This window comes from Trachemys scripta, chromosome 4, assembly GCF_013100865.1.
Source record: "Trachemys scripta elegans isolate TJP31775 chromosome 4, CAS_Tse_1.0, whole genome shotgun sequence".
Classification (NCBI taxonomy): Eukaryota; Metazoa; Chordata; order Testudines; family Emydidae; genus Trachemys; species Trachemys scripta.
This window is the reverse complement of record NC_048301.1, coordinates 128,443,584-128,569,540: the sequence shown is the minus strand read 5'-3', so window position 1 is coordinate 128,569,540 and position 125,957 is coordinate 128,443,584. Positions and strand designations below refer to the sequence as shown.

General features: G+C 43.5%; 3 protein-coding genes across 6 annotated transcripts; 2 read left to right on the top strand and 1 right to left on the bottom strand.

The window, feature by feature from the left end:
- Nucleotides 1-4,460: 4,460 nt before the first annotated feature.
- SLC26A8 (solute carrier family 26 member 8) lies at nt 4,461-33,731 on the bottom strand. Of its 3 annotated transcripts, XM_034767459.1 has the most exons (20): nt 32,329-33,731; nt 31,579-31,748; nt 28,256-28,395; nt 26,968-27,084; nt 25,479-25,654; nt 24,235-24,399; nt 23,603-23,752; nt 22,280-22,362; nt 21,088-21,235; nt 19,910-20,023; nt 18,449-18,526; nt 16,530-16,625; nt 13,633-13,739; nt 12,142-12,211; nt 11,304-11,396; nt 11,079-11,213; nt 9,301-9,684; nt 7,750-7,804; nt 7,422-7,609; nt 4,461-4,981 (listed from the first exon to the last, which is right to left on the bottom strand). In XM_034767459.1, exons 1-20 carry the CDS (start codon nt 32,551-32,553, stop codon nt 4,760-4,762), a joined length of 2,916 nt encoding a protein of 971 aa, XP_034623350.1. In that variant the 5' UTR covers nt 32,554-33,731; the 3' UTR covers nt 4,461-4,759. The 3 variants fall into 3 exon arrangements, with proteins under 3 accessions (XP_034623350.1, XP_034623351.1, XP_034623352.1); XM_034767460.1 differs by lacking the exon at nt 32,329-33,731 and having other exon boundaries at nt 31,579-32,239; XM_034767461.1 differs by lacking the exons at nt 31,579-31,748; nt 32,329-33,731 and adding an exon at nt 28,073-28,172 and having other exon boundaries at nt 28,256-30,871.
- Nucleotides 33,732-33,793: 62 nt separating this feature from the next.
- MAPK14 (mitogen-activated protein kinase 14) lies at nt 33,794-84,984 on the top strand. Of its 2 annotated transcripts, none has more exons than XM_034767464.1 (12): nt 33,794-34,435; nt 44,988-45,117; nt 58,774-58,832; nt 64,540-64,651; nt 65,180-65,209; nt 65,721-65,768; nt 66,265-66,379; nt 67,175-67,246; nt 80,316-80,395; nt 80,978-81,056; nt 81,893-82,066; nt 82,582-84,984. In XM_034767464.1, the coding sequence occupies exons 1-12, from the start codon at nt 34,320-34,322 to the stop codon at nt 82,647-82,649; spliced, it is 1,083 nt and encodes a 360-aa protein (XP_034623355.1). In that variant the 5' UTR covers nt 33,794-34,319; the 3' UTR covers nt 82,650-84,984. The 2 variants fall into 2 exon arrangements, with proteins under 2 accessions (XP_034623355.1, XP_034623354.1); XM_034767463.1 differs by lacking the exon at nt 80,316-80,395 and adding an exon at nt 75,021-75,100 and having other exon boundaries at nt 33,799-34,435.
- A 13,793-nt stretch (nt 84,985-98,777) lies between these two features.
- Nucleotides 98,778-116,672, top strand: MAPK13 (mitogen-activated protein kinase 13). Its single transcript, XM_034767458.1, has 12 exons — nt 98,778-101,414; nt 105,348-105,477; nt 107,217-107,275; nt 108,557-108,665; nt 110,543-110,572; nt 111,026-111,073; nt 112,001-112,115; nt 112,529-112,600; nt 113,148-113,227; nt 113,811-113,889; nt 115,766-115,942; nt 116,336-116,672. The coding sequence occupies exons 1-12, from the start codon at nt 101,296-101,298 to the stop codon at nt 116,413-116,415; spliced, it is 1,098 nt and encodes a 365-aa protein (XP_034623349.1). The 5' UTR covers nt 98,778-101,295; the 3' UTR covers nt 116,416-116,672.
- The last annotated feature ends 9,285 nt before the right edge of the window (nt 116,673-125,957 follow it).

Here is a 125,957-nt window from a genome sequence, read left to right as displayed (position 1 = left end):
TCTCGAGGTCGAACGGTACCGACGATCATAACGGTGCCGGGACGTGGAGCGGTGCCGCGACGATGATCTTGGCCGCGAGTACGACCGGTGCCGAGGTGATAGTCGGCGCCGGGACTGCGAGCGGTGTCGTGACCTGGATCGGTGCCGTGGATCCAGTCCTTGAGATGGGGGGCGCATCATGGCAGGTTTTCCCTTGGATTGCACCGGACGAGGAGCCAACGGTGCCGGTGGTTGGGGCGGTGCCGGCTCCGTGAGAGCAATCAAGTCTCTCGCCGTCGCGAAGGTCTCTGGGGTCGACGGGAGACACGGCTCTACCACTGAGCGAGGTGGTGATCCCGTCCGCACCGGACTCAACGGCCTCGGAGCCGGAGTCGACGGTGTAGGAGGCACCTGCTTTTGGTGTTCCACAGGTGGACGCGGCTCTACCCCTGGCACCGGGGGGGCCGGCGTCTTCAGGACAGCAGTCTCCTGCGTCTTATGGGATTTCTTATGTCCCGGGGACAAGGATCGGCGCCGAGGCACTTGCGGCGGGTGCGGAGCCGAAGGGGTCCAGTGCCGCGGAGGCTTGTCCGACTCCACCCGCGGTGCAGGGGCAGTCGGTTTCGCAGGGGCACTGCGCACCGAGGTGCTTGGCGCCGGGGCCTGACGCGCCGATGGAGTGTCCGGGCTAAGTGCCGCCTCCATGAGGAATTGCCGAAGCCGAAAGTCCCGCTCCTTTTTAGTTCTCGGTCTGAAGGCCTTACAGATCTTACACTTATCTGTTTGATGGGACTCTCCCAGGCACTTCAGACACGAGTCGTGCGGATCACTTGTGGGCATAGGCTTAGCGCAGGACGCGCACTGCTTAAAGCCGGGAGCCTTGGGCATGAGCCCGGCTATGCGCCGGGGGAAAAAGGGGGAAGAACAACCCCCTTAATCCCCTTTAACTATCTACAACTACTAAAAGGTAAACTGAACAACTATCTAATACTATATAACAACTACAACTACAACTATCTACAGAAGAAATCGGATAAGCTAGGGAGAGTGGAGAACAGCTATGCCGCGCTCCACAGTTCCAACGACCGTCAGGGGCGGTAAGAAGGAACTGAGGGGGCGCCGGGTTGGCTGGGGTATATATCCAGCGCCATGAAGGCGCCACTCTAGGGGGCTCCACAGCCGACCCGCTGGGTGTTGCTAGGGTAGAAAATTCTCCGACGATCGTGCACGCAGCGCGCGCACACCTAATTGGAATTGATATGAGCAAGCACTCGAAGAAGAAGGTATGTTGTAAAGGTGTGCTGGATATTGTACCACTGGAGTTCTGTCTACAAGTTTTGTATCTGTTGTTCTGGCGGGGTCTGGCACCACTTTCAGTTGGTGTGTCTTGGGCTGTGAGGAGCTATGTTTTATTTTAATCCTATAAAAATCTTATAACCCTGTTTTAAAACTCTGATGTATTCTCAGCCTTAACTCTGGCATAATACAGATTGTAGTCTGGGATTTTCATCCTGTTTATACAATGATGCCATCATCACAGCTCCAGCAACAATGCTTGTTAGTTATCTTCAGCCATATAGGGCCAGCAGAGGGAGTTCAAAACATTGGTTGGTAAAATCTATATATGAGCAACATGTATTTTGTTTTTATTTCTAGGCAACAGAGTACTAAAAACAACCCAAACCTAGAAGCCATTGTAGGAGCAGGGCATTAGATTAGATTATAAACATTTCCAAGGTAAGGCAAGTTTAGAGCCTAAGGTATGTCCATATGTAACTTTAAGACAACAGTTAAAAGTATTTTTCACTGTTTAAAGTTGTTTTGTTGTTGCTTATTATAAGCTCCTGGGATCCCAAATCTATTTCCTTACAAAAATTTAGATTCTTATCTATTAAATAAATGTATGTACTGGTCTCTTTAATCTCTATAGCATACTGTACATATGATGGCACACTGAGGCCCTACTCCTGCAATGGGGTCTGCTGTTCCTGCATTTGTAACCAGTGACTGGGACGCTTGGTCTAATCAAGATGTGTGTTCACACACAACTTGATCAATAGTCTGCAGTAACCATGTGTGGAAGCAGAGAAAGAACTGACAGGAAGGGGATACAATAGCCACCTTTCTCTCATATTTCCAGCAGCTTAGGCGAAGATGTGGTTTTCTTCCTGCCACCAGTTTGGCACTGATTTTTTTAAACAGTGTAGATGGTCCTCTAGCTATGCCTGTGTGTAACTGGTTTGACTAGTCCTCCTTCCTCCCAGCTCCCTGTGCAGTATGACATACTAGAGTGCATTGCTGCATGAATTTCTGCTGCCAGTCTGTGTGCATGTCCCCTTAACACTGTGGGGCCTCTGTATTGCCTTTTCACTTGTGTAGTCATTTATTCAGTTTATTCTGCTCTGGTGGCATTTGACACCCTCTTTGCATTGGACTAAGTTACTATATTGTACAAAGTAATGGAAATTCAGGACCTGAATCACCTATTTAGGTGCCATGCCCAGACTTCCCCAGCACACAATGATGCAAACAGTTAAACAGCATGGTAGCACATACATAGTTCATGGTGATGTGTGAAAAAAGTTGCAGTGTCAACAAAACACAACTGTGTTTGTTGTAACTGGGTCAGACGAGACTGTCTGGTTACAAGCATATGATTGTGTAGACAGACCTTTGGACCCTGACTTCCTTTGCCCTGCCTTTTAAGTGGTATTGGTGCAAGGTACATGCTTTCTCACACCACAAAACTCTACTGGATGATCTGTGCCTTGGTTAAACACAGGAACCTTGTGCACAGTTTTGGGATTAGTGTTAAGGCATTGCAATGACTAGACAAGAAAAAGACCAGGAAATAAGAAAGTGCCTGGACTCCCACTAACTGAAAAGTACATGCCTTGCATAATTAATACACATATATTTTAAAATCATGTTGATGTTTGAAGTTAGCACATCAGTGCACCAGTGGTGGAGTGGAAAGGGCATAGTCACACCTTTGCTGCTGGTATTGTTTATTCTTTGCAAGGGTGGTTAACAGGCCAAGAGTACTCCTCCCAAATTTGCAATGGGAAGGCTCTTTGCATTGCAAAGGGCTAGTAGCATCACTCATCTTGAGTCAAGGATGCCACAGTACAACCCATAGATTCTGAAAATTAAGGCCTTGCTTGTTGTAAATTTTGTACTGCTCTGTTTTGACTGGAGCTGCCACTCATGAAGGGACTTGACTTGAAGCCACTGTACAGAAACACCACAAGGGAAGCCTGTGTACTATGAGAGTTACTCAACACTGTTAGAAAGACAGGAAGAATGTAAAGCTCCATTCACAAGTATCAGAGCTGTGAGACTGAAAGCTTCTTCCACTGTAAGAACCTTTTACCGTTTCACCGTACACAGATACAGTACCATGTCCTTCCTCCAGAAACTCCCTGGAAGCCGTAAGAATTTAAATTTAAAAAGTCTGGATGATTTACTAATGCAAGTGACATTACAAATAATTAAATATCAACATTTCTATGCACCCACATACAGTTAAAACTTAACTGCCAGGAACAGCCCAGCAGTGGAGGAGTCCTATATAGTCTCCCTACTACTGCTCCACATGGAGAAACCGCACCATGCACACAGCAGAGGCTGGAGATGCTCTCAAAGAGCAAAATTCATGCTGGAGCACAGGACCAGTACAGAGACTATGCATTGTTTAAATCTAATTTATGGTCTCACAAAGGGACTTAAATGGTACATGGACCTTGTGCTGATGAATTTCATTCTCAGTCCTCACTCTAGGTACTGAGGCCAAGGAAGAATTCCCTGAATGTGCACATGGTAGGGTTTTGAGATGTGCATCCCTGATATAGCAAGACTGCTCCTGTTCCAAATAAAACCCCAGCATGCGCCATTATGGTGATGTCACAGTTTCACCAGTCTATTGAGTATGAAGCTGGTACTCTGATAATACAACTGAGAAGGTTTTTTTTTCCACTTACCACCTATATCTTATTCTAAAGAAGCCATTTTTTTCAGCTCTTAATAATGAAACGGAACTAAATGTCTCCATTTGTTGCTGTCTCAGTGAATGTCTACCAAAAAGGGAAGCAAATAACATAATTCACTGGCAAGAGGTATTAGCAGGACTGGAAAAAAGTCAAAGTATTGAGTTTTTACTGAATACACTAAGCAACTTTTGCAAAGTATCAGTGATGAAATGCTTTCTTCTAGAGCAGTGTTTCTCAATGACCAAGTCCATAGACCGACGCCGGTCCCTGAGATCTCCCTGACAGAGTTTAGGAAGGCAGCAAGTCCTGGTATCAAAAAGGTTGAGAAACACTGTTCAAGAGTGTCACCTCATTTTGCATGCATCTGAGGTTAATGAAATAGCATGTGCGCAATCTGCTGAAAACTGCAAACGAGATTTAGTCCCTAAAAAAACAACATGCAAAAGATGTGCCGTGTTTGAGGACATTTAAAAAACTACAAAGAATTTCAGAAACATGTAAAAATTCATTTAATGGCTCCAACTTTTATAGTTAATTCACTACAAAGGTTAAAATTGCTGCTAAATAATCCCTCTGTTTGAAAGTCCTGAAGGGTAACTTCATAAACTGTGCTAGTTCCCTTAAACCAGCAGAACCATTGGATGGACTGGCTAGTTGGCTACTTCAATAACTTTGAAAGAGACAAAGGCAAAAAACCCCACCAAAATGCAGGCAAGAACTACCTGAACTGTGCTATATCAGCACCTCTCCCCATTTACTGGACTAGGATTCCCTGTCAGCTCTTGTGCATCTCAGGGATCTCTGGCATATTTCCACTTCTGCTCCCACTCCTCATCTCTGTCACCTGGCTCAGGGGGTGGAGCATCATACTGTTGGAATACGTTCATCTCTGTTTCATTCTGGAGTGAATATGTGCAGAAGAGATCGGATATTGGCTCTTCATTTAAGAGTTCGCTCCTGGTAGTCTTTAAAGAGGAAATATCTTTGTTGTTACCGGAGTGCAGACTTCTCTCCTGAAACACACACAAACAATGCCTTCTAGTGAGCTGCACAATGCGCGAGATATTGGAATGAAAAGCCCCCCTGCTCCCTTGCATTTCCCTTGGTAAGACTGAAGTGATCCAGCAATAATTTAGAAAAAAATAAAACTTCTGAATTGCCCTGACAGGGTCCTTGATCTAGCAGCCAAGAGGATATGCACTGACATTATGTCACCAACAAGACCATCTTCGCCATAACTCACATACTGGTTCACCCCCTGCCAACATATACAAAAAATGATGTATTTCACCCTAATAATAATATCGTCTTACACTTCCATTGTACCTTTCATCCAAAAGGATCCCAAGGTGGCACCACAAACTATACATACATAGTGGTCACTTTACCAACCAATGAAGTGCAGCAACCTCTTGTGGGGGGAAAGCAGGAGTGAGGGCAGGTCTACACTCAAATCACTGTCCGCTGTAGCGCTTTCATGAAGATACGCTACACCGACAGGATAATCCACCTCCGCGAGAGGCAAGAGCTATGTTGGCGGAAGATCTCCCACCAACATAGTGCTGTCTACACCTGCACTCAGGTCAGTATAACTACATCGCTCCAGGGTAGGGATATTAATTATTTACACCCCTGAGTAGTTATACTGAAGTAATTCTGTAGTATAGGCCAGGGGTTAGTTGTTTAACAGCACACATCAATAGTATACAACAGTTTAGGAAGGGAAGTGGAAAAAAAATGCTGCATCTAATTGAAATTGCAGGATAAGTGAAGGGAGGCTGAATTTATCTAAGTAGGTAAGGATGATGGGATTAGTTCCTTGATTTTTCAGAAGTGTCATGGTATCTTTCCTGAATACAAATGGTCTTCATTGCAAGACAATAACGCATTGTACTGTTGTCAGTGAGATAAGCCAAAATTTCTGAAGGCTTTCAGCGGCAAAACTTCCATTGACTTCAGTGGGAGTTTTGCCCAAATCAAAGACTTCAGAATTTGGCCTACAGCGAACAGAAAATTTTCCAAAATTCATCTTTGGTTTGAATTTAAGCAAGGTGAATTTAATGTCTAAAGGATTTTTTTTTCTGGGAAAATCAGAGGGTATGGAAACTAGGGACTGACTTCTAATATCCAAAATATCTCCCGTCACCCTTAGCCACTGTGAATATTTTTTAAGGACTATGAAACCTGCACTGATGTGATCTTTAAAGAATAATACTTACCTAATTATCTACCAGGGAAAGTAGATAAGTAATTCCTGTGAGAATTAATTGATTAATACTCAGCACTTGAGTACTACTTTACAAATATTATTATTTGAAACCTGGCAAGAATCCAAGTGGAATCCCAGTTAGCCAGCTTCTTAGTGAGTTTCAACATCAGCAGTTGAGGGTGTAATGTGACAACACATGAAAATGTATAGTCCAGTTGATTTACCTTAATTCTGTAGATCAGAGTATAAAGATGAAAAGACTTTTCAGACTGAGTCCCTCTCTCTGTCACCCAACATAGCCCACAGTCAAGGCATGATTTTCCTCAACAATATATTCTCTAGTGATATGCTGCTGACAGAACTGATCACTAGGAACTTTTTCTGGTATTCATTCTAAATTTATCTTTGCTTAGTTTCATGCCATTACTCCTATATGACCCTAAACAATTTGGGTCCAATTCTCCTCACTAACACCACTTTTATACTAGTGTAAATCCATTGGCTTTCATGCTCGTGATTTACACTAGTGTGAGAGAAGAATCAGGCCTTTCCTCTCACTCCTTGGGGTTTAATAATGCTTATACATATAGCCTGTTACAGGGTGGTACTGTTTTCCTGAAACCACTACACTTTGCTAGCACGTTTTGATCCTGCTGGGAATGGATTAAGTGGTTTCTGATGACTCAATACTGCAAATGGTTCATTATCTCAACTGCATATCAGAGAGCTAGCAGAGGTTTTTTGGAGGGAGAGAATTTAGGTTGTGGGCTAAGCAGTCCCTGAGGTAGGAATCCTAAGAGCAGCCAAGCTTGGGAAAAGGTTTTAACAGAACTTTATCTTATTGTTAATTTCTTTGTTAAAGCCAATCCCCAGGAAGGGGATAAGTTTGACTTTACACAGTGTGTAGAATTTGTTTTAAATCAAACTGCAAAAGGCACCTGGTCACAGCACAATACATCTTCAAAACTGCTCTACAAACATTAATTAATACAACAGGCTATAACACAGGGCAGTATTATTAGCCTCATTTTACAGGTGAGGAAACTGAGGGACAGACTGATTAAGTAACTTTCCCAAGATCACAGAGGGAGTCAATGTAAGAAAGATGGGATTAGAACCCAGGAGTCCCTGGGCTACCATATGCCCATACTCATTCCCCTAGCTCAAACTGCCTTTCTATGCTTACACCTTCAAATCCTTGTAGGATCACTAGGCAGCATCTAGATTTAAACTGAGTATCACACCTTCTGTTCTTCTGTAAGCCCTTCATCTAACTCCTGTTCAGGCTCTCCAATGCTGAGTTCCACAGTCTCTGGCTTTTGATTCTGTTCTAAAGCGGCCAGCACAGCATCATGCAGCGTTAGAAAGAACTGTGCTTTGGTGACGCAGTCATCAAAGAAATCATTCTTCTCAAAGATTGCTATTACAGAGACTGTAAAACAAAACAAAAAACACCACCAGTGCAGACAGGGTCACACGAAGGAGCACAGTTAAAGCACTTCACCGAGGTTTAAAGCTTATCTTTTTCTTACAAAAAGTGGCTAAATATAGCATTACCAATACAATACTCACGGTGGCAGCCGGCTATCAGGACCGAAATGCCAATATTCTGAAACATGTGGAACATCTGTAGAGAGAATCCTGTATTAATATCAGTGCCACTCTCATGCTCTATGCAGGAATGGCCCTGGCACCAGAAGGCAGGATATACAAGGGGGAAAAAGCTTTTGCTTATAACTCTGCTTCTAGAACAATGGTATCTTCAGAGAAGACTTAGTCCGGGGTCTTAGGTCAGCGCAAGACCAGCAGAACTCTCACAGTTCAAAGAATTCTGACTCCAGACAGCCAGGTCCCATATTGGACATCATGTACCACAGTCTGCAGGATATAAATTCGGCCTTCACAGTATTCAAATCAGTTGCTTTGGTTGTACAGCTCCCATATTAAGCCAATTGGAAATGATTCAACACCGACACATGCGCATGCACACACAAAATATGCCCCAGAGTAAACAATGGAAATAAGGATCTACATTTTCAAACACAAGCAGTAATTTTGAGTGCCTCTGTTTTTGGGTGCCCATCTTGAGACACTTTACATTTTAAAAGGGACCTGATTTTACAGGGCAGGTGCTCAGCATACCCTGAAGATCTGGTCCCTTTATAATTAAGGTGCCTAAAGTTGGGCACCTCAAAATTGAGGCCCTTAAAATCATTAGTTGCTTTTGAAAATCCAGGTCAAGTGTAAGTAGAGAAACTCATTAAAAAATCATCTTTAAGTTTTGAGGAGAATCAGGTGAGAATTCCATTGACATGGTATCTTCAGAGAAGCACAGCTACTGGTAACTTATTTTCTCTAAAAATACTACCTGCCAGGATTTTCACTTGAAGCTAAAGGGATGTCCCAAAGAAAAAGTAGGTAAGGCTTCAGTGAATAACAACAAACCAATGCCGTCAGAAAGAACAGACATTTTTATATCTACTCTTTCTGTCTAGGACTAAGATAACTCTTAAATGTCCAGACAAACCAAAAATGCTCACGTGTGCTAGAGACAAAGACTTCATGTAAGAACATGCTAACTTACAATAAGGGATATCCCAAAATTTTAAGTAAAACATCTCATGGAATGAGAGAGTTGAGCCTCTCCTACTTTGGAAACAAGACTCAGCACTTTGAGTGTTCCAAACAGGATTTCCTCCTGGAAGCTGTAATGAAGTACAAAGCACTGAAGTTCCAAAACAACAGGCACCCAGCACTACCTAAATATGCCAAAGCTTCCAGTTTGCTGTGGGAAGGGAAAAAACAAACAGCAGAAATGGGGAAAATTATATGAGAGATTAAAAATGTGATTTGAACTGAAATAATCTCAGATATTATTAGTGACTCAGGTAAAGGCATTTTTGCATGTGTTTTTTTAGATCTACAGTGTACCTTTAAACAATAGCCAGGGAATATATGTAGATCTTCGAAATTACACATTTGTGAAAATACAAAGATCAGTCTTGCTCCCATTAAAGTCAACAGGAACAGGTGCTTATATATTAGGTAACTTTAGGGTAATGGGAAGCATCTGATTGTGGGCAAACTTCAGTTTCTGCTTTTACATGCATTGAAGTGACTTGCCTGCCTCAGTAAGTCTGAAGCTTGCAAATCCACAAATTGCACCATGCTGAAGTCTAAAATAATAGTGTGGACTGGATATGTTGAAAACTCCGTGGACTGCAACTGTACTGGTTCCTGGCACAATAGAGTTGTGGAAGTATCTACTCCAAGGTCTGAAGAATGCCATGTCCTCTTCCCTTCATCCTTCTTCTTTCCAGTCTCAGGTCTTGCTGCCCTGAGCCTGATGGCTGTGGACTGAGCATGCTGTGTTTGCGACATTCCTGTTGTGAGAGTCACAGAACTGTGCTTGCTTTCAAACTTTGACCAACGTATCAAATTCAGGGAAGACGATGAAGACTCATTATCCCTATGAAGTCGCTTCACCAGTTTCTCAGTATAGGGTATCTAGAATGGTAAAGTGCAGAGTAAAGACAGTTAGGAGAATTGTGTCTAGAAGGTAGAATTTCTCTTGTTGCAGTTATGACAGCATGGTAAATCATTTGCTATCTTTCCTCTCTCATGGTAGAAATACCTTTGAACTTACGCTAAATATAGCATTAAGCCACAACAGTACATAAATTAGTAGAAGATTGATGCAAGTCTTGGATGTGGTCAGCAGAGTACCTTCAACTACCCTGGAAGTGCTCTGTTAGCCTAGTCCTGCACGTCTTGAAGTTGTTTATTACCATTGGAATGTGGGCGACTAATTTTATATTCCATTTTTTAAAACAGAAACAGTTTTATGAGGTTTTATGCACCATATTCTTCCCCTATGAAAAGCAGTTCCTAAGATAAAGTGATGAGAAAACAGAGAAGAGGTTATCATTTTTTTCCTTAATAGTTTGAATATATACTTTTGTTATTTAATTTTTAAACCCAACCCTTTCTTGTGATGGTTCCTTGGTCTCTCCACCCCCTGCCCCTTCTAAGCCTAGCTGCCTTTTCAGCAGTAGTTTGTCACCCAGCCAATAATTTTAACTCAATTCCTTTTTTAAAAAGTTAAGTTTGAAATACTGAATAGCTCCAAGTTTGGCTTTTACACTAGAAAAAGAGTTAAAAGCAGCTGAAAGGTTCACACAGTGCAGCTTGGCACGTTGGAAGAAGATGGCAGTTCAAAGCGATCCCAGACTTCCTTCAGAAGCTCAGTCCTGCCCATCCTTCCAAAACTGCTTCCCCACAAGGGGCTTTTGTTATCTTTTACAAAGTGCCTTGGATAATTTAGAGAATTAAGAATATTGTCCTGAAGCTTCTTCCATCCATTTGCTTATGATACTGTCAAATTCCGATTATGGGGCATGCAACTGGCCGTACAGAAGGCACTCAACAGAGTTCGTAATAAGGAGAGGAGAAATCCTCTGATCACGGAGACTGTGACTAGTAGGATTTGACGTCTTTAGTGATCATGCATTTGTGGGTATCTCACATTAGGAGTGGCTAGAATTCTTCAGGCAGCCAAAGACAGTCTTTGACTTGTGTCGGAAAAGGAAGGCAAACCCCCTGCTGTTGAGGCATCTGACAAAGTTAGTTTTTTCAGCCCCAGAAAGGAAGGTAAACATGTTGGGTTTTCCCACTGTTGGTCAATTCAACCAACAATTCATCTACCATGGAAGATATAAACAAATATAAGGTTTGAGAGCAAATATAAGGGTTGTACTTGCTTATTTTTGGTTTCCAAATATATGCAAATGTCTATGCAATTAGGTATGGCCTTCAGGCAAGCTAATGACATGGCCCTCAGTGTCACAAAGTCTTGGGGCCCTGGCTAGATAATTATTAAAAAAAAAAAAAAAGTAGCTGACCCTGGGTAATGGCTCAGGTGGATCACAAACACAGGCACACTTCAAATCCTTTCTCTCCAATCCAGTGCTAGACAGACTAACTGAGATTAAAGATCTCATTTCATTTTCATCCAGGGGCACTGCTTTCACATCCATCTGAAAAAGACAGACCGTGTATCAGAGAGGGTTGTATCATTCCAGTGGAGGAGATCAGAAGCTGATGGCGATTGGAAAAGTGGTGTTTACCTTATGTAACAAGTAGCCTTTGAAATGTCTCATATTTGCAAAGGAGATGGAGGAACAACACTGGAAGATTTTCACACCTTCAATCTCTGCTGCCTGGAAGACAAAACCCGAGTCTCTGAGGTTTGTGCCTACGCTAGAAAAATGATCCACGGCTGACATTGACAATGGGTCTCCTCTGACCAGGACAAGCCATATTGTTTTCAAAACTCATTAGTGAAAATACCCTACACCTTGTCTACACCAAACTTTTTTTTAAGTTCTCCCACCTTTGCAGCTCCATGAGTTTAGCAATAAGGGGAATACTAATGTAGACATTGCTGTTCACCACAGCATTATCCAGATCCGCATACAGTAGGATCAATGACATTATGGTAAAAATACCAGTGCCCTGCCCCTGCTACGACTGCTGGGAGAATTTTTAAGAAAATCTAGTATAGATGTCACAATCCAATGGCGAATTGGTAACAAAAATCTGTCACACAGACACAGCCATTATTGACATCTGTTGTGAAAAATGGGTCATTTTCCTAGCGTAGGCAAAACCTGACTAAGGACAGCAGATCAGCAATAAATTCTGTATAGTTCCAGCAATGACAGGGAGCAAGCCTTTCATTACCGGTGGAGCCTGTATCGATAGAATGAGCTCCCAAAGTGACAAGTCAGACCCATCTCCCTATCTTTGGGCAATTTGTATCACTCTTCACTGCCAATATTCAAAGATCCTTACAGATTTTCAAGGCCTGAAGTGAACGAACTGAGTCTGATGGATCACTCACAGGTGCCCAAGTGAAGAAACTGGATTACAGAGAGGGACTGAGTATTAGGTTTTTTCTCTTACTGCTTTGTAGTCAGATAAATTTCTGTATAGATCCGTGTTTGGAATCTGGCCCAGCATAACAATCTTCATTCTGAAACAAGGTGTTTATTAGATTTTCTTAGAGTAGAGAGAAAAACCAGCACCACCCAATATTTTGGTCCCTGTCCCTATCTTCTTTATTGGGTACAGCAGCTGTGGCTTTAGGGGTGTGACATCCAAGCACCTGTGCCCTTCACATCAAACCTTGAACCCTCTAGAAAGCTCTGTTTCAAGCCAGGGAACACTCCAGGCAAGGGTATGTAAGAAGGCATGTAGTCCCTCCCTCCCCCAAATCCAATATATTCTCCAAAGAAGTGAGGAAGGAGGATCTAGAGTGTGGCTAGTGTCAGTGTGTAGTGACACTGTACTCAAAGAAATCCATTTCCTGGTAACTTTTCTCATGCTTTAGAGTATTGTCAGTACACATCCCCACTTTTGGGAAATTCACAAGCAGTAACAAACTGCCAACATGGTATGAATGGGGAGGATATTTAAATGAACAGTTATCCAGAACTACTCTCCCAAAGTGCTCATTAGATGTCAAGGCTAGGTCACGAAAATGATGCTGCACAGAAATATTTTCATAATTGTGACATTCTGAAGGAATGCCTTAGAAGCCACTTTGGATCAATTCAACTGAGGGCTGTAATACTTTGGTCTAATTCTGGTTGTTAGCCTGGTATGGGGGTGGCTAGATGGTATTTAATGGCTTGGGATATACAGAAGGTCAAACTTGAGGATCTGGTGGTCCCTTTTGGCCTTAAACTCTATGACTCAATAAATGTGTTCTGATACTTTTAAGGACTGGGATACCTGCTAGCTCATAGCATGTCTCTGTACAGAATTTAATGTCCTTTGATAATCACTTGGAAGAAATAATCTGTCCCATAAGTCTATCAATGTAAACCTTAAATAACGGGGGGGGGGGGGAGATTTTACAGAAGAGTTTTGTTCTGTTACAGGAGTAGAGAAGGGTCCATTTAGTGTCGAACTTGAGTAAGCTGATCTCCCCTGGCAGTGAATGCATTTAGTGAGAAGAAAGATACGTTGATGGACCGAGTCAGGTGAATATCAATGACCACTTTAGGGATAATCTTGGAATGAGAACACAGTGTACCACCTTATTCTTATGGAAGACTGTGTATGAAGGGTAGGTGATTAAAGCAAGCAGTTCGCTGAATCTCCTGGTTGATGTTACTGTCACAATAAATGGTCTTCAGTCAGGTGACAGAGGCACCCTTTCCAGAGGCTCAAATGGATAGTCCATCAGCTAGGCTAGGAGGTTAAATTCCCAAAAATGTACCAGTTCATGCACAGATGGGAAATCATTAGGCCTGAGAAAAACATTAACCGAAGGGTTTACCCCACAAGCACAAAACCACTTCTGTACTGGACTGTGACATACTGCTATTCCCAAAATAACAACTTTAGGTAAACTTAGTGCCCTGCTCTGAGGGTAACAAGACCTGGTACCTGTGTGACCTAACGGTGATGATGAAGAAGGTGAATCCCATTGCGATGACTAAGCCGATATCGAGACCAAGACACAGAACGGCTGCAAAAGTCACAATCCAAATAACCTTTGAATAAGAGGCAGGGAGAACAATATTAGCTGCTGAAAAGCTCAAACAAGTAGAACACACAAACAGTGCCCCCATGTAACCTGCCACCAAAGACAGCAGCATTCTCTCAGTCAAACCAATAATTCAGCTGCATCCTGTACTAATGAATGTACTTGGGATGGCTTCTCTTAGGCAGAGCTACTGTAAACCTCAGAAAGGCCCTAATGACTTTTCAGTTGAACTTTTCTGGGCAGCACCATCAAGCACTGTCTTCACACAGCTCACAGTCAACTTGTGGAACTCCTTGCCTGAGGAGGTTGTGAAGGCTAGGACTATAACAGGGTTTAAAAGAGAACAGGATAAATTCATTGAGGTTAAGTCCATTAATGGCTACAGGATGGGTAAGGAATGGTGTCCCTAGCCTCTGTTTGTCAGAGGGTGGAGATGGACGGCAGGAGAGAGATCACTTGATCATTACCTGTTAGGTTCACTCCCTCTGGGGCACCTGCCATTGGCCACTGTCAGATATAGGATACTGGGCTGGATGGACCTTTGGTCTGACCCAGTACGGTCATTCTTATGTTCTTAAGCTAGATTTATTATTATATTAGTAGTAGTAGTATTACAACAGCATCTTTGAGCCCCAGTCATAGCCCAGGAACACATGCTAGGCGCTACACAAACACAGCAGAATGAACTATGTGATGGCTGCAAACATCATGTTGGTTCTGCAACATTTTTGAGAAGGGAGATTTGGTGGGTTTACTTAGGAGGGGATCAGCTAAATGGAAAGAAAAGGGAGAGGAAAGAAGGAGAAGGGGACAGGGCAGGGGAAAAGGTGTGAAGGGAAGCTGAGGTGTGAGAAGGGAGTGGAGGGCTGGAGCAAATAGCCAATCAGCATAGGGCAGAGAAAGTCAGAAAACATTCTATAGTTGTGATTGGACTGTCCAAAGGCCAGAAGGTCCCTGCTTTGGCTGCTGCTGGTCCTATCACATGGCATCTCTGGCTGGCTTTTCTCTGCAGCTCATTTGGTTGCTGTATGAAAGTAGAGGTTAGAAATGATAGCAGGTGAAGTGTCTCAACTTCACTCCTGGAACATTTCTACCCTGGAAGTGGTGACAGACAGGGATCAAAGCACAGGGCTTCAGAACCTCAACCATAGAGTCAAGCTACCAATGCTGATAGATTTACTCCCCCTACTCCACCAAATATACAGGCACCATACATTTGAGGATGCAGAATCCAAAGCCCATAATACACCAGTGGCAGTGTTATGTGCAACTACAAGGGGATCCAAGTTTGCATACATAATTGTGCCCTACACCAAGAGGACTAAAAGGATGAGAAGGCCTGGCTGAGACAGGGTGCTGAGAATTCCCAACACAGGTCTGGAGCACCATCCCCAATGGCAGAAAAACTGTACTGAGTCCCTGGGTACCAAGACCCAGTCTCTCCCAGAAGGCGCTCATGTGCTAAATCCTGGAGTGGAGTAACAGGGGAAAGAACCCTGCTCTGGTCAACTGAAGAAAACACAACCACTCTCACTGGAAATGGAGGCACAAGTGACCCAGATGCTCCATCCTTTCCAGGGAGTATTGACAGAGGTTGACACCAAAGTCTCCACAATCTGAGGAGGATGAAAAGTTGATGCTCAGTTGGAATCTCAAGCCTTCTTAACAGGGTTTCAGTGATGTGAAGGTATCAAATGGCAATTGGGGTCATGCTCCTCTGAGCTCAGAATCCTGCATGAGGGGAGAGGGGATGTGTGTCCACACATGGTGGGAAGACAGCATGGCTCCAATGGACACTGCTTCCTATAGGTTCAGTAGTTCAGTCACCAAGAGCACACTTCCACCTACTGTGTGGATCTACTTGGCTAAGACTTTTTAAAAGCAGATCCTGCATTTAAAGTGAGAGGTTGGCTATAGGTTACAGGCTGCTTTTACACCAGTATGTGTTTGAATAAATTACAGTTCAGTTAATATATTTTTGAAATGTTTTAATAAGCTGTTTTAGTTCAGCTGGAAATGATCTAGGTTCATAGAATTTTAGAAAATCTTGTTTCCAGCTGTAAGCCTTGCCAAGGAGTAGGTTACTCAAGTTTTATAGTGTTTATATATAAACAGGCTACTACAGTTATGGGCCTCTCTTGTCCCAGCTACCAAAACCACAGCATTGGCCAAGAGTAGTGAAAACAGGATGTATGATCTGGAAGCAAAGCTCCTTAGCTAAGTTTCCTTTCCTTAACACGCAGAACACTAAAGGAGGTATCGCACCTAGTTTATCTATTTATCAGATAGGTTTGTATACCATGCTCATCACTGTGGGATCTGAGCATTCAACATTTGTCTACTTCAAACATATGTGGAGATAATTTTGATTTTTTTCATTACATATATTTTTATTTTGGGAGAAACTTTGTTCAATTTATTTGTTCTTTTTTTTAAAAAAAGGATACCAAGTCATCTCTAGGTGAAAGAGGACGTGGGCTGGCTTGGGTGCAGGTGAGAACTGCTTCCTTACTAACATCCAGCTCTACTAGCCTGAAGTCACCCACATGGTACCTGAACTGTCTGCCTCCCCTAACATTTTGAGGCCATAAGCAATTTGGCCTATATTGAAATAATTGCAAGTTAATTTGTAAAACTATTTCACTGCATCAAACAGCCCCTTTCAGTAATTCAACCTCCTCTGTGCATCAGAGGACCATCTTTCCAAGAGCACCTGAATTGTTTGCTCTGCATCCTTCCCTGAAAGCACCTTCCCACTTCCCTGCCCCAAATCCCTGTGTGAGTCTTTCCCACTTACAAAATGATACTTATCCTGTCTCCACAGGGTGGGGATGTCCATAAATTTTTCAAGAAATGGGAACATGTTGACCATTACAATCGCAGCTAGTACAGCCTATGAGAGTCAGAGAAAAATAGCATTTATTCTCCTGTTAATTCATTATGGGACTCTAAACATGCTATGAAATAGATACATAGACCACGGCTAGATGAACAGCTAAGTTAAGGTGTTAAAATATCTACATTTCAGTAATTACCGTGTATACATATGACTAACAATTTTCTTCTGATCTGTAAACCCATATTAAATTTGTGTATAATCTCTTGTCTAATTTCATAGGAATGTCTGCAAATATTATTGCATTGTCTGTTGAAATATGTGTTAACTTCCACTGCAGTACTCTTCAATAAACCACAGCAAATATGCTTTTGCCTCCTGAAACACTAAGGGAGGGCCACATTGCCACCACAAAAATACTGCTTCTATAAGGAGTGCTTTCCACTAGCATGGACAACACATAGCCGTCTGACACCATTTGTCAAAAACACCCCTTTCTCCTAATGCAGACAAGAGAATTGGGGGTGGGTAACATCCAATTTGTCAGCTAGTTCTGGGAAAGGGCTTGGTCTTCCCATCTTAGGCCATGTCTACACTTACAAGCTTACAGCAACACAGCTGTATTGATACAGCTGTGCTGCTGTCAGTGCGCTCATGTGGTTGCATCATGCAGACGGGAGAGAGCTCTCCTGTTGACACAATAAAACCAGCTCAACGAGTGGCGATAGCTATATTGGTGGGAGAGTGTCTCCTGCCAACACAGCGCTGTGTACACGAGTGCGTATGCTGGCAACATTTATGTCGCTGAGGAGTGTGGTTATTTCACACCCCTGAGCGACAAAAGTTTTGCTGACATAAATGCTAGTGCAGACATGGCCTTACAGAGAGGCCAGGGGACACTGGGAAATATGGCTTGGCCTCAGCAGTTCCCTAAGTAAAACTTTCAAAAGAATGGGAGAGCCAGAAGAAATATTAAGAGATAAATGGAAAAATAGGCCCCTGAAGAACAATATTTTATTATAGTCTCATATGGCAATGAAAGATCTGGGGGAGGCAGTTTAGGAGACCATTGATTTTGGAATAAATCTCAAAGTCCAAGCTGGTACCAGACATACTAAAACCAAATTCCAGTTGGAGGGGTTTGTGTCCTTTAGTGAAGTCTCTAAGGGCAGGTCTTTACTACGGGGGGGGGGGGGAGGGGGGTCGATTTAAGATACGCAAATTCAGCTACGCGAATAGCGTAGCTGAATTCGACGTATCGCAGCCGACTTACCCTGCTGTAGGGACGGCGGCAAAATCGACCTCTGCAGCTTCCCATCGACTGTGCTTACTCCCACCTCCGCTGGTGGAGTAAGAGCGTCGATTCGGGGATCGATTGTCGCGTCCCAACGGAACGTGATAAATCGATCCCCGAGAGGTCGATTTCTACCCGCCGATTCAGGCGGGTAGTGTAGACCTAGCCTCAGGCACCAATCCTACAAACACGTACATATTTATGTCTAAGAGTACTTCATGGAAGTGTATAACTCCGTTGAGTTCAATGGGACTACTCAGTGTAAGAGTTTGCAAGATAGGGGACTAAGATAATAAGTGAAACCTTTATTTTTAAATGATGGGTTCTGGCTATGAAGTTTCATTTATGCTTCAGCCAGTGAGATCAAGCTCTTTCTAAACAACCAGAAATGGGCCTGCGATGCAAAATTTTCTATCTGGATTTTCAGCCCTATAAAGTTTAGGGGAGTTTGAATCTGTGACTTTGGTTTGGTCCCATCCCTTGAAACCATTAACTGTAGTGTAATCCCTAATGCATTCTGGAAGACTTCTGTATTATGCTTAGTTATGGGAGCAGCCTACTTACATTCTATTTCAAATTCACTTACATTAGGCAGAGACTGGAAAAAGTGTCCTAGTTTCATCACTACCACTAGCATTATGGATGCTCCAATTAGTGCTGCAAACTGAATACAAATATTCTGTTAGAGATGCATTCCGGAACTTACCACGAGTTGCTCCTCTGCTAAGCTCCTCAGATATCAAAGCTTGTTCAGCCACAAGCAGCGCAGCTTATTGAGGTAAGAGACTAATGAAGGATTTCACGGGACAATGGGAAATAGTACTTCAAAAGTACAATTGCTTTGTCAAACCCTACACCTCCGAAGCACCAGCTTTCACTGGGCTGCTCATCCCATTGGCCTAATCCCGTTCAGAGAATTCTGAAAGAGCCTGGTGACATTGTATACCACTCAGATACACTCTTCTTTTCAGCTGAAGGACCATTTGCCCACAAACAGTATAAGCAGGGGGATTTGAGACCTCCTTCAAGTAAGGAAAGGGGCAAAGGAAATCGTGTGCCTCTGATTGCAGGACCACCACTATTACGCCCTAGTACAGGAGCAGCAGCAAAAGTAGATGACTCATCGTGTTCTGCTATAGATACTGAAAAACTAGTAGTAAGTGATCATGTAATTAAAGACTACATGTTAATGCAGAAGCATACGGGGACGGAATTAACGTTGCACAGGCATAATTGTGAAAAGTGGTGTTTACAGAAGTCTGTAAATTGCTTGGATGAAAACCAGGCCCTAGTGCAGAGGTGGGAAACTACGGCCCGCAAGCCACATCTGGCCCACGGGACTGTCCTGCCTGGCCCCTGAGCTCCCAGCCGGGGAGGCTCGCCCCCGGCCTCTCCCCTGCTGTCTCCCTTCCCCCGCAGCCTCACCTCACCGCGCCGCCAGCGCTCTGGCCCGCTGCTCCCATCGGGCAGCAGGGCTGCGAGCTCCTGCTGCTCTGAGCTGCATGGTAAGGGGGCAGGGAGCAGGGGGGGTTGGATAAGGGGCAGGAAGTCCCAGGGGGCAGTCAGAGGGTGGTTGGATGGGGTGGAGGTTCTGGGGGCGGTCGGTCAGGGGACGGGGAACGGGGGGGGGGGAGTGGTTGGATAGGTGTGGGTGTGGATAGGGTTGGGGTAGTCAGGGGACAGGGATCAGGGTGGGCTGCATAGGGGGTAGGGTGCCAGGGGGGCGGTTAGGGGCAGGGGGAGATGTCCCAGGAACGGGTGGTCAGGGGACAAGGAGCAGGGGGGGTTGGATGGGTCGGGGGTTCTGCGGGGGGCAGTCAGGGGGCAGGAAGTGGGAGGGGGTGAATAGGGGGCAGGGGGCAGACTGTTTGGGGAGGCACAGCCTTCCCTACCCAGCCCTCCATACAGTTTTGCAACCCTGATGTGGCCCTCGGGCCAAAAAGTTTGTCCACCCCTGCCCTAGTGGAATTATATTGATCCTAGATGAGGGTCTGGAAGCTTGACCTCCTGATCAGGTGTTGCAGCTCATACAAGCAACCCAACTCACCTGTGTTTTTCCGCCTGTCTTCTCCTGAATGACAGTCCCAGAAATAGCACAGCTGACAGCAAAGCTTTTGAAAAATGAGCTGAAGATATTGCATAGCCCCACAGTCACGAGCTCCTATAAAGCACAGCCAAAACAAAAACACACAACCCCAACACTTACTTATCATAGTAACTGTGGTTTTTTTCCAAGGGTGACATTACTGTCTGCTCTCACTTATGGGATGCCCGCCTGTGCTGCTAAGCTTTGGGAACCTTCTGAAAAGCAGTGCTTGCTACGGCGCTCCCTTTCATTGTACCACATGTTCATCCCTGAAGCACTGACCTCAACAACTTCAGTTCCTTCTTCTAGAAGAGTCCTTTGAGAGTGAACTCTAGCACCCTGCATGAATGACATCCAATTAACATGCACAGCACAATGTACCTATGCAAATGCTGGGTGCAAGTGACAAGCCCTTTGTATTCCCCAAAGGCTACAAGAAGTCATGCTGACTTCCTACCTGCCTTAGTTCCATCCTCATAAAATCTCAATGCCTTCGTAAGAAGCTAAATATGAAATGGCGCAAGCTTGCTAGTTACTAACTATAGTACACTAGAAATAATGGAGTTGGGAGCCAAAGACTTCCCATATCATCACTCCAGACAGAGAAGATCCTTACACTAACAGGTGGCTACAGAAAGGAAGGAAATGAGGCTATTCAGCCCTTTTATAACCTTGGCTATTAATGTCTGGGTGCTGTGGAATAGGCACCGCTCTCCGAACAGATTCCAAAATTCATTGGCAAAAGCAGCGGGTGCAACCCACAATTAGGAACATACAGAGGTCAGGTTGTAGAAGAAGCCGCTGTTTTAGCCCAGCCTCTCCAACCCCCCTACCATATCCCAATGTATCTTTCTTCAGCAGCAAACAAACATCCATATGCATGTGATTGGTTTCAGGCAGAGTGCTGGAGGTCACCCGTTGTTTTAGCCTTTCTCAACTCCTATGCTGCTTCAGCTAATTATGATGCCAGTGCTCTTCCTCCCATTGGGAAGGTAGCTGAGTTGCTGTAAAGCCACTGGGCTGCATTTCTGCTCTGCATCTGGGACTCCCACCACACTCCGAGCCAGTTAATGGCTTTGGTAAGTGACAAGTAAGTCCAGTTCGGCTGGTCTGGGAAGCACGTGAGGTTTTGCTCTCACCTGGTTGCTGGAGATGTTGTAGTTGTGAATACAAGCGTACCTCTTTCCCACAAAAATGAGAAGGAAGTAGCTTACAATAGCCAGGGAGAAGGCATGGGCTACAATCCTGCTCAAATTTGATAAGTCTGGCAGCGTAGGAGGCAGAAACCTGGAATAGCAGAGAATAAATTGTCTTAATCTTGTTCTGTGCCTTACGTACAGTCCCCTGTTCAGGACCTCAGCTGATGGCATTCAGTACTCTTCAGGAGATGCTCTGACTCTTGTTGGGGTGGTCACTGCTATCTCATGAGAATCCCTTAATGTATTTGCACAGTAAATGTAAGTCAGTAATTTGTGGAGAATGCTGTTGAAAAGAGCAGCAGATGGAGGGTGGATCAAAGAGCATCCAGGTAGCCTCTTTCCAACCAGCATATCCACAGGAGCTGGGCAGGATGTCAAGCATTACCTTAAGCACTAGGCAGAAACCTTGCTAACACACAGAGGAGCATTTCATGACCCTATGGGAGGTGTGAGAGAGCTGCTGGTTGGGGTGTGTCTAGGCTCCCCTATCTACATGTTGCCTTTGGGAGCACACAATGAAGGGGGCACAGACTGCACCTATTTTCAGCAGCAATAAGGATCATTGTTGAATGTGTTTCACCCAGCGCCCTCCTCTCAGAAATATCCCGCACTGCAATGCACTTTCCACTTGGCTTCAACTGCTCGCCTATAACCTCTTGGTGCCTGAATTTCAACTTCTGTAAAATAAGGATACTTAATATCTCAATTGCAGGGATAGTGTGAGGTTTAGTTCATTAATGTCTGTAAAATACTTTAAGTCCATTGCAAGGAAACCCAAATGTAAAGAAAAATGACCAGGGAGAGGGGGGTGGAAAGATTTGGAAAAACAAAAACAGAAACCACAAACAAGAACCTTTCTCTACAATTTAAAATAAAATTTAATCTAAAAATGTAAATAAATAAAATAAAAATTGTGGATGACACAAAGATTGGTGGATGGTAAATAATGGTGAGGACAGAGCAGACATACAGAACAATTTGGATTACTTGGTCAGATGGGCCCATTCAAACCAAATGTTTTCAGAAAGCCAAATGCAAAGTCATACATCTAGGAACAAGGAATGCAGGCCACATCTCCCTCTCTCCCTCTCTAAAAAGAGTACATTTTCATTCATAACTGGAAATTACCAACCTGTGTGGAACCATTTTGGCCACAAGCATACTGGATTCGGCATGCAGATGAACATGGTTAGCAATAATGGTGATTGTAATAATCTGGGAAAGAAAACAGGAAAATTATATTATAGATAGTAAATTCTTGGGGGCAGGGACTGTCTTTTCATACATGTTATACAATACTTCCTTAAGAAATATACAATAAGAAAAGCAGTTTCTAGTTTGTCATAATGGAAGAGTAGGAGAAAGCTAAAGACTTGCTCACAAAATTCTATCATAACTTAACTATGGAATGTTCAAAATTCCACAGGAATAATTACAGCAGCTACCTTCAGATTCTTTCTGCAAGTGGAAATATATGAGAATCTTGAAATAACCTGTAAAATGTTCTTTTCAATAAAATATATTACTACTGGCACTTCTGAGCTTTTTGCAGGTGACCATGATTGTGATGTGGCAGTATGGGAGGCATCCTATATAAGGAGATATTAAAATCAACTTTATTATTGACTTGACAATTTTTGAACACTAAAGAGTTAAAGTTTTCTTTCTCCAGTTGTTAAATTAATAATAAAGCAGGATGGAAACCAGTTTACAATCTCTGATCCTGGATTCTGACATGGCCATTGTCACAAATGGGCCCTATTCTACAAAGTGCTGAGCGGCCTCAACTTCCACTAACATCAATCAGAGTTGGACTCTAAGTACCTTATTCCTGGGGGAAAGTACCTCTGACCCGCTGAACTTTCAGACTTCTGGCCGAGCAAAATGGTCAGAGTTTTCCTTTAAGCCTGTTCTGAACTTATTTTTACATTTAATATTTTTGATCACTAAAAAAAAGAAAAAGACTCAGGAGAGGAAAAAGAAAAAGAGAAAAAGTAAACGAAAGATGACAACAAAATCTGAATCCACAGCTGGAACCTGTCTCTAAAATAGAATGAGTCTGAACATCCCCAACATCTGGGAAAGTTCAGATTCAGATCCGGATTCAGAAACCCCAATGAGTGTTTAGATGCAAGGTTCTAATTTTGTCCACAATAAATAAAGATAAGAAGTTCCCACTCTGATCCAGGGGATAGATGTGGTGTTTTGGTTTGCGCCCATCTCTTTATAGACATTAGTTACTCCTCACAGCATCCTCAGGAGGCAGAGATGCAGAGATTTAGTAATTGTTCAAAGCCGCTCTGCAAATCAGTGGCAGAACAGACAATGGGACTCGGGAGTTCCTGGTTCACAGCCCCATGCTCTAACCACCATACCAAGTTGCCTCTCACATAGTGAGACTTTGCTGGTTTCTGTTAATTTTAGTTATCATAGTGGATATATGGCGAAGACTTACCAGGAGAAGTTCCATAGGGAATGCAACAGGACTGTGCTTGTAAGTTATCTTGATACAATTGCTGACCCTCAGCATGAGTAGGCCAACCAAAAATAGCAATATACTGGTGGCATTAGCCTTTGGGAGAGCCATGCAATAATGAAACAGGTTCTGAAAGGGAAACATCATAGAGAGGATGAGAAGGGGGTATTACAGCTTTTTATATGAGCTGGCATTTCATACTCTCTAAAAGGATGCCCTTGTATTTCAAGTGGTAGGCCCTTCTGTGACAAAAGCATCTTTAATGGGACGAGGGAGACAGCTACTAAGAACACAGCGAGATTTTAAAAATATGTTTTCTATAGAGAGCAATACAGAAAACAACAGCACAAATATGGCTTTGTACTTCTCATTGTATTTTCTAAAGTGAGTAGAGAACAATATACTTTCTCCAGCCCCTCTCTCCTCCTAGCATCCAGAAAATCTGCATACACTGTATAGTACACCCACCTAGGAAAGGTGAACGCAGCTACGGTTGAGACTTGCCTAATTTCTACCCTAGCAATGTGCTTATACTGAAATTATCTTAATTTCTGAAGCTGTTCATCCTCTTCCCCTCCAACGGGCAGGCACCAAGTGTTTGGTTTACTCACGTAGAAAATGGCCAGGGGGCCCATATGGAAGTTGATCACAATCCCGAAGATGAAGGAGAACTGGGATACGATGACATGCAGCGCTGCTGCAGTGAGGTAAGCGTCGATGAGGGTCTTTGGCAGATAGGTTGTGACAAACCCCAAGCAGAAACAGCCTAAAAGCAACTGAAAGGAAGGCAAGAGAGGAATGAGAAGTGGTGACACAAAGGGGACTGAGCCTGACACTAAGTGATCAGCTACTTTGGAACCTAATCATTAACTCTCCAACCCCCTCCTTGTCCTTTATAAACCAAAGGGGCTGATTCTCCACTGCTTTATACCAAGTGAACTCATTTGTACCTGTTGCATCCACTTTGCACAAGTGTCAAACGCTACCAGAGCAGCCTGACAGCATTCTTCATCCGCTTTGTACGGGTATAAATGACTACATAAAGGTGCAAGCCGTGGAGAATCAGGCTGACAAATACAAAACATTTAACGCTAACTATACAGTAGCATACAAGGAGATTCTCTGGCTTCCACTTTTGATCTGATGGATTAGGAATAATTCCAAGACAAAAAACAATGTTAAAGAAAAATTAAGAGTCAGTATAGAAATCAGTACATGTAAGGGTAAATCCTTACAAGAACATTGCAGTTAAGAAAAAAAAACTATTAGAAAAGGTAGGAAATTCAGATTTAAGGTTAAAACTTACAAGAAACCCAAACTTTTGAAAGCATGGAAATCCACAGATAAATTACCAAAACTACCAGGCATCACTGGCAAGAGACAAGAGCAGACAAGTGGGGAGAGTCAGAGCAAAAAAAAGTCTTAAAGGTGGAGTCAAAAAGCTGAAATTGATGCAAAGAGATTCAATTGGTGTGTGTGCACAGGTGTTTTGGAGGGAATGAACAGAACAGGCAATCATTGAGTGATCCGTCCCGTCGGCCACTCTCAGCTTCCAGCAGTTCTTGCTGTGTGGACAGAAAAAAATGCTGATTCAGGAAATATTATGGAGGAAGATGTGCCAGGATTTGGAAATGAATTGAATGTGTGGGTTAAGGGGTAGAGGCACCTTGACATATCTTGGTCGTAAATCATAAGAGGAAAAAGAACTAGAGCCCTATGTACAATGCACTGCAAAAAATACATATTTCAAACATGTGCTGAGAAAGTTTAACCTCTTGGTAGTTCTAGTCCCCTGGTTTGTACAATGTCCATCAAGGCGACATCCATAGGGAGCTAAAAGGAATGCAATTTCTACCTGGATGATCCCAGTCAGAAATGTTGTTGATGCAGTAAGTGTCAAGGCTTCCATGTAACTCTTCATATAATTTGCATCTGAGAAATTGGCAAAGGTTCCATTAGCAGTCAATATTGGGCTGAAATTCAGCGTCTTCAGAACATCTGCTACCATTGCATTCAGAATGCTGAATGAACCTGTGACCAACAGAAGCAGAGAAGAAGGTTGTATGATTCCCTGCAACCACAAGTCCATCTTTCACCCCCACCCATGCACTAGAAGGTCTATTTTCTGTGTGTGTGTCTGTGTGTGTGTGCATTCACACACACTTCATAATAGCTATATAAAACCATGTCTCAGATGTATAAAATCAAGTCTCAAACACTGATTCTCACTCACCCCCCTCCCAAGTATATGAAATTCCTGATACTGTATATCATCCAAAAGCAGACTACATTTACAACCTCACAAACATGAACTATCAAGTCGTTCAGATGCATGACCAAAGATTATTTCAATACAAACTCTAAACAAGCTTTTACCCCTCTGTCAAATAGACTGAAGAATGAATGTGAAAGAAGTTAGCTGAAGAAGGAAGTGTAGCTCTGGCTCTAAGACTAGAGGGCACCCTATACCCACTTACTGTGATACAGTGGACAACCTTTTAACCTGAAAGGAAGGGAAAACAAAGAAGGAGGTCTAGGATCAGAACCATCGCCAAAAAATAATTGCCAGGGCTCTGTTCACAGATTTATGTCTCCAATCCATTTGTTTGTTGATCTCCTTGTACAAATCTCTCTGTCTCATGTGTTTGTGTGTTGTGTGAATATATAATTAGGAAGAGTGCAGAACCATTAAGGATGCGATAATGGCAAGCAGCTGTGTGACCCCGTGAGCAGACCAGAAGCCAAATTGTGACTCAGTCTGGTTCGGGAGAGAAGGAAGGAAGAGTATTCTGCGCAAGCCCTACTGTGTCTGGTGCTGATTACTCTTCCATGGAATTCTGGCTCTCTCCTCTGTGCTGGTATCTGTGATGTGGATAGTCCATGCAAGGAAGTAAGTGGACACCTTACTCCCTTGTGCGGGCATACAAGGTAGTCCACAACTGAGTCCTAAGAGATTTGCTCAGGATCACACAAGTCAGAACCAAGCAGGTGACTGGCAGTCAGGACGCTCAATCCAAGACCATGCTACCAAGTAAAATTAAATAGATGAGACAAAGATAGATACAGGCACTTCCCACACCCAGAGGCGTAGCAAGCGCCCTCCGTACCCTCCGACCGGAGGGGGCCCCGCAAGGAAGGGGGCCCCTAAAAGTGGCAAAATAAATACCGCATTCCAGTTTCTGCATTGTAAGGGGACCCGCCCGGACATATGTTCGGAGGGGGCCACCATTCGGAGGGGGCCACGTTCTTTGTTGCTACAGCCCTGCCCGCACCCTCTAATGACAACTCTGCACATGACCCCATAAATCCTGGGGACCCAATTCACAGAGCAGAGTAAAACTTACCAATGGAGATATGGCGCGAAGTCCCAAATACAACATATGTTAATGAGCAGCAGAATGCAGAATAGAAGCCATTGACAATTGGTATTGGTAACCTCGTTAACAAAACTCCTGACAGTCCTGGAGGAGAAACATACATTTTTAAAAGCAAAGTGTACCTGGCAAGATTTTATCTTCTACTGTACTTTAATTGTCACAAAGAATACTAATAAAATACTGAATCTTAGAAGGTGTATGTGTGTATGCATATTTGTTTGAGAGCACATGTGTGCATCTCTGTGTATGTCAAATATTGTGCATGAGAGTATATGCTGAGCACAAGTAAAAATATATGTATGCAGATGTGTCCAGGCCTGTACATAGCAGGCTATAAATTCAGTTAAGGAAATTTGATGTCAACTTGAAGCCCATTGTATATTCCCCAATAAAAACTATGTTAAAGACTGGGGGGTAAAGACTAAGTATTTATCAGTAATTTAGGGTAAAATACATTACAGGGATGTTACAATTATTCCAGAATCAAGCATTATAAATCCTGGAAATTCAGAGTTCACATTAAATTTTAAAAAAATACAAACATATTAAAAGGAATGGAAACGAACAGTCGGGGCATCCAAACAATCTTAATTCTGCCCTGTAGTAAAACCATGCAATAACCATATGATTTGTATTAAGGCATTTTAGTGTTTGTGATCCCAAATTAGATTAAAGTAAGTTTTAGAAACAAATTAGTTTTTTTTCCCTCTCACAGCATCCGTTGTTTAAGAAATTTTATCTCAGCTCATTACTTGTAAATTCTCAGAAAATGTATTCTGTAATCAAAGAGTAAATGCTGTAACTTTGGGGAGAATACATTGTATTCTTCATTCATAACAAAGTGGTTGAATCCCTACTTTAAGCAAATGAACAAAAAAACAAGTAAACTCAAACTTAACTATGGAACAATGAGCAGTGCTTCCATACTAGGGTAAGCATCGGCAAATGTACACAAGCATACACATGTGAGCTGAAAAACTACTTTAAAATTCATTCCCCAAAACTAATCCTGCAAGCGCACACATACACATGCATACCCGCATCAATGTGTGTATATATGCAAGATGCATACCTGAAAAAAACCATGCACTTGCATGTACACAAAAGCATGCATATACAAACTCTATCCACTTTAGGACCCTACATGACTGGAGAATAAACTTCTGATCAGCCTAGGGAGAATGGAGGAAAAATGAGGTATGAATAAAAATAGGATGGAATGGGAAGATATGCAAGAATATTTTTCTTTGCCTACCTTGCGGAATCTGGACCATCCCTACACTTAGGCCTGCATGTATGTCACTCAAGAACCACTCTCTGACTCGATATGCACACAACCAGTTCAGGATAGGAAACATCTTGAGTATAATCTTCCTGAATCTTGCCCAGGAGAATCTGAAAGGAACCAGACAAGTTCTGTGTACACTTGTTCAGTATTTCCACCTCTGTAGCGCCTTACCAAGCCTTTGTCCTTTTTATGCCCCAAATGCATAGAGCTATGATTAACCACTTTCAGGCCCTGTGGACATATAATATGAATGCAATGTAGTGATCCCTGTGTCTGGTTCCCTTGCATTCCATTCAAATCAAGAACAAGCATTTTATGTGTCACTCATTTTATGTATCACTCACTCTTTGAATTAAGATCCCCAACTCTGGACATACCGATTTCTTATTTTTGGTACCACAGATAAGCGGAAGACAGTGCTTTGATTCCTGCTATTCTGATGAAGGTGGAAAATTGAAAATGATAAAATCTTTGAAAACGAGGTGAAAAAGACTTATAAGTCCCCTAGTCCATCTACCACAGGGAACAATCAAATTAGTTTCCTGTACTATATTCTGTACTATGGGGATGTCAAACTAATGGCCTGCAGTCAGGATTAAGAACATAAGAACGGCCGTACCGGGTCAGACTAATGGTCCATCTAACCCAATATTCTGTCTTCCAATAGCGGCCGGTGTCAGATGCTTCAGAGGGAGCAAACAGAATAGGGCAATTTATTGAGTAATCCATCCTGTCATTCAATCCCAGTTTCTAGCAGGCAGAGGTTTAGGGACACCCAGAATATGGGGTTGGATCCCTGACCAACTTGGCTAATAGATATTGATGGACCTATCCTCCATGAACTTATCTAATTATTTTTTGAACCCAGTTATACTTTTGGCCTTTGCAGTATCCCCTGGTGATGAGTTCCACAGACTGACTGTGCATTGGTCACATGATGCATTTATATGGTCCACATGTCTTTATCAGAGTTTCTAATAACTAAGCTTTCATTTTAAAAAAAAAAAGCAAGTTTCTAGTTGTCATGGCTGCAATGATAATGCTCCAAAACGAACCAAGTGTAACCGATGCAGCATCTGCCCAAATCTGCAGACGGCCTGATACAATTACTTTCAGGAGTAAACTTCCATCTTCCCTATTAATCTGATTGGACTGTCAACTTTAAAGTCCAGTTATGACACTCTGATGTCAACATTAACTATTTAATCACTGATCATTTTAGTGGATGGAATAGGAGCATGAGGAGTGACTGAAGTTCAATGGTTTGGCAGCTAGGAATGAAACACAGAGAAGGAACAGAGGAGACTCACAAAGATAGGGAAGTGGGCCAGAAACAGTGAAAGGAGGATGAGGAAGCAAGAGAAACAAAAGGCAGAAACAACAGGCCTATAGGGGGGCAGATTTTCTCAATTAATGAAATAATAAAGCACCAAACAACTAATGTTGAGCTACTACATAAAGGCCATATTCTCCTCTTGCTCTCTGTGCAAATCTCCTACTGACATCAGTAGGTAATACACAGACCTCAATGTAAGCTCCAGCTCACAGACCATAACTAAACAGAATTCGACTCTCTCCTCCAAACAACTTAGATACCTTTGCTCTAGTACTTTGTCTGATCGCTATCTTTTATTTTATATCTATATAAATAATATAAATATTTTATATTTTATATGATGGAGCTTCCTACCCATGGCTACTTAATGGAGATCTCTGTGAACGATGTTTTTCTTTCTGATTATTCCTAAACGTAAAGGAAGAGCTAGAAAAGGAGACCAGGGATAAAATTGTACTCTCATTTACATCAATGCAAATCTAAAGTGCCTCCACTCACCTCATGAAATTACTCCAGATTTACAACAGTGTAACTGAAAGCTGAATTTGACCCACAGACTTAGCTTTGAACCTCAAGTCATATCAGGGTCACAAAACAGCAGGTGAAGCTTCAGCAGTCACTTCAGTTCTAGTGAGCAGTTGAAACAGAACGCCGAGACTCGGAGTTTCAGGAGACTCGGTATCTACTTCTTTATAAGAACAGTGGTATGTAGGTGCTCCTATTAAGTGACTCAAGAATAAGGAATTTACCTAGTCCACTCATAGTGCTCTTTGTAGGCCAATCCACAGAACAATAACTGATATTTCAAAAGGAAGCCCCTGTCCTGATCTCCAGGTGGGAGAAAGGAAAGGTACCAACGAAGAAAACCTACCACATGCAACCCCCTGATGAACCCAAATAAATCCCAATGACTGACAGAATAAAACCTGAGACAACATGGAGATGAACATAACCCAGGGGACAGTTTAGTCTGGGTGACAGAGTGATACAACAAAACTAAAGGGAATGTGATAAATGAGTTTCCAAACTTTGACTGGTTAATTTTGCCTTGGTAGAAGAACAGAACATCCTCTGATGCTGCTGAAAGAGGCTCCTTTGTGGTCAGCACCTGCAGCATCTCAGCATAGAAGGGTATTTTGAGTCTTTGGGTATACACCCCAATCCCAAGAGTACTCTGGCAGGGCAAGTCCCTACTGGGAACAACACGCTGGGGTTACGTTAACTAATACTGCATTTGCACACTCACTTCGCCCATCCTTAGAGCGTACAGCAATTTCTGCCATACTCTTAGGAAACCTAGTCTCTTTCTACTCTAGGCGGGAACTGAAAGTGGTACTTGGGAGAATTTAAACAAAAATAGCAAACACAAATGCCAGGAAAACCAGATGTAACCTTGTGTCTGCCAGCTAGGGTGGAAGGAAGCACTGGAGGGGACTGAAACAATCAGCAGAATCCCTCCTCACTATGTATAGCTGCCTCACATTACCACAGCTGTGAAACAAACAGAGACTTTTGTGGTCTGTAGGCAGAAACTCTCCCAGTGCTGTGGTAAGCTTGACTCACGTGCAGGGCTGGCCTTAGAGGCGAGTGATGTCATGTGCACCAACATTTGGGGGCACTAAATCTTTGCATTGAGAGGTCCCAAATCCCTGATTTTGTGTGTGTTTTTTTCTCTCAAGTTTTGCTTGAAGGCTTTTGTTTTGTTTTGCGCAGTCATCTGAAAGGCACCAAAAACATTTTCCATCTTTGGTGGCAAAACACACACAGATGGCCCTGCTTACCTGTTCCAAGCACGGGACTTTACAGTTCGGTGCTTTGATTCAGCTTGTATCAGTCACCTCTTTATTGTAGTAGAGTTGGGGGCAGCAGGAGGGTCGGTAACTGTTTTTACACTGGTACCTGAATTGGCTCCTCAGCTTCTTCATACCAGCCAAATTCCTGGTACATTACTCACCTGCACTGGATCCTTCCTTGGATTCTGAAGTCCCTGTTCCTTGGGGAGGGGGTGTTTCTTTCATAGTTTTTCTGGAACTGCTCTTCAGTGTATATGCCTCTCTTGATTCTGTACTTCCCTAGCTGCCTGGGAGCGCTGATAGTCTCAGCATCTGGCTCCATGCGGTCACACTGATAGTGAACAGTCAAAAAACGTGGGAACAGGGAAGGCGAGAGGGTGAAATCAAAGCCGTTGTCATTACCCGTGACACTGAAGGGAAGAAGGAGGTCACAGAATGGGTGTGTCTCATTGAAAGAGAATGTTTAATTGACTAAGCCAGGAGTGCTGAGAGCCATTGAACCAAACTGTAATCCATGGATATGATGGGAAAAAAAACACTTCAAGACAGGGGGTGCAGCAGCACCCCCAGTTCCAGCACCTGTGCACCCAAGCCCCTGGGGTGGAGGCTGAGGTCCTCTGTCCACGGCACAGTAGTGGCACAATGGCAGTGTTAGTACCCCCACCCCCTCAGCATCCTCAAGAGTCACTTCACTGGGGTCACCGGGGGAAGAATGGGACCCTTGTTCCCAGATCCCTGTGGCTGGTGCAGCTCTTCAGAGGGGCTGGGGGCCGAATGCCCCCGGCTCCTTCTCGGCCTCTCCCTCCCATCTCTCGACTCGCCCACGCCCCCTCCCCAGTGCCGCCAGCCACCGCCGGACCCGACCCTGCCCCTCGCTTGCCGGGAACAGGGGGAGCCCAGGGCCCGCTCACCCGCAGCAGCCTGAGCTGCCGCCCCGGCCTCGAGACTCGCGGGGGCGGCCGGGCCTCGCCAACTGCCAACCCCGGGGTGGGGCGCGAGGTGGACGGGATACTGCCACAGCTCACCCGCGGGGGCCTGAGCCCCGCCTCCAACCCCAGGGGGTGCCCGCGTCTGAGCCCCTCCCTTCCCGCCTCCAACCCCATGGGGTGACCGGGTCTGATCTTCTCCAACCCCATGGGGGGCTGTGGCTACTGCACAGATACTGAAGAAAAGTGCATGTGCAGCTCATAAAACTTCTCATCCGCTGCACGGTACATAGTGAAGCAAAAAGATCAGGCAGCTTGACAGCCCCAGTATTTTAATGGCCTCTTCTAGCGCGGTTCTTTGGTTTTTGTTGCACCCACCTACTTTTTCAAACCCAATTTTATGTAATTGCAAAATAACCAGCGCTTCATGCAATTGCATGCATATGCCACTCAGAAGCAGTTTAGTGACTCACGTCTGTCTTGAATAATAGCGCCTATAAAACGCGCCACCTCAAAAGACAGATCGCATGGGCCAGCGGTCAAAGGGAGGCCCCCCTGAATTCAAATGCTGACCGCCACTTATTTGTTCTGTGACTTTGTGTCAGTCACTTCACTTCATTGATTATTTGGTGCTGACACTAAGCTTGAGCTCCCTTTCACAGGCATTTCACTACATGCTTCATTTTGAAGCAAATGCCTAAATCTATTCCCAAAGAATTTCCTATTCTCAAACACGTGCTCGGAGTTAAGCATGTACACAGCTGCTTGCTTTGATGTTGATCCTTGGCGCTGTACACCGCCCAGCCACAAAAAGGCGGTTCCGCCAGTCGAGAAGACAGGGCCATAGTGAAGCGAGAACACGCTGGGGACTCCAGCTGGAGGTGATTTAGCAGCTTCCATCCGCCCCACTATTCCCTGGGCTCCTGCGTACAGGCGGCCCTAGGGCAGCGGGCTAGGACTGAGTTTGCAGAAGTAAGTCACACTGGGGAAGTGAAATTAATTCCCGAGACACTAGAACCACAGGAGCAGCTTCCCTCTGATGTATGAGAGCAAAACAGCCCCAATACCCAGAAACGACCAGGCCTGTGCCCTGCCTCTCCGCCCAGCCTGGCCCACGTCCCCAATGCTCCCAGCAATAGCTCGGCGCCCTGTAGCCCTGCCCCAGCTCCCCCTTCCTCCGCGCCAGGCTCGCCGCCCACGCCCGCAAGCGCCGCACTCCGCTCGGCTTCCCCGCGCCCTGCTAGCTCCTCCTCCCGCTCCAAGCCCAGCCAGGTCCCAGGCCGCCCGCGCGGCGCTCCGGCCCCTTGCCGCGGCTCGCTCTCGCGAGAGAGGAGGGCGGTCGGCGCTGGTTCCATATTGGGTCATCTCCGCTCTTTGCGCCTTAGCTCTCGCGAGGCACCGGGGGGTGGGGGGTGCGATCGATTGGTCTGGGTTCCGGGAGGAGGCGGACTCGCCTGGGCAGTGCCACTGGGCAAGGGAGGGGGAGATCACTCCGGAGTCGCCTTCGCCGCCTGCCTTGTTCTGCCTGTGAGGAGTGTGTCCTCCCCCCCCCCCGCCTGCATCAACATCTGGTTCCTTTTAGGACCCCCCTCCCCTCACACACGCGCTGTCCCGCCCCTTGGGGTGACAGTGCGGAGCGCCCAGGGGGCGCGTGAGGAGAATCCTAACAGCCAGCGCGAGACAACCCCCGCACCCCACTCTTTTTGGGGGGGCGGGCGCTGCACGAGACACCCCCGGCCCCTTCCCTCTGGGGGGTAGCAGCGCGCGACAGGGGGTGCGCGGAGGCTGTCAACGGTCATTGGCCCGGGCGGTGGCGAGGGGGGCCGGAGGCGGCGCGAGGCCCCCCTGAGGGGAGGGAGGGGTGCAGACCTGCCCCTCTCTCTGCAGGGGGGGGCGGGGGAGGAAGAGCCACTGCTGGGGCCGCTGGCAGAGTCCCCCCTCCCGCCTGGCCGGGCGGGGCGGGCTCCGGAGCCGAGATGTCTCAGGAGCGGCCCAAGTTCTACCGGCAGGAGCTGAACAAGACGGTCTGGGAGGTGCCCGAGCGCTACCAGAACCTGTCCCCGGTGGGCTCCGGGGCCTACGGCTCCGTCTGGTGAGTCGGGGGTGGGGGGCTGCTTGGCTCGGAATCTGCCTGTCCTACTTGCACCCCTTGGGGGGAACTCGGGCACCCCGGGCCGGCTCCGCTCTCGGGGGTCGAGGGGAGGTGGGGAATCTGCCCCGGCTTCTCACCCACTTGTAAGTACCGTCGGTGTTGCACGTGCAGGGCGGCGACTGAGTTGAAGGGGGGCAGCGGGGGTTCCCTGGCCTCGGGGGGGGTTCATCCCCCGGCTCCTCCTGCCCCCAATATGGTTGAATCGGCCTTGCCCACGGGTGACTTTTATCCCTAGATTAGTGGAGAAACTGCTGCAGAACCAGTGTCTCCCTGGTGGGATGCACCAGATTGCACCACATGGCAGGTGGGGGTCAAGTCAATTTCACAGGAGAAGATAGTCTTGTCCTACTCTTCCTCCAGGGTATTAATGTACACACTTTCCTCCCCATCCCCCCCTTTAGTTACTGAGTGGTAGGGCATGCCAAGTCCCTGCAGTCGGCTTTTCAGAACAGGTGCCTGGTAGCTCTTGTTCCAGTTTCATCTGGGAGCTGCAGAGCAGGTTGCATTTTGGGTGATTTTAAAAGAGAGGTTTGTTGATACTGGGACAGTGATATGGTGGGAAAGGCTATCTCTTCTGCCTTGCCCTATCTGCCAGGAGTGCTCTCACAGATACCATACCACTGGCCATGGGAGGTTAACATAGGGAAATTCGTGGTCTTTCCTGAGTGAGAAAATTAGGCGTAGATGCCTATGGTAGCAACATCTTGCTGTCAGATCTGTGAAAGTGTGGACATAACTGGCAGGAAAACAACATTCTGGTCTTTAATCTTTACTTAAACTAATACAGATAAGATGTGTATCTGCAGAGCTTGACTTGCTTGTAGTTACAGCATCATGATTTAAAAGGTTGTACTCCCTTGTTGCATCAAGTATTTTTGCTCATTTTGTGAAGCAACAGTGCTTATTAGTTTTGGTCTTCAAAATATAGAATAGGAAATGAGTTTCTCTACTTGACTATCGTCAGTGTTGCAGTCAAATCACAGTGATGCATGAAAGCTTTTTTAGGTGGCTTTGCCCTTTTTTAAAAGAGAGAATATGTAAAGCATTAATGTCTTATGAACACGTAAAGTGTTTAAAGCTTTTCTGCACCCAGTATGTCAGACCCTGATGAAGATTTTGTAATAGTATTTCCACACAGTGGTCTCCTCCAGTGTGTGAAGTGAGCATGCGTTAATGAAGTTTTATGCAATATGTAAATTTATATCCACAGTGTAGGACTCACAGTAAACAATACTAATGAAGAAAAGTAATAGCCATGTATCTATTGTAGCTTTTTAAAAAAACCCAAACTATCAGCTGTTTGTTTTTTAAACAAAGGGTGATTATATTATACTACATTGTTTGCAAAGTTCCATTTAAATAACATCTATTAAAACTTATGTACTAAAGTATATGAGCATTTGTCCTTTATCCTTTGTATAAAGGTTAAACAAGTTCTAATAGTATGAATAATTGGTATGACAACTGAATGCATTCCCACCAAATTTTTACTGTAGAAAGGCTGAGCTTAATTGAAGTAATAAGATAAGTGCTTGACCTTGCTGGTTGATAAATATCTCCTGAGATGCTGAGTGTTCTGATTGCCCATTACAATCAATGGGAGTTGAGGGTGCTCAGTGCCTTGTGGCAGGGTCAACTCTAAAAATAAAATGAGCAAGGTCTCCTCCTATCCCCCCAACTCATATTGTGCTTTCCAAAATGCTTGCATTACTTCCAAATATTTCTTTCCACTACCCATATAACATAAGGATTTGCATCATGAACTTCCTGTTTCACTGTGTCAAAACCTTTAAAGATTGTGCAATTGCATTAGTAGCAGAGGAAGTTGTATTTTCTGTTGGAAGCAGCTTCGGACATAGCTGATAGTTGCTGATTATCAAAGTTTATTATATTCACACAGGACTTGCTCTGGTCTGGCATATCTTTTCCTTCCTGATCCTAATGTAAAGTCACTATGTTGAATGAGGCATCAAATTAATTTTCATTGTACCAGATTGAGACTGCAAACACAGGATTATGATTTTAGTGTGATTAACATCCTCAAGCCAGAAAACTCCCCAGGCAGTGATGCAGATAAAATGTACTAGCATGCATCACTACTTGCACACCAAGGTGAGGGAATTAAACAGGACGAATGTCTAGGCTGTGAGAGAGAAGACTCTTACTCAAACATAAATAACAGAACTAACAAGTCATGTAGATTAGTGTTTTCCAAATTATGAGATGCAGTAGTTGGGAGAGAAGGCACAGGCAGACCTCTCAGTTTGTTCTTAAGTCTCATTTTTGATTTAAAAAGAATAGAAGGAAGATGTATACATTAAAATGTGAAGATGCAAGGTGGGCAGCTCAGTTTTCAAAAGTCTGGGAAACACTGGTGTAGTCAGTGAAGTTGCCTACACTAACTTATGAAGCCATTGCAGTAACACCTATTGTGTGAAATGCTTATGCTGGTTGCTCTTACAACAGTTTAGCATCTTCATGCAACATAGCTGTTTTTGTTTGAATTCTTATTGTGCATTCACATGAAGTGCACTCTACAATTGTGTTGGCATCAATGCATTCTGGGATTCCTGAAGCACCTATTTCAGAATGCCTCCATGTGGTTGTTAGGTACAGGAGATTTTGATTAATTTCCAAATGCAAGGTACTACATTGTAGAATGGAATTGGGACAAGTGACTGAATTGATGTTGATGCAACTCTTGTGGCTTCCTGGCCATACCAGGGAAAAATCATTGGTGACCGCATGGGGTCAGCTAGATCCAAACTAAAGACTGTCCCAGATGTTTCAGACACTTTATGCAATTGGTACTTATAAAATGTGTTGACCATCTGTTGTGTGTAGATATAAGTGTTGCACAGGCATTGCAAGTTCAAGGTGTTCCAAGCAATGTGTTTTTATAACAGCTTTTTTGCCTATTGCCTCAGTCCATAGATGCTCTATATTGCCTCTTTAAGGCCCTACTTAGTTTGGGGAGGAATGTTGTAAATTATGTAGCTCTTCAAAAAGAGGTATTCTTTATAAAGAACAGTAGATTGTAAAAATACACTGTACCGAGTTTATCAGCTGAGAGTCAAAAATCAAAGGATCAGACCCAGACTCTGAGTTTCTTGCATGTTATGCCACACAGTTAGTTCCCTTTAGCTTTAAAGAGGGGGGGAAAAACCTACTGCAAATTTAAGGAAGTTTAAATGTTAAATTTTTAAGGGAAAATTAAGTAAAAACCTCACGTCTCTTCAAATAGTTTGCAAAATCATTGCTACTTGAAAGTGTTTTTGGAATAGCATCTATCTTCACCCTCACCAATCCATCACCAAAGTATCTGAGCACCTTCCGAATTAAAAAAAATAAATAATAAAATAGAAATAATTCTTTTTGCCTTTCCAACCTGTAGGAGAAATAACTTGATTGGTTTATAGGGTGCTTTGATTTGTTTGTGAATGGTTGTAGTGTGTCTGTATATGAAGTATCCATGTTGGGTGCATGGTACATTGTGAAAGACTAGCCAAAAGAAATGAGTTTATGGGAGGGACTTGGAAGAAAGCAAGGTTGCTTAATTCACTGAGGGGGAGAAGGGTGTTCCAGGTATGGGGCATGGCATGAAAGGAGCCATGGAGTTCACTGGGAGGAGCCTGAAAACAATTTAGTAAGGCAGGTGGCATTAGCAGAACATGCAAACAGGGGTGTAGCAGGAGACAAGTCATACACATGGGGAGGTGCTGGGCAGAGCCTTGAAAGTGAGGTCAAGGAGTTTGAACATGTTATAGAACTCGAATTTTAAGAAGTGGAGGTATATTGTGAGTCATTTTCTATCCTGAACTACTTACTGTACAGGAAGGTAATACTCATGGATATCTGCTATTGTAGCTTTTTGCAAACTGGTGCTGACTTAATATGATCAAACACAGGACAGGAAGAGGTGCTGAAATAAATGCCTTTTTTATAGCTGTGTGTGTGTTAATTGGCATATACACCTCTACCTCGATATAACGCTGTCCTTGGGAGCCAAAAAACCTGCATTATATTAAACTTGCTTTGATCCACCGGAGTGCACAGCCCCCACCCCCAGCACTGCTTTACCGCGTTATATCCGAATTCATGTTATATCGGGTTGTGTTATATCGAGGTAGAGGTGTATATAGGGACTGAATTTGTAAATGACTGTAGTTTTAGTATCATGTAAACAGGACTCTCACACATTTTGAAGGCCATAGATTTCCTGCTTACACAGTGGGGTTGGTGGTCTCTAAAACAATCTTCAGGATAAAAAAGAGGATACTGCTAAAGGGACTGGATGAGTAGAGTAGCATGTTTGCTTGCATAGCAGCTAGTGATAAGCAGAACAGCATTCGTGGTAACTAGATATGTAAGAGACTGATCATCAGTTTATCCAGTTTCTAAACAAACTCTACTTGAAGAGTAGTTTTGCCAGTTCTTTAGTTTATCAGACCACTGAAAAAACATAATTTGTCTCGACACAGTAGTTCTCTGGATTTGTTCTGTAGTCATTCTTAGAGGGTTAGCTTTGTTTAAGTGACATACAATCACAACTCAAAGTGGTGTGTGTTTTGGTAAGTTAGGAGGTAATGAGGCAATTTCCTGAATTGCATCCATAATAGAGCCTAACTGGCTGTGAAACTTGGAAGCTGTTAGTTATGACAGAGGCATATAAATCCTAAACTCATTCTTTATCATTCTTAAAAATGGGATTTATAATTTCTACTTGTCATGAGCTTCTCTTCCTCGACAGTCTTTTTCAGCAGAAATATAATGGATATATTTAATGCAACTGTTTTAAGGTTGTAATAAATGCTGATTTAGGTAGTGTTTAAAAACACTTTCCAATGTGATGGCTGTTGTGTAGCTCTGTGTTCTTATTTGTAAAAGCATTAGGCAGTCATAATCTAGGCCTCAGATATGACCTAACTTAAAACTGTTATAATTTGGGGGTAGAGAGTATCTTTGGAGTACAGACATCTAATGTTAATTGTTTTTATGCTGTGTGAAAAGTTATTGTACTGGATACATTGACATCTCCCTTGGGATTCCTTGCTTCCTCTTCTGGCTCTGCAGCAGAGATGACTAAAGTTGTACATTGTAGCCAGCCTTGTGTTTAATATTAAAGTACAGCCTGTTTAGATATCATGATTAAAGTGGATACAGTCTGTTTGTTTATGTTAATTTGGTGCCGCCCTAGGAGTCATGACAAGTTGAGCGAAGTTGTAGCTCCCTTGCTTTGCAGTAGCTTTTTACAAACATTGTTCCCAGAGAGCTTTACTGCTAATGACATCAATTGATGATGATGTTGTATCACAATGATTTTTTTTTATGAGGGTCAGGGGGAGAACTGTTCTGTATGTTAAAAATGTGAAGTGCAAAAATAAAAATATATTGTCAGTTCTCTTAAAAGATACATAGAAAAATATAAATTTGACAAGTAGAAAAGGGCAAAATTGGTAGGTATGTAAAAAACCTTCTCTCTTAACTTTTTTCCATAATCAGAACACTAAAGATTATCTAATATAGGAGCATAAAAGAATAGAGTGCAAAGAAAACAAGTATTGAACTATTACAATAATTTGTATTATGGTACCACCTAAAGGTTCTAAGTGAAGGTGGGGCCCTGTTGACCCAGGCACTGAAAAACCCCTAAAACAGAGGAACAGAGGTCCCCAAACTGTGGGGTGGGCCCACCTGGGGGTGTGTGCAGAGAAACATTTGTGGGGCTTGACCTTAAAAAGTTTGGGGACCACTGCCCTAACAAATGTAAGCTCTTCAGGGAGGAAACTGTCTGTCTAGGGCTATGTCTACACTACCACTTATGTCGGTATAACTTATGTCACTCAGGGGTGTGAATAAGCCATGCCCCTTAGCAACATAATTTAACCAACCTAAGCGCCAGGGTGGATAGCGCTAAGTTAGTACAGTAGTGGAGCTTTTCCCGCAGACATTGCTGCCGGTTGGTGGAAGTGAATTAATTAAGTCGATGGGAGATCTCTCTCCTGTTGGTTTAGAGTGGCTATGCTAGAGAGCTCACAGCTGCATTGTTGCATCTGCACCACTGTAAGCTCTCTAGTACTGCCATAGCCTAAGTAGACAAAACAAAGTGTGGGTGAGGTATTGTTCTTTAAAATTTTCTGGCTTATTGCTCTTCTCCATAAAGAAGGCTAACTGTAAAGAATAATGTAAAAATGTTTTTGTTAGGATATTGAAAGGAAATATGTGAAGTATTTGGGTCAAGATCTTTACTTCTAGCACTGGTCAAGTACAAAGTAGGAAGACTCTTGTCATACTGAAGCCATAGGGGTTTTAACTGTCAAGTAGTTGTAGTGTGTTTTCATTTTAAACTTTCCTGGACACTGTTTCCTTCAGGTTATTGCAGGCATCTGATCAATTTGTGTAAGTTCAAACTAGATGTAGCCTATTTGTGCTTGTTAGGAACAGAAATGTTGCCTAGGTAGGATTAGCCTTGAAATTGTATTTCCTCCCTCCCCATCACACATCACTCTTGGACCACTGTAACTCCATTTATTTAACTGAAGTTACTCCTTATTTTCTGTTGTAAATAAGGAAAACCTAACCAAGAATTCCAATCTCTTGCTTCCTTGGTTGGCAGGGTTAGGGAAACAGTATATTGTTCTGGAAACAGTATATTGTGTTCCGGTAAGTGAGAAGTATGGTAATAGTGATTGCAGTTGTGAAGGTGGAATAAATATGCAGAGGATTCCCTTTTTTCCAAGGCAAGAGAGATTGTTAAACTGTATTGTATGCTACCTGTTGCAATTGAAAGAGATGGAGCCTGCTAAAGAGGATGACCAATTCACATCGGTCTAGTTTGCATTGTGATGACTAAGATTTTATTTTGGAGCTATGAAGTATATCTGGAAAACACCTCATTAAAATGATACTGTTATGTGTAGACCCTGAATTCAGGTTTTGTGTGTAGTATTTAAAAAAAAAAAAAAAAAAAAACTTGCATGAAACTTGAACAGAAAATGAAAATAGCATTTGAAATATTCCCCTGCAGGGTTTGCTACTTCAATATTGATGCGTTGTAATTGTGAATGAGAACTTGAGATGAAACAGCAATCAAAACAAAATAAAACCATTACTAGTTTATTTTGATTGTCCAATTTAGTGAAGTGTAGGAAGTAATACACATAAATGATGAAGAACATAGTAGATTTCAAACACATTTTGATTAATCCAAAGCAATGTTAGTAATTCAACTACAGCAGTCTGAGGCTTCTGTGATCTCTGGGAGACTTTCCCAGCTTTATTTCCATATCCACGGGGGCAGCGGGAAGCCACGGCCAGCACATCCCTTGCCCATGCCGCTTCCTGCCGCCCCCATTGGCCCAGGATGGCGAACCGTGGCGAGTGGGGGCCGCGATCGGCCGAACCTGCTGTGTCAGCAGGTAAATAAACTGGCCCGGCCTGCTAGGGTGCTTACCCTGGCGAGCCGCGTGCCAAACATTGCCGACCCCTGGGCTACTGCTATTCTGCAAAGAAGGATTGCAAGTACTCCTTTCATATCTCAATAGTACAAAATAGAGAACATATGGAAGACGATCATTGCTAGCTGAAAAAAAATTAAGTGTTCGGCTTCATAGTTGCCCAGTTTTTCATAAACTTCATTTCAGCACTCTGAGTGGAGAGTGCACATGAATTTTAATAGGGATATTTTTCTTAAGTGAAACTTAGCAAGTCACACTGGAAGTATTGTGACTTCATTTTAAAGAAGATAAATAAACTATGGTTTGGAGCGGGTTTATATTTAGTTTCTATTTCTGACTTGTATAAAGCTGTGGATTTAGTATGCATATGTTTTCCTGCTGTGACTTCTCTTCTGTGGGATGTGGTGATGGACTTTCCATTACTGGCCTTGCTTCCCACTGTGAACTTGTAAACATGAGCTTTCCCTTCCTTTTCATGATTATCAAAGGAAATGATCTGTATAGATCAGGGGTCTCAAACTCAAATGACCACGAGGGCCACATGAGGGCTAGATCATTGGCCCGAGGGCCACATCACTGACACACACACCCCTTGCTGCCCCCGGCCCTGCCCCCACTCCACCCCTTCCATGAGGCCCCGCCTCTTCCCACCCTTTCCCTGCCCCCATTCCAACCCCTTCCCCAAAGTCCCCACCCCAACTCCGCCCCCTCCCTGCTCCCAGAGGGTGCATGAGGGGTGTGGCGAGGGCTCAGGGCAGGGAGTTGAGGAGCAGCAGGGGATTGGGGTGCAGGCAGGGGGCTCAGGGTGCAGAAGGGGTGTGGGATGCAGCAGGGGGCTTAGGGCAGGGAGTTGGGGTGCAGGAGGGGTGTGGAATGTGGCAGGGGGCTCAGGGCAGGGGGTTGGGTGAGGGGTGCAGGCAGGGGGCTCAGGGGAGGGGGTTAGGGTGCAGGCAGGGGGCTCAGGGCAGGGAGTTGGGGTGCAGAAGGGGTGTGGGGTGCAGCAGGGGGCTTAGGGCAGGGGGCTCAGGGCAGGGAGTTGGGGGACAGGGTGCAGGAGGCTTCGGGCTCTGGGGTGGCAGCGGTGCACGCCAGGGCCGAGGCAGGCTGCCAGCCCCGGCCCTGCTCTGCTCTGCTCTGCTCCGGGAAGTAGCTGGAGCCATGTCCCTGTGGCCCCTGGGGGAGGGGGACGCAGGGCTCCGCATGCTGCTTGCCGCTCCTCCAGGTACCTCCCCGAAGCTCCCATTGGCCGCGGTTCCCCATTCCCGGCCAATGGGAGCTGCGGGGGGAGGGACGTGCCTGGAAGCCAGGGCAAGACATGGACGGAGCCCTCTGCTCCCCCCCCCCCCGCCGAAGGGACGTGATGCCAGCCGGCGCGGGGCTTGAGGGGGGGCAATCCCGCGGGTGTAGTTTTTTTTTTGGCCGGGGGGGGGCAGGTGCGGGCCACAGGAAATAGCCCCGCGGGCCGCGTGTTTGAGACCCCGGTATAGATCTTAGGTAGAATCGAGAGGCAGGGTGGTTTGAATAAAAGTTCTGTGAAATGGACAAATGATGTCCCAATTCTCCTGGCTTCTCTTCCATTCTCTCCACACTTTCTCCATTATCTTACTATTAAGTGTAACTTCATCAATTTCACATCCTCTGCCTCTTCCTCTCTCTCCTTTTTGACAAACCAGAAGAAGCTAGATTTAGATAACGTCCAAAGGGGGAAGAAAGCAGAAGTGGAATTCAGTTGTTCACAGCTAAATATCCATCTTTTGTTAGTGCTTGGAATCTAAAATTCTCAGCTATGACTCTGGAATATTGTGTGGGGATATATCTAGGATGTAATAGAATAATGCTTTTCATCTATGTCAAAATCTCTTGTGATAACGTTCAGGGTTGATTGATTTAAATCAAAGCGACTTAAATTATCAGGCAGGAAACCTTGATTGTAAATAATCAGTTTTAATCATGTTTTGCATTTGTACCTTTTTTTTCCCCTAAAGAGAAGTTGATTCTCATTAGTTGGTAACCTTTAAAACGTGTTGATTTACAACTAAGTATAGTCTTTACATACATTTGGTTTTACTTTTTGCTAACCAGGAGGATACATTAAATCTGTACACATTTTTAAGCAATTATATAGCTTAACAGACACTTACCCAGACTCTTGCGTTTTATTCGTTTTATTATGTTAGAAAATGGTGAATAATGCATTTTTTAATGTGTAGATTAACTTTTTATTCTTGATTCATGTAAAGCTCTATTTGGATGGAAACTGGAATTCATTTAAAATGCCCGAAACAGTTATGTTTTGATTAGTTAAATAAAACTACCTTAAATGTGCTGATACATAAGAAAAATGTATCAAAACATGTTTTCCATTTAAAATTGATTTTATTAAAGGTAGTAGCTTATGTAGTTAGTGAATTGAATTGATTTTGTCTGGTCACCATATTCTTCAAGACTTTTGAACTAGTATAGCTCATCCTTACGTTAGTATTTTATTCATAACTTGTAAGAGGGAAAACAAGCTTTCCTGCTTTTTCAATTCCCAACCTGTTTCTTAACTTTGAATGAACTAGTAATTGAACTGAACTAGTTGAATAAACTGAAATGAAGGTTCATAAGGGTTTTCTCATTGAGCTGTGAAATGTTCAGGGAAGCTTGCAGGACACTTCCTTGTAAATTACTAGTTTTTGCAAGGCCAAGCTGTTCAGCATTTGTGTTTGCCGCATCTTAATTCCCAAGTAAATTAAAATGTTCTATACAAATGTTTTGAGGGTATGCATCAGACTGCTTTCTTAAAATATGGTATACAGACCTTTTCTGCAAAACCCCTTTCCTGTTCTCCCTCCCACTGATCCTGATGCAAAGAATTCATCTTGCTCTTTGCCACTTTTCCTTGGAAACCAAACATAGGTATGGAAAGGTGGCTTTTTAAAATGTGGCACAGGGACATTTCACTGGGGAAAATGGGTTATTTCAGTCTCAATCGCTAGTTACTTTTAAAGTATTTTTTACATTTGGTAACTTGTATTTTTTTTAAATTGTAGCTCTGCCTTTGACAGAAAAACTGGGCTGCGAGTGGCTGTGAAGAAGCTGTCCAGACCATTTCAGTCCATCATCCACGCCAAAAGAACCTACAGAGAACTACGGCTACTTAAACATATGAAACATGAAAATGTAAGTTCTAGGAGATGCCCAGAGACATGCAATGAGTGGGAAATTGAATGTTCATAGCTGTGAAAAGTTCGATCAAATTCAGACAACCCAGTGATAGGTAAAACTGAACCTCCAGCATGACTACATTAAAAGTCTTATACTATAGGAATTTAGGTATCAATTAAAATGTTTTTTAGTACTTTGAGAAGGTGACAGAAGTGAGTCAGAAGAATGAGTATTTTTTTTTTTTTAGCATAAAATTGGTTAAGGTTAGGGCTGTCAAGATTAAAAAAATTAATCGTGATTAATCGCGCTGTTAATAATAGAATACCATTTATTTAAATTTTTGGATGTTTTTACATTTTCAAATATATTGATTTCAATTACAACACAGAATACAAAGTGTAAAGTGCTCACTTTATATTTATTTTTTATCACAGATATTTGCACTGTAAAAAACAAAAGAAATATTTTTCAGTTCACCTAATACAAGTACTGTAGTGAAATCTCTTTATTATGAAAGTTGGACTTACAAATGTAGAATTATGTACAAAAAATGACTGCATTCAAAAATAAAACAATGTAAAACTTTAGAACCTACAAGTCCACTTAGTCCTACTTCTTTTTCAGCCAATCGCTAAGACAAACAAGTTTGTTTACATTTGCAGAAGATAATGCTGCCCACTTCTTGTTTACAATGTCACCTAAAAGTCAGAACAGGCATTTGCATGGCACTGTTATAGCCAGCGTCGCAAGATATTTACGTGCTACACTTCTTAAAGATTCAGATGTCCCTTCATGCTTCAACCATCATTCTAGAGGATATGCATCCATGCTGATGATACTGGGGTTCTGCTCAATAACGATCCAAAGCAGTGTGAACTGACATGTTCATTTTCATCCTCTGAGTCAGATGCCACCAGCAGAAGGTTGATTTTCTTTTTTGGTGGTTCAGGTTCTGTAGTTTCCGCATTGGAGTATTGCTCTTTTAAGACTTCTGCAAGCATGCTCCACACCTCGTCCCTCTCAGATTTTGGAAGGCAATTCAGATTCTTAAACCTTGGGTCTAGTGCTGTAGCTATCTTTAGAAATCCCACATTGGTACCTTCTTTGCATTTGTCAGATCTGCAGTGAAAGTGTTCTTTAAACAAATAACTTGCTCGGTCATCATCCGACATTGCTATAACATAAAATATATGGCAGAATGCAGGTAAAACAGAGCAGGAGACATACAATTCTCCCCCAAGAAGTTCAATCACAAATTTAATTAACGCATTATTTTTTTAATAAGCGTCATCAGCATGAAAGCATGTTCTCTGGAATGGTGGCTGAAGCATGAAGGGGCATAAGAATGTTTAGCATATCTGGCACATAAATACCTCGCAATGACTGCTACAAAAGTGCCATGCGAACACCTGGTCTCACTTTCAGGTGACATTGTAAATAAGAAGCAGGCAGCATTATCTCCCGTAAATGTAAACAAACTTGTTTGTCTTGACGATTAGCTAAACAAGAAGTAGGACTGAGTGGACTTGCAGGCTCTAAAGTTTTACAATGTTTTGTTTTTGAGTGCAGTTATTTAACAAAAAAATCCAACATTTGTAAATTGCACTTTCACAATAGCGATTGCACTACAGTACTTGTATGAGCTGAATTTAAAAATAGTTTATCATTTTTATAGTGCAAATATTTGTAATCAAAATAATAATATAAAGTGAGTACTGTACACTTTGTATTCTGTTATTGAAATAAATATATTTGAAAATGTAAAAAACATCCAAAAATATGTAATAAATTTTCAGTTGGTATTTTGTTGCTTAACAGTGTGATTAAAACTGTGATTAATCACTATTAACTTTTTTAATCGCGATTATTTTTTTTTAGTTAATCATGTGAGTTTGCTGTGATTAATCAACACCCCTAGTTTAAGGTCTGCTACAAGTTCTTTTTTTTTTTTTGCTGATTTGCAGGATGTTGTGTAGGTTTTGGGAAGGAGGACTGAGGGAAAAGGCAATGGGGTGTAAATGCTTTTGAAAGTGACCGAACCTCCTTAGACTAACCTGATTGAAAACATAAGGTGGGAGAAGTACCTGATTATTAAACACATGACTGTTGCATACTTGTTTTTGTAGTTGATTTTGGGTGTTAAGTATATTTTACTGGGCTTATAGAAGATCCTTAATAGTAATAAATTGGTCTAGTTTCCTGTAACTCCATGAAAGTTTCACTGTTAAAAGGGTATTTTGAGAGAACTAACCTTCAGTGATGAAGCAAGGCTTGCAATGTAACTATTTCATAGTAAAGCTTCAATTTGATTCACAGTATGTTAAGGTAACATACACAGGTATTAAGATGAGCCTAATTGATTTAGTGCTCTGTCTGTTCCTCTTTGACATTTGTGCTTTTAACATGTTTTATGATATTCTGGGAGGTTTGGTTTCTTCCCTCCACTCTGAGGTCAGTCTTTGCATGTAAGGAAAGATAATGTCACTTGACTTTCCTCCTGCTGTGCCTATTCTAATCAGGGCTTCATTAGTGCTGCTGAACCCTCCCCCCCAGGTTCCAATCGCTCATCTTAGCATTAGTTGCCACTGCCCTTGCAATGATGGATGTGGGGAAAGTGTCTTGAGACACGATGACTTATCTTCCACGATGCTGGGACTCTCCAAGCATTAGGAGGAGGTTGTTGTCTCTTTTTTGTATTCCCACTGGGTGGGTTTTATTGTGAATTCTCTGCCTCTTCAGCAGTTTAATTCTTCACTGACATAGATTGTCCTTGGCCTGACTTTATTATTTGTATTACAGCAGGCCTCAATCAAGGATCACGGCCTCATTGTGCTAGGCGCTGTAGGAACCATACACTAACATTTTGTTCTTGTTCCAGGGAGCTCACATTCTAGGTTAGGGGAGGAAAGCCTAACCTTTGGACTGTAGCATGGGGGGAAACTTTGTCCCCCCCCTTTTCTTACCTGGTACCTGGGCCACAAGACTGAGAGGTGGAATACAAACACTATCTTTCATACCCACTGCACTTCGTTCCCTTGCCCACATCTTCGAATCCCTTCACTGGTTTTCCATTGCCTCTGTATCAAGTTCAGGCTTCTCATCCTCACGTTTAAGGCTCTGCACAACTCCGCCCCATCCAATTTCTTCTGTAATCTCTTCCTACTCTGAATTCTTCCTCACTTCCTCTGCTTTGGCCATATCTTCTGTGTTATTGCTTCCTCTATCCTTCTCCCACTTTCATCCCTATGCCTCTTGTCACGCTGTCTCTTCTGCGGAGAATTTCTGTCTGTGCCAGACATCTACCCTTCTTTCGGATCCCTTCTTAGAACACAGTATGAATCATCCTAATAGTGCTGCATGTATCGATTATAAAAAGAAAAATATTTGCACCAATATGTGATAAATTGATCTGTCCTGGTCATTGGTGTTCTGCTTTTTTTTTTTTTTTTTTTTGTTATGCTATGTATGTAGAATTGTGATTGTAAGTGCCTTTTGACAGAGACATTGTCTTAGGCCAGGTCTACATTACACACTTACTTCGGTATAACTACGTCACTCAGTGGTGTGAAAAAATCCACACCCCTGAGTGAGGTAGTTATACCAACCTTAACTCCCCTTGTAGACTGTGCTGTGTCGGCATGAGAACTTCTCCTGCCGACATAGCTACTGCCTCTTGCAGAGGTGGAGTTACTAAGCGGTAACATTTTACTATGCTCAATGCATTGAGTGATTAAGCAGTAAAATGTACATTATTTTTGGAGTTATTAAACTGATGGGAGAGCTCTCTGCTGTCACTTTAAAGAGTCTTAACCAGAAGCACTACAGAGACATAGCCATGCCAATGCATTTTTCAAAGGATATTAGGGTTGTAAGAAACCTCTGATATTACCTGATCCACCCTCCCAGAGGACCAACTTTCAGGCTTCTTGCACAACACAAGAAATTGGAGAGGGTAGAAATACTGCTATTTAGTTTCTTTAAAAAGCCTGAAAGTTGGTCCTCTTTGAGGGTGGATCAGGTAATATCAGAGGTTTCTTGCAACCCTAATATCCTTTGAAAAATGCTCTCCAGTTTCTGTAATATAACTTCTGTGCACAGGATGCAGCAAGTGTTAGCAAGCAAGATAAGATTTTTCTGGGAAGGTTCAATGTAAACAATAATCCCAATCTGTGGTGAACTTCAAACGCTGCTTGTCTTAATACTTTCACTTGTGCAGTATCATGTATACCTTTGGGGGTTATTTTCTTTTCTCATCAATTTATGCCATGAACTCCTCCAAAAAGTAAGAGAATGAATACAATTCTGACTTGTTCAGAATACATCCTTGGCATCCTGGGAATGTGTGTGTGTGTGTGTGTGTAACTTCTATATTGCCCTAGGACAAGGTCTGGTTTTGAGTGAATAATTCTCTTTCACTGCAGTGTAAAGGCACCAGCACATCAGTGCCATGTGCTATTTTGAGGCAGCAAAATCACATGGCTGAACGTTCTCCAGCTCTTTGTACAGCTGTCAAAATGTTAAGAGGGAGACTTCTAATTTATATTTTATATGAGCTTTAGGTTGACATTAAGAAAATTCCAGAAATTTTGGCAGTGAGCTGATCCTAACCTGCTTCCAGTGTCTTTATCTAGTGAAGAAATAACATCCAAAAACAACTTAATTCATGGATTTTCTTGGGCATTTTGACTGGAATTTCTCATGTTATTTTTCATTCCAGTGTGTGTAGTTGGCTACCAGCAATGTCAGTCAGCTGCCAGTATCGCCAATGGCTCTGACACTTCAGCAGTCCTTCTTGACAGTGTTAGTGTTGCTAACTTAAGTGGAACTTTTAAAACACCTGCATATTATGAAGAATATTCCCCAACAACACCCGCTTCATGCCATGGTGAAGGTAGAGCTCTAGTGTTGATGGCATTACCCTAATAGAGACACCTACCAAGTTTCTCTTGAACCTTTTTGGGCTGCTTTTTTCTTCCCAAAATTGCTGTGGGCTGCTGTGGAAACCTTCCTTCAGGATAAACATTTTACTTAACTAGTTCTGGGCAGCAGTCGCACACTGGGCTGAGTTAGTAGGAGTAAGCAGTGGAAATTAGAGTAGAGATTTTATGGCTAATAATGTTTATCATCATGTACTGTTGCTTTTGCTCTTCCCAATTCTCTTGTTTCACTGCAGTCTTCATCTACTTTCTGAGTCTTTCTCATTCTAACCCCTGTGCCTGGAATAATCTTCCCGTTCTAATCTGGCAGGCACCTTCTTTCTCCTATAAATCTCTTAAAATACATTTCTTCAAGCAAATCCTCCTTCCTTATCAGTAATCACCATATCATTCTTCCTCTGAACTATTGTCCTGTCTTGTCTCAAGATTTTAAACTCTTTTGAGTAGGAAATAAATGCCTTATGTTGGTAAAGCACGTCAAATGTCTAATGCTATATAGATTTACTTGAATTCTCAGAAAATCCATTATGTACTCAGTAGTGCTATAATTTTGAGAATATGTTGCATGCCTCATACATAAAAGTGGTTGAAGTGTAAAACTGAACTCCGCTTTAACTGCTGAACCTGAAGTGGCATATCCATAATATTAAGTGTTCTAAAATGGAATTAGAAATCAATATTTTGGTAATTTTGTGTCTCATAGATTAATCTGTGAAATATTTTACAAAGTGAAATGCATTTGGGCACCATGATAGTACTTATATGCTCTGATTGGATTTTGGTTGTCTTTGAGGTTGTTTGTGAAAGGGTACATAATTGGAAGCAGGATTGTAGGATAATAATTGTATTTCTAAACAGCCAGTATGTGAGGGCACAGTCATTGACTTATACCCCTTATAAGAAAAGCTGCTTCCACTGAGCATCTCCTGCTATGAAATACCTCTGCTGCTACAAATAACAGGGTATATAATTGGGCATTAGAGCATCTTGGACTGTGCTTTGTTCTTTGACCAGTCTCTGTACAGACAGTCCACTGTCAGGCTGGGGCTCTGAATGTAGTGGTGATTAAATTTCCTCAGAATTGCGTTAATGATACACTGCAGAAGGAGCGTATTTAAGTGTTGTAGATAATGGGTGGGTGTAACTTCTCTGATGAAAGATAAGGGTAGACTGTAACTTGTCACATTAAAATGTGCAGATTCAAAGTGATATGGTCAAAAGGAAAGTTGGAATGGAAAAGGCAAGTTCTGTCATCTTGTGCTAAACTGGGGGCTGATGCAGTGATTTGGCAGACTAATTCATACCTAAGGTGGAAATACCCATTGAAGAAACCTTACAAGTGTGTGATGACTTTTTTGAAGTTCTTGCACTGTTCAGGGGATGAATTGGCTGTTCTCTTCCTGAAAATTAAATAACACAGTTAATGTGAACAGAGGATGGGAACAAGTCTATCTAATATGTTTATTGCAGAGTAGAAGTTGAGTAATCTTTGGGATTCAGCATAGCGCAGAGCTGAGGAAATTCAGATTGTGACTTGTTCCATTTATTCTCTAAATATGTCCTTTCCAAAAGCATAATCTTGGCTCCTCAAAACTTGTGCCCTTGAAACCATCTGCTTAAAGTTGACTTGGCCAAATTCTGCCTTTGTAAGTGGAAGAACTAAATTCTACCTTTAGTCACACATGTACAATTAAACTTCATTGGAGTTGCAGGGGTGTGAATGTAGACAGAACTCAGCAAATCTCTGTGGGAGAAGAGAGAAACTGAACTAAAATTGGAGAAATACCTAGTGGAACACCTTCCCTTTATCAGATATGCTTTTAAAAAATCTGCTTGTTGAGAGGGGAAATATAAACAAACTGGCAAAAATTAGAGCAACCTTAAAAACCCATCAAATTAATTTACCTTCTAGTGCAGCGGTTCTCAAACTGTGGGTCGGGACCTCAAAGTGGGTTGCGACCCCCTTTGAAAGGGGTCCCCAGGGCTGACTTAGACTTGCTGGGGCCTGGGGCCGAAGCCAAAGCCCAAGGGCTTCAGGACTCAGGTTGCAGGCCCCCTACCTGGGGCTGAAGCCCTTGAGCTTCAGCTTTGGACTCCCTCCCCGGAGCGGTGGGGCTTGGACTTTGGTCCCCTACCGGGGCAGTGGGGCTTGGTCGGGCTCAGGGTTTGGTCTCCCTCTTGGGGTGACGAAGTAATTTTTGGTTTCAGAAGGGGGTCATGGCGCAATGAAGTTTGAGAACCCCTGCTCTTGTGTATCTGAGAGCTGTTAGTCTTATGACCCTGTAAATAGATATTTTTTCCAGGAAGTAATGCAAGTGTACTTCTTTGCTCTGCATTTAGGGGAATGAGGATTTTTGATTCAAAGGTGAGGATGGAGATTGCATAGGTAGGAAAGGTACAAGTGAGGGTATGAATCTGAGCTGTTCTTGCAAACTGGCTCCACTGTGAACATACTAGAAAGTAAGTTATTTTCAAGCCAAGTTAGACCTCGCAAAAGGAAATTAAAACAAATAGTAAAAAGTTCTTTAGCTATATAAATTAAAAGAAAACAAGGAAAGAGGAAGTGGGGCTACTTTGCAGTGAAGATGGGGTCGAGATAAGATAATTTAGGTATGTCTCAAAACCTAAATGAATACTTTGCCTCAGTTTTCAACAGGGTGGATAAAAATCAATGATTTAAAAAAATCAGATTTTTTTGTTAAAATGCTTTTTGAGGGAAAAAATCTATCTAAAGATAGTTTTAATTAAGATATCTCATCATGGAATAGGGATTATAAATCCTAATTCTATAGTATGAGACAATATATTCATGTAATGTTTAAGAAAAGTTTTGTAAATGAGTTCCAATAGTTCATGGATTAGGGACCCAATTTTATGGGGCTCAAGGGGCTTCTGTATAGATTATTTAGGTTAATCTTTCTATCTACCCAATGGGATTCAATGCTCAGTCTAGAAGATACCATCAGAAATGCTTAGTTTTGCAGTTCTCAAACGGTGGATTTGTGTCTCCAGAGATAACATGCTTGTTAACAGCAAAATGTTTTTAAATAAATAAAATATAGAGGTGAGAAATAACAGACCTCAACCCTATTGTCCCTCTGCAAATTTATGTACCTTACCTCTCTCTAAAAGTGCAAAGTTTCAAAAAGTTCAATGAATAGAAGATTGTTGGGGGCGGAATATATCTTGACAAGGAGAAGTCTGGAGATAAATGTGAGAAGGGAGGGACAGGCAGTAGAAACAAAAGTGAAACTCTTTGAGCAGCAAGTCTTGAGGTCTTTCTGAGTGTAACCTTAATTGATTTGAGATCTACCATACCATTCTCTCACTAGATGGGAAAACCTATAATGGCAGCAGGTCCTAAAAGAGACCCAGTTTGGGAATAAGAACCATTCAAAAAATATATGTTTGCTGATGATGTTTTAAAGAAAGTCACACCAGTGAACTGGTGGAAATCACTTAAGCACTCGGATTCAGAGACTGTTGAAGTGATAATCTCACTTTTAACAGCAGTAGCTTCTTCTGCAGTGTAGAAAGAATATTTTCTTCCTTTGGACTAATTCATTCCAAATTGAGAAATTGTTTGGGACCTGAAAAAGCAGGAAAGCTTGTTTTTCTTTTCCAGATTATGAACAAACTGAAAAATGAAGGTGAAGACGACTGAGTTAGCTGCAGAAGCCAATATTCTAAGTTTCTCATGTTGACCTGGCTGACATAGTCAATTTAATTTTTTTTTTAAATTTCATTTAACTATTTTAGTTAAAAACAATTTTAACAAAAACAAACCTGGTTTTAAAAAAATTGACTTTTTAACTACATTCAAAAATTCTTATGCTTGTTTTGTTAAAATATTATATGTTTGCTGTTGAAGAAAAAAAATCCAAAATACATAATGTTGTTTTAGTTAAATAAAACAATTTAAATGTCTGTCTTGTGATGTTCTCCTCCTAATACAGCATGGCAACAAAATCCTCCAAATATTAATGATTAACCTGTTGAATTGGAGATAGTTCACCTCCGAATGACTTCATAAATATCTTCTTCAATTACCTTTGGTAAATGAAATAACCAAACAATCATACATTTTCTGATATAGTGGTAAAACTAATCTGAAAAGTTTTCAAAATAAATCACTTAAAAAATGTATCGTGTGTACCTTCTAAAAATGAAACCTATCTCTGAGTTGTGAAGAATATGTATTAAAGTTATAACAACAAGCAAGAATGCACTTTTATGTAGAAATCCATGATTAAATAGTCTTCCTGACTAGTGATTTAAATCATTATTTAAATCAAATTGATTTTCAATAAGGATGATGATATAGAACATGGAGACAAAGGCAGGAAGGCAAATGGGAATGGGTGTATGATAATTAGAAATTACCACATCTAAGGTGGAAGCAAAACTCAGAGCTTAATATATTCAAGTCAGGGGAACCTGAGAATCTCCATCCCAGAATACAGAAAGAGTAGGTACAATTACAAGTATTTTTAATAAATCTATCAAATTGGGTTTGGTACTATATGACTGAGGAATAGCAAATTCACAGTATTTCTATTTAAGAAAGTGGGTGGGAGGGAGTGAACCAAGCAACTACAGATCTTTTAGTCTGACCTCAATAATATGAAAGACTTTTTTGAACAAATTTTGAAGAAAAGAATATAGTGCCAGACTAAATTGACATCTTTCTTTGATGAGAACTGATTCTCTAAACAAGGGAAATGCGGTAAATCTAATCCAGAGTTGGGCAAACTATGGCCTGGGGGCCACATCCGGCCCTTCAGACATTTTAATCTGGCCTGTGAGCTCCCGCAAGGGAGCGAGGTCCGGGGCTTGTCCCGCTCTGGCACTCCAGCCAGGGAGTGGGGTTGGGGGCTTGCCCTGCTCTGTGCGTGCCATGGCTCTGTGCAGCTCCTGGAAGCAGCTGCATGTCTTTCCTCCAGCTCCTACACGTAGTGGCAGCCAGGGGGCTCTGCATGCTGCCCCTGCCCCAAGTGCTGCGCCGCAGCTCCCATTGGCTGGGAAACAAGGCCAATGGGAGCTGCAGGGACGGGGCAGCACGCAGAGCCACCTGGCCGCGCCTCCACATAGGAGCCGGACGGGGGACATTCTACTGCTTCCAGGAGCTGCTTGAGATAAGTGCCCCAACCCCCTGCCTCAGCCCTGATCCCCCTCCCGCCCTTCGAACCCCTCGGGCCCAGCCGGGGACCCTCCTGCACCCCTAACCCCTCATACCCAGTCCCACCCCAGAGCCCGCACCCTCAGCCCCACCCCTGCACACCACCCGCCTTCCCCAGCCTGAAGCCCCCTTCTCACACCCTGAATTCCTAGTTTCTGACCCCACCCCAGAGCCCGCACCCACAGCCGGAGCGCTCACCCCCTTCCAAACTCCAATTTCTTGAGCATTCATGGCCCGCCATACAATTTCCATACTCAGATGTGGCCCTCGGGTTAAAATGTTTGCCCACCCCGATCTAATCTATCTGGACTCCAGTAAAGCGTTTGATACAGTGCCACATGGGAAATTAGCATCCATCAGCAAGGGCTGCCTGATTCCCTCATGTGATTACACAGTGCCCTTCCCAAGCAATTGAATGGCTAAGACATTTAGATTTACACACTTGACTTGAACATCTACGTAAATGCAATCACAATAAACAAAAAGCATCTAGTTAAACTGGAGAATATGGGAATTAGTACAAGGATTGTAAGGTGAGTAAGGAACTGGCTCAAAGGGAGACAACAACAGGTTGTGCTGAAAGGGGAGTTGTTGGACTGGAGGGAGGTTATTAATGGAGTTCCTCAGGGACTGGTCTTGTTTAATATTTTTATTACTGATCTTGGCTCAGAAAGTAGGAGTGTGCTAATGAAATTTGCTGATGACCTAAAGTTAGGAGGCATTGTCAACACAGAGGAGGACTGGAATACGACAAGAACTGGATGACCTTGAGGGTATGGAGTAATAAAAATGGGAAGAAAGTGAATAGTACAAAGTGCAAATTCATGCTCTTACAGACTAAGAAGAAGATTTCCATTATAAGCAGGGGGCACGTTGTTGGAAATGCCAGAGGAGGCTAAAGACCTGAGTCACAGAATGAATGAGCCACCAGTGTAGTGCAGCCCTGAAAAAGCAAATGAGATTCTGGGCTGCATTGGGAGAGGTATATCCAATAAAGGTAGGGAAGTATTAATACCATTGTAGAAAGCACTGGTAAGACCACCTCTATAATACTGGGTACAATTCTGGTCATCATAGTACCAAACCTAATTTGATAGATTTATTACAAATATTGGAATAGGTGCAGAGAATGGCTACTGGGACGATCGGAGGAATAGAGAAGAGACTAAAACAGCTTGGTTGTATAGACTTCTGGGGTGTGCGCAAGAGGATCCTTGGGGGTTCGCGGCAGGAGGAGCGTTTTTTTTGTTTTGTTTTGTTTTTGCTTCATCAGGTGGGAATCCGAGCGTTTTGTGTTTGGGTTTTTTTTGCTTCGGTGCGGCAGGGGTGCATGCTCAAAAATTTTTTTACTGATAGGGGTGCGTGATCAAAAAAGTTTGGAGACCACTGGTTCAGACTAGGAAAATGAAGGGTCCCAGGGGATCTGCTTGCACTCAATAAATACGCCAGGGAGGGAAAAGAGCTATTTAAGAAAAAGGACAATGTTGCCACAAAAACAAATGGGTATAAACTGACTATGAGTAAATCTAGGCTGGAAATTAGAAGAAGGTTTCTACCCATTGCAGAAGTGAGGTTCTGGAATAACCTCCCAAAAGGAGGAATGGGGGCAAGAAACTTGATTCGTTTCAAGATGGAGCTTGATAAATTTATGAAAGGGATTATATGATGTGGTTGCCTGTGATAGCTGGGGACTAGAATCAATGTCCTGGAAGATTTCTTCCATTTGCATCTTAGGTTTGTTTTTGATTACAGAGCCCAGAATTTTGCTAAGCACCTTAATAATGCAAATAAAAAGGCATGGAATCTCTACTGCGAAGCATACAGTCTAATCATATGTATGGCCAGGACTCTAACTTCCTATCTTGATGTGTATCTTTTTCTCATCCACCTTGTTTCATAGCCAAACTTTTTTGCTGGTCACTCAAGTAGTGTGTAGCTGTAGGGTTTCCTAAAACATATTCTGTCCTATACTGGATCTCACCACAAAACCTTTGGGATATTTTGTTTTGTAACCTATCAAACTAGGGTTTACACCTGTGTCCTTCTGTGTTGATCAGTTGCACGGGTTTGTATTGCCTCTCAGGTCAGGATCTTCACTGGGAAAAGAGGTATTTAGACCTGTTAACTAAAACTTTGTGTTCACTCATTTTGATTTCCTTCTCTATTGACATCTAGAAAATGGGGAGTCATCATGTTAAGGGTAAAGAACTTCTGTATTAAAATTCTTGTGTACTCCATAGATCAGAATGAAGACTGGAATTGAAGAATATTTGAAAAATTCTCTGTGACTTGAATTATTTTATTTAACAAAAAAACTAACTAGACCCTGTTATACACATTTTCAAAATAGATAAAAATCCAAAAAAAAAAGAGACCATTCTTTATTTGTTATTTTCTATCTGAATGTAATCAGGCATTATAATAAAACATCATAGAGTTATAAAGCCAAGCATTAACAAATAGTTAACAAAGGATAATGAAAACACAGACAGGTATAGACTCTTGCTATATTTGATGTACAGTTTTTCAACAATACCTTCTTGGTCTCTGGCATCTTAAAGGTGTTTTGGATCAATATAGTATTAGAATTATTTCCACCAATAACTTAATTTAGAAGGAAAGAATTACTACTTCTCAATCCAATTAATTCTGATTTTAAAACCTCAATTGTATGCTTTCTCTACTGTGCTGTCTTTAAAAGCAATTTGTTTTGTAATTAAACTTTCAGTTATCCACTGCTTTCTTTTCCTCCTCCCTAATAGATTATCCAGTATTTCATGTAGCATTTTTAAACTTGCATAACACTTTCAAAAGATGAGTCTGGGAGCTTAAATTCATAACTTGTCCAGACACTAAAAATCATGGACTATATAGAGACACTGGATTTATGGCTTATTACAAAAATCTGTAATCCACTAACAACCCTCCTTCCCACCAGCTGCTTTCCCTTTCTCCTTTCCTCTCTGTGACTGGGGGTGGGGTGGGGTTTAATTGCCAACTTCACCTTGAATGGACCCTTGCAGTATGCATTGGCTACTTATGCTAAACAATCTGTTCCACCTTGTATTTAGCAGTGAGTACCTTTCCTAGACCTGAAGAAGAGCTCTGTGTAAACTTGAAAACTTGTCTCTCTCGCCAACAGAAGTTGGTCCAATAAAAGATATTACCTCACCCACCTTGTCTCCTAATATCCTGGGACCAATGTGGCTACAACAACGCTGAATATAGCATTTGTGTCAAGTGATAATATCAAGTTGCTTTACTTGATTTTTCACCTTTCCCTATTTGATTTTTTTTGGATGGTTGGGGTAAAAATGGCAACCATATGGATTGAAACTGGATTTTTTTTCCCCGCAAGAACATAAGCTGTATTCAGGATCATGAAAACTAATTTCTTCCCTCCTCCCCTGGCCTCTTGATGTGTTTGGAAGAAAAAAGTAAGATGGAGTGAATCTTTTCTACTCCAGTACAGGAACTAACCACTTATGAAGTAGATCAGATTATATTACAAAATATATTTCAGTTTTCTCATTTTTTGCCTTTTTTTCTTTATAGGTGATTGGTCTGTTGGATGTGTTCACACCTGCTAAGTCACTGGAAGAATTCAATGATGTGTAGGTAACATCTTTGAAAACTGCAGCCCAAGCATATATGATTATAGAAACGTAGGGCTTGAATGAACCTTGAGAAGTCTAATCCAGCCCCTCAACTGTGACTAAACCATCACTGGCAGGTGTTTGTCCAACCTGTTTTTAAAAACCTCCAATGATGGGGATTCCACAGCAAGCTTTTCCTAATATCTAACCTAAATCTCCCTTGCTTCAAATTAAGCCCATTACTACTTGTCGTACCTTGAGTGGACATAAAGAACAATTGATCACTGTTCTCTTTATAACAGCCCTTAACATATTTGAAGACTGTTACATCTTCCCCTGCTTCTCTTCTCTCTCTCTCCTGCTTTCCCCTCCTTCCCCGCCATAAGCAAACAAACTACTATAGTAGTGCTAGCTACCCTTGGTACATGGTTGAAATTTGGAAGGATTATGAGGATTATAGTTAAATTTTGTTTTAGAATTACAGGTCTTTTCTAGCGCTAATTTCTTATTAATCGTCTCATCCTTCCTCCTGCCAGTGTAGGATTGTTCCCTATAGTGCTTTTTGCTAGTACCTTGTCTAGTCTAGTTTCAAACCTCTGAACTGATGGGACTTCTGCTACATCGCATGTGAGATTATTTCAAGGCCTAATCATTCTCCTTGTCCAGAAACTCTTACTTCTAATGATATCTCCTTGTTGTGCCATAAACAACCCCTTCCCTGTTTTATATTTATACCCTTCAAGTACTAGTAGATATCCTTTGTGTTCCTCCCATCACTGTTTACTCTTTGCTGAGCCAACCTATACATATTTAGGCTGGGATTTTCAAAGGCACCCAGTTTCCTTTAGTGCCTTTTGAAAATCCCCATTTTAGCTCCATTAGTCTTGTCGAAAGATGTAAAATAATCACTCTTTTTAAATGACAAAAAAGTAGGAAAGGGGTAGTGCATTCATGAGTTCTTTGAAGCCATAGAATATATAGTGGGGTGTCCTGGTCATCTCCCTTTGTGCTACTCAGGCAATGCATTCGGTACCTGCCTTGGTGGGTAGGAGTGCTTTGGAAGAGATTGACTGGATTGGGAAATTAACATTTACCTTATCTGGAATAAGGCCACCTGTGCCAAGCTATTCATAAATTTTTAAAAGATATAATCCAGTAGATATTTGTGTCTCATGTTGGACTAAAGATGAAACCAATTAACTTTGAGAAACAGTGAAATTGACCTGGAAAGAGAGTATGAAAGCAGTCTTTTTTGGTTACTTTAGTGACTCCAAAACTGCTATAGTTTATCACCAAATTCCAGCCCCTTATGGAACAGGTTTATGTTTCTGGAATCGTGATATGCCTGGGAATGGCTTATAGCAGGATACAGCTGTGAGCTGCTGCAAGCAGTTGACAAGGCATTGTCATGAGCTGTATAAATACAGTCTTTGATCCTGACAGATGAAGGGTGAGACAGAGGGGAAGTGGATAAATGGATATCTAGATCCGTAAGTTGTTCTTGGATCCCACACAAGTGTGATTCTGCAGCACAAAGGACAAGAGAGCACATGTTCTGTTAATGCAAACTTAGGACATTACTCTGTTAACTGTTGTATGCCTAACGTAGAGTGCTCTTACAAGTCTGCTTTCAGCTAGTCCACTGGCATATGAAGGATGGTGGTTTCTGGGGACTGTGACCTCTTCGCTGGCTTGCAGATAGTAGCATTTGACAAATGGGGTATTTGTATTTTCTTCAAAGGCATATCTTAAAGCAGATCTCTACTGTTGAGTCTGTGCTCCATTAACATGTCTTGCAGGATTCTCCTAGGTAAAATCCATTACCAGACAATACTTGGTTGGCTCATTCCTGCTCCTGCTAAACAGGCCAGGATCTCTTGTTTCCAGCCATGAGTCCCTTGCATTACTATGCACTAGCTAAATGGAGCCACAATAGCTATTTTGTCTTTCAGTTACTACTTGTTTATATCTCTCTTTTGGCTCAATAAAACTAAGCCTAGTGCCTTCAGCTTTCTTTAAATAAACTAGAATTCAATCGTTGTGCCTCTTTCTCAGTCATCTGGTCTTACCACTTTAGGTCACCTGCCTCCATTTTGTTTTTCTTTGCCCCTCCCCCCACATCAAAAAAGAAGCAGCCCTTTGGCTCGCACAGTGGTCAATACACGGATTCAATGGCCAACAATATGGTTGCCATTTTCAATGTTTAGAGAAGAACCACAGCTGTCCTATCTGAATTCAGGTTTGTCTGCAAATAGTCAAGACTTGGGGTGAGCATTTAACACTTTCCTGGGCACTTGAGGCCAAGAACCAGGCTAAATCAGCTAGAAAGTTGAGAGGTAAAAAGTATCTTATAATGCCGTAGTTGAGCGAGCCACCTGGGTGTTAATTGTGCACTTGGTTTCAACACAAGTTAGGCATGAAGTCCTAAGGTTGCACTTTGACTCCTTTGAAGTGTTCAGCTGTGTCATGCTTTAGGACATTGAGGTCACCTCATGTCATGCTCACCTCCATGCTTTGAGACTGATACTTTAGATACAGCTTGAAACACATACTGAGTTGATGCTGAACTGCTGTAGTCATTCTGCAGCTGCTCTTGGTCAAGACTGTTCAAAGCCTCTGGAGATTCAGGCCAGGTCTACAGTACAAATCTGTATTGGTATAACTATGTCGCTCGGGGTGTGAAAAATCCACACCCCGAGCGACGTAGTTATATCGACCTAGCTCCCCATGTAGACAGCACTATGTCGACAAGAAAGCTTCTCCCTCTGCCATAGCTATCTATCACCTCTTGGGGAGGTGGATTAACTACGCCAACGGCAGAGGCTCTCCCATCGGCATAGGAGCGTCTTCACTAAAGTGCTACAGCGGCGCAGCCCTCAGAGTCTAAACGTTTTGGTGCTGATGGGTCATATCCTCACACCAGGGGTCCATGGGTACCTGTTTATCTCCTTCACATCCTTTGTTCCATCATATTGCCATTGCTGCAATTCACGCGTATGGACTTTTTCCATCTGTAGAAGATGGTGGTGATTTAACAACCTTTTTATAGAGCAATGTGATAGAAATGGCTGAAAGCAATGTAAGAGCTAGGTGTAACTTGTGATTCAGGGTGCTGTGCTAATGCCAGTGTCCCAGGCCCTGATGCATCGACACAACATTCTTTGCTTGCCACATGGAATCAAGGGGATGTTTATGGTAACAAAAGAATTCCCTGTTACGTGGCTGCTGCTTAATGAGCCTGAAGACTTTTCAGATACACTGCAGATCTCCATAGGAATTGACTTAAAAGCTACACATTACCACCCCAGAGAGTCCAAGATAGCTAAGGGATACTTCTTCTGCTAGACGATCAAGGATTTCCGAGTTAAGGCCAGTGGAGTGCTTTGAACTTAGGCCACACAGAAGAAAGGTCGCAGCTGTCCATCCGCTCAAACCAGACTGAATGAGTGGCAGTATTCCTCATACAACACTAGCTTTTCTGATTTGGCAGGATACAAATGCATTGTGCAAAAGTGACTATGGCAACAAGGAAAACTGCCTGTGGTTTGATGCCCATGATTTTAGATGCAGGTTTGCCTTCGTTGGGGAAGGGTTTCCAATGTGAAGACCCTGGCTTGCATAAACAAGTACAAAACTGAGCTATAGAAGATTGAGCTCCAATTTTTAGATTCTCTCCACAGAGATTTTTTTCCTGAGCAAGCCAATTTAAAGGTCTTGGGTAAAATTTACAGAAGTGACTAGGAACTTAGGAACTGAAATGCCAAAGACGCTTCTAAAGGTGGAATTTAAGTTCTCTTAAAAATGTTACTTCTGGTGTTTTTAAGGTGCTCTGCATTTATGCATCGCTGCTAATTGAGACTTATCCCCCTTGGGTTTCAGAGCCTGGGCTTTAGCCCGAAAAGGAATGTCTGTACTGCTATTTTTGACCCCAAGTACATTGGCTCTGAGACTCTCTGCAGCAAGTTGTCGGGTGGTTTTATTTTTGCATTGTAGAGATACCCATAGACTTCTGACGGGGAGAGATCTCCCTAAGTTTCATGTACTACTATACAGTGAGAGTTTAACAGCCCCTGCCATCCTTAGCACTGCAAACAAAATCTGCACCATTCAGAATTAAACGATTTAGATGACAAAACCCTTGCTTCTGAGCTTGGTAAAGGCCCTTTGCTACCAGAGGGAATAGGGGAGAATATACAGGGACTCCTCTGCTCATATACTGCTTCATAGCAAAACATTGTTATGTTCTTTATGGGTTTGTGGCAGCAATGTCTATTAGGAGAAGCACTACAGAATAGCAGAGTCCAGAGTATCTTATTTGAAGTACTGTTTCAGCAGAGAAGATTGTTTCCAAAAAATTTCAGCACGTTAGCTCGATTGATTGATTGATTTTTAAACACTTAATTTTATGAAAAATACCTAAACTTCTGAAGTTAGGTCATTTTGGGCTTCCTAATGTAAAACTATTACATTGCAAATGGTCTTTCACAATCTGCTCTTTCTCTTGGATGTACTGAACCATGTCTTTAGGTACATTTAGAAGGCCTACTCGTTCCAACACAATTTTGCCTGTTTGCAGTAATAGAAAAAGAGGACCAACTCAGTATGAAAGTATAGTGAGAATGTGCAGGGGCACAGCTTCTAGTTTCTCTAGAATTTATCATTCTTTAATCTGGAACAATGCTAAAATAAAAATTTGAATGTAAATTTCCTACTGAGAAGAACAAAAATAGAAAGTATTGGGGTTTTTTTTGTGTGGATTTATATTTGGATGGATGGCCAGCTACCTATTGTATCTTTGGAATAAGGTGCATTTATCATTGAAAGTAACTAGCAATAATTAGAGTAAAATCCTTATACATAAAATTATCGTTGGTGTTTAAAATACAATTTCTTGGCTTTTTAATTTCTCTTCGTAGTTGTTGTTGGAAGGTGGGGAAAAAAGGCAGACTCTATAGACCCTGAACACCTTCATTGTTATGGTGTCATAACTGAGGAAATCCTTGTCCAATCATTTTACATTTGGTAGCACCATATCTGCATTAGTAAAGGTTTGCAAGAATAGCTATATCATCAGATCCTCCTAATAGAGACTCAGTGTAGCTTATTTTGCTCGCTGAACATATAGGATTGAAGTAATGTAGTCCAGAACTTTACAAACCAATATTTTTGCTTGTTTGTATGGATGGGTAGTTTGGAAAGCAGTGGACACTTCATATCCCAAAGAAAACTGGCATTCAATTTCATGCTTCAGGACATAAGCTGACATTGCCACTGGGGTCAAGGAGTTTCTTGCTCCACCCACTATTCCATCCCATAGAACATTGTTCAGCATGGGTATTTTGCTTTCCTGTGAAGCATTGGTATGACCACTCACCTGGACTTGCAAATGTCCCAGTATGTTCCCAATGCCATGCAAATGAAGAAAATTGCTCTGCTACTTCAGATATTTCTTAGTTGAGGAAAGGTTATAGAAAGAAAAGAGGAGTCTTAAATGGAGTTGCCTTTTAGTCATCTGTATTGAACAAGAAAACGCTTCATTCAGGAGTGTATGAGGAACAGAAAGGATGTCTCCATAGTGGTCAGTTATTCTAATATCCTGTTCTGTATGAAGCAAAGCTTCATTTAAGCCCTGTGAGAGTGCTAGTTTGCTTAGTAATTGTCTTTCATGGGAGAAAAGGGTATTTCCTGGTGACTCACCCTGTCCTACCTTTCCTTTTGTTTCTAGGTACCTGGTGACCCACCTCATGGGGGCTGATCTGAACAATATTGTGAAATGTCAGAAGCTCACAGATGACCATGTACAGTTTCTTATATACCAAATTCTTCGGGGTCTGAAGGTACTTGCACCAGTCCTATCAAAATACTGGGGAGATGGAAATTCCTGAAGTGTACAATCCTACTTAAAGAGATTAACACGAATGGATTGTGGAGTTTATTCACTCTCTTAGTGAATGTAGGGTAAACTTCTGTTGGCCTTTCTCCTGTCCACTTAATGATTCAGTATTGTTATAGTGCTCCACCAGTGTGAAAACATTCTCACATTGCCCATAGCAATGGGCTGAGTCTGGAATGTTATGAATAAGAGCTGTTCTGTGCATAGTGGAGCTTTTATCCCTGCAGTTTATATAATTATTCTAGTTTCATTGTTGATAACAGTGAATTCTTCAGTGTCTGGAAGGAAACAGACTAAGTATGAAACATCTTTGTGCATATGACCCACGGAAGGCCTATGCACCACTTAAGTCCGACTTCATTCCTACTGCAAATGAATTGGGGCGGGGGGCGGTTATATGCTGTAGTAGTAAGGACATGGGAGGATGTTTACTCATACTGATCTGTAAAATATCTGTAATCTTGTGTTACAGTACATCCATTCGGCTGACATAATACACAGAGTGAGTATTGGTACTAGGATAACTTTGTTTAAAATGTACTGAAATCAATATATTTAAAAGGTGTGACATTGAATCTATTCATCACAGCACCTGTAGAATTGGGATGAAAGCTGCTGGGTAATATTGCAGGAAGTGGTCTAGTAGTGGGAAAATGATGTTAAGATTCCTGGGTTCTGTTCCCATCTCTGCTTTGACTTGCTGTGTCTTTTTGGGTAGATTGCATTACTCCTCTCTTCATTACCTTAATAGAGGTAGTGAGGCTTAATTAACCTTTTATGAGAGAATCTTGAAAAGACTAACTGCTGCTTATACAGAACGCCTATGAGAACAGGAGAAAACTCAGTAAAAATTGGCTCTAGAATGAGACTCCCCTTCCCCCCACTATAAAAAGTTGCATTCTTATCTGAATTGTTGTTAATGCCAAATGCAGACAATGCATAGCCTCTGCCATAGCTGCAGCTACTACATTATTACGCAAGACTGATGCTAATATTGTTTCCTTCTTTTTTAGGACTTAAAACCTAGTAACCTAGCTGTAAATGAAGACTGTGAGCTGAAGGTAATCTGGCGATAGTGTGCACTTAGTTTGACTTGTGATTTGAGTAGTTATGGTGAACATTGAAGATGCAGAACTTACTTAAGCAAATCAGCTTCTTAATAGCTCAACTTAAAATGCCTGGAATACTTTAGTCCTCACCTGTTGTGTGTTTTCAAGGGGCTGAAAGGAGGTTTGTGCTAAACTCCAATTTAACTTTTTACGTGTTGTGTGAATTTAGTGCTCATGAGAGTAAAAGCTAACAACTCTGGCTTGGAATTGAGCACAGTACAGTTAGCGGCAAGTTATGCACACACAACTCTGTCTCAGTGCTGATACTTGAGGCCTATTCTATTTTTGTCTAGTGCCTTAATTTGTGTTCCATAATCTACTCTTTGCATCGTTCCATCCAGTTCTTTCTCCACCCAGTCTCAAAACTGCCTGATTATTTGTTCTAAAGAGTTTGGGTTTCATTTTTCCATTGCAACCATGTGCGGCTTTCTCTTTTTTTGTTCTGCAGATTCTGGATTTTGGTTTGGCCCGGCACACGGATGATGAGATGACTGGGTATGTGGCTACCAGGTGGTACAGGGCTCCTGAGATCATGCTGAACTGGATGCATTACAACCAAACAGGTACACTAGCAGAGGAGTTCTCCCACATTTTTATAGTGTAGCTCTCATCTTGATAGGGATTTATGGACACACACACTCCTTCCATTTGTAAGTGTGCAACTGGGGCAACTATAGCAACTGTACTTGAGTAAAGCTGAATGGGAGGAGGCAGCATCGTGTGGCCAGCCAGCTGTCCATGAACCACAGCATGAGTGTCATTACATTAGCATTCACAGGATTTCATTTAAATAATTCACTTACAATTCTTGAGTGTATAATGAGCAAAATATCCGTCCTCATAGATATTCCTCTCATTTTGCCAGGTCATGACTTCCTATAGGGATAGATAGTATAAATGTGCTCCTTTGATTGCATACCTCTATTTTCTTTTTCTGTTCTCCTGTCACCTTCTCCTCTTTACTTGTGTATACATCCCCCTGGATGGTTTTGTGGCCTTCCTTTTCCATCTGTTTCCATTTGGGTATGACGGGGTAAGACCAGGCCCTCTTGTAGCTGTGCAAATCCATCCCACAGACATCTGCCTGCCTTGAACAGGCTTTTCCCTCTTCCTCTGTGGACTTTGATGTCTGATGGGCATTATGCCCAGCTGGGGAAACTTTCATCTAATTTGGTATTAGGTTTGCTTCGTCAAGTGTCAGCTGAGGGTGACGGAACATTGTTGGCTGGCCTGGGACATGGTATAAGTTGTATTTAATGCCAAAGCATGGACTTATTTCTACTTATTGATAAAGGTAATTCTGTTGAGATTTTATTTTTCCTATACTACATTTATCTTTTTGTTTTTGTTTTGTTCAGTTGATATTTGGTCAGTGGGGTGCATTATGGCTGAGCTCTTGACTGGAAGAACATTGTTTCCTGGTACAGACCGTATCCTTTTAAAAACTTTATTTTCTCTTTTGGAATGTAAATTAGAGCTCTTCACTTTCACCCATTTCACAAGAAAATAAAATTTTCAGTGATGACTTCTTGTGTTCCAGACATGGCTAGGTGTATCCCACGTGAGAAATCATTACTGTGCAAAAGGAGGCAGAACTCTTTCTCTTCACTGGTGCCTGCCATTACTAAAACTATCTTGTTGTCAATTGCTGGGAGTCCCTCGCCTTGTCAGTCTGACAAAAGTATTGGGTTTGGTCAATGGCACAATATGTCCCATATCCCTATTGCATCCTGCTTGTGCTTATTGCAGATTCTTTACGAGTATAAAATATCCCTTATTTCTCAGTAAGGTGACCTTCCCTGTGTGTTTAAATGGGGTGCTATTAAAGCAGCGATTTTCCTGCTTCGTTAGGCCAGGGATCGCTTGCCAATTTGTTCCAAATATCCAGCTCCCTTGTCAGACACTTACTAATTTTAATCAGATGGGTTCAATTCCCCCTTTCAATGCTTCTGACGAAGTGGGTATTCACCGACGAAAGCTTATTCTCCAATACGTCTGTTAGCCTATAAGGTGCCACAGGACATTCTGTCGCTTTTTACAGATCCAGACTAACACGGCTACCCCTCTGATACTTGACTACAAGAGAGGGTAATTTGTTAGGGGACGAATAAATCCTTTGCAGGAGCATCTAGGACAGTGGTCACCAACTGGTCGATTGCGATCGACTGGTCAATCCTAGAAGATCTCCCAGTCGATTGCGGTCTTCAGCGGTGCAATGTGGCTACCGCTAAGGCAGTCTCCCTGCCTTCCCCGGCCCCACACCGCTCCTGGAAGCGGCCAGTGCAGCCTGGGGCGGGGGTCTCCCTTCGCGTGCCGCTCCTGCCTGCAAGCACCGCCCCCACAGCTCACATTGGCCGGGAGAGCTGCGGGGGCAGTGCTTGCAGAGGGGCAGTAGGCAGAGCCATGTGCCCGCCGCAGGGGCATGTTGGGCCCCTTCCGGGAGTGGTTTGGGGCCGGGTTAGGCCCTTAGCCTCGCTGCATCCGCCACCAACCAGGAGCCTCCAGAGGTAAGTGCTGCCCATCAGGAGGCCACACCCCAACCCTCATCCCTGAGCCCCCTCCTGGAGCCTGCATCCCGAACCCCAAGTCCCACCCTATACCCCCTCCTGCACCCCAACACTATGCCCCAGTCAGGAGCCCCCTCCTAGAGCCAGCACCCCATACCTCCTACTGCACCCAGACTCCCTCCCAGAGCCCTCACCCCCTCCTACACTCCAACCCCCTGCCCAAGGCTCAGCCCAGAGCCCCCTCCCACACTGTGAACCCCTCGTCCCAGCCCAGAGCCTGCACGCCTTCCTGAACACCAAACCCCTGCCCCAGCCCGATGAAAGTGAGTGAGGGTGAGGGAGAGCAAGCGACAGAGGGCGGGGGGAATGGCGTGAGCGGAGCAGGGCATCGGGGAAGGGGCAGTGTAGATCCTGGGTTGCCCTTAGATTCAAAAAGTGATCTTGGGCATAAAAAGGTTGGAGACCACTGATCTAGGAATATCTTCCCCAGGGAATTAGAACAAAAAAAATATTATTTGGAACAAATTGGTGTGTTTCAAAGAAAAAAATAAAACTTTAGTACAGCCATTAAATTACTAGGGATAAACATCATCCCTGGCAGAAGTGATTGAGTAACATCTAAATATAGGGATGGATTTTGACAGAGATTAACCACCTTTCACCAAAACTCCCCCCACACCACACACTCGACTGCAGTGTGTCTGCATAAGCACTAACATTTACATCTATTTACTGGAACATATTGTCATTCAGTTTTCTATTAATGTTTAATATGTTAACTTACTATTTAAGATGTAATCTTGGAAAGCACTTTCCTAGGTCTTAAAAAAAACAAAACCCAATTGCTTTTTTCCTTTCATTACACTTGTCATTTTCTGTTGCATGTTTTCTCTTCCTCCTTCAGTGTGTCTTACTGAATAGTAAGACACACATCCTTCTTCCTCTCCTTGCTTTGCATTATCTACTTCCTTTCCTTCCCTGCTAACTGTGATCTCACTCATTCCTCTAAATTTGCTAAATATGCTCTCATTCGAAATCAGTCATCATCTCCTTTTCCTCTCCCCTCTTTTCAGTTGGGCTACTTGATCCCCAGTTCTGCTTCTCTCTCTCTCTCTCCCACCCTCCTCTTTGTCTGGAGTCTAGAAGAGAGGAATAGACAAAAACTACCTAATTGCTGGCAACCAATTTATCAGGTGGTCTCGCTTGGACACTTGGCTTTTTGCTGCAGAAAAAGAAACCAGAATAGCTGTATCAGCAAAAATATTACTGCTGTTGACATTTGACCCTGGAAGCACTGGCACCCTGAATTCAGAATATAAACAGGAGAATACTGATTCAGAGTCTCTAACAAAGGTTGCTTATACTTCAGATGATTCAGATGATGTCTCTTCTGCCAGATGTAACCAAAAAAGCTGCAAAGACATGTAATTAAAATGTCTCAAATAGGATTTGTAATATAAGAGAGGCAGAGTGGCCTAACGGATAGAACACTGGACTGGAACTCAGGGGAACTGGGGTTGCCATTGGCCTTCTGGGTAACCTTGGGCAAGTAACTTCAGCTCTCTGTGTCTCGTTTTCCCCCTCTGTAAACTGGGGATGTTACTTCCTTTATAAAGTGCTTTGAAATCTACTGGTGAAAAGTGCTGTATAAGAGTTAGATGTTTTGTTAAATGCCAGGAAATACATCTCTGTGTGTACTTTACTGTACTGAGCAAAATAGATAAATCTCTCCTTCCAAGTCTGAGAGACTTTCCTCTGACTTTTTAAAATATGCATTATAAGTGTATAACTACTGTGCAAAATCAAGTTTGATTTTAGGAAATCCTGTCCTTTCCCTGTGTCATGCTAAGGTGCTTTACTAGTTTATATATTTCCTGCAGATACTTGCAATTCTTTGTCTTGAACGCTTGCATTCTTTCACACATGTTGATAATTTGTCACATCATGATGCTTTTCTCCTAATCAGTGCTTGATTTTATATAAAGGTATTGAGGCCTTTCCCCCACCTCCTCCACAGATATAGAAAGCCTTTAGTAGTTCTTTGAGCATTGCCTGCATGGATTCCCACCTTAAGTAACATGCATATCCTATGCACGTGAGGCTAGCATGTTCTGGAAAACAGTTTCTGTTGGAGGTTATGTGTGTACCTAAGCCTTTACACCTCAGGCCAAAGATATAAAAGGGGGCTAACACCCTCCCAAACTTTGACTTGGTCCTGCATAGACAGCAACAAGGAACTAAAGGTAGTGACACACCCAGATCTTCTGCATTTGTTAAGATCAGTGCCCTGAGCTCCCAACGTATTCAGCATTGGGGATTTATTATTCAAGAGATTAGCCACAGTTTCTATAATTATATGTACAGTGGGAACATTAAGTCTCTAAAGTGTTATCTTTGTCTTGGTTACCTCTGGGGTGAAACTCAGAGATCAAATGTGTGAGGTTCTAAAGTTAGTAAAATCTTTTTTGATGAGGGAAGAGTTATAGGGAAATAATCAACAGATGCAGAAAATTTTGGGGTGATGGGAATAAGTTCAAGGGCTGTAATTGACCGAAAACCTTAATTTCTCACTGACACACAATCAGATTAATCATTCACTGTCCTCTTGAAATTCAGTCATCTTCAGAAAATGAATTAAGTGATTTCAGATCTTTGTAATCTTCCCTTATGTTTAATACTAATATTTGTGCTTTTACAAGCATATTTTCCCATTGATTAAAAACATTTTTATCACCGCTTTTTCAGTGTGACTGATCCACACAAATAAGAGAGGAAGCTGATTTGCTGTTTTCTCTGTACAAAGTACTATCATGTGCAAAAGGAAACAAACATTTCTTTCACTGTTGGGAATCTTGGACGTTCGTTATAACAGTATAGACAAAATTATATTTCTCTGACTGTTAAATTGACTGTATTCCGTTAAATTCTGTGATGAATATATATATAATTTTTTTGCCGTCCAATCACGTGCTGTTCTACAGAAGTTTCATGTTGAAAATGAACCAGTTGGAAATTACATGGTCTCTTGGTACATTTTGCTCTGCTTGTCTAGCCTCTCAAGTATTCTTTGGACATGCTTTGCTTGGATAAGCTCCTGTAATCTTGCAGTGTCTGCTGATGATGATGATGGAAGATTGATTGTTTTCTGCATTTCAGGATCATTGGGACTTGAGTCCTCGGAGAGCCTGTGGCGATCCCTTTTGAGGTTTGCATGCTCTGCTTTCCCTTTCCATACACTTTTCTTCTTGTGAGTTTTTGTGTTTTGTTTTTGTTTTCCTTTTGCTTTGTGTGTTTACTAACTTTGTTAATTTGGTGTGTAAATGTTCAGCGTTCACTTCACTCTGGCACCACTTGCCCCGTTAGTTAAGGCTATGCTTGTAATTCAGTGGGATACAGATGGTAGGCCTAAACTAGATGGAATAGTTTACATGTTTGCATGCTGCAATGTCCACTCAGCACATTAGTTTTGCTTTTGGGAGCTACCAAGGTACTTGAAGTGTAATACACTTTGGAAATTTCTAGTAACTTCTAATACCTTGCTGTCTCCTGAGAATAGGGTTGACACGGCAGACAGCACACTATGTGCAATAGCGTCATCTGTACACCTGTGTTCACACACCAGATCAAAGCCAGCACTCTGGGTTTGTTGTGAATGGGTAATTCAGTTAAGGAGTTCAAACCCTAGCACTATTGCAGTTCTTTTTTGATCATCTTTTCTTTATCAGGTAAGATTTAAAAATAAGAGGATCTTAAAATTTAGACACAGTAGTAAATATTTTTCTTTATTTATAAAATTATATACTGGATCTATTTTTCATAAAATAGATCAAATCATCTTTGTGAGTGCCAAATAGTTATTGAGTTTTTAAAGTGTAACTACCAAAATAAAAAATGCTTCTGACTTTCACTTTAGTTCAGTTCTTTCACACTTATAAATCAAGCCTTTTTTGCATCTTAAAATAACACTGGGCAAATTTAACATTAATACTTCACATTTCTTTCAAATACTTGGTCTTATCTAGATTAGGGATATCTGTGCAGGTGTATCCACCCAGGTTCGAACACACTGATGTAGACTTCCCTAAATGGACATGTCCTGCATTTGTAAATTATACATGGGTATCTTCTCTTGCAACCACAAGAGCACAGCAATGCTCTAGTAGTTTAGGACAAAAAGTGAAGATCTTGCTCAGCTAAAACTTCAGGGAATATTTAGATCTTTCAGAATACTTTTGACATTTTGAATTTACTCAAGACATCCAGGACATTACTGTTTCGCTTAATGAAAAGTCATGGAGTCTTTAATGATCACAAGTGGTCACGGCCTCTGTTTTGTCTTTAGTGACTGACTATTATACAGGAGGGTCCTATGATCCTTTTAGGTCTTAAACTCAATGAATCTATATGCACAGCAACTATTCCCATATTTCTTAATGTGCATAAACATACACACTTCATTCTGGCTCTATATTTCAATTTCAGTACCATACTGTCTCCTTTTGGGTAATGCATTTTAAATAGCGGCCCAAATCCATAATTCTGATAGTCTTAAGCTTGATTTTGAAACACGCTTAAAAAGGAATTTAAATTTAAAAAATACAAATAAACCAAAGAATATCAAATCAAAATGAAGGCATGCAGGCAGTCCTTAGCTTGCACAAATGTTTTTCTTGCAAAAGAGCATGAGTGAAGGGTATAATGGCTGTCTTAAATTGACTTTCATCAGGGCCATTTAAATATAGCTGATAGTATTAACTATAGCAGTCTTCTGCTAATTATATGACAGAAATCTCTTATTCCATTATAAGTTTTGATGCCTAAGAGTTTGCAGTTCAGTGATTACAGGAACATGTATGTGATCATTAGCTGTAATGTTTGATTCAAACTTGATAAACAATCAATTTAATCAAAGTGAACTTTTTGAAAGTGAATGAAACATCAACTCATCTGTTTGTCAAAGTATGTTATAGCATAGATTTTTCTATCCATTTTAGATGCATTTATTGTAGACCAAGCTTTAGTCAAAGTATGGCTTTAACAAGTAGAATTGGACTTGCAATGAGTCCCTAATATCAGCAGATGCATTTTAGGAGTACAAGGCTCGTTTTAAAAATAGCTATTTGAAAAACAACCCCTGGGCATAGGCAAAATTTAATTTAAATGTTTCCACCACTTGAAGACTTTTGTAGTAAGAATTGTACTCTAATATATGCAAAATGCAAGTTGTAAGAATACTTTGTAGTAATGTATGCTTTGTGGCATTTGAGTAAAGAGATGCCATGTAATGAGATACAATTGCAACTGCATTTATGAGATCAGCATGGCATTGTTTCCCTTGTGGTGAACAATGCTGCCTAAAAAGATTATCTTGTATTTAAAGAAAAACCCATAACTATGTTAATGCAATTTTAAGAGTATGATATTCCAGAAACAAACTTGAATGATGTAGTCTGAAATCACTAATGGGATTTGGACAGCAGCATACTAGAGCAATTTAGAGATGGAATAAGATTGCTCCCAATTTTTAAAAAAGTTGATGTCCAGTCTGGCTCTTTATTCTTGTGACTATCAGACCTGTAACAGTATTTTAACAAGCGACAGAGAGTCCTGAGAAGTGGGTATTCACCCACGAAAGCTTATGCTCCAATACTTCTGTTAGTCTCTAAGGTGCCACAGGATTCTGTCGCTTTTTACAGATCCAGACTAACATGCCTATCCCTCTGATAGCATTTTAACAGATTTCTCCATGTACATTATTTTAGATTTCTTAAAGATTTATTTTCTGCCTTTTCAAAGAGAGCAGCTCAGTTGTCTAAATTACTTGATAGTAGCTCTGTTTTGGACTGGGCATTGTGTCCATTCTAGATCAGCAGTCCCATTGGAAGCACAAAGCTTTTCATCATACAGATATACAGCTTTGGGGACTTTCAGGCCCTGTTTTTGCAAAGCTTCTGCCTGTTAGTTTGTTTTTGTTTTATTTTGGCAGCAGTGTTGAAACAAGATGCTGTAGTCCACTTCATATTTTCTAAAAGAAGCCAGTAGGAAGTAAGCACCCTCTGCTGGCTATGTTGGCCTCTTTAACGTTCTGCAGTTTGGCATGCAGCATGGGAAGTGGGAGAAGGGTGCAGCAGATCAGTTTTTAGGTTGCTAGAACAACTCTAGACAGCAAGCAAGTTCCAGTCATTCTGTGACATCCGGAGTTTGTCACAAGTGGTCAGACTGTCTCAGCAGTCAATTGCAAATGGCTATGTATTGTTGCATACTAGCACCTACACTTGCCAGCCTTCTGCTTTACTGCATCTATTACTAATGTGCTTAATATTGCTAGCTACTAAAGCTCTGGGTGGATGTTAAAGGGTGGAGTGAGCATGTGAACTAAGCCTTGCCGGTGAGACAAAAGTTTTGTCTTCAATGTCTGCTGTGCATTGTTCATGGCAGTCAAGTGTAAGTGATCAACTCTGCTCAATGCACGTGTGCACATTTGTGGTCCAGTTGTTTAATGTAAATAATTTAGACACAAGTGCATCGTGTGGGGATGTTTAACTTTATACAGAAGGAATGTATAAAGTTTGCTTTAAATGACTATTCAGATAAGGTCTTGTTAGACCTTAACTCTCCAGCTTCATTAGGCTGATACTCTGAACTTTTTTTTTCATTTTGATTTGTCCCAGCATTTTCCTTTATGGTTCACCATTAGATATTGATCAGTTGAAGCTCATTTTGAGACTCGTTGGAACCCCAGGGCCTGAGCTTTTGAAGAAAATCTCCTCAGAGTCTGTGAGTTTATACTTTGATTGTAATATCTGCCCTTTTGGGAGTCCGTGTGTTTTCTACCTCTGTTCTGCCCTCTCGTAGTCTGTCTGTACCTTGTGATCTTTTTTCTGGATTTTTGGTCTTTTCCTTTTTTCATTTTTCTCTCTTGGGGTGTCCGTGAGTTCATATTTTGCCTGAGATCTCTTCCTCCTGCCCTACCCATGGTGTGAACTCCTCTTTCCCAGCTCACTTTACGTTTTCCTGACTTCTTTTTGTGGGTCTGTACTTCACAAAGGATCACACGGGCAGACACTACTGGAGAAGCACCTCTTATGGTTGGGATCTTGGGACTTACACCAATCACTGTTTCTCCAGATTGCCTGTCCAAGGGACTCTCTATGGGCAAATGATCCCATCCAAAAATGAGCATGACATCTAAACATGTGCAATTTCTCTATGGGAGTTTGTGTGTTCTTCCCAAAGCAGCCTTTCATCTGACAGCAGAATGAGCTGCTGCTACTGCCACCACTGAGACTTTTGTTTTCAGAGCATAAAATCCAAACGGCATTGCAGGTGCTAAATTAGGAAAGAGATGGCCACTACGGAAGAAGTGCACAACCAGCCTAGCTACTTCAGACAGTCATGCTGTGCTAATGGATGTGTTAATTTTCACTGTACTTTTGCCAGCATGTATCTATGACCACTGAATCTTTATTTAGACAGACTCCTATTTAAATGATGACCAGTGTCTTCAGTCTTTCCTACCACCTTTGCCATGTACAAATGTTTGTTCCTGGATTATGAACCTCTTTGGGGAGGCAAAGTATAAAATAAATCACACTTAATTTTACCTGTTCACAAAATTAAAATGCACAGAAGTTACACCAAGGGGATATTCCAATTTTTTTTTTTTAAAGAGAGTATATGGGGAAGGGGAGGGAGTAGCAGAAGGTAATGGGTTGCTAATGCATAGTAAATACTGATGTAATGAACTGGCTTGCAGGTTTCTAGTGGCAAGCTGCAGAAAAATGGTATTGAGGTACTTGTTAAAGAATCAGAGGATCAGTTTGGTGGGGGATGAGTAGACTATTTCATATATCATATATGTGGGAGCAGGAAAGGTTTGACCTCTATTAGACATGCGAGAAGTCAGATGAGGCCAGAACTGAACAGGTCAGGTATAGGGAGAGCTAGATCTCGGTGGCCAAGGGATGTCCTGAAGATCCGGTGGGCTGAAGCATTGTGAATCAACAGAACTTTGGGTGTGGGTAAATTTGGGGGAGGACATAAAAGGACTCACAATAAGGCATGAAATCAGTGAGCAATTCACAGAATGAGTATCACTGTAGCTGTCATTTTATTGAAGTTATAGTACTCAGACTTGCAGAGTTGCAAAGAAAATGTATCTTAGTGACTGCAGTATTACAAATCTGAGAAGTGAACTCATGTTCAGAATTGAGATGAGCTAGATAGATGTAATTAATGGTATTCCCCTTGTCAAGTAAGAGGATAGCCATCTTTTATGGTGATTGAAGGAAGTTAAGCATAATTGAGTGATGTGTTCGAGCAGGTAGGCAGAGTATAAATTGAGAGAGGACACTTTGCTCAAGTTTTCACTGACCTCAACATAAAAATGGTACTGGAATGTTTATGAAATGCTGAACACTAGTAAGGGGAGGTAGATGGAGAGGAGAAGAGGGTTGAGAACAAAGCCTTGTTGGATACTTCTATAGTGGTGTAGTATTGTCTCCTTTAAGTAAAGCAAAGCCTGGGGTGCAGATACACCAGAGGTAGTGTTCTAGGAGTATGGTATGGTCAGTAATGTCAAACATTACATTATGGTCAAAGACTGAGGAGATGGTGCAGAAACCAACTGGCATTCATGGATGCCTCACATGGTGAAGCTATTGAAGAGATGACATTTTTCTCCAATATTGTGCTGAGATAGCTAATAGCAATTTGATTTGGTGGGTTTCTTTGTGATGTGATAGCTGTGGTTTTTAGCATGACAGGGATAGTTATGCCTATGGGAGTCATGAAGAGATGTAGAGATATGGTCTCTAGAGTGGAGGTGGCAGTTTTAGAGTGAGCAGTTTTGGTGGGGGAATATTGGCAATTTTAGCAGGAGCTGGGTGGAATTTAAAAACTACATCACAATTTAAACGAATATGTGGGGAAAACGGCATGAAAATGGCAATATATCTCCTTCAGGAAAAGCCTGAATAAATATGCCTTGCAGGATCTTGAGAAGATCATTAAGTAAAAACACTGGCCTTGTCTAGCCTAGAGAAATAGGTTGTTTTAAAACACATTAGGTATTATGGGTGTATTAACATGACTTTAAACACTGGTTTAGACAAGATTTAACACTTTTAAAGATGTGTTAACTTGTCATGGTCAACCTTAATTTCTTTGTGTTTAAAAACATGTTAGATAAAGTAACACATTTTTAAATGCAAACTTTCTTCATAGTTTAGCCAGGGCCACAGCAAAGAATTGAATTCCAGACTTGAGGGCCCGCCACTGTCACCAGCTCCTGATATCTCATTTACAGACTGTTAGCTCGAAGATCTCTTCTCAGACATAGAGGTGAAGCCCATTTGAATACACTTGCATATTTGAATATATAGAAGCAGCCCAGGATCCAATAAGCATCCTAGGTCGCAAATCTGAGTTACAAAAGATGGGTGGACCGTCCCATTCAGCGGAAAGGGTACCTTCTCCATTTCCTTTGATAGTTTTCTTCAGACTACCATTATCACCTCAGACTAATTTGGAGTGGACTTCGCCCTGTTAGCCGTGATTCTCAGATAGACACTGAAAAAGCAGTGTGATTGAACTGATGAACGATGTGGAGCTGAATTTCAAGGATGTAGTGTGTGGGTTGCAACCCATTGATATCTCACTAACTTCCCCATCAGCCTCATATAAATGTTGAATAAGAGAGATAATAGATTTTAGGATCCGGCTGAACTTCATGCAAGAGAGCCCTTGAGGTTAACTAACTATCCCCATACTCCCCTGTGGTAGGTCTACTTGAAGAGAAATAAAGTTAGGAGGATAGAGATGATTGTGATGTGATGCTGAATGGATGCTGTTTACATGGAGGAAAATATCAAACTCTTTGCAGTTTGTGGCAGGAAGGGTAGAGAAGGCAGATAAATGAAGGCATGCAGTGAGAGTGTTTGAAGAGTTGAGTGAGGAGTTTCAGTGACTTTAGAAATCGCAGAATGATTAAAATGTTACAGATTAGAGAGGGGTCTTGTAGGACTAAGTAGCCTTTCTAAGCCCTTTACTAAACTATGACTTTTTTTTGTTTGGTACATCAATATTTCCCCTGTTGATGACCCCAAGTCCTTCAGGATTCAAGTTCAATGTTATATTGGGACTTACGGGTAGGTGGACTACTGTGTCCCTAGATTGTCAAGGTAGCTGACACATATGCAAGCATGTCGTAGTGTTCTGAACTGCGGAAGTTTGGGAGAAGAACCACCGAGGGATAGGATTGACCCAAAGGGCAGAAGGTATAGGGTAGTACTTGAGGTGATAGCTATAATAGTCTGGAAAAGAGGTCCAAAAAAGTTTTGGTGAATTGGAGATTAAATTTAAATTATGCATTGATGACTAAGCAGTTGATCCTGCAGGAGAAATTATTGATCTGGCCAAGAATGTGGTTGATTTTGTTTGGTGTCAGATTGGGAGAAACTAAAGGTGCTAAGGGGAGGAGAATATTTTGGCTGTCATTGAAACTACCACCTGTAGGCTGAGGAGAGACTGGATGAGGTGAAGGAAGGAAGGGTTAGGTTAAACAGGTGAATAATTCAGGGTTTGTCTACACAAACAATTAGTCTGCAGCAAGATCAAATTTTAATCTGCCATGGACTATCTGTGTGGATACTGCTGATGAGGACTAGATCAGGGGTCATTAACCAACTGTTAATGGACCTCAGCAGGGTCTGCATGGACAGTTGTCAGTGGAAGGTTAAAGCATGATAGATTCACACACACCAGGTTACTGCAAACTAAATGTTCATGTGAACAAGCCCTGCATTTTAGATTTAGAGATAGCATTAGGAAAAAGTGACAGATATTGGGAAGTCCGGGTGGGTGAAGTAATCTTTCTTTTTCTTGGACCAATTCCAGTAAAAGATATTACCTCACCCACCTTGTCTCTTTAATATCCTGGGACCAACACAGCTACAACAACACTGCAAACCATATTTTGGGAAGGAAGAAAATGAAGTGAAGAGAGAACGTTTGAGGCATGATTTGAAGATGGTGATGCCACTCTGTGCCAGTGGTGTGAGAACAATGGGTGTGATAGAGACTGGGAAAGGTCAAGGGGGCTAGATTAGTTTGTATATCAGGAGGAATTTTTCAGAATATAGGCACTGAGTTGAGCAACATTGGTTTACTTCTATGAAGGAAAAGCAGAGTTCCTTTTATCTAAGTCCACACTAAGAATCTTTTGCATAAAATACAGGAAAGTATTGACACTGCTCTGTTTTGTACTGTATGAAGATAACCTCGAGCTAAATTGATGGGGATTTATGTGTGGGGCAGGGGTGATGTTCCTATAACAAGCTCTGGATTTGCTTTGTTCTTTGCATTTGTCCCCGGCAGGGTTTTCTGCCTCATTTTAGTTGCTGTTAAACTCTCTCCACTTTTGTTCAGTGACATCGGCTAATATTTTATTTTGTGCAATGCTAATGTCTTGCTAACCCTGCATTTGTTGTCTACCATCACCTCACCCACATATCACACTGTCTGCGTAGCTGTTCAGAGGGAAGGTGCCAGTTGCTGAGCTAATATCACCAGCATCTAGGCCACAAGGGTCTTGACAGCTTCCTGTGCAGTAAGTCAGTAAAGCTATGCATTTAAAGCCAGTTCAGAGGATCAGTTTGTTCAGTGGCCACATGTGAATGCAATAGCCTGGGTAAACTGTTGAGAAGTTTCAAGGAGGCAAATCTGTGAATTAAGTTTGAGTTTGGCTGTTAAACTTGTGCCTGTTTGTGCTGACAGGCTATTAGCAATTGAGAATTAGGAATCACTTCCTTTAGCTGCTCACTAGTCCGCATCACTAAACCTCACAAGTATGTCTGACAGATTGAGTGGTTCTTGCCTGTTTGATCTGTGCCTTGTAGGGGGGCACAAGAAATAGTTTGTATGCAGCTGTGTTTCTATGTTTAAAATGATTTTTTGCACTGTTCTTAACAAAGCCCTTGACTAGGCACCTAAGATATTAACCAGCTTCAGCAGATCATGCGTCTGACGGGAACACCCCCTGCATATCTGATTAACAGGATGCCCAGCCATGAGGTGAGACCTGACAGGATGTACAGGGGTTTGCAATTCAGGTCACCATTTCTTGGGTTCACTAAATGCTTGCATGAGGCATGGGATGGGCACTAAGATAACTGCCTGCTACAGCAAGACTTTAAAACAACCCTAAAGCGAATTTCAAACTAGAACAGTGCAGACTAAACTTGTCAGCCTCTGGGATGTAGGAGAACCTGAATGAGTTGTTGTTTTTAGAGTATCACTTAACAGTTGAATGATTTGCCACTGGATACCATGAAGATGTATATGATATACTTCTTATGTCTCTTAGAGGAGGCAGTAAGCTTTTGCAATAGATCTCTGGGCTGTACTTTGTTTCCACTTTTGCACAAACCATGGAGCAAGTTCTGATTGTCATTATCTCTAACCCCTTCCCCCCACCATGGGTGGTTGGTAGGTGAGAGAGGATAAAATTGATGTGCCTAATAAGAGTCACAGAGGTGAGAGCAGGAGAATTAAAGTAGGCAGTGTATACACAACAAAATACTTCTGACAAATTGAGGCGCATTCCACATCTTGGTGGCTGGGAGATGTTCTTTAACAAAACATTTATTTCCACAGGCAAGAAACTACATCCAGTCTTTGTCCTACATGCCAAAGATGAACTTTGAAAATGTGTTTATTGGTGCCAATCCACTGGGTAAGGCTTGCAGCACTTCTCCTGGAAGGGGATTTAGTGGCAGATATTGTTCGGTCTTGCTCATTGATTTGGAGACTTGGGATTTTCCCTTTGGATTAGTGTGAGGATGGATTTGTTTAGAAGGGTTCTTGGTGGTGGAGAGGGGAAGTGAGTGAGTCAGCAGTTCCATCTACTTTTAAGAACACCATTCTAATAGACCATTAGGAACTTTTTTCCACAACAAGATGTATAAAATAAAGATTGCAGCATGACTAATAATCCCTGGTATAAGTCGCTAGTTAAATATAAAATTTAAAGTCCTTGACACTTTTATTTGGGCCTCTAAAGTAGGAGATATTTACCAGTTAATGTTTCAGCTAGCTGCTTGGCACTGACTTCCAGGGAGCTGCTTCTGCATTTTTTAATACAGATCTTAATTATAATCCAGAGTATTTGCTGAGGAGAGGGAGAAACACTTGTTCTTGGCTTTGTCCCATACAACTAGCTGGTGGTGTCTATATTAAAAGTAGAATCCACTGCTGTATATTCTTTGACTAATTGCCATTTTAAAAGCTATCACTCCTGCTGTCTGTAAAATCTTGTAATGAGGAAGTGTGAAGCTGAATGCTAGCATATCTTGGAATACTGAGATTTGTTCACTCATGTTTGTTTTTGACTATGGAGTAGTTCAATATGGAGATGCCTCATATACCTTGAAAGGATGGGGGCGGGGTTTCATGAAAAACTACAAACTTCCTTAGGTGGTACTTATATAAACTTGAGCCTTAGAATAAAGTGTTTTGATGGCTCCCTGTGTGTAAAACGTCATTCTTTTCTCTGTCTCGGGGCTCTGATAGCTGTGGACTTGCTGGAGAAGATGCTGGTGCTGGACACAGACAAGCGAATTACTGCAGCCGAGGCACTGGCCCATGGCTACTTCTCTCAGTACCATGATCCAGATGATGAACCAGTGGCAGACCCCTATGACCAGTCCTTTGAAAGCAGAGAACTCGAGATTGAGGAATGGAAAAGTGAGTCCTGTGAAAGGAGGAATTACTGAGGCAAGCTGCATATCTTACAGCAGATGCCATGAGCTAACATCGAACTATAGCTTTTGTGGTTGGTTGGAGCAAACCTTTGGAGGTGGAGAGCATGAGAGGGAGATGATAGAAACGTTGTATGCGCTGATATAGGATCTCATTAGTTTTGTTGCCTCTTCATTCATTGGGAATACCTTGTACTGTTCTGGTGACATGCTGTGTATAGAATGAATACAGTCATCTCTTAGCTGGTAATACAAATATCAGTTCATGCAGACTATGCAGTTCAACCCTTTGGAGACTGCAAAAGTATATCGTGCTGGCATTCTGGAAGTAACATTCTGATGTAGACTGATTTGGCATATCAGCCCATTGGCTTTTTTTGCTCAGAATATCTAGAGCATGTTTTCTTTTTGAAATGTGGCTCCGAGCATTGGAATCCAACAGAAGCTGTGTTATAAAATTTCAGTCTTGCTGTATTAAGTTTGTCACTCTTTCCCCTCCAGGTCTGACTTATGATGAAGTAGTCAGCTTTGTGCCACCGCCGCTTGACCAAGAGGAGATGGAGTCCTGAGAAACTGCCTCTCTTCTGTTTGTCCCACTTCACTGTGAGGGGAAGGCCTTTTCATAGGGACTCTCCAAATATCATTCAAGTGCCTCTTGACAGAAAGATATTCTCCTTGGTGGAGGGGTTTTGTGTGCGTGTTTGTGTGTGTGTATTGAATGGGGGGAGGGAGGAAGGCTGACTGTATGTAAACATGCTGCATGCTATCTTGTATTCTGTGTACAGCTTAGGACAAGCCTCTGAAGATCTATTTGTCACTCACTTTTTTTTTTTAAGCCCTTCCAGAGTAACAGACAGCAACCAATTTGCATTGCTGCTGGGGCAAGGCAGACATAATGCAGGGAAGCTCAGTTAATTCTCAGTCACATTTGTTGCCATTAAAATGGTTCTCCTCTGAGGAAGTGACTTTATAGATAATGGAAGGTAGCTGTATACTTGAACAGAGCCCCCTGCTTTCTGCAGCACCAGATTTGGGGTGATGTCTTTTTCTGTTTCATGCCAGAGGGCCGATCTACATCCAAAGCCTCTTTCCAGTATTGTGTACCAGCGGAAAGTATAAATATCTCGGTTTGATTCTTGAAACATGAGAAGGATTTGTTTGAAAATGTAAATATGTTTTGTGCCTTAAATGAATGGGAAAAGAGTGAAAGTGAGTTTGGAGTTAACATTCTTGAATGGAATTCTGAGCCCACAGCTTTCCATGGGCTGCAGGTCGCCAGGCATGAACACTATAACCAGGAAATATACTTTCCAAGGCAACAGACTGTGTGCCCTTGGGTTGGGAATCACCATACTTCTTTCTTCCTTTTCTCTCATTCTGAGGCTTCCCAGCATTAGCGCCCAGTAGACACAGGCAGAGGCTGGAGATGATTCATGCTGTGTCTGTGTGCTTGTGTACTTTATTCCTAACAAGATGGGGTGGGGTTTTTTTGCATGTTGTAGCTGTATGTGCATGTAGACCTACCTTTGTTGCATTATCTTTGAGGAGGGCACTGGGGCAGTAAGTCTGCCAATGAAATACTGTACTGAGTTCCTCTGCTGTAGGAAAATCACAGTATCCTCCCTCTTGTAGCACAACTCATTGTGAACATATCTGCCATTCTGGGAGCTTTGATAAAATATATGGGACAGATAAACATGCACCTTTTTCTTTTCTCTGGTTTCAAAAGATTTGGATTTATAGAGTAAAGGATGAAACAAGTCCTTCAAAGGAGCAGATAAACATGAGACAATTTAATTGTCCAAACTTAGAAGTTATTTTGCCCCCCAAAAGAAGTTTCTTAGAAATGCTGGAGTCCAAAACAAAGAATGAGCATGCATGAAGTCAGAACCTCCCTTTCACTGTCTGTATCTGTGTGGATGTGTAATTAACACTTTAATAAGGTGATTTTATTTTACCCTCCTGGAAAAGAGCTTTTTGGCTATTTTAGTGGGTTGGTCTCTGCCTGAGGAAACAGGAAAAGGGAGTATGTTTAAAGTCAAAGTTGGTTAGAATATTTTGTATTTTACAGGGATCCTGTGTGAATGAAATGGCCATGTTTAGGGACTGGGGAGAGGAAAGTGTCTTTCAGTATTTTGTATACTGCAGCTGTCCTGGGTGGCTCAGATGCCCTTTTTTTAGGATATAGGGGAAAGGGCATTTTCATTCGTTCATGTATTGCAGGCATCTCCTGTGTGGGAAGAGCAGGGCTTTTGCAGTATTTTGTATCCTGGTGGATCTTTAATATAGGAGTTGAGAGCGGCTGTTTTAATGTATTTATTCCTATGCATAAAGAGGCAGCACAAAGGGGTGGGAGGTGGATGATAAAGCCATCAGTTTTTCCTAGAACACTTTCCAGTGATCTCTCTTTAGGTCAAACCCTCTTAGAGAAGCTTGGGATGGGGTGCAGAGAGCAATTCTTTCATGCCTTGGGTACAGAACTCTCCCCCTGACCAAATGAAATTGACAATAGAAAACCTCCTTCTCTGCTGGATCTGCAGTCCAGGTATTTAAATGGAAATCTGTAAACCTACAGCAAGACTATTTTTATCAGCCATGTTATGTGTAGACGCTACAGTGTGATTTCATGCAGAAATATTTCTCAAGATTTTTTTAAAATATAGACATTGCATGTATGAGTGGGAATGTTTCAAAGTCCAGACTCTAATGGGAGCTCCCGTGGCACGCACTCCCTGTTTTCAGAGCGGTGCTGTTCAGCTGCCTGAATTCTGAACAGAAGTACACACTTCAAAAAAGAAATTCTGCTATTTTGTTTGTATCCATGAACTTTGCTGTAATCGGTTCTGCCATATATGATGTCACACAATACCACTGGTTTAAAATAAAACTTATTTTTCAGATTTATTGGCTGCTGGTGCTTACAAACTTGTAATGTTAAATGTTTCATTTAAGTGAATTTGGCTCCTCCAAGAGATTGCATGTTTGGTTTCATATTGGATCCTAGTTGATAGGGATGCATACCTTTCCTCCATTTACTCTGAAATCAGTATCCACATTCCTTTGACCTGGCTTCTCCAATCAATAAAGAGACAGTTTAGAGTTTGACCATGAATGTTGTCTGCCAATGAAAAGTGTGCTTGCTAGTTCCTAGGCAGCTCTGTTAGTGGAAACTTAAGAAGTGTTTGTCCAACATAATGGTCCAGGTTTTGCCTCTGTTTCAGTACTGACACTCTGCCCTCGGCCTGCCCCTCTTCTAAGTAATTCTGATTTTTGTTTTCTTTCCTCTCTTGCTATTTACAAGTGAGTGTTCTCTGATTCTTGTATTGTCACTTAGGTGGTGCAATCATGGGAGCATAGCCTTGCCGCTCTCTGATTCTGAGGGTATAAGGTTCCCTAGTATACTACTCTTGCAGAGGTAGTACTTGTTGATCAAATCAAGCTGCATTTTTGGAAATCTCTAGTAAGAGCCTGACAATAGCTGGCTATTACCAAAGACAAAACTTTATGGGAAAATTTTATTACACAAATGTAAAGAGTGAACTCGTTTAATAGATCACTATGCTAACAAACGTATCCCAAAGTACTGGCCAGTATTCTGTATGGTACAGTTCAACTGTACAGGAACAGGTTAGGTGAACTGACAGATGGAGAGACCTACCTTCCAACCTTAGCTTTGCCAAGTCAAAGGGAACAACAAGTTGGGGAGTTCGCTGTATTGGAAAAAGGATTAGCTTGGTCACCCTCAGAGGCTTCTACACTAGAAAACTTCATAGCTAAAGTTCCCCTTTTGGTGACAACAAACAAGGCAGTTGTAGTACAGACAGGGCGGAGGCATTTTTATTACAGTGTAATGTATCCCTGGAGTAGAAAAACACAGTGGTAAAAGCCTGAACCCTGTTTACACTACAGCTTCTACAGTTGCTGCACCATGGTGAGCTAGTCTGCATTACAGCATACAGTATTAAGTATTTTGAACAGCATTTCTAGTGCTGTAGTTCCCTTAAAAATTAATCTGCTAAGTGTGTACATGTGCAATGCAGTGCTGCTAGGAGCTGCAAAACTCAACTAGACATAAAAGGGTTCTAAGCATTTCCAAAGAATTTTGAGATTCTCTGAAAAGCAAGTGAAAAGGATGACAGCTGCAAAGAATTTTCAAAGCCATCAACTATCTTTTGAAGTACATATTCTTCCTACCCTCAGTGGACACTCCATTCTGGCCGGCTACAGTAGCAAATCTGTGTAACATAAGAGCTCCCATTTTAGATATTTCTGTCCTTTGTTGTCTTAGTTTCCATCTAAGAGGATGAAGAGGCTTTTATGCTGCTTAGTCTAAAGAGGAGTTTGTGCATTTGTAAGCTAGACCAGCTTGGCTGTAAAGCTGCAGTGTCATCTCTAGGCAGTGACTTTATGAACAAGGTCAGCCAAAAAGACTTGCCTTTCAGTGATTAAGGATCTTTGGTTTCATACTTTTTTTTCCTTTCTGTGGACAGATCAGTTTAGTATGGACTATTGCCTTGACTGCAGCTACAGCTGTCACTGAAACCACTGCATGTGTATGTAGTGCAGTAAGATGCAGTCTTCAGCAGATTCCAAGGGTAGCTCTTGCTGAAGCTTGCAAAAGCAATGACTGAAAATCCTGTTCGCTTCAGAGTATAAGTATAAGGTCTCTAAGTATCCCTTTGCATTCCACTGCTACACAGACCTCATTCAGACTGGATCCTTGTCCTGTGGAGGCTTCCAGGAACGTCACTGTGAGTGGAGACCTCATATATCTAAAGGACAGTCTGTTCCTCATACCTCCATAACTTTGAGCAGACGTTCTTTTTAGCATACTGCAATATTAAAAATAAATTGTCTAATATATTTCAGGTGATTCCCTTGAAATACTATTCCTTCTCATTCACTGAGAACTGATCACACACCTGTAGGAAAATGGGTGGCATCTCCGGTGCCATAGCTCTCAGATGCTGAAAGGGCAGGGACAAACACTCCTATCATGACTAGCTGAAATCTGTGAGTAGGCATATCCGTTATGGAGAGGTAAACCTACTGACTAGAAAATAATTAGACAAATTAGGACCTATCCCTAGACCAAATAGTTCAACAACAACAAGATGCTGTAGCCATGAAACATCTTAGACATTTGTAATGTCCCAGTCACTAGCAACCCATAACTGCCTGTCATTGCTTGAGACTTGTGTAGCTTTGCTTACATACATGAGCTCCGGACTTGCACATGCATAAGCAATATTTTGTATTTCTTTTGCAATAACTTCTTTAGTTGTATAAATACACAGGTGAGTAATCTTCTGCATAGTCTCCTCTCCACCCTTATACCTATGCTGTGTACACTTGAACAAAATATAGTAACGGCCATACAGGGTCAGACCAATGGTCCATCTAGCCAAGTATCCTGTCTTCTGACAGTGGCCAACACCAGGTGCTTCAGAGAGAATGAACAGAACAGGCAATCATCAAGTGATCCATCCCCTGTTGTCCACTCCCGGCTTCTGGCAAGAAGAAGCTAGAGACACCCAGAGCATGGGGTTGCATCCCTGACCATCTTGGCTAATAACCATTGATGGACCTATCCTCTAGGTAATCTTTTTTGACCCCTGTTATAGTTTTGGCCTTCACAAGATCCTCTGGCAATGAGTTCCACAGGTTGACTGGGCGTTGTGTGAAGAAATACTTACTTCTGTTTGTGTTAAACCTACTGCCTATTAATTTCATTGGGTGACCCCTGGTTCTTGTGTTTGAGAAGGGGTAAATAACACCTCCTTATTCCCTTTCTCCACATCATTAATGATTTTATAGACCTTTATCCTATCCCCCCCCCTTAGTCATCTCTTTTCCAAACTGAAAAGTCCCAGACTTTTTAATCTCTCATATGGAAGCTGTTCCATACTCCTAATCATTTTTGTTGCCCTTCTCTGAACTATTTCCAATTCATATATCTTTTTTGAGATGGGGCGACCAGAACTGCACACAGTATTCAAGGTGTGGGCGTATCATGGATTTATATAATGGTATTATGATATTTTTCTGTCTTACTATCTATCACTTTCCTAATAGTTCCTAACATTCTGTTCGCTTTTTTTTTTTTTGACTGCTGCTGCACAGTGAGCAGATATTTTCAGAGGACTAGCCACAATGATTCCAAGATCTTCCATGAATGGTAACAGCTAATTTAGATCTCATCATTTTATACGTATAGTTGGGATTATGTTTTCCAATGTGCATTACTTTGCATTTATCAACATTGAATTTCAGCTGCAATTTTGTTGCCTAGTCCCACAGTTAATCAGAGCCCTTTGTAACTCTTTGCAGTCAGTTTTGGACTTAACTATCTTTACTAATTTTGTGTCGTCTGCAAATTTTGCCACCTCACTGTTTTACTCCTTTTTCCAGATTATTTATGAAGATGTTGAACAGCACAGGTCCCAGTACAGACCCCTGGGGGACACCACTATTTACCTCTCTCCATTCTGAAAACTGACCATTTATTCCTACACTGTTGTTTCCTGTCTTTTTTAACCAGTTACAGATCCACAAGAGGACCTTCCCTCTTAATTCATGACTGCTTAGTTTGCTTAAGACCTTTGGTGAGAGACTTGTCAAAGGTTTTCTGAATGTCTAAGTACACTATATCCACTGGATTCCCCTTGTCCACGTGCTTGTTGACCCCCTCAAAAATTCTAATAGATTGGTGAGGCATCATTTCCCTTTACAAAAACTGTGTTGACTCTTCCCCAACAAATCATGTTCATCTATATGTCTGATAATTGTGTTCTTTATCAGAGTTTCAATCAATTTGCCTGATACTGAAATCAGGCTTACTGGCCTGTAATTGCCAGGATCGCCTCTGGAGCCTTTTTAAAAAATTGATGTCACATTAGCTATCCTCCAGTCATCTGGTACGGAAGCTGATTTAAATTATAGGTTACATGCCAAAGTTGTTAACGCTGCAATTTCATATGAGTTCCTTCAGAACTCGTGGGTGAATCCCATCTGGTCCTTGTGACTTCTTATTCTTTAACTTACCAATTTGTTCCAAAACTTCTTCTGTTGACATCTCCAGTTCCTCAGATTTGTCACCTAAAAAGAATGGCTCAGGTGTGGGAATTTCGCTCACATCCTCTGGAGTGAAGACTGATGCAAAGAATTCATTTAGCTTGTGTACAATGGCCTTGTACGCCTTCCTTTAGCACCTTGATTGTCCAGTGGCCCCACTGATTGATAGGATTCCTGCTTCTGATGTACTTTAAAAAAAATGTATATTTGTAAAACTTGTGTATTTATGTAAATGAGATATAGACATATAAGACCAAACTGAACACAATACTTTCCAACCCAGTAATGATCTTTATATAATAAAAATACCAAAGCCCTAGCCTGAAAACCACTGCTGTTTTTATGAACGTGAACACTAGTGAATGGATGTTGTTTCCTCACTCGGGAGCATAAGAACAGAAAATTGAGGGCAAATAAGAACTGCTGATGGAAACCTATGCTTTACATTATACTTGTGAATTTGAACATTCAGGGGACCAAATGTGGAAAGAGTATGGGGAAAAGATCTCTCAAAAGGAGAATTCTAACTGGTGCCCAAGCATCCTTTTTTCCCCTAGCAAAAATCCATTTTCTATTGAATGGAACTAATTTGTATTACACTTGAGCTATTTCTTGATTCCTGTGCATGATCTTAGAGAACTTGGTCCCTCGTGATTTTCTTGCCTCTGTTTTCCTCCTAACTAAAAATCAGAGGGAAAATTTTAGATCTAATACATTTTGGGGGATTTTTTTAAACTGTTCCCCTTGCTCCTTATCTGTGTACCTGTCTTGTCTGTCCTTAGAGTGAGCTCGATAGGATAGGGACCCTTGAATCACTGGAAAGCCCAAGCACACTGTAGTTGCTACCACAAACAGATAAATAACAAGCTGCTTCATTATTAATGTATTTATTCCCAGATGGCCTAAATGCCATGTAATCTCTCAGGGTGACTGAGTTATGGATTTTTGCAAAGGAGGATTGAATGTAACCAAGAGCTTTTTCTTAATTAAAAAAAAATTGTCTACCATAAAAGATGGTTGGGGAAGTAGGAATGAACTATCAGGTTTCACCATGGCAACAGGTTTTGTGCTAGGATTGGTAAATATATTAATGATCTGGACAAAGGAGGGAACAGTGAGGAGTCAGTTTGCAGATGACCATTATTTAGGATAGTCAAAACTAAGTAATTCTGAGAGACCTAAAAGAGCTAGCTGAATGGAAAGCACAATGATGCATAAAACTCTTTGTTTAAAAACAAGATAATGCACAGTCATAGAATCATAGAACTGGAAGGGATCTTGAGAGGTCATCTAGTCCAGTCCCCTGCACTCAAGGCAGGACTAAGTATTATCTAGACCATCGCTGACAGGTGTTTGTCCGACCTGCTCTTAAAAATCCCCAATGATGGAGATTCCACCACCTCCCTAGGCAATTTATTCCAGTGCTTAATCACTCTGACAATTAGGAAGTTTTTCCTAATGTCCAACCTAAACCTCCCTTGCTGCAATTTAAGCCCATTGCTTCTTGTCCTATCCTCCGAGGTTAAGAACAACATTTTTTCTCACTCCTCCTTGTAACAACCTTTTATGTACTTGAAAACTGTTATCATGTCCCCCCTCAGTCTTCTCTTCTCCAGGCTAAACAAACCCAATTTTTATAATCTTCCCCCGTAGGTCATGTTTTCTAGACCTTTAATCATTTTTGTTGTTCTTCTCTGGACTTTCTCCAGTTTGTCCACATCTTTCCTGAAATGTGGCGCCCAGAACTGGACACAATACTCCAGTTGAGGCCTAATCAGCATGGAGTAGAGTGGAAGAATTACTTCTCGTGTCTTGCTTACAACACACCTACTAATACATCCCAAAATGACGTTCGCTTTTTCTGCAACACCGTTACACTGTTGACTCATATTTAGCTTGTGATCCACTATGACCCCCAGATCCCTTTCCACAGTACTCCTCCCTAGGCAGTCATTTCCCATTTTGCATGTGTGTGCAACTGATTGTTCCTTCCTAAATGGAGTACTTTGCATTTGTCCTTATTGAATTTCATCCTATTTACTTCAGACCATTTCTCCAGTTTGTCCTGATCATTTTGAATTTTAATCCTACCCTCCAAAGCACTTGCACCCCCTCCCAGCTTGGTATCATCCGCAAACTTTATACGTGTACTCTCTATGCCATTATCTAAATCATTGATGAAGATATTGAACAGAACCGGACCCAGAGCTGATCCCTGCGGGACTCCACTCATTATGCCCTTCCAGCATGTCTGTGAACCACTGATGATTACTCTCTGGGAACGATTTTCCAACCAGTTATGTACCCAAGAAGGAATAATTTGATCTACACATTGCTGGGCTCTGAATTTTAACTGTCACAACTCACATGGCATTCTAGGCAGTTAATAAAAATGTTCAGAATATAGCGATGATCAAAAAATAAACAATGTTGTAAAATGCATAAGAAATGGGATTAAAAATATTAATTATAACATTACACAGAGCAGGTAACTTGGGTAATATTTACCCTCTAATGCAGGAACAAAGGGACATTCAATGAAATTGAATGGTAAACTCAAAACTTACGAAATAAAATTATTTATACATCTTGTAAAAAGTATCAGTCTGTGGAATTTGTTGCAACTAGCTGTCATCAAGGCCCAAATAATAGGATTTAAAGAAGGGGTTGATATTTATATGAATGAGAATAGCCACAGTAACAAAATTTGTTTGGGATAAAACCTCTCATGCTTCAGGGACAAACCAATACTTGATGATGCTTTCCTTATGGGCAGGGGATTCCAGAATTGTCCATTCTGGAGTTCTTGGAACTTTGAATTACCTGGTGCTGAACTATAGGGACCATTGATTGGATCAACTTTCTGTGTTTGTATAACTATTTCTGGAGACCTTTTTAACTGAGGACTCATTATTATCATTCAGTACTATTCTTTCCTTCTCCCTACCTTTGACAGTTGTGTGGATTGTTCTTTTCATCTGTGGCAATTTTCCAAAATCTTTAGAAGAAAAGTTTTTTAAAAAAATCTGAGAATAACTCATTGTCGATTAGCACTTTTGATCACATGCTTTCAAGGAGAAGTCCAGTACAAAGCCTTTTAGCTTTACATTTTTGGTCTTTTCAGGTTCTTGGGCTGCCCTCCTGCTTTTCTAGGTAAGTTCCTTTCAAAAGATAAAGGCAACAGCTACCAAAAAAAAGTTTTTTTAAACACAGTAGTTACAGAATCCCTCCAAACAGGGAGGGATCAGAGCAGCTGAATATATTTTGGCGGGTTGCCACCTTCAGAGAACAAGATTTCCAGGAAAGTATGTTCTTCTTCGAGTGCTTGCTCATATCCATTCCATTAGGTGTGCGCGCGCTGCGTGCACGATCGTCGGAAGATTTTTACCCTAGCAACACCGGCGGGTCGGCTGTGGAGCCCCCTAGAGTGGCGCCTTCATGGCGCTGAATATATACCCCAGCCGACCCGGCGCCCCCTCAGTTCCTTCTTACCGCCCCTGACGGTCGTTGGAACTGTGGAGCGCGGCGTAGCTGTTCTCCACTCTCCCTAGCTTACTTGATCATTCAGAGTTATAGTTATAGTTGTAGTTCTAGTGTTTATAGTTAAATAGTTTTTAAAGTTGTTATAGTTGTATTGTAGTTCAGGGGGTTAAGGGGGTCGTCTCCCCCTTTCTCCCCCGGCCGCGGGCCCGGGCTCATGCCCAACGCTCCCGGCTTCAAGCAGTGCGCCTCCTGCGCTAAGCCTATGCCAACGAGCGACCCTCATGACTCCTGTTTGAAGTGCCTGGGAGAGTCCCACCAAACAGACAAATGCAAGATCTGTAAGGCCTTCAAACCAAGAACCAAGAAGGAGCGGGACTTTCGGCTCAGGCAACTCCTAATGGAGGCGGCACTTAGCCCGGACACTCCTTCCACGGGCCAGACTTCGGTGCCTAGCACTTCGGTGCGCAGTGCCCCGGCGGCACCGGCTATGACGACCACGCGAGTGGCGTCAGACAAGCCTCCCCGGCACCGGACCTCGTCGGCACCGCAAACACAGCAAGTGCCGCGGCGCCGGTCATTATCCCCAGGGCATAAAAAAGCCCATAAGACGGGGACGTCCGCGCCGAAGACGCCGGCTCCCCCAGTGCCGGGGGTAGAGCCGCGTCCGCCGATGGAGCATCGGAAACAGGCTCCTCCAGCACCGTCGACTCCGGCGCCGAGGCCGTCGAGTCCGGTGCAAATAGCGTCTCCACCGAGGCCGGCGGTGATACAGTGTCTCCCGTCGACTCCAGAGACCTTCGCGGCGGCGAGAGACTTGATAGCTCTCACGGAGCCGGCACCACCTCAACCACCGGCACCGACTGCACCGTTGACTCGCCCGGTACAGTCAAGAGGGAAACCTGCCTTGATGCGCCCTCCATCACAAGGGCTGGAACCTCGGCGCCGATCCAGGTCCCGAAGCAGGTCCCCACGCCGCTCGCAGTCCCGGCACCGAACGTCTCGGCACCGGTCGTACTCGCGGTCAAGATCTTCTTCGCGGCACCGCTCTACGTCTCGGCACCGATATGATCGTCGGCACCGGTCAACGTCGAGACGTAGTTCTCGGCACCGCCACGCTCGACGCCGAGGGGCCGATCCCGGCACCGGGCATACTCTAGGTCCTCGTCGAGGTCCAGATCCGATTCCCGGCACCGACGAGGTCATCGGCACCGGTCGCGGTCCCGGCACCGATCGCCGGCACCGCACAGAGATAGATCATCTCCGGACCGGCACCGTGCGGCACCGCAGACCACGGGGATCATTCCATCTTTCACGGCACCGCCATGGCCGTCAAGATCAGCGTCTCGATCCTCAGAGGACCTGTCGAGATCGGCATACCCCCCTCAGGGGCAGGCCGAGGAACGAGACTTGGGCCATTGGCAGGAGAGGGCAGAGGACCACCCTCATGGACCATCTCACTGGTCGTTTTGGACCCCGTGAGCGTACCACCAGGAGCAAGGGGCTTCGTTACCATCGACCTCTCGCTCGGGTCACTCGGTCAGAAGGGCCCCAGAATCCACCATCTCTCGGCCTCCGCCTGGAGGCGTAGAGGCTTCTGTGTCCACACCACCCGACACCGTAGACCCAAGTGCCGGTGATGCTCCGACCCAAGACCAGGGGGACCGGGACCCCCCCTTGGATCCACTACCACCAGAGGCGTCCTCCTCCTCCTCTCCGGATGAGGCAGTGGCGGGCACTTCATGCACGGGTCCCCCTCCGATAGATCTTCGGGCTCACCAGGATCTCCTGCGCAGAATGGCCCGTAACATGGACCTGCAGACGGAGGAGATAGTGGAGGTGCACGACCCGATCGTGAACATCCTTGGATCGGATGCCCCTTCGAGGGTGGCGTTACCCTTGATCCGCACGATCCAAACGAACGCGGATACGATATGGCAGACTCCTGCCTCCATTCCACCCACTGCGAGAGGGGTGGAAAGGAAATACTTTGTCCCATCTAAAGACTATGGGTATTTGTACACACACCCCCAACCGTGCTCACTGGTGGTGGAATCAGTGAATGCACGAGAGCGCCACGGCCAGCAGGCTGCAGCGCCAAAATCAAAAGAGGCTAAGCGGCTTGATCTGTTCGGCCGTAAGGTTTACTCAGCCGGAGGGCTACAACTTAGAGCGGCGAATCAACAAGCGCTACTGAGCCGCTACAATTTCAACTCCTGGAACTCTATGGGGAAGTTTAAGGAGTTGATTCCCCAAGAGTCCAGGGAAGAGTTTGGAGCCATGGTTGAGGAGGGTAAGAAGGTGGCTCGGACCTCCTTACAGGCCTCCCTGGACATAGCGGACTCGGCCGCAAGGACCCTGGCCACAGGTATCGCTATGCGTAGGACCTCCTGGCTCCAAGTTTCGGGTTTGCCCCCTGAATTACAGCAGACCCTACAGGATTTGCCCTTTGAAGGACAGGGGCTGTTCTCGGAGAAGACGGACTCTCGATTACAGAGCCTCAAAGACTCCAGGACAATCATGCGCTCCTTGGGGATGCATGTTGCGGGTCCCCAGCGCAGACCATTTAGGCCCCAGCCTCAACGGTTTTACCCCCCTCCACCTCGTCAGAGACAGGACCCTGCCAGAAGGCGAGGGCGAGGTGGTAGGAGAAGATGGGCTGGCCCTCAACCTGGTCAAAACCAAGGGCCACCAAGACCACCTTCAGGTCCGAGACAGAACTTTTGAAGGTGCGGTCGAGGACGACGCCCCAGTCATCCCCCAGGATCCAGCTCCCTCCTTTCGGGATCGCCTCTCCCACTTCCACCGTGCTTGGTCCCTTATAACTTCGGACCGTTGGGTCCTCCGCACGGTGGAGAGGGGATACGCTATCCAGTTTTCTTCTATCCCCCCCTCCCACCCCCCTTCCCCGTCCCTCTTCAGGGACCCTTCTCACGAGCAACTTCTTATGCAGGAGGTTTCTACGCTCCTGGCCATGGGGGCTATAGAGGAGGTTCCGATAGAGTTAAGGGGCAGGGGATTTTATTCCCGTTACTTCCTGATCCCCAAGTCCAAAGGAGGTCTGCGGCCCATCTTGGACTTGCGCGGACTCAACAAATTCGTAGTAAAGTTGAAGTTCCGCATGGTCTCTTTGGGGGCCATCATCCCTTCCCTCGATCCTGGAGACTGGTTCGCCGCCCTCGACATGAAAGACGCATACTTTCATATCTCAATTTACCCACCTCACAGACGTTTCCTGCGATTCGTGGTAAACACGGTGCACTACCAATTTACAGTACTTCCCTTCGGCCTATCCTCGGCCCCAAGGGTGTTCACGAAATGTATGGCGGTCGTGGCAGCGTACCTTCGTCGGCAAGGGATACAGGTGTTCCCGTACCTAGACGACTGGCTGGTGCGCGGTCGCACCAAGGAGCAAGTTCAAGCTTACGTCCACAAAATAGTGCACACATTCAGCGAGTTGGGCATCCTACTCAACAAGGACAAATCCACTCTAGAACCTACCCAGAGAATAGAATTCATCGGCGCAGTTCTAGACTCCAGTCGTGCACAAGCCATCCTGCCAGACAATCGCTTTGGCACCATCACGAACCTCATTCAAGGGCTCAAGGCCTTCCCAACTACCACGGTGAGGTCGTGCCTCACCCTGCTGGGTCACATGGCTTCCTGCACGTACGTAACCAGGCATGCCAGACTTCGACTTCGCCCACTTCAAACTTGGGTGTCATCAATATACCGTCCACATCGGGACAGCCTGAACATGGTGGTCACGGTCCCGAACTCGATCCTGGCCTCCCTCACCTGGTGGCTAGATCACAATGTGGTCTGCGAGGGGATGCCATTTCACGCCCCACAACCCTCCCTGCACCTGGTCACAGACGCGTCATCTCTGGGGTGGGGCGCCCATCTCAACAAACACCATACCCAGGGCCTGTGGACTGCATCCCAGTTAGCCCTACACATCAATGTTCGGGAACTGATGGCGGTACGCCTGGCGTGCCAGGCATTCCTCAGTCTCCTACGTGGCCGCTGTGTGTTAGTTCTCATCGACAACACCACGGCCATGTTCTACATCAACAAACAAGGAGGAGCACGTTCGTCAATTCTATGCCAAGAGGCCATTCGCCTGTGGGACTTCTGCATCGCCCACTCAATCCATCTCACGGCATCGTTCCTCCCTGGAGTCCAGAACACTCTAGCGGACCGGCTCAGCAGGTCCTTCCAAACGCACGAGTGGTCTATCCGTCCGGACATCATACATTCCATCTTCCAGAGGTGGGGGTTTCCCCAGATAGACCTGTTTGCATCTCGAGACAACAGGAAGTGCCACGTGTTCTGCTCCCTACAAGGTCGAGCTCCGGGCTCCCTCTCGGACGCCTTTCTGCTTCCCTGGAAAGACCACCTGTTTTATGCCTTCCCTCCGTTTCCTCTGGTCCACAAGGTACTGCTCAAACTGCGCAGAGACCAGGCACGGGTAATTCTGATCGCTCCTGCGTGGCCGAGACAACATTGGTACACCACACTGTTGGAGCTCTCGGTTCAGACACCGATCCCGCTTCCGTTGGATCCGGATCTCATCTCTCAGGACCACGGCCGGTTGCGTCACCCCGACCTCCAATCACTCCACCTCACGGCGTGGCTGCTCCATGGTTCACCCAGGCAGAGCAGCAATGCTCGCACTCTGTGCAACAGATTCTACTGAGCAGTAGGAAGCCCTCAACACGGACCACGTACCTGGCCAAATGGAAGCGGTTCTCCTGTTGGTGCGAACAACGAGCCACATCCCCGTTGCAGGCACCCATTCCCCTCATTTTGGACTATCTCCTCTCCCTAAAACAACAGGGGTTGGCGATTTCCTCAATTAGAGTTCACCTGGCCGCTATATCGGCCTTTCACCCAGGGGAACTCGCGTCCTCGGTATTCTCTAACCCGATGGTCGTTAGATTCCTCAAGGGCTTAGACCGGACGTACCCTCAACAACGTCAGCCCGTCCCGACGTGGGACCTCAACCTGGTTCTCTCCAAGCTCACAGGTCCTCCATTCGAACCACTAGCCACCTGTTCACTTTTGTACCTATCCTGGAAGACAGCCTTCCTCGTAGCCATCACCTCAGCAAGGCGCGTTTCTGAACTCAGGGCGCTTACATCCGAGCCCCCTTATACAGTTTTCCATAAGGATAAAGTGCAGCTTCGTCCACATCCTGCCTTTCTCCCTAAGGTGGTTTCTCCTTTTCATATCAACCAGGACATATTTCTCCCGGTCTTTTATCCCAAACCACATGCCACTCGCCAGGACCAACGTTTGCATTCCCTGGACGTACGAAGGGCCCTGGCCTTCTATATTGACCGCACAAAGCACTTTAGAAAGACGACGCAACTCTTCGTTGCAGTGGCCGACCGAATGAAAGGCTCACCGGTCTCCTCACAACGCCTATCCTCCTGGATTACGTCTTGCATCCGGACTTGCTATGACCTGGCAGGTGTCTCAGCACCGCACCTCACCGCTCACTCCACGAGGGCCCAAGCCTCCTCGACTGCTTTCCTGGCACATGTTCCGATACAGGACATTTGTAGAGCGGCGGTTTGGTCATCAGTCCACACGTTTACAGCTCACTATGCACTAGTGCAGCAGTCCAGGGACGATGCTGCCTTCGGGTCAGCGGTTTTGCACACAGCATTGTCTCACTCCGACCCCACCACCTAAGTTGGGCTTGGGAGTCACCTAATGGAATGGATATGAGCAAGCACTCGAAGAAGAAAAGACGGTTACTCACCGTTGTAACTGTTGTTCTTCGAGATGTGTTGCTCATATCCATTCCAAACCCGCCCCCCGTCCCCACTGTCGGAGTAGCCGGCAAGAAGGAACTGAGGGGGCGCCGGGTCGGCTGGGGTATATATTCAGCGCCATGAAGGCGCCACTCTAGGGGGCTCCACAGCCGACCCGCCGGTGTTGCTAGGGTAAAAATCTTCCGACGATCGTGCACGCGGCGCGCGCACACCTAATGGAATGGATATGAGCAACACATCTCGAAGAACAACAGTTACAACGGTGAGTAACCGTCTTTTTTTTTTCAAAATTCCACAGACTCTCCCTGGATTCCCACTGTTTGAGATTTTAAAACTCAAGGAATGTGTCTGTAATGAAAATGTAACATACTTTATAAGTACTCACACAAATGCTAACATGCCTTAAAAGTTTAAATACAGCATCCGTTTTTGTATATGTGAGGGGCAATATTCCTCAACAGTGTGAAGAACAAATGAGGGGTAAGATAATGAGAATTCTAAAAGGAGGGGCACCATCAAGAAGAGACTCTAAGATTAAAACTCTAAACCGATTAAAATTCTAGGAACTGGAGAATTTGGCACTCCTCATGATCTTAAACTCTGTAGCATGTTAACTTGAACCTAGGTTCCCGTTTAAGCAAGGAGCAGAGAAGGCCGGGTATAGCAGCTTTACAGTACCCTCAGGAGATGTAGCTGAGGCTGGCTGCTGAAGGCACTCCACTCCAAATACAGTGAGTCTAGCTGTGACCTTCAAGTTGTAAGTCTGCCAGCTTGTAGCCATATTGGATGCAGTCAGCTAGCTCTCATCACTTCTAGGTTTTTCTGAGGCACTTATTAACACGTTATCTAGATGTCAGGTATTCCTGATGAAAGTTAATTATTAGTGTCTAAAGGTACTAAAAGCTGGGTCAACTGTAAGGTTCCATTTAATAAGCCCCAATGCCCTTTTTACATCAAGCATCTAGCAAAGGCTCTGTCCCTTTTATGGGGGAAATGTAGGTAAGATGACTGACTTGTTAAGATAAACTCCTTGGTTCCCTTTGGAAGGTATTTGGGATGCACCCACAGCACCACCTTATCCTTAGGCGGCTCATCCAGTAGATTTTGAAACTCATTCATTATATACTGAAGTCTCTCCTATCAGGAAAATGACTTACCGTGTAAGGTATATCGGCTTACTGGTCTGTAGTGACTCAAATGGACTCAACCATGTAAACTTGCTTCCCTTGCTCTCTGTATGGTCGGAGAAGATGGGGATCTAGACTACAGGCACAAGGAACAAAGGTTGCGAAGTGTGGCTTTAGTCTCCTTAGTCTTTGTCTGGCCAAAGGAGAGCAAGTGGGGTGAAAGATATTTTAAATGGGGAGAATCTGACCTAGCATGGCAGTACAGGATACAGGCTGTAGGAAAGTGTTGTGAAGGCATCAAGGATTGCTGTGAGCTGGAATGAGCCAGGAAGCTGTAAATGGCCCCCATTGTGCTCCTTCACTGCCTGTAGTCAGAACTAACTTTGGAGTGCAGGAAGGAGCCTAGTTGCCTGACTGAGGATGCATATCATGCCTCTAAGGCTGTTTTAAAACCAGAGGTGTTTTCATCTGCCCTCTGCTGAAGGCAAAGACCCAGGAACTCACCAGTGACATAATTACTGTTGCTTACTAATCTATTGAGGGATGGTCCTGTTTCATCTCATTGTTATCTACAACCGTCTGTTCTGGAGAAGGTCCATGTACTGTAGAAAATGGTATTTCCTCTTCTCCTCTTTCTCCCCTGTGTCACCCAGCATAAGTGAGCAGATCACGTTCCCTATTGCCTCTTTGGTGCTTCAGTAGGAAAACTAAAAGCAAACAGTTGGTGGGGAAAAATAATGGGGGAATTACTGGGTGTTTTTAGAGGGGGGAATCAGCTGCCCTATTATCTTCAATATTATTTGTTCAAAACTCTCCCTTCCCTACAGGTAACCCCAGTGTGAATGAGATCTGAACCTGCTCCCCTCCCTGCAGGAACTGGCATAGGGAAACTGGTCAGATTGCAATTAATGGAGGATGGGAGCTTAAATACCTTTGAGGAGCTGACCCTTAGTTCTTCACTATGGTGATCAAGAATTCGCAAATACAAATTGGCCTGGTGGAGGGGGACAGACCGGTTTAATATCAATACTTTATACAGTTCCTTCCATTTAAGGCTCACAAAGCACTTTACAAATAGAGTATGAGCCTCATTAGCACCCTGTGAGATAGGTCAGTTTTATCCTCTTTATATACATGTGCACACCCAAGCAGGGAAACCAAAGGGAATAGAAGTGATTTGATCAAGGTCACTGAGAGTTAGTGCTAGAGCTGGGAATAGAATCTAGATTTCCTGACTCTCTCAAAACAATCCTGATCCACCAAGGTACAGCTCCTTGATTTTTACAAGACCCATTTAACTGCATTAAGGGATTTTTAAATGAAGAAAATATTTATTGGTGCACCAGGGTGGGTCCTGTATTCTCTCTTCCTAGAAAGCCATAGATGAGGATGTTCCCTAGTTTTAGCAGCAGTTTCCAGTTCTGCATTTTGCCCAGGTGAGTTTGCTGCTTGGCTACTTGGACAGAGGAGGACTGTATTTCCTCCTTCCGGTAGGGCCACCTCACAGGTACCTGTGTGATGTAGGGGTGTGTCTAGATTGAAACCTGATGCCTCATCCTTGGGCTGATGTGGGAGTGGAGGGAGGAGGGACGTGTTCCTTCACGCACACAGCTAATGAAGACAGAGAAAGAAACTCCAGGACTTACTTTCTCAGCTGAAGACAGGAACAAGAGGAGTCTTTTCACCTCTTTCCCCCAGAAGTCTCACCCTAGACCTGTGCTCTGGAGGAGTCAGTCCAGAGCCAAAAGAAGATGAGCTTAACCTGGCGCAAAGGTTTTTACAGGCAGGAAGTAAACAAAACTGTGTGGGAGCTGCCCAGAAGATATACCTCCATCAATCCAGTGGGATCCGGGGCTTATGGCTCTGTCTGGTGAGTAGGTCTTGGCCTTTCTTCTTTCAAGGGCCCTGGCAGGAAGGAACGGGGTAGGGGTATTTAAAGCATGGCTCACGGGAAGAAAACAGGGGAGGTGCCTCTTAGCTGTCCTCCATTATGAAATAAATTTGCATGTTAGATGAAGGCTTGTTTCCTGCCTGCCATACCTTAAGTCACTTTCAGCTTGAGCAGCTGTTCTGCTGTGTGTGTGTGTTTACTGCCTGAAGAGCTGGGCCTCCCTAACCCAAAATTATTACATTTTGGGGAGAGGTGCTGCTGTACTGATCACCCTCCAGGTGATGGGGACTAGAGGCTCATCCCTTCTGTTTGATTTTATTTGTTCAGTCCCTTGGTTTCCTCACTCTCTCTGATGAACAGGACAGCCAGCCCCTGCTATGCTCTGTCCCGGGGTAGGAATTAGGCAGAGCTAGTAGTTGCAGGGGGGAAAAAAATCTGTTTCCAAGGTTGACGTTGCTTACCCCCCCCCCCCCAAAAAAAAAAAAAAAAAGATTTGGGGGCCTTTTGTTCCCCAAAGGGAAGATGGGATTCTGCTGCTGGTCCTATACCAATATCCTGGTTTAAACTAATATAGCCTGTCTAGACTGGAACCTCTTGCCAGTTTAATGATTAATTCTGAGCCTAGGAAGGGACAAGACAGACAGAAAAACAATGCATAGTCATTCAATCCAATCAGCTGGGCAAAGGCAGCTAATACAAAAATGAATGTATAGGGTCAGATTCTGCTCAGTTGCATGTGTGTAAATCTAGAGTAACTCCACGGACCTTAATGAGTTACTCTCAGTTTATGAAATCAGAATCTAGTCCATACACCAATACACAAAGACAAGAGAGAGATTTATTCCCTGTACTAGGTATTCTGCAGGAAATATCCTGCCTGATTGTCATTACCAGGGTCACATAATATACCTAATTCATAGTCCTGGGACCACTGGACTTACATCCTGGTTAGCTGTTTTTTGATGCATAAACAGGGTCTGGAAGATTTGTTTTCTCTACTTGTTTTTCATATTAGACGTATAAATTTTGTCTACTTTAAAAGATAGCAGGTCCCTGGAGAAAGAGTAGAATTATGGCAGCACAAGAAGCAAACAAGAGTCACAGAAAGAAAGGTTTTTTTTCACTCCAATGGCTTGAAATTGTATTTTGGGTCATATCTATTTAACTTCAATAGCTAACATTCTTTCTCTAAAATGTTAGTCTTTATTAACGATTCGACATCTCTGCCCCTTCAATTGCTATGTGCATGCTCCTAATAGGCTTCTCCAGCAAAATCAGGGAAAACCAGACTTAATATTCTTGACATTTGTAAAGGTTAAAAAAAAAAAAACACACACACACACATTTTAAAGGAGGGGGAGAAATGATCCTTCCAGATCTTCTTTATAAAGCCTAAAGCAAAAAGAAAAACACAAACAAAAGAAATCCTTTACTGCTCCCTTAAATAAAACCAGTCTGTAGCTCAGCTGATGTGGAAACTCCCAAAAAACAGCAGCTTGTTTGCCCTAAATGACACCCATTAGACTAAACGGGGAGTGCCAGAACTCCATGGATGACGAATGCTTGCTGGTTTTGGTGCTGATTCCTGGATGAAGTACAAGTGGAAACTTGTGGAATTAGGATTTGCTGTCCTCTGCTGGGAACCACTGGGATGTTTCTTTCTACAATAGTCCATATATTTGGGTTTCTTTAAAGCTCTATATGTGATTACAGATACTTAAATAGAAGCAAATAGAGCAAGTTACAAAAGCTTCCCTAATTCCCCTGAAAAACTAATTCCTTTGTTAAATTTCTTTGTTAAAATAAAATATTTGTTTAATAATTTCTATAGCAGATTTCACACCTCTGTATAGAGAGTTAGTTTTGATCAGGTTTGAGTAATTGAGTAATTCTGATGCGGCTGCATCCAGAGGTGGTCTGAGACAGACTGAACGAAAATGCTACTGACTAACTTTGCAGGTCATCCAGGAGCTTGGAAAATTGCTTGTCTGAACCATTAGCTATCATGCAACTATTGCAGATTAGAAACAGTTATTTTGCATAGTGGTTCCCTCCAACCACCTTTGGAAATCCTAGAGCCACTACTGGTCACCAGAGCAAGAACAGGGGCTGTAGCCTGTTAGTGTGTGGATGGGTGGTGGTAGGGAGCCCTGCTTTCCTTTCAAAGGTGATGAGAAGAGAAAAGGGACCATCTGGTTTCAAACAGGAAGTAGATATGGGATGAAGTGTGCAATGTGATAACGCTGAAATTCACATGGGTTTGGTCAGGCTTCACCACTAGCAGTCACAGCAGGAAAGACATGTTGATTTACAGTTCTCCAGTTTAATGAGCTGAGAGAGAAGGAATTGCAAAGTGATGGGAAGTGCACAGCCCAACAAGGAGGCTTGGGCTAGAAAGCCCTGCCTTTCTCTTTCCCTTCAAGAGGCAGCAGCTGGAAGCTGTCAGCCGTAAAACACAGGCAACCTTTCACAGCCATCCAGGGTTGACTGGCTCAGCGAGGTGTGGTGCAGTTCATTATGGGGGTTCCTCTTCAAATGCTTTCACCCTGAAAAGAATCTGAAGAATCATAGCAGTCTCTGGATGACGGCTGCTGATGGCTTTTCTTTCCATCCCTTTGCTGATTATATCGAAGGCCTGCCTTCTCTGCAACTCTGCCACGGGGCTTTGAGAGAAGAGGTGTCACTGAATTGCTTCATATGGAGAAATAAATAACAGATATGACTGGGGGACTCTCTTGTACCCTCTTGACAGCATGGGGCTAGGAGCCAAGAACTCCAAAGTGGAGTTCACTCGACTCCAAATCTTGGTTTTGACACGGACTCCCTCTGTTGTCGTTTTTGCATCAATTTCATATCTATAGAATGGGGATAATACCTACCTTACCTTATAGCTTTGTTGTGAGCATGAATCTAGTAATATTTATACATTTTTTGAACATGAAAAGCACTTTCAAGTGCTGAATACTATTAACTGTCTTTAAAAAAAATCCACCTGTATACACCGTTAATACCAAATGTGTAGCACAAAGTACTTTCATGTTCAGAACACTTTACAAACATTATCAAATTAATTCATAGATTTTTTTTAAGGCCCTGAGAGATTATTGTGACCATCTGATCTGACCTCCTGCATAACACAAGCCAGATAATTCCTCCTGGTAATTTCTGCATCAAGCCCATCAATTCTATTTGGGCTCAAGCATATATTTTAGAAAGACATCCAAATTTTCAAATGAGAGAGAATCCACCACATCCCGAAGTAAGTTGTCCCAGGGCTGACTCTCTCCCAAGCAATAACAGCATTCTGGACAATTCACAGAAAGTGAATATCTCCCCTCTCACAAACACCCACCCCACATTCTTCTGTCCCCAAATTTTAGAAATCCTGAGCAGACAGGTGCAGGGCAAGGGCATAGGAGGAGAGAATCAGCTGGGTTCTCAAGAACCAGTTAGCTCAGAAGAGAAGTGGCTCTCAAAGAATCAGTGGAAGGACACAGTATGTGGGTACAGGATTATGGTTAGCCCTGACTTCCAAGCATCTGTCTTCACATTACCCACCATTTCTCTAGCACCAGCCCATCTTCACTGGCTGGAGCAATGGGGCAGTGCTACTGTAACCAACCATGAGCGTTTTAACCTCCCTCAGAGCAGATACAGCTGGTTAAAATATTGGTAGTAGCATGTTTATACCAGAGATGCAGTAGAAAAAATTGAAGTATAATGCTAGTGTCTATCAACTGCATTTCTTCCATGTACATTGTGGAAAGATCAAGGAAAAATGGAACTTTTTCCTTGATCAGCTCCGGATTCCAGTAGCCGTCCCTTCCTCTTAGGCCACTTGTTGGATTAACATTGCATCGTCCATGAAAATTCATTGCTTAACTCAGAACTGGTTTTATCTGTTTGCCACAGTTCAGCCATAGATAAGAAGACGGGGGAGAAAGTGGCCATCAAGAAGCTGTGCCGACCATTCCAGTCGGTGATCTTTGCCAAGAGATCATACAGGGAGCTTATGCTGCTGAAGCACATGCAACATGAGAACGTGAGTCGCTGCCTCTCTCCATGCGGACACAAGAGAGAGGGCTACAGAGCTGCTCCCATTGAGTTAGCGTAAGATCAAGTGATAGTGACTTTAGAGATAAAAGCCCTCATGTTTTTCCTGAAGATGCTGCAAGGTGGGCTTCACTGTCAATCACTCCTGGGGGAATTCTGCGCCACTGCGCATGCACAGAGTTTATGTCCTCCACAGATTTCTTTGCTTCCCTGCAGAAAAATTACTTTCTGACGGGGAAGCAAAGAGAAGCCACAAAAGCAGTCATGCAACCCTCTCCAGCAGTATGTTTCGGGTGCTCAGGGCAGCCTGTAGAGAGGTAAATCACTATGGGGTAGGGAGCGGGACTGGGGAAGAGCTGGCTGGTGGCTCCTACCTTGTGCCGGGCTCAGCTGCTAGTCCCGGCTGGGCTGTGGAGGATGGGACTTCCTCTTCCCCTGCACAGCATCCGGGGCTAAGTCAGATCCATCCCCAGATTTCTCCCTGAGCTGCAGGAAGCTCTGCAAACTCCCCCTGTTTCCTGCACCCATTGTTCCTCAGCTGCAGCGGGAGGGATCCATGTGCAGGGAGCTGTTCCCCCAGCCACCCAACCCCTGTATATTCAGACTCCCTTATACCCAGATCCTCTGCCAAGCCTCACCCCCCTGCACTCAGAACCCCCTCTGAGCCCCACTCCCCCTGCACGTAGATCACCCCGACGAGCCCCCCACACCAAGATCCCCACCCCGATGAGCCCCAACTAGCTGCACCTGGGTCCCCACCCCACTGAGACCCATTCCCCCAGGATCTGGACCCCCTCCCCACTGAGCCCCCACACGGACACCCCCCTTGCTGCTGAGCCCCAAGCACTTTCACTTGGACTCCCCAGCAGAGTTCCATTACCATTGCACCCAGAACCCACCAAGAAGTCCCTGTGCATCCACATCCCCTCGGACCCTCACCTGGATCCCCCACTGAGCTGCCCGCACCCAGATTGCCCCACACAGACCCCTCTCAAACCACACCTGGATCCCCCCACCCTAAGCCCCTCCATAATTGGTTCCTGCCTTGCTGAGCCTGCCTGCCCACACCTGGTGCACCTGGCATGGAGGGACCTGGCCCTGGGGTGTTTCTGGGGCAGGCCTGGTCCTTGCACTGTGTCAGGATTGGGTACAGCCTCACCGCTGAGTCCGTGTCTTTGGGGGAGGGGGAGCTGCAAAGTGATCTCCCACCTCTGTTCAGCCAGTGGCCTGTGCTCCCCAATGCTATGCTGGAGCCTCTACATTTATTTGACAAATAAAATCTGCAGAATTTTAAAATATTGTGCGCAGAATTTTCATTTTTTAAGCACAAAATTTTTAATTGTTTTGGCACAGAATGCCCCCAGGAATAGCCAATGGACACCCAGCCTGATGTAGAGGGACCCCACCCTTTTTGGAGTTTAGAGGAAAATTCAGTTTCTATGTTCAGTTCCCATTTCCATGGGTTCTTTGTCGCTGCCACCTTGCTATTGCTCCAAGAGTGAAGTTGGACTTGCAGCACAGACAAACGTTCAGTCTGTTTGTAAGAGAGGAAATAGCCTTAAAGCCCATTGACGAGTGTCTAAAGCCCATTGACGAGAGTCTAAATCCCTCACATGGAATCCTGAAGTGTCACTGACCCATGACTCTTGAGTTGCGAGCTGTTACAGAGAATACCGCTCTTCCAGTGTGTGTACTTTCCAGTCTTACATTTACCCACTTATCCCACAGGTCATTGGGTTGCTTGATGTCTTCACCTCAGCCACCTCCTTCAATGGATTCCAGGACTTGTAAGTTTTTTGTGGGGGTTTTACCAAGTGGTTTGCATTCGCTATAGGTTCTGTCGTTGTCCAGGACAATGGCAGATTTAGCACTTGAAGAAGGAAGTTTGTCATGCTGAGAAGCAATCCCATGAGTTGATTTGAAAAGGGGCCAATCTAAAGCCAGAGATACCTGAATAAAATTACATTAGGAAGGTTAGAAGCACAGATCAGCTCCAGTTGGTAAAATCCCTGAGAAAAATATAAGTAAGCAGCTCATACACCCCATATTCTGGGAGAATGGATTAGACGTATTGATTTATATCATGTAAATACCAGAAACTGGTACCTAAATATAATGGTAATGGGCACATTAGATATTCCTAAGATAGAACGATGTATGTTAGCGTAGTGATTTATATGTCATGCTGGTGTATTGAGAGCACAGGGACAATAACAAAATATTTGTCAGATCCTAGACTACTAAAACTGAAACAATTTTAAAAATCTATTTTTTTCCACCCTTTATGTTGATCTGTTTTTGTTTTTCTTGGTGCGGGGGGAGGCTGGGCATTGCCTTCAGCTTGGATGGTGAAGCTGGACCGGCCAGGGTTGAGGCACTGTGGGGATCAGTCTGGGACCCGAGACAGCAGTTTTGAAAAATTCTCTTTAAAAATCCATAAGCTATTTCACACACCTGATTTGCTTATCGCTGATGATGGAAGACTTTAAAGCTATGAACAGCGCTTTCTCTCTCGCTCTCATATTTAGTATCTTGCAATGGGCACAATGAGGACGACTGATTTTTCCAAATTCAGGAGAGTAGAAATAACAATTTTCAGAGCAGGTAGCAACTTTAACTTCCTCACTGGTTGTCTTAGTCTGGGGCGGCTCCAGGCACCAGCGCAGCAAGCGCGTGCCTGGGGCAGCAAGCCGCGGGGGGTGGCGTGCCAGTCGCTGTGAGGGCAGCAGTCAGGCAGCCTTCGGCGGCATGCCTGTGGGAGGTCTGCCGGTGCCACGACTTCGGCGGCAATTCGGCGATGGGTACGCCAAAGGCGTGGGACCGGCAGATCATCTGCAGAAATGCCACCGAATCCGCGTGACCAGCGGACCGCCCACAGTCATGCCGCAGAAGGCCACCTGACTGCCGTGCTTGGGGCAGCAAAAAACATAGAGCCACGCCAGGTCTTAGTAACCCAGTGACACACTAAGGCTTGCTGCAACTGATCTGATCTTCATAGCGAGAACAAGGCTAGCATGGCTCCCTATGTTTTTCTCCTAGACTCAGGGACTTATCTTACTGCCTTTTAGCTACCTGGTGATGCCGTACATGCGGACAGATTTACAAAAGATCATGGGACATGAGTTCAGTGATGAAAAAATCCAGTACCTGGTCTATCAAATGCTGAAAGGTTTGAAGGTAGGTGGGTCTGGAATAGTCAAAAGCAAGAACTGGTTTCTGAGGGATTTACACATTGAATCACCAGGTCTGCCTTACGAGTAGACTTCGCTCTGTATTATCCCTGAGTGGACCCTTAAATCATGGACAGACTAACCTGTAGGATCATCCTTATGATACAATTCATGTCTCCATGCTTATCCATTGAAAAGTCATTTTTCCTGCTGAACTAATTTGGATCTAACACACATCAATCGGAAGTAGAGTTGGGCATGAAATGGTTATCCCATCCCATGAAACTTTGAGATTTCAAGTGTTTTCCTGGTCTGCAATGGGATGAAACTGAGACGTTTCAAATTTTTTGATGAAAAACTAGAGGCCTGGGCTACACTGGGGGGGGGGGGGGTGTTCGAACTAAGATATGCAACTTCAGCTACGCTATTCGCGTAGCTGAAGTCGAAGTATCTTAGTTCGACTTATCTGGCCATCCTCACGGCAGCGAATCAACCGCCGTGACTCCCCCATCAACTCCGCTTACTCCTCCTGCCGATGTGGAGTACAGGCGTCGATTTGGGGATCAATTTATCGTGTCTAGATGAGACGCGATAAATCGATTCCCGATACATCGAACACTACCTGCCGATCCGGACTAGCCAATAGCCCAGCATTAGGGCAGCCATAACCACTGGGCTGTTGGTTATTCTGGGATAGGTGTCTCTCTCTGGTTTCCCATCTTGAGAAACTTTTGCTGATAGAAGTTTCATTGCAACTGATACGCTCCCGCAGAAACATTTTGTTTTGACAAATTGTTATTTTCTGACCCCAAAAAAAGGCTAATTGAAAAATTCCTGACCTGCTTTCATTGAAAACTTATACTTCAGAGGTATCAGAGGTGGCTTTGGTTTTTCATATTGGTCATCAGGTGACTTAACCAATTCAATCCATCATAAGTCATGCAATTACTTGCTAGGGAGGCAGTTGGCTTGTTCTGTTCAAGTCCCCACAGCCCAAGATTCCTTAGCAAAACTATTGATGGTGGCAAGAGGCTTTTAGCAAGTGGAGCGTCTGTTGGTTCCCTCATTCCATCTGCTTTTAGAGAAAACACATGGAACGCAATTTCCTCAGTTACTATGAGCCAAGAATGTCCGTTTTTAAACCAACAATGACGAAGTGGAATGGTAAAAGACAGCCCCTTATAACAATCTGAACACTGAACTGTGTAACTAATGATTAATAATATTTCACACTAGACTGCCCTCCAGCTACAATTCTCACAGTGCTTTATGAACATTAGGGACTTAAACTCCACAATGCCTCTTTCCCCAGATCACTGTGAAACCCAGATGGGGGAAACCAATGCACAAAGAGGTTAAATGACTTGCCCCAAATCACTTAGTGAGCATGGGGAGAGGTTAGAGTAGTAGAACCAATATCTCAACTCCTAATCTTGTGCTTTAGCCGCTAGACTCTGTTTCCTTCCTATATGACTTGATAGGTAGAATAACCACAACTCATGCAATTTAGTGATTACATTCCTTCTTACAATGAGCCCTTACCTGCTCACTAGATAAGTTTGAGGCTTCTAAGATGATAGTTGATTTAAGTAACTTTCATGCCATACCAGCTATGCCTCTTCAAGGAGTGTTCTAATTCCAGCTATTGTAGAGAACGTAGTGTAGGGAATGGGTTTCACTTGGGTTTCTAGCAGGAGTTTCTTCTTCCTATTTGTGACCTGTGCTGTAGAGCCACAGAGTTGGGAGCGGGGATTTTTGCAGAAAAAGAATGCAGGTTGCTTTGGTCTCAATAGACAGGCTCTGTTGCTAACACCTGTTTCTCCTATGGGGAAGTGAAAGATTTGCTTGCTGGTGATCACACTGTGGCTTCCCTTTTCATTGCAGTACATTCATTCTGCTGGAATCATTCACCGGGTAAGTTCATGTGCACTATTACTGTGCTTTTATTTCTGTTCTCTGGGAGAAGCACAACTCAGCCAGAGTGTTAACAGCTTCTCCCGTCGCCTTGAACGTATTCTCACTAAGAGCCTTGGCCTTAAGTTCTCTCTAAACTACTTCTCCCTCTTCCCTTTTGCTACCTCATTCCCTTCCTACCTGTGATGGCCTGGATTTGCTCCGTGGGCAATGCAATATTTTGCAACAAGCTGTGGAGAATTTTGTAATGCCTTCTGATTAATGAAAGATGCTTCAGTAAAGAAAATAATCCTTGTAACTACTCTGGGATGTTGTCTCCACTGCTGTGGCAAGAGTGGATTTGGGATGCGATGATACAACAAACCAAAGGCCAAGCTGAGACTTGGCTGAGATTTACATGGTTGAATTGCAATTTGCTTTGTGTCCTGATTGCTCTGCTCTCGTCTGCTGCAGGACCTGAAGCCAGGCAATCTGGCTGTGAACGAAGATTGTGAACTAAAGGTAGGAAAGAAAGTGCCACTTCATGGCTTGTGAAACATGCGGCGTGTTGGGTGGCTGGTGAACCGCTCTGAGTGCGTGAATCCTGTTGTTAACGCACCAGTGTGGTTCCTAATGCATCCTGAGGCCCATGTTCAGCAAGGTATTTAACACCGTGTCTGTTGAATCAATGGGACTATTCATGTGCTTGACGTTCGGACATGCTCCAGTACCTTGCTGAATCAGGGCCTGAGGCTGGAGTGAACATCCTGCACTGGGTGCAGTTCCTACTGCACTCTGACGTGCACAGCAATACCTTACAGAAATTCAATGCCCTAGGGCCACATCTATATTAGAAGAATAACCCAAGGATGATAACCGAGGGCAGCCACAGTTCCCCTGTGCTCCCATTGGCTAGAGCTGAAGACCTATTGTAGACAAAGCCATTTTCAACTCCTGGTAGAAAAGGCTTGTTAGAGCCCGGGTGGAAGGAAGGGCCTGCTTTGCTGGGAATTGCTAAAAGCGATTTGGCCCTGTCTACGCTAAAGGTCAGGCCAAAGCATTTCCAGCTCCCACTGGAGGAACATTGGTAGCAACAGGACGTTTTCGTAGGAGAGGTGGGGTTGGAGAATGGCTTGGCTTACAGGATACAGAACAGTCCTGTGAAAAATAAGGATCACCACCTTCCTAAAACATATGTTCTATTGGTCACACACACTACAGATTTCTTCTGCGGGGCTGCAGGCTACAACTGGTTTTGGAGCCTGGCTGTAATTCACAGTGCAATTAAGACAAACCTGTTCGAACCATTGGCTGGGGTGGCTCTGGTGTAGCAGTGAGGCTATAGCTCTCTGATGGGATCCACTTCATATCCTCATGGAAACAGGTTCTCTTTTGCCTGCAGGATTTCTTTTCCTTCCCTCACCGTCTCCCTCCTCCGTTGATCTGTAGATCTTGGACTTTGGCTTGGCGAGACACACAGATGCTGAGATGACTGGCTATGTTGTGACCCGTTGGTACAGAGCACCAGAAGTCATTCTGAACTGGATGCATTACAACCAGACCGGTGAGTTAAATCCCTTCAGCTGTGGCTTTCTGGAGATCATCACTGCGACTCCCTCTGGAGGGTTAGTATGGATCACACACAACCCTCCTCTATTGGCTGTTAAGTTGAGGAGGAACAAAAAGCACCTTATCTCCAGCAGCAGTTATGAGGCTTCTGGCTAATCAAGCATCAGGAGACAGCTCCACCCAAAGCTGTCACCATTGGGAAAGCTGAAACCCAAGGTTGTAGTAACCAAGAAGCTACAGCGGTGGGAGAAGGGGGTTGAAGGTGGGAGCAAAACCACGCCAATGACTAAATAACTCAGCAGACATTACTGTAGTCCCCAAAGCAGGACAAAGCCCCTGAACTGTGTTTCTCCTCCGTCTCCCGGCCTTGTTCTTTTCTCATGCACCTCTCGGTTTTTTCCTGCACAGTGGACATCTGGTCTGTTGGTTGTATCATGGCAGAAATGCTGACTGGGAAAACCCTGTTTAAAGGAAAAGATTGTATCCTTTCAAATTGGGGCAAACTCCTCTGGGGTGGCCCAGAAGCCCTGTAGCTGTGCCTGAAACGGACACTCTGGGTACTTGTGACTGGGCGTTTACACAGGCATGTGAGGGTGGGGATACTGGGGGAGGAGGGTGTCAACTTGGTACACTGAGGTAAATTCTGCCCTGTGTCCTCTTGCAAGCATACTGCCCTGGCCAGTCAGTGGCGTTCTGTGCTGTGGGGAGGAACTGAGGTTATCCATGCAGGGCCCCAAGCCCATTGCAGAACACAGCTCTGTGAGGGCTGCTTGCACACCATGGCAGAAGGGGGCTGGGAGCAGGCCCTGTGGATGCACAGATCCAGCCACCAAAGCCTGCCTAGGAAGGTCACAGCAGCTGGGAGCTATTGCAGCTCTGACTCTGCATTAGGTGTCCCAGAGCCATTTGGAGTAAAGATTCATTCTCCTTAATCCTCACAGACCTTCCTAGCCACACAGCCAGCATACTTGGGCTGTTGGCTAGGTCCAAGATTTGGCCCTAAATAACCTTTAACTCAGCCTGCCAGATCTAGATCAGCTGACCCAGATCTTGAAAGTAACCGGACTCCCAGGAGAGGAGTTCGTGCAGAAACTGGAGGACAAAGCGGTAAGGAAAACACTGTGCCTGAGGCTGTACTTCTGAATGCATTGCTGTGGAAACCACATGAAAATAAGTTATTTTTACATTGTCTTTGACATGTGCCTGCATGTGGTTTTTAGTAACATAAATCATCCTAACTAAGGCAGTGGCCTTGGCATCTATCCCTGCAAGTGGCACCTCCAAACCATTTGACTTTAAAAGAAAGTCCTATTTACCAATGAGTGAAAGTATTCCTTTAAAGGGGGTGAACAGAGAGTGTAGGAGTTGAGTCAGGACTCCTTGGTTCTGGGCCAGAGGCAGCTGGCGACTCATTGTATGACCTCGGGCAGATCATTCCACCTCTCTGTAACCCAGTTGAGACCTCTGTAAGCTTGGGATATTTTTGTACCTCACAGGGGTGTCGTAGGGCTCTTTTATTTGTAAGAAAACCAACCAGTTCCTCACATGAAAGAGGCCCACAGAAATGTGGAGTCTTGGATAATTTACTACTATCCTGCTCATCTAGGCAAGGCCCCGATGGACTTTTCTACAGTCCCCTTTGTCTGACTTCAGGATGTCTGTATGCTGTGCATTCCTCTCTCTCTTTCAGGCTAAGAAGTATATCCAGTCCCTTCCCAAAATTCCCAAAATGGATTTATCCCGGCTTTTCCCCAAAGCCAATCCTCTGGGTAAGTCATCTTCAGAATTTCTCCCACGCCACTTCCAGTCCATTATAAGGCAGATTGTCACAATGTTCGTGGACTCCAGGACTTTTCCTTTCTCTTAGACCTCATGACTTCTTGCTGCCTGTGCCCCCTACAGGGGCTAATGATGTTTCTCTTGCTTATCAGCCCTTTCCACGGGGACTGACAATACGTAAAATTAAGTGGCAAAACAATTATTATTGACATTAAAATAGCAGTTTTCTGCTGTTCTTTGTGCTCTCCCTTCCCCTGCCCTTAAAATAACAAGACCCAGGACTTTTGGCACTTTTCCCAAACTTGTGAATTTTTTCTCATGACTGCGAATCCAGCCTTATTCATAAATATCTCTCAGCTCCGTAGTGCTGTGGTGGTGGGGAGAATGGGACTAACTTAAGTGCAGAATGTTAGTCCATCTGGAGACTTCTGTGGTGCCTCTTCCAAGCTCACTTTTTCCTACAGTCAAAGGAACCTAGTTCTATGAACAAATTTAGAAGGAAACTTCTGGTCTTACACATACTTGTGAGGACAGGATGGAGACACACCTGTGAAGGGAAGACAATCCTATACAACCCAGTTCACTTTGGTTTCCAAGAATCCAGAGGTCATTAGATCCTGGCTGGGGTCATTAGATTTACTGAACTGAAGGCCACATTTGCCTTAAATCAGGAGCTCGAGGGTCACACCTAATTTGCTTAAAATGGAGCAGACGGCACCTGCACTCATAATTCATGTACAGCTCACAGCATGCGATGCTCCCTCGTAAGCCAAGTGGCATGGCTTCTTGTCCGAAGAGAGACCATTGTGTAATGGAACCTGGAGAATGCAGCTTCCCACACCTTCCTATGGAACGAGGCCAGTAGCTGATCACACTGTAGAACTCTCTGGGCCCCAGTTGGCCAGTGGAATGTACTTTGGCCACAACTGAGCTCCAGGATCAAGTTGCCTAGAGCAAACCAGGCGGTATCCATGTTACCCCTCTTTCCTTTGTTCTTTTCCCAGACCCAAGGCAGCGCGATCTTTGGCAAGGGGCACAGAGAGTTGCATACACTGCTTCAGCCACCTTTTACTAGGGAAAGTATATGAATCACTTCCCAACTGCGTATCAGATATCGGGACATTTTTTATACAAAGTTGGTAACTGAAATTTGTTTACGTGTTCATGGTAAAAAGTAAGCCTCCTACAATGAACTGTTTCCCTCATAGGTCATAGATTTGGGTAAGCAGAGCTCCACCAAACTCTGAAACTTTAAAGCAGTAAAACCAAGAAGGAAATCAGCCTGCCTTTGGCATTTCCTGCCTTCCTGTTTACCAACCCTAGTATAGATTACTGTATAGATTACTTGGGTTGCTTATATTTGCTTTGTAAAATACTAGCCCCCCCCCCCCCCCCCAACACAGATCGGAACTGAAAGAATTTTAAACTTGAAGTCACTTCTCACTATTGATGTCCTCGAAGCTTGCTTGGTTTCAACAATGAAGCTAGATAGCTCTGTTTTATTTTTCCCTCCCTAATTTTCAGTAACTCGCACGAGGTTATGTTTAGGTTCGCAACGCTGCAGGGGAAAGCTTAAATGACAGAAAAAAAACATTAAACTGTGAAACATTTCTTCTCTTTGTGTTTTGTATCCCTTCCCCCTTTCCATTCTTTCAAACAAAATTTAAGTTTGGGATATAAACTAGCTGATGTTTGGCCTGTTGATTTTAGTGCCGCTGTACTGATGGGAACTTCTGCCCACTAGAAACCCATTATATTCTTGGATGCTAGGAACATGAGCCCCAAGGTCCTCGCAGACTTTATATGCAGGACATCCTAAATATCATTGCTTCACTCACCTAGCCAAGTATTCCCATCCTTCTGCAGCGGTGGACCTGCTCGACAAGATGCTGCAGCTGGATGTGGAAAAGCGTCTCACAGCCACAGAAGCTCTGGCCCATGCGTATTTTGACCAATTCCGAGACATTGAGGAGGAGACGGAGGCCCAGCAGTCCTACGACGATTCGTTGGAGCATGAGAAGCTTTCCATAGATGAGTGGAGAAGTAAGATGTTGAACTTTTATGGGTTGCTGTCAGTACCTTGTGTGGAACTTCCTAGTCCCTCCCACTGTCCTGTATGTACCTGCTGAGTACGCCTGATGTCACCCCCACGCCCGTATGCGGCCCCCTACGCACATCCTGCTGATGTAGTCTCATGCCCATCCTCTTCCCCTAGCCTCTAAGCACTCATTGAAGATACCTTTTGCCTACATCTTTCCAACACCCAGCTATATTTTATCCTTTCAGCCTCCATGTGATGTACCCCTACATCTGAAATCTGCCCCCAGCTCTTATTTGCCCTCATGCTCACGCTCTCTTTAACACCCTCTAGAATCATGTGACAGTATTATTTTATATACGCTATTGATACTCATTATCATGTTGTTCATTTTCAAGGGCATACATACAATGAGATTCAGTCCTTCAGTCCGATTGCCCGGAAGGACTCCAAGAGGCGGAGTGGTATGTCTTTGTAGTGGCTGGGCCGGCCAAGGTTGGGGCTCAATCCCCCTGCTGGGTCACAAAAGAGGACGCCTATCAGGATTTGGACCACCCCAGGGTCAGATATTTATCAATATGGGCGTGTGGAACTTCTGTGCATGTGTGGAACACAAGGATGTTGAATACACAAGAGTGTTGGGCTTTGTCCTGTGGGAGGAAACTGCACCAGAAACATCTTTCAGTGCCAAAGATGAATGTATTTCTCATTAAAACCCCAGATGGAAGAATTTTACCTGGTGTTTCTTTGTTTTCTTACTCATTTGCACCAGTTTTTAATTGGCTCTTAACTTGGTTTTCAAGAGTTCGGGTCATAGACGCCGAGTTTCTAATCTGCCGGGGGGTGCTCCGCCCACGCCCCACCCCATCCCTTCTTCCAAGGCCCCGACCCCACTCTGCCTTGCCCAGTTCTGCCCCCTCCCCTGAGCATGCTGCTCCCTCGCTCCTTCCCCCTCCCCTCCAGTGCCTCCTGATGCTGTGAAACAGCTAATCCTTCGGAGGCACTGGGAGGGAGGGGGAGCAGGCACTGATCACTGGGGCCCGCTGGCAGGCAGGAGGTGCTGGGGGAAGGTTCTGGTAGGGGAGCTGCCGGTGGGTGCTCGGCACCCACCATTTTTTTTCCCCGTGGGTGCTCCAGCCCTAGAGCACCCACGGAGTAGGCGCCTATGGTTTGGGTGTTTCAGTGGGTCCTTCTCACTGTTCCTTCAATGTGCTATTTGCTTCTTCATCAGTTCTTCTAGGAAAGCAATTAAGACTTGCAGGTGGCATCACAGTGACTCAGGCAGGAAAACAGAGTTTATTTGAGAAGCCATCCAGCAGGTTTACTAGTTAGAGAGAGGAAGTCAGAACTGACAGGCTATACCACAAACTCATTATGTGAAGGCTGGCAAGATTCTTAAGACTGAGTTTCCAAAAATGGCCTTTAATTTTGGGTTCCTCTGTTCTTTGGTTTCCAACTTCAGACACCTTAGCCAAATTGTTTGAACTTGGGTGTTTACATTTAGGCACCAAAATCCAAGTTGCCTAATATTCAGAAGTGCTCTGAGATCAGCTTCAAATGAAGAGACCTGCATAAGTACAAAGAACTGTTCTGTCTCCCATTAATATTTCTGTAACAGATGTAAAAGTATGTTTTGTTCTTTAAAGTAACGTAGTAGATGGGTATAGAGGCAAAAACTGACAAAACGCATTTATTGAATTATTATATATTTGAATCTTTTTACACAGAGTTAGAAAGAAATTCAAAATATTTTTTTAAAATTCATGCAGTTGGCAGCCTGGAGGTATCTTTGTAGCTAAGCCAGGCTTTTCAGTGTAGCATCAAAAAGTGCAGGGATTGGTTCTTGGCCCTATTCTATTTAACATTTTTTTTTATCTATGACCTGGAAGATCACATAAAACCATAATTGATAACATTTGCAGATAACACACAAATTGGGGGAGTGGTAAATAATGAAGAGGACAGGTCACTGATTCAGAGTGATCTGGGTTGCTTTGTAAACTGGATGCAAGCAAACAATGTGCATTTTAATAAGGCTAAATGTAAACGTATACATCTAAAACCAAAGGATGTAGGCCATTCTTAAGGGATGGGGAGCTCTATCCTGGGAAGTGGTGACTCTGAAAAAGATTTGGGGTCATGGTGGACAATCAGTTGAACATCAGGTCATCATGTGATGCTACAGCCAAAATTGCTAATGAAATCCTGGGATGCATAAACAGAGGAATCTCCAGTAGGAGTAGAGGTTATTTTTCCTCTGTATTTGGCCCTGGTGCTGGAATACTATGTCCAGCTCTGGTGCCCACAATTCAAGAAGGATGTAGATAAACTGAAGAGGGTTCAGAGAAGAACCACAAAAATGGTTGAAGGATTAGAAAACATGCCTTGTATTGTGAGACTCAGAGCTCAATTTGTTTAGCTTAACAAAGAGAAGGTTAAGGGGTGACTTGATCGCAGTCTATAAGAATCTACATGGGGATCAAATATTTAATAATGGGCTCTTCAGTCTAGCAGAGAAAGGTCTAACTTCCAATGTCTGGAAGTTGAAGCTAAACCAAACTTGTACTCATTTAAAAAAAAAAATACAAAGTTAGTCTGACAGGATCTATTTCTCATAAACCCAAATTGATTTCCATTAATTACATTGCCGTCCTTTAATTTTATTAATCGAGTCCCATATCAGCAGCTCCATTCTTGCCTGGGATTGATGTCAGGCTGACAGGCCTATAATTACCCAGGTTAACCCATTTACCCTTCTTAAAAATTGGCACAAGATTAGCTGTCTTTTGGAACTTCCTCAATATACCAAGGCTTATTGAAAATCAACATTAAAAATTTATTAGTGCAGTAATCATTTGCCATATAGAATATCAAGAAAGAAATTAAATTATTTGGGGGGTACAACGGTGATATAACCAGGAGTAACTAAATTAAGCTAAGTGTAGCGGGAATCACCTGATCTGGCTTTGGGCCCTTCCGTTGCTTCAGTTTCCCCTCCTCAGGTAGGAGAACATAAGAACGGCCGTACCGGGTCAGACCAAAGGTCCATCTAGCCCAGTATCCTGTCTACCGACAGTGGCCAATGCCAGGTGCCCCAGAGGGAGTGGACCAACAGGCACCTGGCAAAAGGGCCTGCACAGATGTATCCAACCATGCCATCAGTCAGTGGATAATGTTATCCACCTTATCCAAGTGTCTATACTACAAGGGCTACAGTGACACAGCTGTGGTGCTGCAGCTATTCTGCTGTTGAACAGATGCTTGCTACAATGATGGAAAAAGTTTTACTGTGTCACTAGCAAATCCACCCCCTTGAGAGGCGGCAACTAGATTGATGGAAGAATTCTTCCTTCAACTTAGCGGTGTCTACGCTGGGGCTCAGGTCAACGTAACTGCTTCTCTTCCTCATGGGGTTTCAGAGCCATGACCTCTGTCCAAGTGGAAACATCTACATGGCTAATTTTAGCCTTGTAGCACAAGCCTTGCAAGCCCAAGTCAATTGACCCAGGCTCTGAGACTCATTGCTGTGGAGGGGGGAGAGTTTCAGTGTAGAGCATTTTGGATACATCTGACTCATTGCTGAAGGGCAGTTAGAAGGAACTGAGGGTGAATGGGTCGTGCTGACCTTTGGGGAGGAGGTGCATGGGCAAGCAGAGTGCATGTGCGACCCTTACTGGACATTGCTATTTGAACTTCTGAACTCCTGTGCAAGGGGTGCTGCTTCACAATAAGTGGAAACCACATGCCCCGGAACTTGAAGAATCTTTATATTTTTCTTAGAATGTCCTCTGCATATTCCCACTCATGGGACAGTTTGGTGAGCAGTAGCCCTTCAATGGACAGTGGGACTCGGAGTCCTAATTGACTTGGGATTGAAGTATTGCCCTAACAAAGTGAGCATCCAATCTAGACACTAGGCCTAAGGAATAGTATTTTGTAAATGTGTCAAGCCCCCATGAAGCAGCCCTACAGATCTCAGTAATTGGAATGTGTCCATTGATGTGCTATAGAGGTAGCCACTGCCCTGGTGGAATGTGATCTTATTCCAATAGTGAAAGGAATAGATACTAGTTTACAACTTTCTTCCATACACAGTCTAAACCATCTAGATAATGACTGTGAAGATCTAGCCTAACCCTTACCATTAAGATAGTAGTCTAAAGTTTTCTTAGCACCTAAAGTATGTAACTTTGATTTCCCTATGTGAGTGTGAGGTCTAGGGAAGAAAATTGGCTAAATGTATGATTAATTTGGAAGTCAGATACAAAGATGGGAAGGAATCTAGGGTTAGGACAAAGTACAACTTTATCCTTGTGAAAGATAGCGAAGGGTGGAGCTGTCAGGAAGATATGTAACTCACTCACTTACTTGGCTGATGTTACTTGGCTATTATAAAAGCTGTTTTAACAGAGAGGTGGAACAGAGAACAACCAGCCATAGGTTCAAATAGAGGCTTCATGAGCTGCTTTAGGACTTGAGGTCTCATGATGGAACCAATGTCTGACTGGTGGGTAAATATTGGCAAGTCCCTTCATTAATCTCTTAACTGTATTATGTGCAAAGACAGATTTATTATCTGTGAATGCATGATGTGCTACTATAGCCTCTAAATGTTCTTTTAAAGAAGGTATGGAAAGACCTGATAGTTTTAATTGAATAAATATTCCAGAATATATTGAATTGATGCCCATGGTGGATCTCTGTTTCTCCCTTATCCATCTCACAAACCTAGTCCACTTGAGATAAGACCTTCTACTTGATTGTCTTCTAGAGTTAATCAATACATGCTGCACTTCTAAAGGGCAAGATTTTTCAAAGTCCATTAAAGATCTATAGCCCGTGCAATCAGGTGTAGTGATAGAGAGTTCAGCTGATAAATTCTGCTGTCTTGTTGAGATAATGGTCCAGTAACACTGCAAGAAGTTTGTACACTCCCTTGGAGAAATGGAGAGGCTGTGTACCACTGTTGTGTTGGTCATGCTGGAGCAACTAGAGTTATCTTGGTTTCATTCTGTCTTATCTTCTTTTATCACTCTCTGGAAAGGAAAGTGGGGGTTGAGAGGTGGAGCATAGACTAGACTTCTCCCCCAGTTCAGAAGGAAAGTGTCCAATCTGGGCAGACTGTCTCTCCCTGCTCTTGAGCAACAGCAGGGACACTTTGAATTCTGTCTGGTGGCAAAGAGATTTAGGTTAGGAACTCCCACAGGTTGAAGATGTCATCTATCACTTATTTCTTTAGTGAACATTTGTGTAGTTCCAATGCATCTGTGTGCAGCTGATCCGCTGGGCTGTTGTCCTTGTCTGCTAGGTGTAGAGCAATGGGATAAATCCTGTGCTGGTTACACCTATCCTGTAACACAATTGCTTCCTTGAATAGTTGGGAAGAGTGAACTTGCTTCCTTGCTTGTTCATGTAATACAGTGCTGCTGCTGTTTTCTGTGACAACTTGCACCACCTTATTTTGGATATGAAGTACAAAAGATCTGAGAATAAGAGGGTTTGCTCACAATTCTAGGATGTTTATGATCTGTTGCTTATTTTCTTGAGAGCTCTAATGACCTTGAACTGTTAGTCTGAGATATGCTCCCCACCCTTTGTTGGGGTCATCCGAGACGATTGTCATCGATGGACGTGGAAGGCTGAATGATACCCCCTTCAAAATATTTGTACACTGAGTCCACCATGTCAAGGAAAGCAGAATTTCTTCTAGGAATCTTATGAACATCCTGTCTGTACCTGATCTGTAATTTAACAAGTTCTCATTCTGAGCCTAGCATCAGGTGTGACATATGGCTGAAGCCATGAGATCTAGAAAGAACACTACTTTTTGGGTAGGACTTTGATGGAGCACCCTTATCGTGGATTAAAGCTTAAGAAATATTTCTTAAAGCAGAAAAGCTCTGCCCTCATGAGAATCAAGACCTGCTCCTATGAAAGGGATCTTCTGTTGAGGAAGCAGAAGGAATTTTTCCATGTTTAACAAGAGTCTTAACCACTCAAAAAAGGAACATATATAGTGTATGTCCCTGATATGGCCATCTTCTGGTGAGGCTCTGAAGAGACGATCATCTAAATAAGAGTAAATGAAAGTACCCTGCCTACCATCTAAAATAAGCTGCTATCGGAGATAGGCACTTCATAAAAACTCTGGAGTCAGTAGATAGGCCAAAGGGTAGGACCTTATATTGCAAATGATTCTGATCTGCTATGATGCAGCGATTCTTGGTGTGACTTGGTCTGATAAACATATAGAAAGATGCATCCTTTAGACTGAAAGCTACAAACCAATCTAAAGTGGAAAGGTAAGGTATAATGCATGCTAGAGTTAACATATGGAAATGGAATCTTCAGATAAAGGCCTTGCGCTTCCTCAGATCCAAAACTGGACAAAGCCGTCTGTATTTTTTGGTATCAGAAAATAGCTGGAAAAGAAGGTCTGACCTCTGACTTCACTCAGAACTTCCTCTCTTGCTCCCACTTGTAGTGGGGACTCAATTTCTGATCTTAACATGCTTTCATAAGGGGGTCCCTGAATAGGGAAGGGAGAGGGGTGTTGGGTGGAGGAAGGGCTTCGAACTGAACGGCATATGCTTTTTCTGTTCTCGCAGAATCTGTGATGGAATTCCATGTGTTGACATAATGAGAAAGTTGGTTTCCAAAGGGTAGGGAGGGAGAGTTAGTGTAGATTGGTCTGAAGCTTCTGATCCTCATGTCTCATAGAGCAGCTTGGACAAATTTTTTTTCCCCCTAATATCAGGGTTGGAAGGGACCTCAGGAGGTCATCTAGTCCAACCCCCTGCTCAAAGCAGGGCCGATCCCCAGACGGACTTTTGCCCCAGATCCCTAAAGGGCCCCCTCAAGGATTGAACTCACAACCCTGGGTTTAGCAGGCCAATGCTCAAACCACTGAGCTATCCCTGCCCCACTTGATGCCTGACATTTGGACCAGAAGTAAAGTTGAAGGTTGTTTTCCTTTCATTCGTGGCTTAAGAAAGAGGTCTGCTTCTCTGGCGTGGCTGTGAGGAGGAAAAGGGTTTTTGCTGTTGAAAATGACATTGTTGGAAATAGTAAAATGGGGAATAAAACTGCCCATGGTACCTGAAGACAGGTCCAGAGATCTTTCTCCCACTTGGTTGGAAGACACCCAAAGATCTTGCTGTAGATCTTGTGTCCTTCAACTTCTCCAGTATCTCATCAGTATTACTAAATAACCCATCCTCTTCGAAAGGAAGATCTGCTTTTGAGTTGATTTCTGGAGAAAGAGTAGAGGACTTCAGCCATTCATATCTGCAAAGTATACTAACATAAATGAGGCTCTCATTACATGTTTTGCCATTGTCTGACCTTCAGTTATTAAAGACGCTAGCCAACTTACACTGTTCCTCAGGGAGTGCTTTTGCAAACACAGAAATCTGTTCCTATAAGTGATATTGAAACTGTGACATCACTGCCTGGGAATTTGCCATTTATACCAGTGAAGCAGAATGAGATTATCCTCTTCTATGACTATGGTCCACTGTTGCCACTAGTAGAGAATTGGGATTAGGGTACATGTGAAAGAAAGTAAACTTCTCATATAGTAGCTGATACAACTTGTCAGCCTTTTTTTGGAAAATGTTTAACAAGACAAAGGGGTAGACTAAACGGCTTACACTGGTTGCAATAATCCATCTAAAATTGGGAGAGAGTGTATTCTTTGATGGAGGATGGAGGATCTGAAGTTTTCCTCCAGTGTGACAGCTTCAAAGTCCTGGCCATTCAAGATCATGAAGCTGCAAAGCATCCTCAGAAGGGAAAGGAAGCTGAAGCAACCCCATAATTTTCATCTGGGAAAAATTCAGCTTCCAGTTCTGCCTCTAACTGCTGGTATTCCATTTCTTCCTCTGATAAATTGTCAGGCACTGTGGTGGGAGAATGCTCCGGAAACCAGGAGACGTGACCAGATCTGGGAACCTCTGATTGATGGAGTGAGTCTCTTCCTGGTCCCTGGATGGAGAGGCATTCCTACAACTGTGGAACATCTGTGTAGTACCTAGGCAACAAACATTAGTGCTATCCAGCCTTGGGTAGGCCTTGTCAGTTGTGCCAGTAACTAAACTGCAACACCATATTGTATCTTGAAGGGTGAGATGTATGCAACATTTCTAGATGTATACTCTCTTTGGCACTCAGAGGAATATCTGTAATCTTGGCATGATCCAATTTTTCCTCAGACTGTTTCCAGCCTTGGATATGACATAGACGCTATTGGTGAAGCTATGTGATCTGGCATGTGCAAAACGGAGAAGGGTGAAATAACTTTACTAGGGGTATGTCTACACTATGGGATTACTCCGAATTTACAGAATTCTATTTTTGGCAACAGATTGTATAAAGTCGAGTGCATGCGGCCACACTAAGCACATTAATTCGGCGGTGTGCGTCCATGTACAGGAGCTAGCGTTGACTTCCGGAGTGTTGGATTGTGGGTAGCTATCTTATAGCTACCCCATAGTTCCCCCAGTCTTCCCTGCCCATTGGAATTCTGGGTTGAGATCCTAATGCCTGATGAGGCAAAAAACATTGTCGCTGGTGGTTCTGGGTACAGCCTCACCCCTCTCTCCGTGAAAGCAACGGCAGACAACCATTTCGTGGCTTTTTTCCTGGGTGAACTGTGCAGATGCCGTACCACGGCAAGCATTGAGCCTGCTCAGCTCAACACAGTAGTCATGAACATTGTAAACACCTTGCACATTATTGTGCAGTTTATGCTGAACCAGAACCTGAAAAACCAGGCGAGGAGGAGGCTGTGACGGCAGCGCGGCGACGAGAATGATGAGGACATGGACATGGACACAGAATTCTCTCAAACCGCGGGCCCCAGCGCTTTGGCGATCATGCTGTTAATGGGGCAAGTTATAGCCGTGGAACGCTGATTCTGGGCCCAGGAAACAAGCACAGACTGGTGGGACCGCATGGTGTTGCAGGTGTGGGACGATTCCCAGTGGCTGCGAAATTTTCGCATGCGTAAGGGCACTTTCATGGAACTTTGTGACTCACTTTCCCCTGCCCTGAAGCACCAGAATACCAAGATGAGAGCAGCCCTCACAGTTGAGAAGCGAGTGGCGATAGCCCTGTGGAAGCTTGCAACGCCAGACAGCTACCGGTCAGTCGGGAATCAGTTTGGAGTGGGCAAATCTACTGTGGGGGCTGCTGTGATGCAAGTAGCCAAAGCAATCACTGAGCTGCTACTACCAAAGGTAGTGACTCTGGGACATGTGCAGGTCATAGTGGATGGCTTTGCTGCAATGGGATTCCCTAACTGTGGTGGAGCGATAGATGGAACCCATATCCCTATCTTGGCACTGGAGCACCAGGGCAGCCAGTACATAAACTGCAAGGGGTACTTTTCAATGGTGCTGCAAGCACTGGGACCTTTTCAATGGTGCTGCAAGCAATGGTGCTGCAAGCACAAGGGACATTTCACCAACATCAACGTGGGATGGCCGGGAAGGATTCATGACGCTCGCGTCTTCAGGAACACTAATTTGTTTAAACGGCTGCAGCAAGGGATTTACTTCCCAGACCAGAAAATAAACGTTGGGGATGTTGAAATGCCAATAGTTATCCTTGGGGACCCAGCCTATCCCTTAATGCCATGGCTCATGAAGTCATACACAGGCAGCCTGGACAGTAGTCAGGAGCTGTTCAACTGCAGGCTGAACAAGTGCAGAATGGTGGTAGAATGTGCATTTGGATGTTTAAAGGGTCGCTGGAGCACTTTACTGACTCGTTCAGACTGCAGCCAAACCAATATTCCCATTGTTATTGCTGCTTGCTGTGTGCTCCACAATCTCTGTGAGAGTAAGGGGGAGACCTTTATGGTGGGGTGGGAGGCTGAGGCAAATTTCCTGGCCGCTGATTACACGCAGCCAGACCCCAGGGCAATTAGAAGAGCACACCAGGAAGTGATGCGCATCAGAGAAGCTTTGAAAACCAGTTTCATGATTGGCCAGGCTACAGTGTGAAAGTTGTTTTTCT

Excerpts from the sequence above, each read along its gene's own strand:
- SLC26A8 (XM_034767459.1), bottom strand. The coding sequence starts at position 32,553 with ATGGGGTTGGAGAAGATCAGACCCGGTCACCCCATGGGGTTGGAGGCG. Across the intron at positions 27,085-28,255 it reads GATGGTCCAGATTCCGCAAG|GACTGTCAGGAGTTTTGTTA; the intron begins GTAGGCAAAGAA and ends TTTCTCCTCCAG. Across the intron at positions 7,610-7,749 it reads CCTGATAGCCGGCTGCCACC|TCTCTGTAATAGCAATCTTT; the intron begins GTGAGTATTGTA and ends TTTGTTTTACAG.
- MAPK14 (XM_034767464.1), top strand. The coding sequence starts at position 34,320 with ATGTCTCAGGAGCGGCCCAAGTTCTACCGGCAGGAGCTGAACAAGACG. Across the intron at positions 45,118-58,773 it reads AACATATGAAACATGAAAAT|GTGATTGGTCTGTTGGATGT; the intron begins GTAAGTTCTAGG and ends TTTTCTTTATAG. Across the intron at positions 80,396-80,977 it reads ACAGGATGCCCAGCCATGAG|GCAAGAAACTACATCCAGTC; the intron begins GTGAGACCTGAC and ends TTATTTCCACAG.
- MAPK13 (XM_034767458.1), top strand. The coding sequence starts at position 101,296 with ATGAGCTTAACCTGGCGCAAAGGTTTTTACAGGCAGGAAGTAAACAAA. Across the intron at positions 110,573-111,025 it reads CTGCTGGAATCATTCACCGG|GACCTGAAGCCAGGCAATCT; the intron begins GTAAGTTCATGT and ends CGTCTGCTGCAG. Across the intron at positions 112,601-113,147 it reads CCTGTTTAAAGGAAAAGATT|ATCTAGATCAGCTGACCCAG; the intron begins GTATCCTTTCAA and ends TCAGCCTGCCAG.